We start from the raw sequence: 133,234 nt of genomic DNA on the forward strand, positions 1-133,234 counted from the left end.
GTAAGATCTTTGCGAGTGAGTCAGCGTTCCCCATACACAGATGATGATCCGCTGTTCGAATGGAGTCAGGAGACAAGTTCTTGGGAAAGAGCCGGAGGGAGCCAAGTGTCCTTACAAGGAGAAACCAAGTTTCCCGGGACCCTTCGGGGAGGGGTGCGTCTCAGTGATAGATAAAAATTGCCTTAGCACCTTCTCAAGAACTTGGTTTCAGTGCAAATGTCTTTCTGATTGCCTTAAGTGATTTTTATAATGCTAGTTCATCCCAAATTTTTGCAAAATTTACTTTGAAAAATATGATAAAAAATAGTTACCTATAAAAACGTTAGTTTGGGGCTATTTTTTTCCCCCCACATATGTCTTCTTTTCTCACTAGGGAGTGGAAACCATTGTGAAGAGAGTGATTTAGATGTGTTATGCTGTAACTTGCCTAGATGTTTCTTTTGACAATGTGCTCTTACCATTCCTTACCCTACAGAATAAAGAGATTATGTGTGCATAACTCTTAAATCTTTTCCTCTTCCTCCTTCCTTCCTTCTTTGTGTTTCTTCTTCAATGAATAATAACTGAGGTTCTATTCTGTGTCAGACTATGGCCTAAATTCAATTGGTTGATAACTTAAAATGAAGAACCCACTTTACTACTGAGTAGCTGGAAGAGAAAGAAAAATCAACCAATATAGAACGAAGCCTTCGTTGCTTTAAGAAGGGGAGGTGAAATAGTGAAGTGATCGGGCCATGGCCCTGTTACTGGGCATCCCCCCCAGGTACAGCCCTACTGCTACTTTTCCTTCTCAGACATCTCAAATGAGGCATCTGTAATCACCATTTCGTTTTCCTTATTAGCCACTTTAATCTGACTTGGACCATCATTACCCACCAGAAGGGCACTACTTAAAAGTCACCAGTGGGCTTCTGAGCTGCCAAATCCAACTATAATCCCACTTGACATCAGAATTCCATATATTTGACACAATCTCTTCCACTTTGTGTTTTCAATATTTTTTGCAAATTTATTCTCCTTTTCTTGTCCCTTACAAACTGGAGCTCACTAAACTTCACCATAGATCATCTTCCTATGATTTCTTGAGTCTCTCCTTACATGACTTCACTATCTTCACGGCTTCCTGTCATCGTCTAGGTGGTGACTTAGGCACTTTTACCAGTTCAGTCCTCCCAACTCTGCTCGCTGATTCAAAGGCATTTTACCCTCGCCGTATCCGAAGCCAAACTCATGATTTCCCTCTTCCCGTCCACTGTCTTGTTCTCAATGAATGGCAGCAGAGTCTTTCCAGATCAGTCAGAAATCCAGGGCCGTCCTCAGGGGTCCTATACTCACTCAGTGCGTCCTGTGATTTGGTCCTCCAAACAGCTCTCAAAACTGTACACTTTCATTGCCTCTGTCACCACTCCTGTTCTGTTCCCAATTAGCCCCAAATCATTGTTCAGGTTGCAGCAGAGGCAGCTCAGCCTGACAGAAGAGCCTTTTCCAAACCCCCAACCTAGGGGAGGGGCAAATGCTGTATGTTTCTCAGCACAGAATCTCACTTCTTCACTTATGACGGTTTGCAGCTATACCTTGGATTTTGTGATTATTTGATTGTTATTTGTCTTCCTTGATAGAAGAGATTGCCTGACTTTGTGTCATCGTGTCCTCAGTATTCTAGAACTGTACTTAGGACAGAAGAGTCACTTACATATTGTTGTTTAATGTAATGGATACAACTCCTGGCTATGCCACTTACTACCTATGTGGACTTGAGTGTGTTTTTTTGCCTTCCTCAAACTTCTGCTTATTTGTTGGTGGAATGAAGATATAATCCCTACAGTTTAGGGTTGACATGGCGTTTACATGAGGTAGCGTATTTGAAATATTTCTTAGTGCAGGGTCTTGTTAAGCACTCAACCTGCCCTCACCCCCATCCCCCTTCCAATGTATGAAATATGAATATATTATCTAGCAGAATTATTTTGAAGTTCAGATGAGGGAGAATCCTTATCTGACTCCAAGTTTATGACTTAGAGACTGGGAAAGAGAGCCGTGTTGGAAATACATTTAAGATTATCTTTAAAATATGTTTTATTTTAAAGAGGGACTGGATATGGGGTCATGGCCTCCAAGCAAGGACCACCCAGATAAGAGCATAGTGAAGTGTGTGGGTGAGAAAGCAGGGCTCAGGGATGCCTGGGTGCTACTATTGTTCAAGAACCTAGGAATAGGTCAGACATGATCCCTAGGGAACTGTTCTGCAGAAAGCGCTCAGGGATACACTGGAGTTACTCTGCACATGTGCATTTCTCAGTAGGTAGGCATACTTCCTGGAGTCCAGGAACAGTCAGGAGGGATGGGAAGGTGCTGACTCTTGCCCCTCCACCAGCACCCAACAGGGATGGCAGAACCTTGTATCATGTGCAGCATTAGCCCTCTTGTGGGAACTTTGGGGGACTGGAATGATTCCCTCCAACCAGAAATACGCTACAGTGCCTCCTGTTTTGAGAATTTATCCCCATGCAGACAGCTTTCATGACCTTTGCCACTAAACTAACATGACCTCTGACTGTTGTGTTGTGCTTTTCTGCTAATTATGTTGTTTTGTGATGCCTGCCTAGATGGGAAGGATTAGAACCTCCACATAGCAAAAGTAAGCATTCCAGGTGGAGGGGACTGTATGCATAGAAGCACAAACGCAGGAAGGGCCAGTGTATTGAAGGAAAGGTAATAATCCTTGGCTTTGGAAGTGTGACATCCACGAAGGGAGTAAAGGAAGCTAAATCAGGAAAGAAAATTTGACAGAAGATTAGGAAGGTCCTAAAATTCTGTCTGAGAGCTTTTATTATTATTTATTTCTGCAGGCCATAGGAGTCATTGAAGAGTTTTAAGAACATGGCTGTCAAAATAGCTTATACGTAACAAGATTGAGGCAGTAGAATAAAGTGGTTAATGGCTCATTCTTTGGAGTCAGACTACCTGGGTTAGAATCTGAGCTCTGCTCCTTACCTGCTGTAAGACTTTGGGCAATGTGCTTATACTTTCCATGCCTCACTTTTTTCATCTGTAAAATGGGAATAATAGGTATACTTATTTCATAGGGTTCTTGTCAGGATCAAATGAAATAACAAAGGAAGGACTTAGAAGAGTATTTGCTTCTGAGTAAGCATTCAAGAAGGGTTAACTGTTATAAAGGAGAAATTTCTTTCTCTTGGCAGGAAGTAACAAATCCTTCTAAGCAGGGAAGTTACCTTGTTGAGGAAAATGCTTTGATAATCTCCCTTAAAGCAGAGTATCCAGGACCCAGCTCTATGATTGTGGATACCGTGTCTTCGTAGAAAGAAGAGATCCATCCTGAAAAGTAAAAGGAGAAGAGTTTTAAGGAGAGAGTGAGTGAGTTCAGCTTTGGATTTGTTGAGCTTGCAATGCCTTCGCAATAAGCGGACGGGAACACACATCTAGCACTTAGGAGTGAGTTTGAGACTAGAATGACAGATGGATGAAAAGTATCTGCAAAATAGTCATGTTAGAAGTTGTAGGCATTTTACCTAGTTTGGGTCATTTAATTTATAATAGCTCTACAGTACAGATATACAGTCGATCCTCATAATTTGTGGATTCCATATTTGCAAATGTGTCTGCTTGCCAAAGTTCACTCGTAACTGTAAAATCATGGCTCTTGCCTGGTCATTTGCAGATATGGGCATAGAGGGGTGGAAAATCTGAGTTGCCTAACACATTTCTAGCTGAGGTTGAACAAGCTGTTGCTCTGCCTTCTTGTCTCAGCTCTCCTCCTACAAACAAGTGTTCTTGCCATGGCCTGTTTAGCACCATGTTTTTTGCATTTTTGTGATTTCATGGCAACTTTGCTGTTAAAATAGCCCTCAAGCATAGTGCTGAAATGCTGAGTAGTGTTCCTAAGGGCAAGAACACAGGATGTGATGTGCCTTCTGGAGAAAATATGTGTGTCGGATAAGCTTTGTTCAAGTATGAGTTCCAGTGCTGCTGACCATGAACTCAGTGTTAATGAATCAACAAATGTATTAGGTAGGGCATCTTTAAACAGAAACATACATAAAACAAGGTTATGTATTGATCAGCTGACAAAAATATTCTGACCAGAGACTTGCAGCTACCTAACCCTATATTTCCCTTAAGAACAATGGTTTAATCTTCACCAAATTAGTGCTTGTGGTAACTTTACACAACAAATTCTTGTGAATAATGAGAATCAACTGTAGATCCTAGAACACAGTTGCAATAGAAACACAGAGAAGAAAGAGATCAATTCACTTTGAGCAGGGTGTCATTAAGGAGGTGTACTTTCTAAAAGGTATCAAGATGTTCATTAGGAAAACTATGTCCAATTCTGCTAAAGTCATTAGAAAGAAAAGGGAATGGTGTCTCAACATCCCACTGTTAAACTGAGCTCTTTGCCACAGCAAAATTTTCAAATCACAGCACAAAGTTGCATGACATTGAAAACACATGTGTTAAATAATCACATGGAGAGCGCTAGCATTGTAGGGAGGTGTTGAGAAGTTGTGGGGCTTGGAAGGTCTATTCCTGTTCTGCTGACAGCTCAACCCCAGGGAGACACTGTCAGCCTCATTCCAGGGACTCGGCTTCAATCCCATTTGTCTTTAACCCTGTTTGGTCCGAGTTGTTGATTTTCCACAAAGTTTCTATGATACCACTTCTAAGATGATATTCCCTGGAAATTTCCATAGAAAGTTATGGTCTTATTAATGATGAAAGAATATCACCTTATTGACTAATAGCTAATGTTTGTACAATGTCTGAAATTTTCCCAAACAATTGCATCATAGCTAAAATAAAACAGGAAGGCTCCTAACTTACAGATGACAACTCAAGGCTCAGAAATGTTAAATGACTTGTCCAGGACACACAGCTCAAAGATGTAGCAGCTGAGACTCAAACGCAGGCCTTCTGGCTCCAAAGTTCCTGTTGTTCCTGATAGTTGAGTGCATTTCTGGTTGGTTTGAGGGCAGATTTTTGTGGAGATGTCTCAAGGTTTGATGGGAGGGTGGTGATGGCCAGAAGCATTTTTCTCCATGTTCTCAACTGCCACTTTAAACAGACCAGCTCTGGATTTATTTTTGTTTTTTTAAAATTATTCAGCTATAGATGTATAAGTCTACACTTATACATCTATATTTCACTCCATTGTAGTGAAATTCATAAAACTTGGTTTCTTTTCTTTCAGAGGTTTAAAGCCTGTAGGGTTGCAGCACTTAAGGTACAGAGGGAGGATTGATGTGAATAACAGAAAAATCTTTGATCCAGAAGGGAATTTCTTGGTATTGAGTCCAAGCTCTTGATTTTGCTGATAAGAAAACTGAGACTAAGAGGGAGAAATTAATTCCCCAGATTGTGCTGTGGAAAGAAAATTCGTAGTTCAAGTTGAATCAAGGATGGAATGTTTACTTTCTGGCGGTAGAAGCATAGCATGGAGTGTGGGCCACAGGCTTTGAAGACAGTGTGACAGGTTCAATTTCAATTTCACTTTTGCGGACATCTATGACAGACCTGGGCAAGTTACTTAAGTTCACTGAGCTTCAGATTCTTCATGTATCATAATGGGAATGGAAATACCTACTGTTAGGATTTAAGGGGACCATTAAACAACACCCCTCTCACCTCCAATGTTTCTGGAACCCCTTTAAAGACAGCTGCAGCAATCGCACCGGTGGTGTTCAGAACATTAGTTTTATTACCACTAAGGCTGAATTGAAAAAATGAGGTGTGACTCTATAACCACATAGGTTCCCTAGAACGTCCTCACTGAATTATATTTCCTTCCTGTCCCAGGTAGAGTCTAAGGACCACATACCTCTCAGGAAGAGGTGTGGGGCTCCCGTGGAAGCTCTCCAAATGTAGGGTCAGAGGTTTCTATATCCACTAACAGGGTGGGCCATGCAGCTGTTGCTAAACTCTTTTGTTCAATAGCACACGTTAGTGAAGTCTTTCTCTCCCGTGGAGAAGGGCTAAGAGGGGTAAAGAGAAGCCCTGCGTGTTCAGATTCATTCCCCTTCTGGGGCCCTTAAACGAGGTGCTACTTGGTTGATGCCCACTGTGCTGAGTATTCGTGATAGAAAGATAATCCATGGGGCTGGCAGAAGCAAGCCCACAAACCCAGACCCTTAGTCCATTGTTCTTTCCTCTGTGATTCAGCAAGTGAGTTTATTACACAGGGCTGGGCAGTCTTCACTACAGTCCGGAACTACATTTCCATCCACTCCATTTTCTGTAGCACAAAGCCCGGTGGCAGCTCAGGACTAGCACGGTTCACACACAGCACTTCTCAGCTTGTCCACGTGACGGGCCCTGGGCGTTCACGGGTGCGTGTGGGTGGGGCTGGTAAGTAACAGGAAAGAGCACAGCCCGGTAACACAGGCATAAGGATACATAAGTCATTTATTAGGCACCTGTTCCGTACAGGGCACCGTGTTGACAATACTATGTACATTGTCTTCAGTCATAATAACATGCAGGACGGATGGGCACTATCCTTGAGAATGAATACACTCTCCGAAATGAGGATTTAAAACCAGGTCTGTCTTGCATCAGTGTCTTGCCCCTGTTACTATTGCATTCTGCTGTAATAGCTCATCTGTCCCTGCTTGGAGGGTGGTGTGCGTGCAGAGGGAATGACCGTTCTTTAGATTTAATAGGAAAACAGCAGCGAACTCGGTTGGAATAGAAAGCGCAGTGGAGCAGACAGACCTGGGTGCCAAAAACACCTTCGAGTGGATTTTGGATGGAAGGGCTGGGAACCCAAAGTTCTCCCTGCAGGATGACTTCCTCTCAGAGAATAGTGCGAAGCCACAGGACATCTCCCTGTTTAATGGCTGGGTAAGAAATATAGGGCCAGTTGGGAAATTACCGAGTCCTCATTTTTCAAAGGAGGCTGCCGAAGCAGCTGCTGCAGCGCTCGCCGTGGCTCTGGCTGGCTGACGCCCGGCAGCGGCCCGGGAGGATCCCAGCTGCTCCTCAGTCCGGCTTTGATGTGGGTTTCTTTTCTTTCGTTGGTGCATTTTGGTTGATGCCCACTGCGCTGAGTATTTGTGATAGAAAGATAATCCATGGGGCTTGACGTGACCTGCCTTCAAATGGACCTGCCCCAAGTCGGACACAGGCCTCCTTTCCTCCCTCCCAAACCCTTCCCTGTGCGGACAGAATCAGGTCGCCAGTGCCGTGGCATTGAGTCGGGGAGAACACTTAGGGGCAGAGGCAGAGAAGGGGTTCAAGCAAGGCCTGGGTCCAAATCAAGGCCTCCAAACATCAACCCAACACCATTTTCCTCTTGCCACCAGGCATTTCAACCTCTTTTCTTTTAAAATCAGACTTTAAGAAGCATTGTTAAGAAAGTAACATTTACATGACATGTTGATAACGTGTAACACTTACCTAGTTCTCTCCTTGGCCCTCATGTGTACAAGGGGCCGATAGGCTGTATGTACTTTGTCTTCTCTTTTTTATTGAAGTGTGATTGATATACAATCTCACATTAGTTTCAAGTATACAACATGGTGGCCATGCCACCCTGCACGCATCCGATCCCGTCTGACCTTGGAAGCTAAGCAGGGTCGGGCCTGGTTAGTGCTTGTACGGGTGTGTATGCTCTCAAAACGTATTTCCGATGAGCCATTGAAAGCAGAGCAGCCTCTTCATGTGGGCCAGACCCCATTCCTCCACCTCCCAGCAGCCCAGAGGAGGAAGGGGCCAGCTCCTGCTGGGTCATGTCCTGCTCCTCCCGCTTCCCATCGCAGCTGCTAGATTCCTTCTTATCTTCTCTGAAGACTGCCGCACTGATGACATCAAGGGAACGATTTCACCCAGAAGCGGGAAGAAGGAGTCCGCTGCTATTGGCAACTAAGGGCCTGGTCCTACTGAGAGTGAATCCAAGTCTGGGGAAAAGAGAGGTAAGAAGAACCCACTTCTCTAGCCGTGTCGGAGACAGGCCATGGCGTCATCGAAGGCCTTCTGCTCTTCTGTTTTGCTCCCCACAGCAGCCCTCTCATCCACTTATCGTCTCTTTCTTCAGACTGCGTATTACAGTGATAAGCTGTGACCTGGGAGAGACTGTGAAAAACAGAACACTTCTCGCTTTATTTTCTTTCTAGATATATTTCTGTTATTATTTTTTATGGTTCCTTTATTCTTTATTTCATTGCTCTCCCTGTGCCCTTCTTACTGAATGTGCCTGACATAGCTTGGCTCACCCAAGCTCCAAACTCAGCCCCCCATTTTCTGTGGTTGTTCCCATTGTAGAGGCTGTAAAAGTGAAATAGCTGATTTCCCAAACTTTCTTGTATCTAGAATAATAATTTGACTCGGTTCTGGCCAGTGAGAAATGAGTTGAAATTTGTGGGATCTACCTGCTCCTTATCTTTTTTACTGTCTGGAATGGAGGCCTGATGTCTGGGCCTGGCGCCACTTTCTTGTCACCATGAGGTAACGGCTAATGGAAAGACCAAGAGAATCTCAGAGAGACACATATATACATATACACACATATACATATATACACAACATACACACACACACAGTGGGCGTTACTACGGCCAGGCACTACTCTAGTAATTTGGGATTCATTAGTAAACAAAGTTGACAAAGATTTTTGTCCTCAAGCTTATAATTCAGCAGACAGACATCAAGCAATAGACATAATAAATAGCACAATTACACAGGAAAAAATAAATGCCATGAAAAAAGAAAAAGTTGAACAAGGAAAGGGGTATGGGGCATGCAGAGGAAGGGGCTAGTTTCAGATACAAATAGGGTGGCCAAGATCCAACGAAAGCTCCACGGGGAAGGCCCACAGGAGACATATGGTGGGTGCCCAGTAAATATTAAGTGAATGAATGAATTAAGTCAACCAATAGCTGTTTACCTCTAGACTGCTTGTTAGGAAAGCCAGATATGTATAATTTACAGTTAGATTTCTAAAATTGCAGTAAAAAGTATGCTTAACTGGTAGACTGAATCAGATCATTTTATAAATTTTTCAGTCAGTATCTTGGTTCAAGAATATATTATTATTCTTACTCTTGCATAAAAGCTAGATTGGGTAGGGAGAGTTTCTTTCCCTTCAGCACTTTGGAAAAGTTATTTGAGTATTTTCTGTTATCTACTGTTTCTGAGGAGATGTCAATTCTGAAGGTCATTGGACTACTCGGTCTCATAAATCTAAGATTTTCCATTTTTCCTTGATGTTGTATATTTTCAGTATTGTGTGATCGGTGAGTCTATTTACATAGATCGGGAGAATGCTTTTCTGTTTTAATTTGAGAACTCTATTCTTTTAATGTTGGTAAATGTGCCAGTATTTGTTTCAGTATTGCTCTCCTTGTTCTCCCCCTTCTCAGCTTCTGGAGCTTCCGTGAGATCATCTGTTCAGCCTGTCCTCTCCTTCATATATTGTTATTTCACTTTCATATTCTCCATCTCCTCACCAATTTGTGCTACTTCCTGGTTGATTTCCTCAGATCTACTCTACAGTTTTCTCACTCCTTCTTCAACTGCATCTAGTCCACTATTTAATGAGTTTTTATTTCATCTATGACAATTTTTCAGTTCTAGATATTTTTGGGTTAATTTTAACATCTACCTGCTATTGTATTCAAAAAGACCTGCTTTATCTTATCTCCTTATTTGTTTGGTTGACTATTTAAACATGCTTTACTTTCTTAAAGTCCCTTTCCTATTACTTCATCATCACTAGTTGTTAAGATAAGAATTACCTATTTAATGAGGACACTGGCCCTTTCTTTTAACAGTTTCAGTCTTTGGGTGCAATGGAAATTTTAAAAACATGAGTTCATCTTCAAGTTCAGTTCAACTTTGAGTTCAACTTCAAAAAGGTAAGTTCATCTTTCTCTGCATAGGCCTAAAAGAAGGTGAAATATACACAAATAAATTTTAAAAAAGAAGTCCTAATGGAGGGCCACACTAAAGTAAATATATAGTAACACACCAAGCAGAATATAGTGAGTTCTTTTAAGAGTAACTCAAGGAAGCATTAGTCATACCTGGCTTGAGGGTTTCTGAAGAGAGCATTAATGAGGAATTGAACTTCCCAGATGAGATATTCTGCTATCTGTATCTTAAGAGTGGAGTTTTTGTTACTATAATCCATTAGCAGACATTTTTCAAGAACACTTGCAAAGATGTCAAGGAACTGTGTAGACTTAGAAGGACTGAAATGAATGTGAAATTGAAATTCATAAAAGTGTAATCATTTATCATGTCAGCAAGTGGGATGGTTCTAATACGGAAATGGCTCTCAGAAACTGGGGAGTCAGAGACTCTAATGAGGTTTCCAAGATTAGCTTTTAAAAACTATCCTGTAATCCAATGATGTCACATACTGACTAATACCCATATTGCTCTTAAAAATCAGAGTCTAATTAATCTAAGAAAAAATTTAAAATACACTAACAGCAGCTTCTCTGTGCCTTAAGTGTGTAAAATACAACCGGATTAATTCAGAATCCTGCTCTTAATACTTGAATTTATTTTTAACCATGTTCCACTAAAATTTACATGTCAACCTCATTATTTCCTTTGCCAAGTTACCATGTGAGGCTCGTTTCCTTATCTATAAAATCAAGATAATAATGGTAGCCACTGCTAATATTAGACTGTCAGAGAACTAAATGAGATAATTTGCATGGAGTGATAGCATAGCATCTGACCCCCAGAAGGAGTAACTATAGTTGTTATTTTCAATATCCCAAGCTGGCCCAATTGTCCAGCGTTTCTCTTCTGTGTAAATTTCACACCAAAGATACAAGTACCTTTGTATCTTTGGTGTACAAGTTTCACACCAAACTTTCAAGTACCAGGGTGATCTATTTCCTGCTAGAGTCGCAGCAAACAAACACTCTATTCCTAAGCAGTCTCTTGCATCATCATTAGCAGCAGCCTACAATTTAATAATTCTGTTCTGGGCAGGGTATGCGTTCTGCAGTACAGAGGAAACTTCATGACAAGGGAGCCAATGGGGCTGCAAGTTCCCTTACCCCGGGCCTGTGATCCATTTGCACCATGACAGCATGTAGGCCTCCTGAGGAATGCAGAAACAGGCAGACTAAGACTATTTGTTTAAGCTCACTGACAACTGGGAACTGAGAATAGCTGTTGCCAGTGGCCCATAGAAAGAAACAGTGAAAACCTGGAAATGTTAGCACCTTAGACTGTCTACAGTTAAACACTGCAGAGACAGAGTGGGGGTCTCTAAGGAAGGCCCTAGGACACACAGTTTCTGCAGAGGAGTGCAGCATAAAGGTCTCTAGGTTTGGATTCAAATGACCAGGATATGAATCTTGGTACTCCCCCCACTGAGCATTCGCTTAGCCATGACCAGTTAACATAAGGTCTGTGAACATCAAGTTGTTATCAGTAAGATGAGGACAATGATACCTACCCAGAAGAGACATTCTGTGGATGAATTTATAGGGCCTAACTCCCTTCATTCCCTCATTTGTTCAAACACTAAATGATTACAGAAACATTTGCTAAGTGCCTCTGTGTCTGTGCCATTGTGCTTGGATCTGGGAAGCAGAGATGAATGAGAATCTGATCCATCTGATTCCATTGAAAATTAGACCTTAAAATTTGTAAGTGCTATGCTCTTTTAAACAAATGGCTCCTACTCGCAATTCCAGAGTATGATATAGTAAATGATCAACTGCCCTGGTTGACGTGATATTGGTAGGTCTAGAGTCCCACAAAACCGGCTTCACCTTGACTCCTATGGGTGCGTCCGAGTCGCTTCCCAGGGAACTCATGAACGACCTGGAAATGCTGGACAACTGTCACACAACAGTGCAAACTTTCTGTATTACTCAGTGAAATTTCCCATGTTCTGGACTCGCCAAGCAGGGCTGGCTTTCACAGAGTTTAAACACTCAGAGGCCAGTGCTAGTGGCTTTGGAGTAACTCACATTTTTTCAGGAGGCTGATGAGAATTTAGTGACCATCCAGCTCAGAAAAATATGTCATGGAGCCTAGAAGAGAAATCGGCCTTGATTTTTACACTTAGCACATGATACCCGGCACATAGGCAGTGTGTCCATGTTTGCCCTGGACATCCATATTTGCATACATAAACACAGACACTCTGTATATATAAATGAATAGACTCCTTCATGACAACCTTCCCATCCGGCCCAGAGTGGCCTGACTGCTGTTGGGGCCATGAGAATGTGCCTCCAGACCCTCAATCACTGAGAGTGGAGTTTGGGGAGGGCCCAACTGCTGGGCTTTGAAATCCACTGCCATGTTTGTGCCCAGGCTGTGCCTCCCCTGGGCAGCCCTTGCCAAGGACTGAGCATGGTGGAGACACTAAGAAGACTAAGGGACTTTCTGATAGCGGCTTTATTTCAAGGGCTTGCTGATGCCTTTGCCAAATCTTTTGATGGCAGGCAATCTATGATGCCTCCACCCACCCTTGTCTCCCTCTCTCCTCCACTTGGTCAGATGCTCACCATGTTTTGATGGCCTCCCAGCTGTCCCTGGCTCCCCCCTGTTCTCTCTTATGCAGGCTTTTCTCCAACAGAATCCTGGCACATTTAATCCTGTCTTGTCTGCTTCTTGGAGGACTTAGACTAACACACCTGCCAATCGCCTCATCCCATTTCCCTCCAGGAATTCAGATCATATCGTCTGGCTGCTGCTTGTGGATTCTGTGAGAACCAGCCTAGGGCAGTGATCATTCATGAGGCTAGGCTGGAGTGGGTGCCATGGGAACCAATCAGTGAGGGAGGAGGGATCCCCCAGGACAGCTTGAGAAGAGACACAGTTGGTGCTGGGCAAGCAGAACAAACTCCACATCCGAAAGGAGGGGGATACCCAGGAACTGTTGAATGACCTTGTCCATTCAGTAGTGAGAAAGGAAGCAAAGTAGAATCAGAAGGGAGAGGTGGGCTGAGGAGGGCCGTTCAAACCAAAGGACATCAACCAGTGCTTAGGGAAGCTGACTCCTCAGGTGTCAGTGATCAGGACAGTTCTGGAAACTTAAATGGGGTTTCTAAGAAATATTTGGCACATAGATTTTGGTACCGCGTGGTGGTCAAAATCAGGAAGGCCCAAGAAGCTGGCGGGAGTTCTGAACAAAGAGCCAGAGTGGGGAGTCAGCAGCTCACGGTGCTCACCAACCCTGAGCTTTCTCCCTGACCAGATGCACTAATTGGAAGGAGACAAGGGTCCAACAGGTCTTGGAGACAAGGTTACCTGTGGATCCTTGCAGACAAGCAGCACTGTGCCATGATGCCGATTCACATGGAGGAGGCCCAGTCACTGCTGCATCCACGTGCCCCATCGCCAGTCACTAGCTGGGCGCCCTCTGGGCAAGTTTCTTCACCCTGATCCACTTCAGTTACCCCATTTATAAAGCAAGGATAATAACATTGGCCTTGAAGGTCTTGGTGAAGTTAGAGATAATGCAAATATAATGTCTAATACAGTGTTTGGTGCATAATGGGTGCTCAAAATATGATGATTCTTATTTATATCAGAAAACAGGAAGTTTGTGTTAGCAGAGATATGTCAAACCATGTGGCAAATGTGTAGCCCTAGAATTCTTATACTTAGAAGAAAGAATTATTTTGAGTCCCAAGAAGATTTTCTATCTTTTATATTTGACTGGAATTCACTCCTGAAATAAGACTTAGTCTATTACTCAGAAGTTTCTCATTTGTAAGCCTTTCCTTCCACCTTTCAAAGTCAACTAAAATGACTCATCAAAAAGGAAATTTGTCGTGTCCAGCAACTGGGAAGTTCAAGAGGGTGCACCTGGCCTCTGGGGACTGGACCAAGTGCTTAAATGATGCTCTGAGGCCCACCTCTGGTTTCCTTAGTGTTGCTTTCATGTTCCTGAGGAGGCTAAGTGGCTCAGGGTAGCTCTGGGATTGCAGTATCTTCCCAGACCATGATCCCGGGGGAAAGATGGCATGTCTTCCCAGATAATTTCAGCAGAAGACCTGGGGAGTAATTGATTGGCCTGGTCTAGTTCAGAGGGCCGTCCATCCCTAAGCTAGTCACTGTGGTCAGAAAGTGGAAGTATCTTGAATTGGCCAGGCCCAGTCAGTTGCTCATCTCTAACTAGGGAGAAGAATGGGTGACGGACATTTCACGGAACGGTTGTGTCGACAGAACCATATGCTCAACGCGTGTGCTCATAAGAGGGTTTATTTTCCTTCCATCTTTCTTCTTTGTCATCAGAAAGTCCCTAGAAAGCCACATCCCTCTCCAGAACTAGAGATGCCTTCACAACTGGCAGTTGGTCTTATCTGGTCTCACAGACTGGGAACAGCCCGGAGGTATGTGTTTGAAATTTGGACAGAAGGTTCAAGCAGACACTGGCTTAGAGATGGACACTGGAGTGGAAGCTTTGGTCATAGATTTGTCTCAGATAAAGGGCTTGGAAAGGGAATCTCTCTTTTAGTTGAAGGAATAAAAATGTCTTCTCAGGTATTCTGGGAATCAAGTGTATAAAGTGACCGTCACCTCATACCAGTTCACAGCTTCTTAGGCTCCAAAACAGCCCAAAGAGATTGGGGTGGTTATTTTTCCCTCCCATCCTCTCTCCTTTGCTTGCCTCCCTTCAGTGACGTGTGTAATGAATAACACGTATCCTCAGGGGCCACGTACTCCTGGTGGTGATGAGATTCCTTCCCACAGGGAGGACACCGGGGCACATCGGCATTGCCATGAAGGGAATATTCCAGATGCTGTTGGCTTCAAAGGTCTACTTCCTCTGGCATTAGTTCTTCCTTAAAAACAGGCTATGCAACACTTTATTTATTTCCAGTCAATAAATACTATTTTTAAAAATTAAGAAAAAATATAAAGAAGAAAATATGAGCCAGTCATAATTTTATCCTCCCCAACCACCCCTGAATTTAATATTTTAACCTATATCATCCCAGATTTTATCTAATTCCATTTGATGGAGGAATGGGGCCCTAAAGAGCTCATCTAACTTGGAAAAAACAAACTGTGAAGCTGGTTCTTTCATAGGGATTAAATATAAAGTAGCAGCGAAGGTGCTTGGAGCATAGGGATCTGCAACCCTTCAGTGGAAGGACACCTTTGCACAGGGATGTCTTGTAAGCTAGTAATGAGATTTCCTCTCCCCTAAGTTTTCCATTGTCCTTTTCTGGTCATATGAAGACTTTGGCAAACCATTGTCTCATTTCACGTGTTTCTCACTCCAGAATTCACAATTCAGCATGTCATCTCGGGCGATAGTATAGCTCTTCTTCATAACACTTCATTGCATTTAACATTTGATTCCAAAGTTGTTGATTTTTAGAAAGATTTCCCCATTCTAATGTCTCATGGAAGTTTGGTCAACATTGTTTGAGGGTCTAAAAATAAAATCACTAAAAAAAAAAAAGAACAGTGGATCTGATGCCAACATGGGGATGGCCCCTGAACTCCCTCCCAGAAGGGCAGAGCAGCCTGAGGAGCCTGGGATGGTGATTGGCAGCCAAGGGGACCCAGCCATAGATTAAACATAAATTTGCATTTGTTCTGACCTCTAGATTTCAAGTTCTTTGAAAGTGGACAGTTTTTTAAAAGTTCCAATGGATTTATAATGTTTAGATTTTATGGTGAGATTCTATCCATTTCTAAGTGCCACCACTACAGACCCACAGTACTCATGACCTTCCTTTCTGTGTGTATGTGTGTGGACAAGTCTTTTCTTGCAGGAATGAAGTTCACATCGACACTGTTTGGAAACTTGCTTTTTCCTGTTAACAATATATCACTGTTTACAATGTATGACACATAGCAAATAATTCAGGGCCATCCAGAGCAGACTACACTTCCCATCACATCATTTAAAGTGTTTTCTCTCACCAACTGGAGTCAGACACCTAGGGACAGCCTGTGCCAATGATGGGTCCTTTCTCTAAATCTCTGTCATGAGGTGCCTCTCGCCTTTACTCCGTTCTGTGGACTTCAAAATTCTTAGCAAAGCCCAGGTCTTCTCAAAATTCCTCATTCAAGAGGCCATTATCCTAGGTCCAGGGGTGCAGATAGAGCGGCAAACTGCCTCTGGGGGGTGAGTCTTGTGGGGAGACAGGTCACAAAGCAAAGGTGTGTGAGGGACAGTTACGTGCATGGCATGAGTGACAAGGAGTCTGACCTAATTTAGAGAGTGCCGGAAGGCTGCCCCGTGGAAAGGCGTCTCAGCTGGAACTGAAAGATGTCTGCAGAGAGGGCAGTGGGGGGCGTTTTTGAGAGGAAGAGAACAGTGTTTCGGGGTGACAGAACGCAGTGTTTGAAAATCTGAAAGGCATCTAGTTCCATAGGAAGAATGACTAGTTCCAAAGAAGAATGACTGAGAATATGAAGGAACATCTAGGGTACAGATTACAGATTGAGTGTGGGGACATCCGGTGAAGGCAGAGGTGACCAGTGACACTGTGGCCTTTCTCAGGATTTATTGCAAGGGTGTGTAAGCAGGGTGGGCTTGCCATAGGGGAATGGAGTTCTGGAAGTGGGGCTTAGAGGGATGAACCAGATACTTTCTGATCCACACTCTTCCTAAAAGCCAAAGCCTATAACCAGAGCCTCTTTCCTTAGTTTCAGGACATTGTGTTTTTCCTTTGGCCAAATACCAAGGAATATTATTTAATCCCTGCAGAACTGTGCATGTCATTCAGCTTGTGTTCCGCACAGATTTCATTCAACTTGCATTCATACAAAGATCTGAAGAAAATTTAACTTGCTCTTGGGCATTCACTTAGCAGAAAATGGAATTTTGAAAAGTGTCGAAAAGCATCTTCAGAAAGATGAATAAAATTCGCAACGAACTCTGCATTTTAGAACCAAAAGGGACTCTGGAGGCCAACAAGCTGACATCTTTATTTTACAGATAAAAAATGGAAGCGAAAAGAGCCCCAGTGATGTGGGCAGCATCTCCTGGGGCCAGCGGCAGGGCTGGTGAAACCGGCTCCTGAGTCCCGGGCGCCGTTCTGTCCACCGGATCCACGCCCTTCTGGGGGCAGCTACCAAGAAATGCCACCACGTAGTTCACAGAAATCCAAACAGAGTTCAAGGAATCAAATGTGTGCAGAGCCACCGTGTGCCAAAAGCCTTTGTCTACCCCCCTCTGTCTGGATGTTCTCTGATTGCTCACCTGGCTGGCTCCTCCTCCTTATTCAGGTCTCAGCTGACGTGTCGCATCCACAGAAAGTCCTTTGGACTTCCAGTCTTTAGTTGACTCCTTATTACCTCTCATGGTGCCCACTTTCCTTCATATACTTAGTAGTTCATCAACACTGCACTTGTTCATTTTCTTTCCCTCACTGTCCTGCAAATCCTGCGAAGTGAAGGACGGCTGCTCCTCCGATGCCTCTGCATTCGGGGAGCACAGTGCCTGGGTGGTGGGAGGGCTGGGTAGCCTACACTTGCCACTGCACCCCCCACCCTTCGCTCTTCTCCATCCTGTTCCGGAGCTGGGAAGAAGACTTCTTATCAACAATATCCGTAATGCCCTTGACCTCTGACTTGGGGCAGGTTCTGCCATCCTGAGGTGCAGCATGGGGAGAGGGAGCTCTGTTTTCCTTCGTCTGCTCCTTCCCAGGCAGTGCTAAGTGTGTTGATTAAATCCTTCTACCCAGAGCCACAGCCCCTGTCTCTGGCCCTCTCCTGGAGCTAAGTGCTCCCTCCCTCGGCCCCTTCGGGCGGTAGAGGGGGTAATGGCTCCCCTCTGTGGCCAGCTCTGGTTAATGCACTGCACCACCGTTCCCTCGCCACCCTGTTCAAGTCTGGAAATACTCAAGTCCTTTATTCGTATGTTCTCAATGGTTCCATCTGGGTGTGCCCTCCCTGCCTTGCTGAGACTCAAGTGGATGCAGTAGCTGTTGGATAGAATTTAATTACATATATTAAAATGGAGGACAGATTATACACATTCCAGAGAGCTCCAGGGAAGAGAACCAGACCATCCGGGGGAAACATCAGGGCACGTTTAAAGGAAAGATGGGACAGATGAAGGCCAGTCACCAAGGAAACTGAGTGGGTCTTAAAAATAGGAATTCAACAGATGCTTGTGGAGTGAAAGAGTTTTAACCATTTCCATGGTTCGTAGATCGCACATCAAAGGAATGGGGCGTCTGCACTATCTCATTGTGAAAGTGAATCTTTGAGGCTGGTCTACACACAGCCCAAGGGGACTGCCACGCCACAGATTTCCTTTCTTCTGCTGAAAACAAGACCAGATCAAATGATTTATAAGACCTCTTTCAACTCTCAAGTTCTCTGATTCAGCGTTTCCACGATGTGGGCTGGCTACGTGGTAACTTTAGAATTCTTAGGAGGGATGGAAACGGCATCCAGAGGGTTTTTGTTCTGGGTGTGTGAAGGCATCTTAGCAGCTGTTAAAGCTCCATGTCGTCCCATCTCTTCTCCAAGGGCCCTGCCTCTCCCCTTGACCCTGGGCTTAGGTCAGATAAGCCCACCCATGCACCACGTGGCCAGCACCCATCCGATTTTGGATTCTCTGCAGGCAGAGGTGGACTATTCTCTGACATGGAAACTGGCACAATGATAGTGCTCAACGAATGTTCAGAGAGAGGAGGAAATAGTGTTTGTAGCAGAATTTCCTGGCTTCTCCTGGCCACTGCCTTCAATCTGATTTTGATTCTGTATTTTCCTGGCTCTTAACCCCTTTTGACTAAATTTTCTGTTGCTGGCCCCATATACTCTCCTAGGAACCAACAGTGGTTTTGGCTTTTCCAGGACTGACCCTCAATAATTGCCATCTGTGCAGTTACAGGTGCTTCAGGAAACCACATCCCCAGACATGCCCTTTAAGATGTCACCTAAAAGGAAACCTCACAAAATCTCCAAGTCAGGTGCCAAACGGATATTCCCCATCTTTAAGTCTCTTCATTCCTGCTATTACTTCTTCCCTGATTCACATTTCTATAACCCTTACATGAAAGGGCAATGGTTTTCTGGGTTAAGTGACGCGCTTAGAATACTCAAATGTCCTCAGCAACAAAAAGCCATAATTAACCCATTCTGAGATATCATCACACAGCTTGTCACAGTAGTTGTTCAGCACCTTTAGTAATAAAGAGATGGCTATTTGTGCATCAAATCCTATTTCCTTTTCTCTTTTGGGCACATAGCTGGACTGCATTTCCAGGCCTCCTGCACAGTTAGGTGGGGGCCACGTGTTTGGGTGCCAAAGATGCACGCCTCTGCTGGCCTGGTCCTTAACCTCTATGCTCTTTCTTTTCTTTTGTTTGCTGTTTGGATGCAGTGACAGATTATAAGGCCCTCAGGGATGTTGGAGCCAGTGGATGAAGGAATCTGAGTCCCTAAATGATAGCAGGGACCCTGGATGAAGGAGAACAAGTCAGTGAATGGAACAGAGTGCCTCCTACCGCTGACTTTCACTGGAATGTGACATGAACAAGAAACGAACATTTATTGTGTCAAGCCACTGCTGTTTGTTACAGCAGTTGGTCTTCGCTGACTAATACAATATATCCACTCACCCCAAGCTTTGAGGCTCCATCCCAGTCTCCTTCTTAAGCAGAGGCTGGTGCTTCTCATGGGAGAAATTTGTTCAGTTCTAAAACAGAATTCTACCATGAAGTACATGCTTAAAAGTTTCCTTGAATATCTTTCCAATGATGTATGTGTGTGCAGTTTGTGTTCAAGGTAGAGGGAGATTCTCTCAGTGCAGGAAACAGAATGGCTTTGGTCTTTTATAATCTGGTACATGCGGTTACATATAAAATGACCCAAATAGAGAAATAGTATCTTAGGGAGGGGATAAAATAATCTATCCCCATCAGGTCTGGTGGCCAATGATTACTATGGCAAAATTCCTGTCTACTCTCCCAGCCTGTGCTATTTTTGGCAGAGGTTCCAATTTATGACCTTTCTAAATTAAAGTTTTCCCTTGGAGAAGGATTTTAAGGGAGGAATTTAACAATTAGGAAAGAGTGGGTAGGTTTCTGCCCTGCAGAATAGGCCAGCTATCTCTCACATCCAAACCTTGAGATAATAAATACTTCCCCTGATTAGCTGACAACTACGTGCATTCCAGTAACTTGGCTTTCTTCATACCACAGCTGCTGCCCAGGGCACGTGAAACAAAGGGAACAGCTAGTTGTTTCTTGGTTGTTTGCAGTCATTTCTTTGAGAGATATCAAAAATAGAACAGGGGAAAACCAAGGCAAGAACAACTTCACTTTGCCCTGTGGGTAAAATTGTAATATTTCCAGAATGTCTCACCGGGATTTGGTGCACCTTCATCCTCAGGGGTGGAGAGAAGTATGGTTTTAGTGTATTTGCATCTCAATAGGCATTCCTCAGGGGTGGAGAACGGTTCACCTCCGTATCAATGGTTTATTACCTGGGCAATGGAGGAGGGCTTATCCGAATCTGAGAAGTGAGGGGACTGCTGGTTTACTTTGGCTGGAGCAGGAAAGAGAGACAGCCCCAGACTGCAGTTTGTAAGCAATAAATGGGTTTTAAACTTTATTTCTCCCTTTGACTGATTTCAGTTTTAGAGGTATTTTGCCCCAGGATTTCCTCTCCCTGGACTTACATCCCTCTATGTTTTTTTTGCTCTGATCGATATCTGCCTTTTCTTCTGCTACGTGTGATGAACTGGCCAGTGTTATTATGTCTGGGGAACCCAAAACCCACTGCATCTGGGCAGAATTCCAAAGGTTATTTGGATTTGTTTTCCATGTGTTTTCTTCCTAAATGATTCATTCCTCTGTAAGACCAATATGATAAATTGAATTGCAAATCTGTCCATTGCAAAAGGCTGGGAAATACCCTTTTTATTTGTTTCTTATTTCAGGATTCACAGTGGAGTTAGAAAAGTGACTGTTGTCAGTAGCAATACTTGCTGACTTTTATAGAAGGAGAATTTTCTATTTTTCCAGCATCTTGAGATCTTCTGAAGGCAAAGGTGGTTGGGACACAAGCTAAATATGAGTGGAAGTATAGATGTTGCCACTCTCAGTGTCACTTTGGGAAGGTCACATACATTATCATGTTGAGTGATAACCAGTATCCACATCAAACGTTGCTGAGAGGTTTAAGTGGGAGAATAAAGGGATAGGAATAGTATCTGGACTGGTGTCTGGCACTAAGTGTTCAATTGATACTGTCTTCTTCCCAGAGACTGGCAGTGGCAACCCCAGTGACCTCTGTACTATTCCCCCTGAGAACTGTAGAAAAACAGTGTAGAAGTGTAGGGGAGGGGTGGTCATCTGGTGAAATGGCCACTGCAGAGTGGTCGGGGGCCCTAGAGAGGCTGACATTTCAATCTCCTCACTTTCCAGAGGAGGAATCAAGCCTGCAAGAGGGGACGTGATGTGTCCAATTTCCTCCTTTCTCTGAACCAGGACTCAGACTCTCCTGTGCTGCCTTTCACACCAAGCCATCGTTTATTGAGCATGTACTATGTGCCAGATATTTATAACAACCCCATGAGAAAGGTTTTATTTTGACTTCAATCTTATGGATGAGGATACTGAGGCTCCAAGAGGTGAAGTTATTGCCCGGATGCATACACCTAGTGCATGGTGGAACACCCCCTACCCAGCGGACTCCCAAGCCTTTGTTCATCACATTGTTTTATGCCACTGGAAAGAGGCTCTGAGATTCACCAGTATGTTCCAGTTACAGAGTTCAAAACTCCAGCCAGACATACAGAGATGAACTAAGGATATAGGATTAGTAAACCCCATCTTTTCTGCTGATTTATTTCATACCAGATGTAAAAGTTCAATCAGCGAAAGATCTACTTCCTATCCATCTTTTTAGACTACGTTCTCCTGATGACTTTTAAAGGGGCTCGGAGCCCAGATTAGTTTGACAGGATAACAGAGCAAACCAGCTTCGTTCCCACAAACACCACTTCCAAGTCTCTATGAGGTAACTTCAGTTCACTGTCCAGTTTAGACTGGAATAGCCAAGCTCCAAGGAGTCCCCCACGGCCATGGCAGAGACAGCATCTGGATGCCCAGACTGAAGGGTGGACACAGAAAGTCCAGCCCATCCCTTGGCCAGTTAATGCAAACTCCTAAAGAGCTCTGTGGAAGCAGCCACGGCACCGCAGAAAGATCTTGGCAGATGACACAGAGTGAGAAAAGAATAGACCCGGGGAGGAAATATTGTTTGCAGCCTGGGCAGCTTTTGCAAGATCACTATCTCCTCTTTTCTGCTGAGTTTCAGACCTGTGACTTTCTAACAAAAGGATTTTCTGGCCCAAACCTACGGCCTGATATTGTGGGAAAATCAGGCACAGAAGTGGATTTGGGTGGTGCCGGTGCAATTCCCAGTCCCGAGCCCCTATTTTCTGCAAGGAAGCAGAGCACAGTAATGAAACCCGCGGTAGCTTTGCAAGGTCTGGGTAGAGTGGCCTTGGGCAAGCCTCTCACCTTTTTCTGACCTTGGTGTCCACATCCATAATAATAACTACAGAACTTATCTCAAAGTTCATTAGAGGAATGAAATGAGCTAATAAACATGTAACCCTTTGAACAATCTCAGGTCTGTGTTAAGTGCCATGGAGACACGATGTATGCCATTACATTTTCTCATCAGTAAGATGGGGATAATACTAGCATGCACACAAGGGTATTGTGAGGAACAAGCGAGCAGGTGCTTCTGCAGGACCTCACAAAAAGTAGGTGCCAGGAGGTAAGTTCTGGGTCTCAGGAAAATGGAAAAGGTGGGCAGCATGGGGGCGGGGTTCCGGGGAGCTGGCTGGGAAAATGACTCAGCCACTAAGAATGACTTAGCCTTGTGCAGTCTCTGCTTCCCTTTGAGTTGAATGTGTCTTCTGTAAATGGAGAGTCCAGGTGATGTCCCACATTCCTTCGAATGCGAATATCAAATAGTATTACTCTTTGGCATCACTCGTGTCCATTTCTAGGGGAAATGGAAAATGGAAAATGACTCGAGTGAGCAATTCAGCAATATCTAGTTCAGATGAAGACACACATGCCCGCCTCCCCTGCAGCATGCGCCAGTAATTGTATTCATTCCGCAGGCAATTTTGAGCACTCATTATGTGCCAGGCACTGTTCTAGGAGCTGGGGAGACACCAATGAACAGAACAGATAAGACTGAAGCTCTTAAGGAGCAGCATAGACAAAAAATATGGTAAAATAAGAAAGTAAGTAAAAAAGAAGGGAAGGTTGTGATTTCAGACGGGGCAGCTGGGAAATTCCCCCTCAGAAGGTGGTGTGGATGTCAAACGTCCGTTTCTGCAGGGGAAGGTGCTCAAGCTCGTCCCAGTGCAGTGCCCGTCCAGTGTATAGCAGGTTCAGGGTAAGGGGAGATGAGCAAATGCCTGACTGAGCAGGACCTGAATCCTGAAAACACTGATTTGGAGGCACATGTGAATAATCAGTATATTTTCATCTGAAAAGAATTAGCTCTAATTCCAGAGTGGGCTTGAAATGATTACACTGCCATTATTTTAAATCTGAGAAGCACGCAGGGAATGAGATCCACATTCTCCCGTCAAAGCAGGCCTGGTAGTGGAGGCACAGAACTGTAAGAGACAAATTTTGCACATTGCTGCCCCCTGGTGTTGGAATAAAAATATAGCCACAATTCCACATTTGTTTACCTCTAAAGTGAGAGATGCCTGTGGGTGTACATCACCATCTCTGGAGCACGGGGCTTCAACTATCAGAGTGGCGACCACATGTTTCAAATCCAAAAGTAAAAACAGAATGGCTTTGTGGAGTGAATAATTGGAATATTTTAAATGAGGACTATTTCAGGTAAGTCATTACAATGATAAGGCATCTTATTTTCACTATGGTAGAGCATTATCAGCTCTGCTCAAATCATTCTTCACGAGTTTATAGTGATTGTGATGGTTAGTGTAGTAAACTATTTCCTGGTCCCACATTCCAGGGATGTTTCCTAGGGAGACCATGTATGGACTTCAGAGACCCTCTGAACTTTTATTTGGGAACCCTAGTTCCAAAATGTATAGGGTAGTATCAGATCTGATTAACTGGAAAACTCTGGGCCAGTTGTCCAAGGTGAGTTCTCCACGATATGAGAGACTTGTGCTCGCCTATCACTGTGGTTCTTCTGGCTAGAACATTCTATTTCATTTATACATGTTTCCCATTTTACTTTCTATCAAAGTGCTGGTTCAGGTCACTTTCGCCATTGACAGGTCTTGTGACAAGCATCCTAACCACTCTAAACCTCTGTTTTCTCATCTAATAAAAGAATACCTATTAAATAAAGTCAATCAACACATCATTAAGAATAGGCGTGTAAGAGAAAGTAGAATATCAGGTACCTGTTAGATGCTTAAAGCTTTTAAAAGCAAGCTTATTAAATGTTGATATTTATATAAGCTTATAAAGCATTCAAGATTCATAGGTGATATGATTTGCCTGATGAATTAATCCTGGAGTTAGGTTCCTTAGAAGCCATAAACAAGCTATCAAGTAGTGAAAATTTCTGACAGATTTTGTCCATTTTTTTCCAGGTGTGTTTCTACCAGAATACCTTAAAATCCATTGTGAGGAAAATTTTGCCATTTTATCTGTCTGATGATAACTCTGTTGACCCCAGTTCTGTTCACACTTAGTTATGATTGAGATATAATATTCAATTATAAAGGCTAATGTTTCCCTCCCTATGTACCTAAGAAAACTGTCATGGTTCTGCATTTTGGAGTCCCTATTTGCAAAATCAACTGCTTTTATTCTCTTCTTTTAAATCTTTATAGTTCTTATTTTATTACTACAACAGTAATATGCGATCACTAAAAATAAAATTGAAATGTTGCTGAAGCACATGGCTTTTCCATCATACCACTTTTCCATCTCTTCTCATGGTTCTGCTTATTATTGTATTCATTTTATTTAATGAACATACTGATACATATGCATGTATTTTAACAAAAATGGGATCATACTAACATGTTATTCTGTAACTGAGTTATTTTTAAACTTTACACATCTTGATATCTTCTACATCAGTCTGCCTCCTCTCCGTCTCTCTCTGTGTCTCTTCATGTAACTGTCACATAGTGTTCTGCAGTGTGGTAACTCTAAACTTTATCTTCCTGGAGAAAGAGCAGCAGTGCATGAGTGCCTTCATTTGAGACTGCAGAGCCGAAGATGCAGTGGTTAGTTGGACCCAGTGAGGCGGAAGGACCTGGAGGCCTTGTGGCCAATGTTCCTTAGCAGCTGAAAGACACCTGGCACTCTTTTAATCCTATTTTAGCCATAAGAATCATAGATTTTAATTGGTGAGTTCTTGTGGTTTATATTTGAAGCTTCAATGCCATTGATTCAATCAACAAACATTTTAAAGTGTCTATTCTGAGACAGTCAGGGATGCTGAAATAAATTTGCTTTAACAGACGAAAACTGGTCAGTATTCCCAAGGGTAAAAACCAGTTGCGTTCTCCTGGACACAGTCCATTTATGTTTCTCTGGACGAGACTAATCTGCATTATTGTTTTTCTGTAATTTACAGGGTAAACTAGTAAAAGACAACAAAAGGCAGAGATAATCCATATGAGTACATTAAACTGGCCAGCAAGGATATTTTCCGCCTGTTTCAAAGTCTTTCACAGTTTTTCCTGAAGGAAGATCCTATTAATATATAACTGGAAAAATGTGGCAAAAAAGCGCTTAGACAATGGAGACAGAGGTAGTTAAGAAACAGCGGAGTGAATGTGTAAGCCGGGTTTTGGAGGAGGAAGGTCGGGCAGGCTGAGGAACCCTAGGAGGCCGTCTGATGAGCGGTGAGGCGGCACATACTGTGGGTCAGCGGAAGAGGAGCGCCTGCCAGGGGCTGCAGACCTCGTCAGTATGTCCTGGAGAGTTCACCACGGGTCACAGGTGTCTCCCTCGGCCTGCACTCCAGTCAGCCCGGGCCTCCCAGCCGCACCAGATGTGAGCCCGGGCACCTTCCTCTGTGTCCTCCGCGGGTGACCGGCTTCCCCGCGCTCGCCCCTGGCGCAGCGTGGCCGCGCTTCTCGCTTTCGGGCTGGATTCCTTTCTGAACTCAGCTTCCTTGACTGTGACCCTTGGGTAAGAAAACTGCCCTTTATCCCTGGCGATGCTGTCCTGACTGCAGGCTCCTACCCAGTCACTGGGCCATTTGAATGAGCCTGGACACAGACCATGTATTTCTCACCACATGGGCTCAGAAAATAGAGAAAAACTGCAGACGTCTGGAGATTCTCCAGATATCATGTTTGAAGAAGAGTCAATTTATTTGTTTCTGGTCCGACTCATGTTTTGAATCCAAATGTCAGCTGAGAAAGGCTGTCTTTGGGGATTTAAATGAAAAGCCTCGAATCCCTTTCTGTATACAGAGACGTCTTCATCCCTCTGGGTCTCTGAAGGGACTTCAAGGGTGGGGGTGGGATGGGCTACTTTAAGGCTTTTCCATTCATCTCTAAGTCTTCTAGTGCTTCTATGGTGGTTTGGTTTCAAAATTATCACAATGTTTGTCACAGTTTATCTTTTTCTGTTCCGTATTGAGCCACCTCTTTCCTTGATTTCCACCAAAAATTCTCCATCCGCACGAGACTCATATGACCAAACCTGACTTTACGGGTGGTCTGGCTGGATGGAGAGAGGGACCATAGGACACCAAGGCAGATCACTCGGACCCGAGTGCCATTGCCAAAATCCTTTCCTTAAGTGTTCCCTTAGTCACTCTTTCCTGTCGCTGGGCTGTTTTCTCTCTTTTCTTCCCACTTCTTCCCATTCCTTGTCTCCTCCTTAGGAGGGAAAAAAAAACACCAAAATTTTCTCCATCTGCTTCTACAAAGTTACCCAACTCATTCCCAGCTCCTTTTCCCTCCCCCAAGCTCAAATCCTGACCATCTCTCACATGACGAACACTCACGTATCCAGCACTGTTCTGAGTTGCAGATAATAAAAACAATTCCAGGTGAATTAAGCAGAAGAGCTTATTGAGAGAAAATTTAAAAGCTCAAGAATGGGGCTGGGGCTGCTTAGAGAGTCAGGCCCGGGAGAGGGGCAGGCAGACATAGGCCCAGACATTGGAGGGAGTGAAACCAAGCCGAACCACCGCGGGGTGGCGGGTGGTCCGGCTGGCGCCACGGCCACCATCACGGGTCTGCTGTGGCACCACTGCCGTGGTACGTGGGTCTCACCTCCCACGGGGACTCACATGTGTAAGAAGGCGTTTGAGATCCTGGAGAACCAAATAACATGACAGCTGGCCACCCCAACTCAGTAGCACACATTGGTAAGGGAAGAGCTGTCTGTTAGGCATCTCTCTGTCCATCTCTCCTACCACCGAGGCTCCGTAAGAGACCTTTCCCACTACTGATCGAAACTGTGTTCCTCTGCCTCCCTACTCCTCACTATCTGTCCCTTAGAAGGAAGAATTGGCTGTGATCAATTTTTTTTAAAGACTACTATCAGTTTTGGTTTCAAGCATTTTGTTGCCCATGACTATATTTTTACCTACTTCCATCTCCATGACAACCTGATGAAATAAGTGCTATTCTTATTTTACAGATGAAAAATCTAAGCCTTGGGAATGTTCTGTAGTTCCATCAAGGTTATACAGCTAGAAAACGGAGGAGACAGATTTCAAATTCATGACTGTCTGATTTCAAAAGCTGTGTTCTTGTATTAAGGCTTTTTTTATTGTTGTCAAAACTGCATGCACAGAGTTTAAGAATCAAATCACTCTTCTGTAGCTACCATGTTGTATCTAAATAAACTCCTTACATTATAATTTACTGGTCTGTTTTAATCACCCTCTCACTTCCACAGCTACTGGATTTAGGTATTTAACTCTCTTCCCAGCCCCCTCCCCAGTTGTTGTCATTTTCCCCCTAGTTACCATTACGATTCTATCATAATTTTGCTTAGAAACTAATATCGATATTCAATGGGTATTTTTGCAATGACTGTAAACTATTGACGGTCAGGCTATGGCGTATATTCTAGTGCTCTTGTAAATAGTATCTTCTCTCAGATTTAATTTCTGTTTATTGTTGGTAATTGAAACACAATTGATTTTGTTATATTGACCATCCAGCAATCTTGCTGTTTATTAATTCCACAACTTATGTGTAGTTCTCTTGGCTTTTCTACAGCCACAATCATATCTTTGAATTATGGCAGTTTTTCCCTTCTTTTCTAACAGTTATCCTCTTTTTTTTTCCCTTAAAGCAAATGTTATCGAGTTGTGATTTATAAACAAAAAAATTGAATGACTTTTAAGTCTATAATTCAATAAGCTTTGATATTATGACAAAAAAGATAAAGAACCTTTCCCTGTGCAACTTGCCTGTCAGTAGCATCCCATATCTTCAAATCTGAGTAACCAATGATCTTATTACATTTTTTCTTTTCTAGAATTTTCTACTCTGTCCCCCTTATCATTTATAATGTTGGTTATTTAACCTCTCTTTTTATCTTACTACTCTTGCCAAGGGTTTATCAGTTGTGTTAATCTCTTCAAATGATAAACTTTTAACATTGTTGATTCTGTTTTATGTTTGTTTTCTATTTCATTGATTTCTCATCTTTGCTATTTCCTTATTTGAACTTAATTTACTGTTTTTTAAAAGAAGTTCTTGATATTGATGCTTAGATCATTGATTTTTAGCCTGCTATTTTTTTCTAATAAACTATAAATTACCCTCTCAACACAACTTATCTACATTCTAGAAATGTTGATATATTGTATTTATTATCATTAACTTAAAAATATTTTAAAAACTGTGATTTCTTCTTTGACTTATGAGTTATTCAAAGGAATATTTATTTCCAAAGATAAGGTTCTTTTCTAATTATCATTTTGCTGTTAATTTCCAGCTTGTCTCTACTATGGTCAGAATATATTCTGTATGATTTCAATTTTTGAAAAATTTTTAGACTTGCTTTGTTTTAAAATATTGGTAAATACTCCACATGTACACATAACAGCATGTTTATTGTGCAGCTGTTGGATGCAGCATTCTAGGTAGGAAAATTAGGCCAATTTTGTCAAATCTTGTATATTTGTATTGCTTTTGTCTGTGTATTCTATTGATTACTGAGAGAGCTATATTAATATCCATCATTTTTACTGTGGTTTTACATATTTTTCTGTTTAACTCTGTTTACTGTTACTGCTTTAGATGCCTTGAGGCCATATTATTAGTTACAGGTTTATTTGTAAATATTACAACTTCCTGGTGAATTAAATCTTTTATTTCATAACATGGCTCTCTATCACTTCAGTAATGCTTCTTGCCTTAAAGTCTACTGGGTCCTACCATCTAGTTTCTCTTTAAATCCAATTATTGAGGTATAATTTCAGACAACAAAACTCACCCTTTGTAAGTATACAGTTTAATGAGCTTTGGCAAATGCATGCAGCTCTAGAAGCACTATAGTGATCAAGATAGAGAATATTTCCTTTATTCTATAATATTCCTTCTTGCCTCTTTGGGATCAATCTCCTCTAAATATTCCTTTTCTACTAAATATGCTGTTTTCTTTTAAAAATATTCCTCTAAATATACTGTTTTCTTTTTAAAAATTATTCTAATCTTCACTTCTTTTAGCATGTTATAATTTACATACTGTGCTATACATAACTATAACTCTTACACAAAACACACATAATTAATTTTACTAAAAAGTGTAATAGACTACTGACGTGTTCTTTTATTGGTTATGCTAAGCTTTACAATATATTTTTATGATTTATTAAAGTCCAGTATAAATTATTGTTTTGATCATGTCCCAGTCCATACAAGGACAATGGAACTCCTTAACTGGTTTTACCTGTTCCTGACATCTGCTACAGTAATTGGTTCTTCACATTTTCTCTGTAGCTCAAACCCCATAAGAAGTTTTATTTAATATAGTCAATATTCATTTGAATTTACACATGCTAATTATTTTTCCTTCTATATGTCTTTGAGCTTCTATCTGGGACAGTTTCCTTCTCTTTGGAATTTCTTTTCAGCTATTGGTGACAAATTCTCTCCATTTTTGTCTGTAAGAATCTGTATTTTATCTTTGCTTTTGAAAGATATTTTCCCTGGGCATAGGAGTTTGGGTTGGCAGCGATTTTCTGTATTGTTTTGAAGACATACTACTGTTTTTTTTGTTTTTTTGTTTTTTTGCTTCTGTTGTTTCTGGTGAGAGTCAGCTGAAGATAATGTATATTTTAAATCCTTTCTTTTTTTGATATTTTCTCTTGGTTGGTTTTCATCAATTTTATTATGATACTATGATTGGTATTTATAGTGTTTCTTGAATCTGTGATGAACCCCTTTCCATAGTTTTTCATAGTTGTATAGTTTTTCATGTATTTTTAGTCATCAGGTCTTCAAATATTGCTTCTGACCCATTTTTTTCCCCACCAGTGTTTTTAAATGGGTCTGACCCACATCTAATAGGGCAGCAGATGTTTACTTTGACTCAACTTGTTATCAAGTCTTTCTAAAGCATTACCTAGTTCTTTGGGAAAAAATCTTAGGGCTCCTATTTTCTATTTATTCGACATTATCTATTGTTGCTATAACTGCCACAAAGTTAGTGGCTTGAAACAACACACATTTATTCAGGTTAGAAGTCCAACACTGGTCTTACCGGGATAAAATTAAGGGGGGCTGTGTTACTTTCTGGAAGGTCTAGGAGAGGACCTCTCCTTGCAATCAACTTTCCTTGGCTCATGGTCTCCCATCCTCCATCTTTAAACCCAAGGAAGTCAGGTCAGTTCCTACTCACACCGCCACCTCTCTGGGTCTTTAACTTCCAACATCCTCTTGAATTTTTAAGGATCCCTGTGATTACATTGGGCCCACTGAGTAATCCAGGCTAATCTCCCTTTAGGTAGCTGATTAGCAACTTAATTCCATCTGCAACCTTTGTCTTTAACCTTTGTATCGTAATCTAGGTTTTCATAGGTTGTGGGGATTAGGATGTGGGCATTTTGCAGGAGCTGGTAATACACCTACTGCAGAACTCATACTTGTCTTTACCTCAATTTGTATTCCATTAAGCAAATTATATAATTGCGGGTGTAAATCAGGCTTGGGAACTGTTACAGGCTGAATGTACTCACCTAAAATTCCTATGTTGAAGCCTTAACCCCTGGTGTGGCTATATTTGGAGATGGGCTTCTAGGGAAGTCATTAAGGTTAAATGAGGTCAGAAGAGTGGGCTTGGATCCGATATGTAAGAAGAGAAATCAGAGAGCTCAGGTGCTCGCCAGCCCTGGTGCTCTCTCCATCTCGCTCTTTCCCCCTCTCTCTTAGTGGTCACAAAAAGCAAACTGTGTTTCAAAGATTCTTAAACTGCAAATCGTATAAGAAATAAATTGTACACAGCAACCAAGAATGTGCATGTGCATGTGTGCATGCATGTGCACATGCATTCCTGGAAAAGGTTTTCAGGTCGCAAAAAGTCACATGCACACCCAGCAAGAGGATGGCTGCCCACAAGCCAGGAGAAGATACCTCACCAGGAACCAAATTGTCAAGAACCTTGATCTTGGACTTCTAACTTTCAGAGCCATGAGAAAATTAATTTCTTTTGTTTAAGTCACTCAGCTCATGGTACTTGGTATGACACCCTGAGCTGAGACAGGAGCAAGCACCTTTAGCCCCTGATCAATGTAGTGCCGAATGACAGGCATGGGGAACCCTAGAGAGGAGCTTTATAGAGAGCAGAACATTCAGCATATCTGAGGATCGCCGGTTTCTTTTAGATAAGTGAAGACCACTAGGTAAGCCAGCTAGTTGGTGAAGAGCAGGTGGGATAAGAAAGCTTTGTGTGAATTTATTCTTTAATCTTCCATTGGACTTTCATTAAACTTATCTTAAATTAAGTATTCAAAGTCCAAAATACCCACATAGAATTTAAACTGTAAGCAAATGCATTAAAGCATGCATGTGGGTGTGCATGTCCATATTTCTGTGAGGGAGTCTATGGCTTTCATTGCATCTAATATGGTTTTTGACTCAGAAAAGATAAATCTTTACCCTAGCTTGCCCTTTGTTTTTGTTACTGGTTACAGCCCATTTCCATTATTAAATTGTATATACTCAAGACTGACATAGCAGAAACTGTGTCTGATAGATTTTTCTGCCAACCCATAATGATACCGGTACAGAGTTTGTGCTCAATAAATATTAACTTTTTTAAAATGGAACCATTGCATTTCTGAGTTGAACAGTTGCAGGTTTAATGATTTGACCAGATTGTTTCAGTTTCAGTCACTTTACTCCAAGAAAGCTAAGTAAGTTTATAATAGCATACTGTTCACATAGCCTCTTGCCAAATGGCAACACTTCAGCCTTTAAGAGCAAAAAGCTCTAATTCATTTTTTTAAAACTTGTTTTGGAATTTTTAAGAGGTGTTCCAGTGTTCTGTGGTCAGACTGTACTCATGTGTCCAATTGTAGTGCTGCATTATAACTCTGGAGCTGGCACCAAAGCATGGTTGAAAATGTCATCAGTGGTGAGGGACTTACTACTGAGAACTTTATGAACACAGTGAGGGTACCTAGGAGGAACTGAGGGTAAGAGTTGACTGATGATAAGCCTCCTCTGTCTAGAAATGTAAATAGTCTGGCCATTTGGATTCATTACATTTATGACTTCAGCCACAGAAATACTTTCCCGTTGCAACAATGGAATTTGCTTCTCCAGACTTCTCACTGGAGCTGATAAACACTGCCATGCAATGTGCTTGTAATTTCCACATGGTTGGGGGGCTTATTTCTTATGTGTGTGTTTCAGCAGTGCCGTCTTCACCAAGTCGTCAACTTGGTCTTGGAAGAGCCTAACATTTTTTCTTCTTCAGTACTGAGAATTCCAAGATTATCAACCAAGAATGACATGGAAATTTATCACATCCAGCTTCCTACCCATGGCAGGAATTCCTTGTACTGAAGTGTTTCAAAGATTCTTAAACTGCAAATCATATAAGAAATAAATTGTACACAGCAACCAAGAATGTGCGTGTGTATGTGTGCATGCGTGTGCACATGCATTCCTGGAAAAGGTTTTCAGGAAACAACAATATTTACCTTTACTGAATTTTATACCAAAAGATTCGATTTTATTCTGATTTCTTCTGATCATATATATAAAAAATATGAAATATATATGATACATGTCAGTGCTAGTTGGGAACCCATTAAACTATTTCGTGTCTCACTAATGTGTTACAATCTGCAGTTTAAACACCCAGGACTGAAGAATTCCTGGCAAATGTTTGTTCATCCAGTCTTCTGTTGAACAATTCCAGCACTGAGGGGTTTGATACTTTATGAGCTATATTCATACGTGTAATACCCTTTGAACATTTGGCCTCTAATAGTGCTGAATTTTGTCATGCACTGGTCTAGGCAGCCTGGGCCTTCCAAAAAAGTTTCCTCTAAGTCAGGCTTGAATCATATGATGTGGAGAACCCTGTGGCCAATAAGACTGGCACGATTCTCCAAAACAATAAGGGTGTTTCCTTGTTCTGTGTAACTTTATGGTCCCAAAGGGCTGCTACTCTCAGCTGAAACTCCATTTTCCTAATATGAAAAGCCCCTCAACTTAGGTGGTCAATCTGATTAAATAAATGTTAGGAATGTTGGTGACATGGACAAATATCTACTTACAATATTATTAATTTAGTTACATTATATGTATGTATGTATATATATACATTTATATATATAGCATTTTATAATATGAACAATATATAAAATGATATATTAGTTAAACATGGTTTTTCTACTGTCATATTTCATGAAACACCTTTGTTTGACTTTCCACATGCCTCCCTGATGACACTTTTTAGTTGTCTCTAGATCTACTTTGTGACACCCAAAGAAAGCCGTCCAAAGGACACCACCTCCATTCCCATCGAAGCTGTTTGGGATTCAAAGCTGTTTGGATCCATGGTGCTATCACCGGAAGTTTTATTCCAAGCAATCAATCCCGATTTGCGCAGTTTTTAAGATTCTTCATGTGTAATATTTACATGATAAGCACTTACAAAATTGCCCTTTATAACCTTGTTGAGATATATTATTCACATACCACATAACTCATCCATTCAAAATACACAATTAAGTGGTTTCTGTATATTCACAGAATTGTGAAACCATGGCCATGACCAATTTTAGCATATTTTCCTGACCCCAAAAGGAAAACTTGCTGCCATCAACAGTCACTCCACAATTCTTCCCAACATCTCAGCTCTAGGCAAGCACTGATCTACTTTCTATGGACTTACCTGTTCTTGCCATTTCATCTAAGTGTGACTATGCGACAGTTTTCTCTGTGATTTAGCTTCTTTCACTTATGTTTGCAAGTTTCATCCATGGTATAGCATGTATCAGAATTTCATATCTTTTTATTTAATTTTGCTTATTAAGTCATCTTTAGTAAGTTTAAAATGATAACCTGTGTTTCCATCTGGAAAATCATGCCACCTCCCCAGAATGAATGGCTCAATCTGTGTCACATTCCTTTCCTCCCTTTAAAACTTCAATGCTTTCAGGTGGCTTCCATCACTTTGAAAAGCAGCATTAATTGAGTATATTCAGGCTAATGTACCTTGGTGAATAGTTCTGCTTCTTCCAAATAAAGTAATGAGAAGGATCCTGTAATTATGAGATGCCTTGTAAGCCCCTGAAAAAATAGGGCTTCCTTTGTTCTGTGGAATAGATTTTGGGGAAAATCCCTGTATCTTTAGGTATATGTAATAGAGTGGAAATAAAAGGGTTGTATGATCTTGAAGTCAGTAAGGAGACAGAAAGTATTATTTCTTGAGATTTCACCAAAAGCCAGGTACTGTGCTTGGAACTCTCTATTTTATCTGTTTTAATCTTCACAACATCCTATGAAGCAGGAAGTATTTTCTTCATTTTATAAATAAGGAAACACAGTGTTCCATTTGAGAAACCAGCAGGAGAGTCTCCAGTTTGTCTTGACCTTGTCCTGCACCATTATCTTTAATCTCTTTTGATCAGCCTCACTTCACAGGATTATGCATCCATTCACCATGAAGGCCCATCAAGAGTTCCATGCCTCCAAACATTGTGCCCTCTGACATTCAAGTGCCCTGTGGCACAGACAGTGAAGCTCGCTATGTGTCCAGTGTGCTCTGCTGTATTTCCCAGTCTTCCTTGTAGTTAGAACAGAGCTTTAGTATTTGTTTTGTCCAAATGGTCATGAATGAAAGCATCACTTCCAGTTAGAAGCTGCAGAGGACGGTATAAGCTTCCAAATTCTCCTTTCTTGCCGAGAGGACCCTGTTACGCTGACAGTCATAACGTGCTGCTGAGTCCATAAGATTGGAACCTGAGAGCCTCTGGGGAACAGAATCTCTCCCACCAAGCTGGACAGGCAGCATGAGCAAGAAATAAATGTGTGTATACGTGTGAAGTCATGAATTTTGTGGTTAATTTGATACCAAAGCATCACCTACCCTATTTTGACACATAGTAGATTTCATTTCTTTTTAATTCAACCAACTTTTATTGAGAACCTACTGTGTGGCCTAATAATACTGAAGACTTCGTAAGTGTTAGGATCTTGGAATGAAGAATACCCAATAGGTAGCCTCCATTACCATTACCCCAGCTGAGCTCTGAACTAATTGAGAAAAAAATGACAGGAGAGCCATTAGACAGGGGCCAATATATAATATATCACTTTTTAAAAAAAAACTGATGAAACTGGTATTACAAAGTCAGGAAAGGAGGATTCATATAACACCCCCCCCAGGAATAGAAAGACTGACAGCTCCAGTTACAGGGGCATTTTTGGAACAGAGAATCAAATGCTCATGCAGATAGCTTGCTCTAACGTGAAACCAAAGAAGATGGAGCTGAACTGCGTGTGCTCAATTTGCATTCTTGTAAACTTCCATTAGAAGAATTATTCCATTTTCCCTGGTGAAGCGATGGTAGAAGTGCTATACTACCAGTTCCCTCCATAGGAAAGGAAACATCAAGAATGATGAAGAGTGTTTCTTCTCAACAATAGTGTTCCTTTGAACACTCAGTCCAACGCCTGGTACATAGTAAGCTCTCAGTCAATGTTAAATGTTCTTGCTGACACAGATGCCACATGCTGGAACTACGTGGCTAAGAGATGCACACCCTACTGTTGAGATGCCCCCATCCTGGTGAGGGAAACAGACAGTGCTATGAACTGAATGTCTGTGCCCCCCAGCCCCACCCACCCATACAGAAGCCCTAATTCCCAATGTGATGGTATTTGGAGATGGGGCCTTTGGCATATAGTTGGGCCATGAGGGTGGAAGTCCCATGATGGGATTAGTGTCCTTATAAGAAGAGATTCTCAAGAGTTTGCTTTTTTTCTCTCTTTTAGCCTTGTGAGGATGAAGCAAGATCATGGCTGATGGAAAACCCTCAGGAGAGCTGTCACCAGACTCCGGATCTGCCGGCACCTTGATTCTGGACTTCCCGGACTCCAGAATGGTGAGAAATAAAAGTTTGCCGTTAAAGCCCGAGGTCTACAGTATCTGTTAGGGCAGCCTGAAATGACCAAGACAGACACATAAAGGGACACCGCAATACAAGTGAACGATAGGCACTCTCCAGCTGACCACGGTGCTGTGCAAGCAACAAGGAAGGCCTTCGGGTCTGACCGGGTGACTAAATAATGCCTGAGCTGTGTCTTTAAGACTTAGTAGGAGATTGACAAAGAAGGAGAGAAACCGTATCCTATGAAAAGGGAAACACATGAGAAAAATGTGAGTGGTCATATGGGATAGGTTGGTTATTAGGGGCCAGAAGGTCTGAATATATTGAGAGATGAGGCTTTGAGAGTAAAGCAGGCGCCAAATTTTGAAGACCTTTGATGGATTTTAAATAAGGGCGCGACATGGCTAAATTTCTCTTTTGGCATACTAAAGAATATATATCCAAATAGAGATGATATTTAGTAGGAGTTTATGTATATAGATCAAGAAGAGAAGTTAAAGGTCAGAAGTTAAATCTTGAGATGAAATTTGGAATTCAAAGTTGTGTAGATGGATTTAAGGCTATTGGGTTACATGAGATCATTTAGGGTGAGTAAAGGTTGAGAAGGGAAGGGGGCTCTGGAAATGCCCTGGAACATGTCAAGCCATAGGGAAATAAAACTGTAAAGGGACAGCTAGTTACGTGGTTGGAAGGCCTGGAGGCTGGGAACACCAGAAGAAGCTGATATTACACGACAAGGGAGGGTCTACTCCACTGAATGCAGCTGTGAAGTCAAGTGCCACAAGGAGAGAAGAACAATGGCCAGTGAAGTCAGCAATGCAGAGGTCACTGCAGGCTTTGACAACAACAGTCTCAGTGATGGTGGGGAAGGAAGCCTGGTTAGAATGCACTGAAAGGAAAACGCACTGAGCAGGGACAAGAGGAGACAGCAGCTGAAGACAGCTCTTTGGGGAAGTTTGGCTGTTAGGAGGAGCAGATAAATGGGCAATGGGTAGAAGAAGATATACAGTCTAAGAAGGTGATTTTAGCTTTACATTTGGTAGATATTTGGGATATTTTTTGTGCTGTTGGAATGTTCCATAATAGCTCTCCATAGATATTTGCTGAGTGAGTGAATTAGAATAAAGTTTTAAAAAGAAAATGAAGAGCAACTCCCCCCACCCCCAAACTGCTTAGGATGAAATAGCAGAGGGGAAAAACCCACTAAAGCCCATTTGATTTCTCTGTCTCACATTTACCCTCTTCACATAATGGCCCCCAAACATGATTACAGGTTCCTAAGGCTTTGACACCGAAGTAGGGAAAAATGCTGGGGAAAAAAATAATGTACCTAAGAACAGGGGAGAATAACAACACAGAAGGGGATGATGATGATAGTAATGACACTGGTAACTCACATTTATTGAGCGCTTACTGAATGCCGAGTTGTAGTGTCAGCGCTTGACATGCCTAATTTCCCCTGCTTCTCAAAACAAGGTTTATGGGGTGACTATCACCATGATTCCTCTTTATAGGTGAGATTACTGAGGCTCAGGTGTAGGAAACAACTTGCTCAAGAGGGGTCAAGCCCCAATTTACCTGATTCCAGATCCTCTCACTCCAACTTTGTGGGAGATATGTTATTAGAAGGAACTGACCACAGAGGACCTCCCTAAAATTATTCATTTTTCACAAACCTGATTCCACAAGGTGAGTAAGTAGAGCCTTGAAATGTGGCTTGGACAAATTAACTTCCATCTTCTCAGGCCAGCAACCTCCTTTTTTTTAAAAATAATAGAAGAACATATAGCATTTGGCATTACTCTTCTTGACAGTGGGAGATTACATGCTGGACTTGACTGAGTTTCTGTCAAGGAGAATTTATTACAATTTTGAAGATGGTTCTTAAAAGAGATGGCTGTTTTGCGTTTTTTATATGGGTCCTAAAAATATGTCAGGTTTGATCTTCTACAAAATCGTCTTGTATAAACATCTTGCTTCTCTTCCTCTTCTCCTCTCAGCTTCCCCGACCTGTGCACGAAATGGCTGTTGCCAAACCTCCTCCCAGACAGCCTGGCTGCCAATGGCCTTGACCCACATTTTGTAGAGTTTCTGTTTTTTTCTCTGCAAAACTGAATCCCTACTGTCCTTAAAGCACAATGTCAAATCCTCCCCTCCATGGATCCTTGTCAAACACACCCGGCTGGAGGTTCCCACACAGCTATGAAGCTGCAGTGACCCGTCCACCAGTCACCCTGGGGAAATGAAACTCAGGATGCACAGATCATGACAATAGAATAAAAAAAAACAAGAAGTCCTATTTGTTGAGTAGTTACTGTTTATTATGAGCTGGCAAATGGGCTAAGTGTTTTGCATATGTTGCCGGTGACTTTGAAATAACACCTCATTTAGTATTATGCCAAAATTAGGACAGTTGGAGTCCCACGGACGTGATTTATGGGAGGGAGTCTTTCTCAGGACTTCCCCGGCCATCTCTGGGAGGTCCAGGGTGACTTTTATGCTCAGGGCTATGAGCTGGAGTTCTCCCAGCCCAGGTTCCTATTGTGCTGCCATACAAGCTCCCTTTGCTTCTAATGGCTGATGGGATGGCCATTCTCCTGGGAACATTCTCCTGCTAATGTTATTACTCTGTATCATTTTGGCCTCAAAGGAGGTTAGCATCTCTCTTCTTTTTGCTGCTCCGTTTGAAGCATGGACAGACCATATGTAATACCCAAGAAACAGCTGGGATCGGGCTGTGGGACAGGATTGCACTGATGGTTCAGAGATAATGGACAGACTGTGCACGGCAGGTTACAACTGGTAACTCTTCCCAGCTGGCTCACTCTCATCCTAGGGTCTCTTCTCAGACCTCCCAGACTACCCTTCTTCCCTCTGGTGATGTGTCCACCACATACCTTTCCCTTCAGCTAACTTCCCAGGGCCACTGACACTCCAGGCATCTTCACACATCAGCTCTAGGCCAAACTGGTTCGCACTTCATCTGAGACTTATGACTGGCCCTTGTTTCTCTTCTCAGCACCAGAGTCTTCCCAGGATTACTGACAGTGAGGACCTCAGTTCCCTAGAAGGGACTATCCCCAGGTGCATAGTCTGGCCCAATGGCCCAAAAGACTCCACGAGTCTGACATCAGCACATCACTGAAAGGCACACTTCTTCAGTGGGAAATAATGCCATAGTGTTGGGATGAAAGGACAGTCCCTTTGCTCTCAATTCTTGTTTCTACATGGAGAGACCTCCACTGGAGTAAAGCTCCTGGCCTCTTACCCCACTCCCTCTCCGTGGATGGAACAGTGACTTATCTGGTTGGTGTGCTCAGAGGAAGAGTTCAGTCTGCCTCTCTCTGTCTCTCTGTCACTGCTTATTTGAAGAAGTGAACATTTAGAAACAAGTCTTGATAAGAAGAACCCTGACAGAGTCAGCCCAGCCATTGCCTGTGAGGTAGCAATTTTGTCGAATTTGTGGGTGAAGTGATAACACTAAAGTTTACATTTTTCATCTAACACTAAAGATTATATTTTCATTTCTACTTATTTGATTCTTAATATTTGCTCCCAATTGGTATCCAGCCTCAGAGGGGATTAATGGTATGTGGCTTTCAGCTTCTTAAACCTAAACATGGGTGGGAGAACACCCAGGAACCCAATGTTGGTGCCACCTCAGTTCAATTCCTGTTCAGTCTTCCGGGGCCCAGTTGCAGCCATGGTCATGTACATTATGTCAGTCCACTTTTACAGGTGTGGAGAAGGGCTCAGTATAGTCCTGGGCTCAGAAAATACTGTTCTCAATTTGAGAAGGCCATTGATGATACTTCTATAGCATTTAAACAAAGTAAGTTGTCTCCATCTTACAGCATGGGCCAAGGCTATGTCATGGTGACTTCCCTTTCCCACACCCGGGGTCATCTCTGCCCTCTGCCTAGAACTTTTTCAAGGCTCATCATCTTCTACATCAGGGGTCATCAAGACCTGAGTTATAGTCTCTGCAGCAATCACTCAATTCTGCCATTGTTATGCAACAACATTCATGATTAATATATAAATGAATGGATGTAGCTCTGTTCCAATAAAACTTTATTCACAAAACAAGCAGCAAGTCAGATTTGGCCCCCAGCTGTAGTATGCTAATCCCTGCTCTACATTACTAGACCGGAGCGTGTGGGCTCCACGGTCAAGGCCCCCTTAAGCCCCTCCCTACCTCTGTAGCTCCATATACTGTCACTGCTCACGTTTTGCTTTCCCTGCCCCTCTATTTAGAATCCAGAGATACCCAACTTATTGTAATAACTCCATCTCCCATTCCTACCCCCATGTACACATACACGTATGCACACACCCATTCACATGCACACCCATACACATTTTATTCTCCCTGTTTCCTCTGCCAATAAAGACTTCCTACCCTCTTCATCTGACCAAATTCTATTGACTCTTCCGGACTCAGTTCTAAGACGGCTCCTTCCTCTGGAAACCTCTGAGCCACCCATGGCTGGGTTGAAGACCTCTCTTCTTTGTTTCCATATATTTAAGGAACTGATGAGATATTTTCCATTTCTGAGTCTGTCTTGTCTGGCTACCTAGGGAGCTCTTGGGGCTGGGGAATCACTCTTATGACCCTGGGGCATGGCACAGAATCTCTCATGGATCAGCTGCTGAATTTGTGCAGAATTGAACTGGTGAAGCCAGAGTGATTAAAAAAAAATGGGGCAGATTATTCTGCCCAAGTTATAAATAATAAAGTCAGGAGTGGACTGAACTATAAGGTTTATAAACACATGGATGGGTAAGTATAGAAAAGGCCATGGTTGAAGACCATAATATGGCATGGGAATATTTGCCTCCTAAATACTAGGATCTGAGGATTACATCATCAGGTTTGGCATTTTTTATTTTGAGTCTGAGTTCAAAGGTAAAAGCCACAGCTTTCATATTCTAGAATTCAAAGACAGTTGGCAGGGCAAGATTAAAGCAAATGAAATAATCAGAGAACCGTGAAAAACTCATATAAAATTCTGGGTTATATGGAATAGAGTAAGTTCAGAAAAGAGGATGATCAACAGAAGCTAGAATAGTTTAAATTTGAAAGCCTCCAGGGGGTGGTACTGGGGGAAAATACCAAAAATATCATGAAATTTTTGTACTTAGGAATTTTTAAAATGTGTCTTATCATACATTCCCCAAAATTACACATATCATAATTGCACAGTTCAATGAACTTGCATAAACTGAACACAACTCTCTGATTAATCCTCAGATTAAGAAACAGAACATTGCCAACATCTCAAAAACCCCCTTAGATTCCCTTCTAGTTGCTACCTACCTCCAAGGAGAACCACCACCATGACCTCTAATTGCAGAGGGTAGTTTTGCCAATTTGTGAACTTTAAGTAAATGTAATAATACAATATGTATTATTTTGTGTCTTATTTCTTTTGCTTAACATTGTACTTTGAAATTCATCCAAGTTGTTAGGTTTAGCAGTAGTTTGTTCATTCTTATTTCTGTTTAGAATTCCATTGTATAAATGCACCACATTTATTTATTCATTCTTCAGTGGATAGAAATTTGGGTGGTTTCCAGTTTTCAGCTACTTAGGAATAGTGTTACTTTCTTGCACAAGTTTTTTGAGAGACAAATATATGCATTCCTGTTGAGTATATATGTAAGGAAATGAATTACTAGGTCATAAATTATATTTGTGTTCAGCTTTCATAGATAATGCTGAACCATTTTACAAAATATCTGTACTACTTTTTATACTCCCATCTGCAGTGTATGGAACACTAATTGTTCCATATCATCTTCAGCTCTTGGCCTCACCAGTCTCTTTAGTGTTAGTTATTCTGGAGTGTGTGTAGGAGTATCTTTTTCTGGCTTTAATTTGTATTTATTTGATGACTAAAATAATTGAGTACCTTTCCACATATTTATTGACTTTTTGAATATCCATTTTAATTAAAATATTTTGTCCTTTTCTGATGGGTTGTCTACCCTTTTGCTCATTGACATATTTAGAGTTTTTTATATATGTTGGGTATATGTCCTTTGTCAGATATATGCATTGTAATCTTTCTTGCCTCTCCATTCTTTCAGTAGTGTTCTTAATGAACAAAATAAACTCCCATAATACCTAATTCTTCTTTAGACCTTTGGATCCTTGCTACTTCCTACTTCACAAATTCATTGAATAAGAAGAGAAAGATTTCCATTAGATGTATAGAGAGGTTGAGAACTGTAATAGAAGGAAACTTGGAGATTACTTGACTCATTTCCCTTGGTTTTCCTTTTGGGAAGCTACAGGTCAGAGAGGAGGGGGCACTTACTCTGAGTCACAGGCTTAGTCGGCAACAGACTCAGAATCAGGACCCGGGACTCTTGCCTCCTAGTCCGGTGTTCTTGAGCAAGCGCATTCCTCTTGTTAACTTGGAATGGTGGGAACGAACTGGATGTCTGTAGTAAGTGATAGAACAGTTGTTAAACCCATATGCCACATCAGTGAGAGTTTCATTAGCCCTAGAGCCAGAAGACTAAAGGAGCAGACTGTTCCTATTATATATCCACCCCTAGTTATTCAATCACAAATGTCCACCCAAAGACTTGTGCATGAATGCCCTTGGCATCTTTATTTGTAATAACCAAAAACTTGAAACAATCCAAATGTCTACCGACAGGTGAATGTATACACAGCTTTTATATCTGTACAGTAGAAAAGAACTCAGCAATAAAAAGGAGCAAACTATCAATTTATACAAACACAGAAATGGATCTCAAAATAATTGTACTGAAGGAAAGAAGCCAGACCAAAATGAGTACATGCTGTCTAATACCATTTATATGAAATTCTAGAAAATACAATCCAGTCAATAGTGTCAGAAAACAAGTCTGGTTGCTTAGGAAAGGGACAAGGAAACTTGTGGAGGTGACTGATGGGTTCACTATTTGTTGTGGTGTTTTTTGGGTGTATACATATATCAAGAGTCATCAAATTGCATGCCAAACATACCTCAATAAACCTATAGAAAAATGATAAGACCATGTCAAAGGGGCACAAAAGCTAGCTTGAAGAGACGCCCACTGTCCAAATCCGGGACAATGTGCTCATCACAATAACTAAACACGATTATAACTCATTGGCATAAAATAAAGAAGCAATGATTCTATACTCATGATATGGTGCATAAATTTGATAGATGGATGGATGAATGGACAAGAAAAACTTTTTTTTGTAGAATGTTGTCTAATAAATAGAGAAGGAAGATGGAGTTAGAAAATCACTGTATTGCCATCAATAGTTCTGTAGCATCTTCCTATGTTGACAGATAGTAACTGCATGAGTGGGGTGAGGATTTAATAATGTGCATAACTGTTGAACCACCGTGTTTTATACTTAAAACAAATACAATGTTGTATAACAACTATACTTGAATTAAAAAATAAAAAAAGAATAAAATTTTAAAAAAAGAGCAGACTCTTCTGGACCCAGCTCTCTCTACCCCAGGAGCAGGAGCAGAAATACATTTAAGAAACTCTTGATGTGCATTGCTGAACCCCTCTAGGCTGTGCACAGCCTGATAGCTACATCTCCATTCTAAAAATAGGGAGGAGTTGTTTATGTTGGCTAAAGCTTGGGACAATAAAGAGAGATGGTGGGTTTAACTCTACCACAGTTTACTCTAAAAAGTAATTATGCTCTAGCAGAAACCCTGATTACCCAAAGTGGTTGGGAAATTTTAAGTAAAAATAACAATTCATCTCAAGGAGCTGATGAAATCACTTGTCAAGGCCACATCCCTCACTGGCCAGGGCTGAGAGCACCTGCTGAGTCAGCACTCTGTCCTTGGGAAGGGACAGACGAACAATCTGGCCATTGCTGTAGGGAAAATGGTGCAGAAACCGAAGGCCCAGGGGTCTCCCTCAAGTGAGGATGTTAGCAGTGTTCCCCACTGTCTGCATGCTCTTCCCCTTATCCGCTGGTGACACATTGAACCCTCTTTCACCAATCAGATCAAGTATTTAAAAAACCTGATCTGATCAGGATTGCACTCCTACTTCTAACCAGCATTATGTATTTGCATATATACAGGAAGCCAGGGGATGCACCCAAAGGTGTATCTCTGGATGGGGTGGTGCTATGGAAAATTGTTATTTTCAACCTGAATTTTCCAATACCTCTATTAGGTTGAACCATATGAACATTTTCTGGCTTTGTAAGTCCAAACTGACCCAATACTGGCAATTGCAAGTGGTTTGACCTTGTATAAAAAGCAAGTTTTACTGTGGAATTTTGAAAATGACAAAAGGCTTTTTAAATACTATTCCTATGTTAGAATAAAAATAGTGCTAATACCTACCACTTACTAAGTTTTTTTCTTGCTAAGACCCTTGACTGCACACCCAAGAAACTATGTAATCCTTATATGACAATGTTGTCAGGTAGGGACTATGATTAGCCCTATTTTATAGATGAAAAACAGGCTCAGAGACTTCAAACTCCAGTGAATCAATCACTCCATTAGTAAGGGCAGAGTTGTGAGTCAGAGCTCAAAGCCCTTGCTCTTAACCATTACTCCATCCAGTGTAAACCTGTATCCTTGATTTCAACTGAGACTCTACGTAACTCCCAATGGCAGGTACCCAAAAAGGATTTGTTCAGCAAATACAATTGTTAGGGATCAATAAACAAAGGGAGAGAAATAAAGGGACACACTTCCCTGTCCTTAGCTTCCCAAGTATGTTCCCTGGCTCAGAACTAACCCATGGATGAGAGTCTCTTAGACACCCCCCTTCCCACCTTTGTCCACATTGCCTTCTCCCAAGGACCACAGCAGCTCTCAATGGAATCAAAACAGGGTGTGTGTTAACCACTGGGCCAGCAGACGGAGAACCAGCAGTAGCCTCTTCCAAGGTTGAAAACAAACCTCTTCTAGAAGACTGAAATCTCTGCTGCTGCCTAGTCTTTTATTTTTTTTGGTAACATTCCCCAGGATTGTGTACTGTTTCTGGAGAAGGTGTCTTACTTCAATTAAGGTCAGCTCTTGGAATTTCTAAGCACTCACTGTGGGCCAGCATCAGTACCAGATACTCTACATATAACCAGTATTGAAAATTCTATGTAGCTGACTTCAGAGACTAAATGTTTTACCCATGGAGCTGCAGTTCATGAGTTTCAGAGGGGCTGCGAATCTCTGCAAAACTGTCCCTAATTTGCATGTGTGTCTGTGTGTGTGCCTATGTGTCTGTGTATATACAGGCTTATATATTTTTATTTTTTCCTGAGGACAGGGGCATTAGCTTTCATTAGAGTCTCAAAGAGGTGAAAATGCAGTAAGATTTAGGGACCTCCTCAGGGAGAGAGGGTTAAGAAAAAGCTGGCTGACATGGGAGAGATGTGAAACCATTCATTGTTCGCAAGCCTCTGGTGTTACAATTGAATGGGGTGGGATTCAGGCAAGTGTGTAACAGTCAAGAACATGGGTCAATGCAGGATGAATTACAAACTCTTAAATCTGCGTTATCTAAGCTATTCTGAAATAGAACGAAACATACTGTACTGATGAGATTGTGCAACCAGTTCTGTAATCAGAGGAGGGCTCCTATAACACAGGGAGGGTTTTGGGGGGAAGGACAGACAAGACAATGTATGCATTTGTTTCAGAAACAGAGCACAGCAGGGAAGCAGGGAGAAAGTTCAAGGTTATTCAACGAGCATAATCCTTCCACTTGATAGTACTTCACAGTTTACAAATCTCCTTCATATAAGTCCACACTGAAGGCCTTCAAAACAATTATGTGAGGTTGTAGCAAGATAGCCTTCTATCTGCTTTTGATCTATGAAGAAACTGAAGCACAGAGAGATTAAGTTATCTACCCAAGGTCACAAAGCAGGCAAGTAGCCACAGTCTTCTGACAGTTTAACTGAATAGATTTTTCACTCTACCAATATGGAATATTTCAGTAAGAAAAGTGTTTACTGCCAAGTTGTCCCTAATTTGTGACCAAAGAAAAGTAACCAACAGACATTATGCTGGTGTCATACTCAAGCTTTCAAATGTCATCAGTTTGAGGGGCATAGCTTGGTGATTAAGAGCTTGGGCTCTGGACTCAGATGCCTGGCCAATCCCAGAGTTAGCCTGGGAGACGATGCCAGTACCCGGAGGTACCCACTGCAAAGCCGTTAGTGTCCCCAGAGTGACTCTCACACAGGGAGGGGAAGAGATTGTGAATAAACACTCCAGGCTGCCTGCCCCTTGGTGAGACGATTCTGAGGTGAACTGCACACGTGTTCTCCGGAGGTCCCGGCAGGGCTGAGCCTTCCATGGCCCGCAGTGGTGGTCCTGTCCACACTCTCAGTGCCTGTCTTCCCTTCCCTGCCTCTCCTCCCCAGGTGCTCTCCCTCTCTGTGCTTCCTGTGATGGCTTCTGAGATCCTCCAAGGAGAACCAAATGCCAAGACAAGTTCAAATGTGCAAGAAACTTACTGGCAGAAATGCCTGTGTACGCAAAAAAGGGGGCAGCAGGAGTGGGCAGGGAGGGCCCTCATACAGAGACACAGATGTGCCCCTGGGAAGGAGAGGAGCCGGGCCGCAGGAGGGCCGGCTAGGAAGGGTCAGGCTGCAGTGCAGTTTAAGACAGTTCCGACCAGGCAGTCTTCGAGCCAAGGGCACTTGGGGGAGGAATCCCGTGTCACGTAGTCACGTAAGAAAGGCCTGTATAGGATCCCACTGTGTTCTGGTGCCATCCCACACATGTCCTCCCCATTGACGTAGAGGTGGGTTCAGAAGGGCAGAGCTCAAGGCACCAGTCACCTGCGTGTCCCTAACAGGAGATCTGAGGGACTGTTTTCATACGTATCTTTATCTGTAGGTCTGATCCTGGAGACTCCAAACTAAGATTTAACTCAATAATTCATTGATATGTAAGTGAATGAAAATAGCATTTAGGGGTCAATACCCATAGAAAGTGAGTGACTCCTGGGCAAGGCCCATTCCAGTAGCTGTGAGCTTGGTTTCCTTAGGAGATTCTGAACCATATTTTTCCAAAGAGCTCAGGTCCTCACTGTATCACGTGCCAGTCTTGAGGAAAAAAAACCAAGACCGAGACTAGAACAGAGCAGGAAATGGAGATGCAGAGGTCATTCACAGGAACAGGAAAGTGGGCCCTGCTCCCAGCTCTGCCACTGACCAGCCACGTGACCTTGGCAAGTCAGCTCCCAGCTCCTGTGAGTGGGTGCAGTACCGGGGGCGGGCACAGACTGAGCCTTGCTCTGCCTCCGGTTGTCAGGAAGACTAAGTGGGAGTCTGCAGAAAGCATTTCATAAGCGCTGCTGTAAGAAATTGGATTTCATTTCAAGACCACAGATCAAGCACATAAAAATGCTTCCCTCTTCTTCCAAAAAAACCCTAGAAATGATACAACTAAACATTTTGAAAGATACCTCATACTTTGAATATGCCTAATAAGTTATTCTCCAACTTAAGAAATCAGAGTTCTGTGGTTATTATGTGCCCTATTGTCTGAACACACTTTTTGTGGTGCCCTCAAAGCACTTTGGGCCTAAGACTTAAGTCTCAGAGAAGCAGCTGCTCAGTAAAGTGGAAGTTGGGATCTTTTTTTTTGAATGTCATGAGCAGAAGAGGCAAGGGGAAGAGGAGCCACTGGGAAGAACGTAGGGCCTGAGCAGCCCAGTCTCGCCCTCAGCTGCCGGCTGCAAGCCGGCTGCAAGGCCGAGCCCAGGGAATAAGGCGAGCTGACCAGCTGGGCAGGCAGTCAGCTGTAACTCAGACAATGCATTGAGCGACTGTGTGGGCCCAGGTCACACAGGCTGCCGTCTGCTAAAGGAAGAGTTTGTCTAGATCATGCTTCACAAAGGGAAGAAAACATGAAACACCTTCACTCTTGCATTTTCAAGGTACTGTCTTATCTCAATACGCTGCTGCATTAGGAGTAAACTGCCCTAGAAAATCTAAAGTCACAGCTACTCACTGAGTGTCTCTTGAGCGCTCGCTGAGTTTCTCTAATGGGACAGAAGACCATTTCACAGGTAGGAAATTGAGGGTCAGGGAAGTTAAGTGATCTAAGTGCAGGGTTGCCAAATTTAGCAAACAAATTACAGAGAGCCCAGTTAAATATGCATGTCAGATAAACGGCAAGTAACTTTCAGGACAGTGCAATGTCCCATGAAATATTTGGGATATACTTACACTAAGAAAGAAGTTGTTTTCTTTTTTCTGAAAAATACAGCTTACCTGGGTGTCCTGCAGTTCTTCCCCTGGCAGTCCTACTTAAATGTCACAGTTAGCATCACATCTAAATCCAAGACATTCTACTGCCAAATTTTCTGTTTAAACTACACTGACTCCCAAATGCAAGATTTAAATCTGGATGAGATTGTTTAATAGTTGCAGATTTTATTTTCTCATATTATATCATGTATTATTAAGTTCTTCTTTAGTAAATCACTGGCACACTAATTCTTATATCAGAGCCTGCTTCTGGAGAACCCACAGCAAATGATTCAGGCTACCTCATTCAGAACTGTCCCTTGATTTTGAATGGGGCTCCCCAAAAGCAGAGACCTTATTTGCTCTTTTCTGGCCATGAGTAGACATAGTGACACTAAGAACAGCAACTGGCTTACAGAGACGGCAAAGAAGTTTCTAGTAACAGCATCCAGTGTCCAGTCAGAGGCAATGGCAGCCTGGAGACCAGTTCTGTGGTTGGCATTTCTCTTGTGCAGCCTCCAAGTCTGGTTTTCTGACTTCTCTAGAAAGCCCATGTTATCCAATAGGGTTTTTTTTCCAAAAAAAAAAAAAAAACTTTTATCTTTTTTAGAACAGTTTTAGGTTCCCAGCAAAACTGAGAGGAAGGCACAGAGATTTCCCAAGTACGCCCCTGCCCGCACATGCACACAGCCTTCTCCACTACCAACCAATATGCTTTGGATAAATCTGTTTTCTATTCAGGTATCCAGCATTGTCTTGTTGTGGGAAGAACCCTGGTGTGTACTCATCAGTATGAGAAGTCCTGTGGTTCCTGCAACAGGCTGCCAGGAAGTAGGTGAAATTAGAGTTGATTATTAGAACCGCAGAGTGTGAAAATCTAGCTTCAGCTGAGGGATGGGATTCTGGCACCGACAGGAATTCAAAACAACTGATGCAATTATTATGCATGGGCAACTGTAATAAAGTGCCTGGTGAAAGTGAGGTGTGGGGGCCACTTGGGTGGAGTCGTAGAACCTGGAATAAGAAATCCTAAGGTTGTGGGAGTGAGTGGTTGCTTCTAATGTGCATGGACAGCTTTACCTTTCTTCATGGTTGACAAAAGCTGAACATTTAAATAGCTTTAAATGTTTTTATAAACAAATATAAGATTATACATGAATAATAGGATATTCTTGGAATGTCCTCAACTGCAAGTTTAGAAACATGGAGGCCAGCTTTGATCTGCAGGAAATCATCCTTTGCTCTCCCAGGCAGGTGGGTGGATCATACACTGTTCAATATCTCACGTCTCCCATTTAAAATGTCATTTGACCATGAGTGGGAGAACTCTCAGCCCTCCAAGGTTGGCTTTCCCCTGCTCAGAGGAGATCATGCATGAATGAGCTCTGGAAATTGTGTAAGTCACCAAAAAAAGTTGTTTTTTTAATCATTATCATCAGAAAAGCAAAATATTACGATCTGAACTGACCTTGACAATGTGCCCAGCCTTAATTCTTATCTTCTGACAGGACCGTGCAAGGTGGCAATGACCTGATTTTCTCATTTCTCTCAAGAAGGATATTTTTTTCAATGTCCCTTAGCAATCTGCTATAGTATTTCACAGAGAGCATCTTAGCGAAACTGCAAAGTCACAAAGTACATTCTAAATGCTGGCATTCCTTCAGCATATGAGGAAATGTCTTTATTATGAAAGATTGAGGAGACAGGAGGTATGACCAACCTTTAGAGTCATGTCTGCTCTGCGGGACGGACCAGAGCTCCTCACCTGCAAAACCACCTGAAAGAGGACTGAGCAAGAAAAGGTCTGGTTCTCTGGTAAGAACTGTGTCAGAAGACACCCAAATGGCAGTGACGTGCATGGACAGAAAGTGCTTTGAAAGAGAAAGCAAAGCTTAAGTATTAACCACATGGACACCTTCTTCTAGACTGTAGCAAAAAGAAGGGAGTTCTCACATGTTTAGTGGCCCCCATGGCATTCAAGGCTCACCTTCTGCCTGTCTCCTGCTGACTTGTCCAGTTTTGCTTTCTGCCACTCTTCAATGAACCAGGGAAGACCCCCCACTCCTCTGAGCTATTAACACACTTTTGCCCTGACCTGTGACACCCACCTACCCCATCCACCTAGCGATCTCCCACTTACCCTTCAGAAGTTTGCTTGGTGTCCTCATTGCTATGAAGTCTTTCCCTAGAATGCCCCCATCCGAATCCTATACCTCAGCCAGCATCTCTATCATAGCACGTGCCACATTATTTATGACTATACTTATTTTCCTTCTAAGAGACTGCAATTTTTTTGAAAACAAAGCATTGGCATCTGGATCCTAAAACCTTATTCAATAAGATTCATCTATGAGAGACTCCATGAGGAATCCACTTTTTGTGCATGAATCTGTCAATAATCATATTTAATTAAGATTATTCAGACGTAAAGGCAATGGGCTCTAAAGAGTAGCCTCTGAAATAAATGCATGAAGAAAAGAGCATGACAGTAGCCTTCATAGAAAATATCATACTAATCTGTATTATAATATTCATATTGTAATGATGGATGCAAATTAATAGTATCTGTAAATGAGCAGGCCTTACTCTCCTCAAATCTTACCTCTTTCTGGATATATTCTCAAAATAATCTCACTTGATTATTATTTTACCTTATTTTTATTCAATATTTGTGGATGGGACCGAAGGTGGGTCATTTAGCAGTTATGTATATATGGTCTGTTTGATTTTTCTCAGGCCATTTCAGAGCTCTACAATTAGATTGCATATTTGGTTATAAGTAACGTCATGCATGGCATGAATTCTCAAGCCAGGACAAATATGCTTTCATCTCTATCTTTTACAACTATATAACTTTGGATAAATCCTGTAAACGAACTAAACTTTGCTTTCCTATTCCACAGAAGCAGGAGCAGGGATCCCTAACTTACAGGGTTGTTTTGATCATTAAATAGTAAATATGAAGCTCTATTCTTTTCCCTTTTCTTCCCCTCCACATAAACATGATGTGGCATCAGGGACTGTTCCCTGAAACCAGTGGATGTGTTGTACTGAAATCCCTGTAGGGAAATTTAACCTGTCTTGAGGGACATGAGGAAATATTTTCCCCAAACAAGAAGAATCTGATACCAAACTGATCTTTTTTTTAAAAAAGTTAAAATTCAGAGTTGTTGCCTTCTCCTTCCTGCCTGACCCTTCCGTACATTTGGGGTACATTGCTGGGTGAGAATGGTGGCATTCAGAAGACACCCAATTTGGCTCAGACTGAGCAGCTGGATGTCTCTTTTGCTTCCAGCTATAGTGAAAAAAGAACACTTAAAGCTGGAGATCAATGTGTGAGCTATAAAAATAATGAAACAGATACTCCAACAAACTTTAAAGAGATATATGTACCCAGAAAGTGCCTTGCCTAGTTTTTAGTTAGAAGAACCAGTAAGTCAGGATATGAAAAGGACCTAAATTGCTGCTTCGTTTAAGCTTTTACATTTCAGGGATTTTTTTTTTCCTAAGTGACCTGATTTCAAAGCACACCATTTCCCCAGCATGGCCTTCCTCGCCATGACATCCAACTCCAACCTCGTTATTTCCATATATATGTACTACTAGGAAGAAAAAAAGCCCTTGACATACCTCTTCAGAGCAAGGCCTAAATGGGACAGGATCGAAAAGCTCTTCAGATGATTTTCTCTTCAACCTTGTTCAGGGTCCCACTCCTCAACCCACAATCTCTGATCTTCTCTGTCTGCTGTAGTACTAGGGCACCACCTCTCGGAAATGAAAGGTCTGAGCTTCAGGGGGTGTGATAAACCATCCCTGTAAATGGTCACCAAACTCTGAGGACACTGTCTGCCATTTATTTTCAACATTTTTCAGCCAACAGGTGTTAGTGACAACCATTAGCCAAACTCATAAACAGTGCTCAAAGTCATCACCCTGGCATTTGGTGCCTTTCACGATGATGCCCCATCCTACTTTGTCCTCTGTTCATGTACCCCATCTCCATCCTGCTGAATAAACTCACTGCCCAATCCTCTTTTTGGTTTTCATTCCTTCATTTCCTGATGATTCTATCTCTGCATGCTACCCATCCTCGGAGTTCAAAGCATCCATCCTCCTCCTGAAAATCATCCCTCATCACACAAGCACAGAATGTACTTGTTCTTTTAATTTCTATGTCCATTTTTATTTACTTTTCTGTAGACATCTTTTTCATTTTTATTTTGTATCATGCCATTTCTGTTCATATCTCAAGATTTTATTAGTCTTAAAGCTCTCAAGGTCCCAAACTATTTCAATTCATGTATATCTTTTAACAGAAACATAGTGCCTCACCCACAGTAGGTGTTTCTGATTCTGCCATTATCAAGCTTTGTATTGATTAGGCAAATATTAGCAAACAAATCGCAAAATGTATCATAGATTAAACATAATGAAGGTCATTTTTCATTACTGACAGTCCAAAACAAATATTATTTATCAGTGGGTGGCTGTCCTTCATGCAGTGATTCAAGGACCCAAGCTCCTTTCAATTTGTGGTTTCATAATATTCAGTTCATGGCTTCCAGTTCACGCTGGGAGTCATCTCCAGTTCTGCCAACTGAAAAGGAAAAGGAGACATGTGGGAGGTTTTCATGGGCCAGTGACAAAAATACTTTCTACTTGCTTTCTATTGCCTAGAACTCATATGGCCAAACACATCTACAAGGGCAGCTGGGAAATGTAGTCCATGGGTCCAGAAAGAGAAATATCTGGGCTTAGTGCTTATGTCATTGTCTGTACTCTAAGTTCTGTGATCTAGAGGAAGTCATTCAAGAGTTGTGAGCATTAGTTTTCTCATCTATATCACAGAGGAAATGATGACAGTCTTAAAGGTAGTTATAAAGATTACGTGTAAATCACAAAACCTTTTTTTATCAGAAAAATGAGTATGATGAACTAAATAATCACTAGGTTCTAGTGCTAATGGAAAAGACCTTGATCCTGCTCAGTAGACTATCCTAGATAAGTCAGGAGCTAGTGTACTTTATGGAAAAAGTACATAGACATATATATATATATATATTTATTTATTTATAATGAGCATATTCTCTATTAATTCTTTTAATAGGAAAATTAAATTGACATAACATCTTATTTATTCCTCATGCAATTTGATTAATGGAACTTTGATTAATGGTAAGACTTTGACCATTTAATGAAGTGGTCAATGGATGAGAGAAGAAAAAATGTGCATATTAACATCAGTGACACACTGATGTTTCTGCCTCAGTTTCCTTCTCTGTAAATGCAAAATGATAAGTTGGATCTGACACCGTCCATAGTCTCTGTCAGCCCTAATATCTTATAAATATAAATGACAGAATAAAATACCAGTTTGCACAGTAACATACATGCTAGAATAAACAACTTCATTCTTGACAGGCCCACTCTCGGGAGTATTGTTTTTTTTGAATGAAATAAACTGTTGATTCAAGGTAAGATGATAGAACTAGGTGAGACAAGGCCCAAAGTATGTGAAATCTTTTATATGGTGAACTTCAAATTCAGATTTTGATTATTCTTAGAGAAAATGTAAACATAAATGGAGGTAGATTCACCTATGCCACTATCCACCAGCAGAGAAAAAAACACGTTCAAGGTAACTACTTAATTTAGTTGTGTCTAAGCCAGTGGGAAGCTAAAGTTTTCTTTAGGTTTATAACATTGGTAATAGTGATGATACTGATCATTTCCCAAGGACCTATTGTGTATATTTTATACATATTATTTCATTTAATCTTCATAATAACCAATAACCTTGAAGAAAGTTATTTGTCCTATTTTATGGATGGGAAAACTGAGGCTCAGTCTACCAGGTCATTCAGTTAGTAAAGAGTAAATCTTAAGTTGAACCTAGTATCCCTGGCTCCAGAGACAGGGTCTTGGCAACCACAGAAATGTTTGTGTTGTGTGTGGTTCAGGGAGCCCTTCAAGTTCTACACAACCATTAAAACTCTCCTGTTCTGGGAATCCTGTGGATAGGCATCTCTTCAATCTCTAACCACCTGTATAATGTCTGTGCCATTCACTTGGCATTTATTACATAATGCTCTGAACTGCACTGATGGCACCTTTTCATAGAAGGCTTCCATTATATTAGTTGATTGCCTCAAATCTTGACCCAGCTATGTACTAGTCAGTGTTGGCTAACTGTTGTAACAAACAATCCCTAAATCGCAGTGGCATAAAACAATAACTTTTGACTGCTAGCAAGTGTCATAGTCCAATGTAGGTCAATGGTGGGTCAAGGAGGGAGAGTGAGGCTTCAGGTTCTGTGCTCCACACAGTCATCTGAGGATCGGTGTTCTTCCCTCATAGACGTCCAAAATTCCAAAATGCCATGGAGTCCTCCACTGAATCTTGCTGAGTGATGAAGGAAAAGCAAGAGTGCAGAGAAACCCTATGTATTTTTAACTCCCTGAGGGTTAAAACATAAGCCTGAGCAGGTTAAAATATAAACATTGCTTCCATTATATTCCACTGGGGAGAACTGGTCACGTGATCCCACCTAGATGCAAGAGGGCTGGGAAAGGTAAAATAACTGAGCAAGGAAGAGGAGAACATGGATATTGATGAGCAAGGCACTTGACATTTCTAAAAATCAGTTGCCTCATCTATAAAATGGAAATGACAGAGAAGTTGTAAAAATTAACACTTCAGGAAGTGATAACTGAAAGTTTGTTGATTCTGACTCAGCTTATCATAAGCAATAGGAAGGAAACCTTTATCAGTTTCAAAGTCACCTTGAGAGGACTAATCACTTTGTAGGAGGTCTGAAGTATGGTTGGAAGGAAAGGTGAAAAAATAAGGAAAGAAGAAAGAGAAAGTGAGACAAACAGGAGACGAGATGTAGGTAACAAAGGGCGTTGGATCAGCTGTTTCCATTGTGTCTCTACTGATGTCTAATGTTAGGTAAGGTTTCGGAGTGACAAGGACCTGTTACTCAGAATTCCCACCATGAGTCACAAACAAGGTGGAGGCAGAAATCATGTTGGTGCTTGTGTCTTCTGCAGGTAATTTAATGAGAGACCAATTTGGGAACACACATTAAACCTAAGAAAGACAGTCACACTATTAATTTTTTTATAAGAACAGTAACACATAGATTGTCATTAATCTCCACCTTCACCAGAAACAGCTCTGACCTAGTTTCCCACATGAATCATTCCCTTTGAAGGCAGACCCAGCCCTCTGCAGAAATTCGGGACCTGTTCCCCTTCACTCTCCACCTTTGGTTTCATCTTTTGCCACACTTTGTCTTCTCAGCATAACAACCTGTTTCAATTCCCTGAAAAGGCCAGGTCTTCATGACTCCATAGGTTTGCATATACTGTTCCCAATGCCTCTAAAGCTCTTCAATCTGTTCTTTCACTTTTTACTCCAAGGCATAAAGGTTATTCAAGCAAAAAGGTTGAAACTGTTCCAGGGAGCCTTCCTAGAGGGTGAATGTTGACCTTTTGTGTTTTCCTGGTGGCATGTTCTTAGCTTTCTCTTAGCACTTGTCACAATAGTTTAGCTGTTTCCCTTGTAAACGATGGTTTTCCTCAGGACAGGAAATTTGCCTTTATTTCCATATCACTGTTGTATGGCACATGGTACACATTCAACACATTTCCCAAATAACAGCTATTATTTATGTAGCTTTTAAATGCATTAACTCATTTATTATCCACAATAACCCATGATGTAGGAACTGTAATTATACAATATGTATATCATATATATACAATATATATATACAATATATACAATATGTATATCATATTATACAACTTATAAAAATATTTTATATAATATACATGAAATATATTATATTTACATAATAAGTGTATATTTTATACATGATTATAATTATAATTAAAATGAGAGAGCTGAGGGAATTTGACAGCTGTTCACTTAGAAGTATAAAAGTTGAGATTTAAAGCTATGTCTCTTCAATTGAGAGGTCCAGCTTTTAACCTGGACATATGCTAGACAAATAATTATCAAGAATAATTTAAATTACAGTTCCCTCAAAGAAAGAGACATTGTACAATGATTAGTCAATACAATCAGTAAGAAGGGCACTGTGATGGCTCAGAGTTCTGAGAAAAGCTGTTTCCCTGTCTGGGCTCTGGGTCCGGGGAGTTCCAACCCCTACCACTGGGGTCACCATTGTCAGACTGGTTACTGCTGGGCTGCAGCAGGCGGGGTAGGACTCTCCTGAGGCAGACAAAGACACATCAAGATGCTCAGGAACTAAACTCAAGGGAATAACCATTTCTGGTAAAACAGGAGACTCATAACATCTTCACAGAATCCTCTCTGTTATCAGCTGAATTGTGTCCCCCACAAAATTCATGATGCCCAATACCTCAATACATGACTTTATTTGGAGACAGGTCCTTTAAAGAGGTAATAGGTTCAAATAAAGTCATTAAGGTCCAATCTGACTGGTGTATTTATAAGAAGAGGAAATTAGGACCCAAACAGCCACAGAGGGGAGACCATGGGAGACAGGGCATGAAGCTGGCTGTCTACACCGCACGGAGAGAGGCCTCAGAAGGAACCAACCCAGGCAATACTTTGATCTCAGACTTCCAGGCTCTAGAACTGTGAGACAACACATTTCTGTTATTTCAGGACCCAGTCTGTGGTCCTTTGGGTGGCAGCCCGAGGAAACAATGGACTCTCCCTCATCCTTCAGTGCCCCTCAAGTAAGAGAGTTCGGGGCACATCTCAGAAGAAACATGGCCTACCTCCCTTTTTTAGGGAGAAAAAGACGGCTCTTAGATTCATGATCGCTGTTTGGTTCACTCTTTTATGCATTCATTTGTTTCTCATTAATTTTTTTGTCAGGTACTTATTAGATGTCTATTACAGTGCAGGCAGTGTGCTTGTTCATTAGTGGGGCCCCACCTTGTTCCTTGCATTATGTGGGTCACCGTCTGGTACAGGACCAGATATGGCACAGACTTTCAGATTGTCTCACTGATGTCCAGTTTCTCCTCTTCCTTGTTAACAGAACCATGGTTTGTTATTGTTGAACATAGTGATGAATGAACATCTGCCCATTTGTGGACAGAGGGGGCTACTTGATTGGACCTGGCCAATGAAATGTCAACAGAAGTTGTGGGGTGTCGTGTGGTGGACACTGGGAGTTGCCATCCAGATCTTTTTTCTGGGTACAGCTTGTTGCTCCAGCATCCAAGAGGGCTGGGAGTAAATAGCCTTCGGCTGTGTTCCCCGTCAGGTATGGCCTCAACTGTGGAAGGCCCCCTTGCCCAAGGTCATGGCCTTCCCTGGGTGGTCCACAACCAGTGATCTGTGAGGGAGTATAGTCTGGGCATCTCAGTCCAATGGGGACAACTCTGAAGAGCCATTGTGGCTGTGATGCTCCTCAAGGAATCAGCCAAGGCTGTTGTTGGACCTGCACTGAGATCTCACTTGTCCCATGTTACAGTCCTTCTAGTTCAAGTTCCTTCCACTTCCTTCCACAGAGTCAATTCCAGTGTTATCCCTTAAGCATCTTGCATGCTGACTCTTTCTCACGTGACTCCTTCAGCTCCAAAAATATAGATAAATTTTCCCCCTTGCCCTCTCCCTTCCATCTGTCTTAGTGCTTACTGGCTGGGGTTCTAGAAGCTGTCTTGTAACTATAAGGCAACTTTAAGAACAGAAGCCACATGTTAAGGGTTGTGGGGCAGAAAGAAAGAGTCAGGACGTCTATCAACAACTATAAGCCACACCACCAGTTATCTCTACCCTGCCCTCTATTGGGCTTCTTGTTACATAATATAAACAAAACTTTCGATATGTTTAAACTACTGTTTTTGGCTTTGGGCTTCTGTTGCATGAAGCCAAATATAATTCCCATTGATACAAAACATTAAGCAAATATATAAACAGTACACTTATTTTAATTGAGAGTTAAAGTATTCAATGAGAATGCTTGATAGGATGTAGATGGTGACTAAGAAAGTTCTCCTGGGTTGGGGATGTCTCTTGAAGTTGGAAGGAATTGACTGCTTCCTAGAACTAAAACAAGTAGCTGCAACTGAAGAGAACAAAGAGGTAAGTAGCATGTGGACAAGGGGTAGAAATAGCAAGATGAGCAGAAGCTTGGAGGCTGCTTTCAGCTGGCCCCTAACTTAACTCTCCAGACTTCACCTCTTCTGTGCTCTGGGAGGCCCATTTATAAGGTTATATCAATCAGAGAGTCTGCATGAGATCAGATGGGAGGAGCAGAAGGACATTAGGGTATTTATTACCCAATTCCCTCCCAGTTTTCCTAGGTGGAAAAGAACATAACTTTCTACATGACTTTCTCTTTCTGGGTTCCTATAGCCAAAGGGCTGTTAATCTGAGGTCTATAGTTAGAGTTCTGGAGGTCTGTGAACTTCAATGGAGAAAATAAGAATACATCTTTATATTCACTAACCTCACACCAAAACGTACGATTTCTTTCAATTGTCAAGTTAGGCAACATATCATAATGGCATTAGCAGTGTCTGTAGTGGCTGTCATGGACATTTGCATATCACTTCACAGAAGGTGTAGGTATGTCCAAGTATCCTTTATGTACATCATTACTTTGAAATTTTAGTCTTTATTGACCACCAGACCTTGTTAGATAATGCACTAATAAAGAAGCACTTATATTAAGACACCACAAACTTACTTATTTAAATAATTTATTCATTATGATTTAATAGAATCTCCTTTATTTTTGTAATTCTAAGTATTTTACCAGATTTGCTCAAAAACACTGTCTCGAGATGGGGTCTTTGGGCTCCACTAGACAGATAAAAGTTTAGGAGCTCATGTAGGAACCGTTTCATCTCCTTGTTCCATTGAGTCTGATGGTGGTAAGTGGTTCCCTCTCACTAGCCCGGGGGGCCTGCACTTGTCGTTCTCTACATCCTGCCTCACCTTTGCCAGTCATCCCTTTATGATACCCTCCTTACATTTTCCTATTAAATATGCCATCTATGTCTTGCTGGGATTCTTACTGATGCATCTTGTAAAGGACTTTGGCTTCATAGTCAAGAGTAGCTGCAGGACCTCAGGCAGATGGCTTGACTTCTTGGAGTCTGTTTTTCTCATTTATAAAATGGAAGTAACACCCAACCACTAACATCAAAACATCTCGGTTATTGTCAAGACAAGTCAATGCAATGTATCTGAATATTAGTTGATACACTAAAAATATTGTAAGCCCTGTAATTCACATCTCCACTTTCTTTCTCTTCCTTCCACCTGTTCTGCTTGGCCAACAGACCAAAATGCACTGCTACAGCCTGAAGGGGGCGGTGGTTCCTGAGGATAATAGCACTTGCTTGGCTTCTATTGTTAAGGCTTCACAGTTGAGGGAAGGGAAGTGTTGCTTTTAATCTCTTCTTTTGTAATTTTTAAGTCAAGTCTAATGAAGTAAGTTCTTGTTTTAAAACTCAGAACAACATTACTCAAACAGGGATAATATATAAACACTATTTCCAAGAATATTTTATGTAACAGTGATTTCCCTGTATTGTTCGATTATTTTAATTATATTACTTAAACATGCATGAATAAATTGTATATACCCTTATACTTATATTTCTTATACAGCGATGAATCAAAAACAAATTTGCAAATTAAATACGGGCATGCTATAAAGATGATAAACTGAGCATATGCTACTATGTCCTTTTCCCACCCCAAATACATAGAATAAAATGAACCATAACTGTGCTGTAAAACAGGAAGGACTACTCTCCAAGGCCAGAAATTATAAAGAATTCTTGAAAGGCTTGAGGCAGATGGGACACAAATAGTTGATGAAGCTTAAACAGCCCCGAGAGGGTCTTGTTCTCACTTGGGGGAGGCTTCAGATACCTCTGCCTAAATGCTGATGATTGGAAACTGGAGCAAGAGGGAGGTCTAGGGGACTCTGATCAGGCAAGATAACTCCTACAGTACCACAGTAGAAGAGACCAGATGGCTTGTCCCCTCCCTCACCACAACCATATACACCTGTGATATAATGAGTTATAAGAAATACATACTAAATATGTATTTCCCAGGTATATTTGATCTTCATCCACAGATCCTGAAAATACTGCAGTCTTTAAGGTGAAACAGGTGTTTTGTCATGTTAATGAGAAACTTTTAGACCCCAAGCCAAGGGCAGGGCTGGAGGCTGTGTCAGCCAATGGCCAATAATTCAGTCACTTGTGACTATGCAATGGAGCCTCACAAATCCCCTGAGAAGAGCCCTCTCTCCCGCTGCTCCTCTCTGCCCGCTCTGCTCGGTTGGATCCTGCTTCCCAGGTGGAGAGAGCTTCTATGCTTGGGAACCAGACCGCCTCCACGTGCCACCGAGCCAGGCCCTGAGCTCTGTGAGGACTGAAGCTCCTTTATTTGGGACCTTGCCCTATGCCCTCTTCATCTGGCTGTTAACTTGTATTCTTTATTAAACTGGTAAATGTTAAGTGTTTTCCTGAGGTCTGTGAGCCGCTCTACCAAATTAATCAAACCTAAGGGGGAGGTTGTGGGAACCTCCAATCTGTAGCCTGTAGGTCAGAAGCACAGGGAACTGCCTGGGGCTTGCGACCTGCGTCTGGAGTGTGGAGGTGGAGGGCAGTCTTGTAGGATGGAGCTCTTACCCAGGGAATCTGGTGCTGTCTGGGCAGATAGCGTCAGAACCAAGTTGAGTTCTCCAAAATATGTGGGGAAGACCCACATATTTACACACTTTGAAATTGGGTCCAGAGACCTGAATGGAGTTATGCTATTACTGCTGTGTATGATAGTATTACGATTCTACATCTATGCGGGGAAAAAAATACACCACTGAATTTGGTGTTGGAAGAGTGGGAATTATAACACCACACTTGTGAGGGCAGTTGCAGAGGGGCCTGTACCTAGGCAGGAGCAGTAAGTGGGGACATTGGACCTGAGAGGCAAAAGGGCCCCACTGGGTGGCTGCTGATACTCAGGGAAATAAGAAGTCCCCGTGTAAAGAAGATTAGCTACTGACCATCCCAGCTAGAAATACATCCAACCTTTGGTTTATTATCACTGGCAACAGGCAATATGATCCAACTCTCAAATAAGCAAACAGAGAATCAAAGATGCAAAGATCAGCACAAAATCTAGACTCATCCAACATTTAAGAAAGTTGGTTTAATAAAAAGCATCATCAAACTCAACTAACACAAGTTCTGAGAATTAAGGAAACCAAATTAATAAAGCAAATATAGAGAGATGGGGGAAGACCTTGCATTCAAATAAAGAGATTCAACTAGAGATCTTGGACATAGAAAGTTGTTGAAGTAAAGAGAAAATTTGTAGATGTACTGAAAACATATTGTATAGAACTAAAAAGTGAACTTATAGCTGGGAGATCTAATTGAGAAATTTTCTCAGAACACGAAGTAAAATGGCAAAGATGAAAGCATGAAATAAAAATTTAGAAACCAGAAGAACTCAAAATTCTAAGAGGGGTTCTAGAAGAAAAGAACACACAGAATAGACAGAAAGAAATAGTAAAAAAAAAAAAAAAGAAGAAATATACTCAGTTTGAGGAAAACATGACTTTTCAGATTAAAAGGGACTACTAGGTATTGGGCAGGAGGAATATAAAATGGTCCACATCTAGAAATACTGTAGAAAAATTTTAAACCACCAAAGAAATCCAAAGACCTTTCAAACAAGGGAAACAGGAAAGCTTCTCTACAAAAGAATACCAATCATTGGCATAAGCTTTCTCATTCACAATGTTGGATGTAAGAAGAAAATATAACAGTATTACCAGCATTCTACACCAGCCAAACAGTTGTTCAATTCAAATGGGGGAGCAAAACAGACACAATTTAGTCATGGGGATATTTTACCATCCTTAAACTCTAACTGAACCAATTGCTAGAAATTGTACTTGGCAAAACACAGTAAGTTCAAGAGGAAAATGTGGGGTAAAAAGAAGAGAGGAAAAATGCCAGTAAAGTAAGATACAAAGAATAGAAATATCTGATGAATGAATCCCAGATGATCTCAACATGGTATCTGAAAGCAGACCAAAGAAATGTGGGAACTGAAAATTTGGTTAAGCTTTGCCCTATTTGGGAAGAAGCTATAGACTCCAATTAAGTCTAGATGTTAATTTTAAAAAATAAGCACAAATGCGTGAGTTGGAAACTATGAACTACTACTTGGTTCAAAGGACTTGCCTGAACAGTATGCTAAGAGATTTGACCAAATTTTAGCCTAGTTTCTCCCTGTACTAGGCTGTGTCCCTGGAGATGACCTCAGCCCCTGGGCCAAATGTTTGGTTAAGAAAATACAATGCTGCCAAACTGCAAAAGTCACACTGTCCCAACCCGCATTGCCAAACCATTTTCAGGAATTCTCCACTTACTCCCCTTCTGTAATTTTCGATTTCCCCAATGCTCTCTTCCCTTTTATTCCTCCTTTGTTCTCCCTTCCACACCTCAGTCCACTTTGTCTTAGATGGAGTGGAGCTCATTCTATATTGGAGTCTCTCTCCCTACTGCACTAAGTCTCAATAAAATCTGTCTTGTTGCCTTTAACAAGAGGTTGGCCTTAGAGGCTGGCCCTGTTTTTCTTTGGCAGTGTTAAAAGCTTTTAGATAATAATTCAAATGGTTAAAGTAAAATGTGTAGTTTCTGAGTGTGAGCATACCCCAAAGAAGGTCTCTTTGAGGGAGAGCTGAAGAGCTAGAGGAAAACAATAAAACTTGTCAAAAGCCAAGAAAAGTATTTCAGGTAGAGGCCACAGCAAATGCAAAAGTCCTGAGTTGGAAACATACGCAGCAATTTGAAGCAACAAATAAGAGATGAATGTGAAAAAAGTGAAACGTGAACAAGAGGGAGAATGGTTTGAGGACAGGTTGGAGAGGGAGGTAGGCAGCCCGTAGATTGGTGGGCTGTTTGATTTTGCCACATTTCTGCCTAGATTTCTGTGATAATTCTGAGTGATTCATAATTCAGCCATGTCCTTGTCTTTCTCTTTTCCTAGGCAGGAATTAGAAGGCAAGGATTGTGTCTCACCATTTGTATTTCCCTAGCACTTCACACAGTAGCTAGCTCATAGGAAGTGCTCAATAAATGGATGGTTGCTAATTCTTGTGGTTTTTCATCTTTCCCCTGCAAAATCTATAATTCTGCCAGATTTAAAATGTAATAGGAGAAGCAGCAGATGTCTTCCTATGTTTCGTCAAAGAATCATGAGACAGTTTAGAAATAAAGGCAACAGCTTGCAGGGAAGTCCTCAAAAAAAAGTCCAGGCTTTGAGAGGGTGGGCACTCCCAACTCTTAACTTGTCCCTGACACTTTTTACTCCACCCAGGTCCCCATCCACCTTAACATACAGGGAGCTTTGACCTGAGAAGCTGAATAAAAGTCTCCTGAGTTTAAAATACTAAGTATCTTCCTGGGACATGTGCCCACACACTGCTTTTCATTCCACTGGGGATGTCCTGCCAAACTGGAAGATTGACTCATAAAGTTCTACAGCATCTAACCAGGATGTAATTCTGTGCCCCTGAGCAGGGGTGGATAATGGGTGGCAGTCAGGTGGCCCTTCCACCTAAGAGAGGTTTCTCAAAGGACTCCCTGTTCCCTTTGATCAAACAAAATGGAATGAACTGATCACCAACTCAACAGGTTTCTATTTTCTTGGAAGAAAGAAGTAGTAGGAAAGGGAACTTTCTGTTTTCCTGACTGCCTTCAGATTTATTATTGATTGGATTGTATCACTGAGTGGGGAAATAGCCCTAGCCTGCCATGCAGGGCATGAACTAATGCTTTGAAAACTGAATTCTTCACATATCTTACCCTGGAAACACTCAGAGATAGTGTGAACTTATAGGGTTTGCATTCTATAGGAGAGTTTTTTAATCCTGTGGAGAGGTCTTCTGTTCCTTGAGGAAATCTGGAGTGGCAGACAAGGGGCCTTTTAGTCTCACTTTAGAAACCAAAATTATATAAACGTTGAAGTCAGTGAAGACCCTGATCTCAATTCACACTGAAGGTGATGCATGATTATGAACAGACACTTCTTTCTTTGAAAACAAAAATGTTCCTCAGATAATTCACTGCTGATCCTCCAGAACTTTATGAAGGCAATAACTCGCATTCACAAGCTATTTTCAATATTAAATAATTTTAGTGACTATTGATCATGTACTTTTAAGAGTTTAGCCCTGGCTACATGACCTGCATCTTTGCGTGGTGGTTATTTTATCATCTCTGTGCTAATACTTCTGTCAGATGGAATATCATTGGCTATCAGTGAATCAATAAAGAAAGTATTACTTAGTCAATAAGATTTTCTTTCTTGGCAGGCACAATCATTGAAAACATTATGTCTTTGTAGAAAGAGAAAAACAATAAGAAGAAATGGACAACTGGAGCTTTGGGATGCACTGTCTCACCAATGTGCAACTGAGTAAATGTTAGAGCCAGGCTGGGACAGTTGCTTTGCCACTGCGGAAAATAAAGACAGGCAGACTTCTAGGTTTAGAGAACAATGGAGGATTCCTGGTTTCAAAAGTTCCCCACATCCTCCTCAACCGAAAACACACAGAAACGAGGAGAGCAACTGAAACTGACATGATCATGCCTTTTGTGTTATTAGGACATGGTAGACTTAAACTTTGATGTCAATAATTAAAGGTAATGTTCTCAAAATGACAAACTATAGGTAGAGGGCAGATTACTGATTGCCAGTGTTGAGGGATTTGGGAAGAGTGGAGTGGGTGTGACTAGTAAGGGCATCACGGGGGATATCTTTGTGTTATGGAAGAGTCTGTATCTTGACTGCAGTGGTGGTTACACAAATCCACACGTGTGAAAATGACATGGGTCTATACACACATCACACCAATGACAACTTCTAGTTTGATATCATGCCGTAGTTTTGTCAGGCAAAAATATTGGGGGACACTGGGTGAAGAGCACATGGACTTCTCTGTAATATCTTTGCAACCTTCTGTGAATCTGTAATTGTTTCAAAATAAAAAGTTAAAAATAATTAAAAATTGGGAAGAGAAGAGAGGTATTGGAAAGTAGAATAAATCTTTTAGATGTAAAAGATTTTAAAACTGACATAGAAGATAGTAAAGATTAAGTAAGAAAACAGAAAATTAGTGGGACTATATAAAGTATTGATATCAAGAGAACCACTAAACTAAAAATGAAAATTTCTGTAAATACTAACAGAGAAAAACCACCCCAAATAGAGAAGGAACTGCAGTAGATATAATATAATATATACATACATCACAATGTAATGTAATACAATATTGAGACTAAACATTTTAGTCATATAAATAAATGTGAATGGATTAAACTCATCTGTTAAAATTATTTCAAAGCAGTTTATAAAGCAAAACCCATCATTATACTGTACATAAGAGACACTCTAGATGAGTGATTCAAAAGAATCATGGAGAAGAGATGAAATGCAGGAATGGACAAAGATTTAACAAACAGAAGTAGCTGAATGAAGCCACGCACTTACACAGCGTGAACTGCTTATAAGCAAGGCTCTGGTGCAGGCCTTCTGGGCGTGAGTCCCTGCTCACCCTCTCAGCCCCATCTCCTCCTATACCCCTCACTTACTCCACGGCAGTCAATTTTATTATAAACTTGCTGCTTGCTGCTTCTCAGAAATTCCAAATGTTTCCCATGTCAGCACTTTCTGCCTCGATCATTCCTTCTCCAGATTCCCACTTAGTTTTCTTCTCCACTTTTTTGAATTTCTTCCCTAAATTCTCCTTATCAGAAAGGAAATATCTAACCCATAAAATAGAAATCCCTACCACTGCAACAGAAAATAGCAACCTCCGTAATCGCCACTTGACATAGCACACGTATCATCTGCTTGGCCGGCTGTAAAACGCCACAGACTGGGTGACTTAAGCAGCAGAAACTTAATTTCCAAATTTCTGAACATGGCAACTTCCATATCAAAGTCTGGCAGGGTTTGATTTCTAGTGAAAGTTCTCTTCCTGGCTTGGAGATGGCCGGCCGCCTGATCACTTCATTCCTCACCTGGCCTCTCCTCTGAGCCTAGGAGAGAGGAGAGAGAGGGAGTGGGGGATGGGGGATGGGGGGGCAGGGGAGGGAAGGAGGGACAGTGGGACAGCAAGCGAGCAAAAGAGCTCTTTTCTGCTTCATGTAACACTACCAATCCTATCAGATTAGGACCCTGCCCTGTGGCCTCATTTAACCCTAATTACCTCCATCCATAAAGGACTATCTCCAAATATAGTCACTTTAGGAGTTAGGGCTTCAGTATCTGAATTTGAGGGGCACACAATTCAGTCCACAACAGACATGACATATTTATCTTTTTATCATCTCTCTGACATGCGTTCCATAAAGGCAAGAACCTGCCTATATTGTGTTCATTGCTTTATCTCTAATGCCTCCACTATGGCCTGACATAATGGGGACTCAACAAAAAAACGGAATTAATGAGTACATGAAAATAAAACAGCTGGATGAGCTTTGGTGTGTCCTTGCTGCTGCTAATCTGCTCTTTTCTCATCTATAAAAAGTGGATAGTAAGTGTACCTGCCTCAGCTTTGTTTTAAAAGTTAAATGAGACAATTCATGCACAGTGCTTGAAGTGCTGGCACATACGAAGAGCACCGTGTAGATTAGTTACCGCTGTCATTATTGTTATTGCTGTCGCCAATATTATGATTACTTTGAGGCTAATCCTCAAGTGTGCTCCCCCATCCCACTCGGAGCAAGTCTAAACGGTGGAGACAGGGAAACTGGTGCCAGCACACTCTGGAGAGGTGGTGGACACTGTTGCCACAAGATGTCACATATAGGTGCTCTGGGTTTTAGTCTATTGAAATTTGAGATGTTTTCCTGGTTTCAGAACAAACAGACTTATGTCCTTGGTTTTATAGTCTAGCTAGGTAGTTAATATCCTGCACCACCATCCTGTTTCAGGTTTTACAATGTTGCTATTATCTGACCTCTTTTGTCTCGGGGAAAGATTAGTCATTGCTGAGAAACAGGTGAGAATTACGTTTGTGCACATCACGCATCACGCTTGCAGAACTCAGGAATCATCCAGCTGTGCTGGAGCTGTGGGGTGGAGGTTGTCACCAGCACCACGTGACAAAATCTTCCTAGAACATTCAGGTCCATGGTGTTTCTCTCCTGCAATCAGTTAAGCCAAAGGGCATTGTCTGCTTTTCTGCACAAAGGGCAACTATGTACACACAGACTCCTGGCCTGATGCCTGGCTTGTCCCCACAGACATGTGATGTGCTCTGGCATCAGATCTGGAAGCTTACTTGACAGCTGCTCAGCGTTCCCTTGATTTTGCCTTTAGCAACAGGAATATTGATAAGGCAATGGTTATCTTCTGATGACAATTACCTTGAGGAAAGACAAACCTTTAGGAGCCCCTTAAAATATAAACAAAAGACATGAGACCGATCAGATTGCTTCTGCTATTACTTCACACTGCCAGAAGATGGGGCCACAGCTATTTTTCTATATTCTTTTATAAACCACAGATACTGCAGGGGAAAACCATGTTGGTAGGTTCCTTCCACAGTGAATGCTTTTAGTCCTGGCTTTATTTGAGCACTCCCCTCGGCCCTTCCTTCCTTCCTCTTTCTCTCTTTCTTTCTTCATGACTGCTTTATCTCAGGAAGCTATTAGAGAACTCCCTCTCCCTGCCTTTTTGAAAAACACATAGTGACCTCTCCTCAAGTTTGTCTTCGAAAAAGGGTAAAGTGGAAGCCATGGCCTTGCCACTAGGGTGCGGCTTCCTCCGATTTTCTACTCAGAAAGACAGAAGTTTTCAGTAATGTCCACCACACTTACTTGGTACAGCCTTATTTTAGGCCATTAAAAGCTTCAGAAGAAAGGTGGAACGCCAGCCAGCAAAGAGTTATTATCTGTCCTCCAGACCCCAGCTTGGGAGACCTGGTTACCAGGCCCCTCCTGCGGGAGGTGCACGAAGCTAAGGCCCTGTGAGTGTGCTGTGAGGAGGGGGGGACATCTTGAAGGCTGAGCAGGATGAGGTGGGAAATGAGCAAGAGCTGGAGAGAAATGCCATGTTTTGTTTTTTCTTTAAGTTTCATAATTTACTGTATTCATCCTCTGAAATGCTCTATTGTGTTTTTTTTCTCTCTTGAAGGCCTAATTTCCCCCTTTATTCAATTCCTCTGCCCTAGTCTTAAAAAGAAAAGGAAAAATTGATTGGAATCAAGCGCACTACTGATTTCCATGACAATATCAACAGTTTCAGAAATCAGGCTCACAATTTCTGAGCGAAATGATATCATGGCCCATGGAAAATCGGCTTCACAGAGCAGGTTTTGCTAAATTCTAATCTGGTTTCCAATCAGGCCACAGCCCCAGAGGACCCCCGTCAGCAGAGGGTAAAGAGTTCGGTGGGTTTAACTGGGCGTCCAGGCCAGCCCCACTCAGACATCTTGGCAGCACTGGGTACAAGGAACTTAGAGGTCTTATTTTGAGATTTATTCCTGATGAAGGTTCGGGGCAGATGGGCTGGCTGTGGTTAAATCTTGCTTGGCTCAGAACTACTCTCAGGTGTAACCAGTTCTCTCTGAATGGAATTTCCAGTTTCCTTTGTTTTTATTTTCTATTTAAGATACTCTGGTGTCTCTTAGTGTCAATAAAATCTTGGGTTTGCATAGTTATGTATAAGGTAGTCACCGGCTAGAAACACCTGCCTTGTGTATCTTGGCTTGCGGGCCAGCTGAGGGAAGGTTCTTTTGGACTTACCTGAGCGCCCTGCATCCTGAGCCATGGTGTGGTTTGCTGGAGGGCTCAGTGGCACAGCCAGAAATGTGAAGCCCTCTGAAGGTTAAATCTACTGAAATCCCTGGAAGCCCAGTTTTCCTCCTGACTCTAAATACTACAGAGAGAGAACATCCACCAACCATGGTTCTTACAGACGTCCCTACCCAAGCTTTCCATCCCTTGATGAGATTAAGGTTGACAGGTTAGCTGGTCCACCTTCACCAAACTGCTCTGCAAAGGCCGTAAGCCCAGCTTTGTCATTTGCACTCTTATTACAAAGCCAGCAAAGTGTATGTTCTAGCTCCTAACCTTTCTCCCTAGACAACACAAAAAAGGCACTGTAATGGTTAAGTCACACCCACTTCAGCTCACACTTTGACTTTATTGACCACTATGTGGCCTTAAGCAAGCCCTTATCTTCTCTTATAAAGTGGAAATAATCAGAGTACCTGCCATTTAACACAGTGCTTGGCACATAGTAAGGACTCAATACATTTTAGCCATTATTCTCTTTGATCCTCATCAACAGATAAAAATGGAAAAGTTGGAAGAGACTTTGGAAATAATCTCTTCTAGTAATTTTCAAATATTTTAGATTATGGAGAATGTTTTGTAGACATGAAATTGTGGGCAGAAACATCAGTCTTCAAAACAGATCCAAGATGAGTATCCCTGAAAGAGGTCTGAGGACTCGAAAGATGGAAAATAGATCCAAGATGAGTATCCCTGTAAGAGGTCTGAGGACTCGGAAGATGGAGGGGTCCTGCCTGCTCGGCCCTCCTTCCTGTCCCTTCCCCCTAACACTCCTGTAAGGGTCTCTAGAACTCTTAAGAATTCTGAGGTTTCTACTCTGACATCCAGTCTTCTAACCCAATTCTGCCATGTTAAATGCCTAGAGAAGGAAGGGGCTCATGTAGACTCAGAGAGCTAACAAGAGACCCAGTCAGACCTGAACAGTCTTTATTACATATCCTTGAGCTAGATACAGATGAATATATTCATCTTCTCCATTTCTGGAAGTGAAAATCAGGGCTTAAGATATTATAACAAGCAAAACATTTTAATTCAAAATTGTCCTGGAAAATTAGAGATGTTTGGTCACAGTCCAGCTAACATCCTCTCTGAGTATAGAAGCTAGTAGCTGGGACCAGAAATCCTCATAAAAGGGGACTGAGGCATCTTTGGCTTAGAAGCCAATGTGTGGTCCAGACAGTATTACAGGATTCCGAAAGTGGTAAGGCTGGAGCCCATGGGGAACGCCCCGTGAAGGACACTGTATCTAAGGTGGCCCCTGAAGGACGGCCAGAACACCGACAAGTAGAGAGAGAGATAAAAGCCATTCACTGCAGAAGAACTCTGCGGGAAATGCTGTGGAAAACACAATGCATGTGGAAAGCTGAAAATTGAAGAAACAACCAGCCTGGCAGGAGATGAGAGTTCTGAGGTAGAGATCATTGGGGATGCTGAGGAGGGGGGTGACTTCATTAAATGGGGCATTCTGGGAGATTTTAAGCATGGAGAAGCCTCTGTGGGCAGGAGGACGTCCCAGGAAGAATGATCAAGTCGTAAGTAGAAGATAAAGGAAGGAATCAGGAAAACAAAGTGGGAGGGTCTACAGGAGTTCAGACATAACATCGTGAAGGACTGGACCTGGGGGTGGCCGTGAGACCAGAGAGGAAGAGGAGAGAGTGAAGAGTCACACAAAGGGTGAAACAACAGACGTCGGTGACTCAGCGGGTGCTGTGGGCGAGGAGGGAGGAGCTAGACGGAAGCCTGGTGGGAGTCCAGGTGGTGAACACCCGAGGCCCACGGAGGAGCGCTGGGGAGGCTTGTGGGCAGTTTTGGCTGGGTGAGCCTGTGGGGATGGCAGGATTTCAGGCCCACCAAAAGGGAAGATGCAGGGTGGTGATTCAGACCACAGGCCCTGGAGGCCAACTCCAGGGTTCTGTCAGCCCCACCACTCCGAGCGTGTCACTTTGGCCAAGTGATTTAAACTCTTTGAAGCCTCAGCGACCTCATTTGATGTTTGTGAGGCTGAACTAAGATAAGGCAAATGCTGGGCCCTGCGCAAGGACGGACACTTCCAAGTGCATGCTCTCTGTCTCTGGTCCGTCGGTAGCTCTAGCTCCAGCTCTTAAAATTTCTTGGAAGCAAGAAATGAAGGACTCAAACTTAGCCAGAAATAAAGAAAAAGACATTTAAGTCATTTTAGCAGTAATCCTCGAAGATGTTAGTTACCTTGAAAAGAAGAGAGGGAAGACTAGGGTGAGAAATCTCTGAGTGGCACCCAGCTGTTTACTGTTGCCAAAGGTCGCACAGGAGGCTTAGCGGAGAGGACACTGGGCCAGTGCACTCTGTTTATTATTAAAGGGCTTGAACTCAGAATCCCCTGGGGGAATCTCAGCTCTGATGGACCAGGCCAGACAATAAGCATGAGAACTTGGGAGTCTGGCCCATTGGACACTAAGTGTAAGGCAAGGTCAGTGATCACATCAGCCCCTTCCCCTTGATCCCATTTTCTCATCCTGACTCTCTCCTTGAGGTCTTACCATTTGAATAGTAATAAAAGGCAAAATAGGAGGAACCCAAGAGCAGAGCTTGCCCCATACACCCAAGCTTACAAAGGAACCCAGTGTCCATATTATTATACCTGCCATTTAGAATTAGAGAAGGGGAAGGAGAGGGAGAGAGAGAAAGTGAGGCAGGAAAAACAGTAATTTTATAAAGTTAACACTGGACCACAGTCCTCTTATTTTCTTACAAAAGTTCTCTTGTGCCCCAGTGATGTGCCAAACTACTTCCTTGGTGTGACCAATTTTGAATCGCCGTCCCGGCAGGGGGAAGTGGTAAAGGTGTTAGAAGTAAGCTTCTCCCGGTGGATCATGTCACCAATAGAAGCCAAAAGCCGCAGAGGAGAGGAAGCCCGCAGCTGGAGGCCATAGAGGAGAAGTCTAGTGAATGATGTTATCAGGTGAGCCTGGCGAGGATGTGGAAACAAAGGGTGGGCCTGGAGAGGACAGGGTGAATGAGGAGCATGACGTACCCCAAAGCCAAGGGGAATGGGGACAAGGATTCAACTGCTGGAGAAGGATGTGGTTCCGAATGCCTTCCCATGTCTGAGTTTCACCCGAAGTACGTCTCATTTGAAGCCAATGCTGGACCTCCTTCCAAGGCCCTTTGGGCCCAGAAGGAGCCCTCAGGACCATTGCCTTGAATCTGAACCTGGGTGATGCCAGATAAAAGCTGATTTGAGCATGAGCCGTCGGGATCAAGGCTACCTGGACACCAGATTTGAATTCCCAAACACTTTCTCAAGTTACCAATGTCTGTGGTCTGATTCAGGCCTCAATAGGGTGGACCACGGCCATCCCCCCACCCATCACCATAGTTGAATGGCAGTTAGCCTGTGATATTCACCATTTTGTTTTCAGCTATATGAAATAAAAAAATGACAGTATATATAAGCAAAATAACAAAAAAAACTATTACTGTTTAGTAATGACTTAGAAACAGAAGGCTATTAAAGCCCTTTACAAATGACTTAACATCTGGTTTTTTTCTCCAATTTGGCTTTTCGTGTCATAAGATTTTACAACTCCAAGGGTTTGGAAGTTTGATTTGGAAGGAAGAGTCCTAGCCTAGGAGATAAAAATGTCAGAGTCTGATCTCAGCCACACCTTTTTGCTCTGTGTCTTTGGGCAGGCACCAAACCCTCTGAGTCACAGTTTTCTCCTGACTTAGTGGAGTGGATGATGTATGCTTTGTGTCTTTCCCAGGTTTGCGGCGAGGAGCAAAAGAAACAAAGGGGTAGAGGGCTGATGAGAAGTGCACAGGAGGTTCTTGACCTTCTGTTTCCAAACCACTCATGAAAGGTTGCTAGTTCTTGCCACGTTTACTGTTGTTGGTGCCCACCTTCCACCCGACAGACCACTCTTGGCAAATGCACAAAATAACATTTATGAAGTTAAAAACAAGTTCACCTTAATGTCCTTCAGACTAAGATAGGTTATGCTGAAAATAGTTCAGGGGCTTTTGAACTACAATGATGTATTTCTTGCTCATATTACCTATTCATTGCTGGCCTCTGTTTTTCACACTCACAAGGGGACTCAGGCCACTGGAGCAGCTGCTGTCTCCGGTGTGCTGGTCACCACACTCTGAGGGTCTTGCTCATATAATTGAATGCTCAGTCTGGAAGGGATGTATCTCACTTCTGTTCACAACTTGCTGGCCAGAACTGACACACAGGGCCAGGAAGTGAGTGCCATCCTACCAGGGAACTGGAGTCCTTAGACACCTGCATGGATGGTCTATTGATCCGTGTCGCTCTAATGATGGGGCTACTCGCCATTCATTGAATACCTGCTGGTGTCAGGAATGGTGCCTGACTCAGGAGATACAAAATCACAGACAGGCCCTCTGCCCTGGAACGCAGAATTAGAAGTAAGCATGGATAGTTTATGAGCGTCAGGCAGCCACTGCATCCAGCCCAAATTGAGAGAAATGGAATCCTGGAGGTGGTGTCCAGGTGAGTCCTAACTGGAGCAGTCAGTCAACCATGGAGAGACTGGGGCATGGGCCAAGACAGGTGAGAAGCAACCCTGCCTGTGCGCAGGCCCTTGGAGAGGACCTTGTGGCAGGAGCGTCAGCTTTGAGGCAGCATGGCCGAGAGGGGTGAGCCTCGGTGGGTGGAGGACCAGTTAGGAGGTAGTGACAGCAGCTAGGGAAGGGAGTGTGAGGCCCGCTCCAGGGCAGAAGATGTGGGCACAGAGGGTAACATTCAAGAAACTGTGGTAAGCGAGCTTTCAGCTCTGAGCAACCTCAGAGCCAGCAGAGCAGGCGAGGGAATTACTTGTAGCCAGTGGGAGCCATCTGACCAGTGTCCTCCTGCTTAGACGCCAGATGTTTCTGGTTTAAGTCCAGCTCCCCCACTTAATGGCCGTTGCCCTGGGTGAGTCACTGGCCCCTCTCTGAGCTTAAGTTTCCCCATCTTCAGAATGGGGATAATGATAGACAGCCCACAGCAGTGAGAGGAAGCGTGCCGGTGTAGAAAGAGCTAGCGGGACCTGCGCCGTCTGGCCAGGGCTGTGGAGCGTGGACCGCCACTCCTAGCGCGTGAGGGAGGCCACAGCCTCTCCCAGCCAGCCCCGGCCTGTTCTGCCAGCCGGAATGCCCACACGGTGGCTCCTGTCTGAAGTCCAGAGGGAACAAAGGACACTTGGCACCCAGGGGCCTGAGCAGCGTCCTTTCCTGTTTGCCTCGCAGAGGCCTTCCTCTCCTGGCCCCGGGGTGGGCCGGCTCTGGCAGCGGGCAGCGTTCTGCTGAGTCACCCTGCCCGGCCCCTCCCGGCTGGGGTTGGCCCCAGAGTCCTGGCAGGCGGAACCAGCTTCCCCAGGGATGTTTCTGTTGAGGGGGGAGGGGTGGGAGCAAATAGCGTCTTATTTGGGGGGATCAAAAGCCTTCTGAAGGAACAATAGAGGTTTTTTTATGGGCACGGTGGGCTGTTGGCCAAACCTTGGCCTCCCAAATCATGCCGGGGAGGAGGGACTATTGTCACTGGGCTTTTTGCCATGACTTTGCATCCATCAAATGAAGCAGGAAGCAACAGCCCAGGAGAGCCCGGGTTCCGACTCAGTGTTTACCTCCTAGCGGAGAGGTGCCCTTAGCGAAGGTTCTGAGGCGTGCTTTTTCATTTCCACAGCTGCACCGCTGGGTATTAATAGCGGCTGACCTTTTATGTGCCCTTGGTATGTGTCAGGCTCTCTACCAAGCTTTTCTCTACTTGTTAGGGTTCTTACCAACACGGGAATGGGCTGGGTTCTCTTTTTATTCCTGTCTAACCCCTGAGAACACTGACTCTCAGAGAGGTCATATCACCTGTGTGAGGTCACACAGCGGTAAATGGCAGAGCAGGCTGTTTGATGCCAGGGCCCATTCTCTGCACAGGTACACCTGGCAGGAGGCTTCGGGCACTGATGGGGACCTGTGCATCAGTGAGACTCACACGTAGCAGGTGTACAAGAAATGGCCTTGCTTAGTTTTATTACTATTACTTATTCTTTACAACAGGTGTGATTATTTCTTTAAAACAAGTGAATGACAGCAAAAACACAACATAGCAATTGTTTCCCAGGCTGGTTTTGGTACTGAGTGAGGGGAGGACATGCCTTGCCTCTCAGCCCACACATTATGATGACATGGCAGGTCTGTGGGCAGGGACCACAGGGCGGGGGGCATACCCACGCCACGTACTGTAGGGATCGTATTAGCTTCTGAACTGTGTTGGGATGATTTTGTTCTGAAGCAGAGTGACCTTCAATCTGCATGTCCTCATTTTGTGGTTCAGGATTGAAGTCTGTAGGTTGTAGAAATTACACAGATTCCAGACAGGCTTCCTGCATTTAAGATGCCACTGACAGGTGTGTGATGCCTATTGTTTTAACTCCACGTGGGTCAGATCCACATTGCTCCTTAGACAGCAAGAACTTTCCTAAACCTACTCAGAACAGGGCTGTTTTGCTTGTTAGCTCAGGCTTTTCTGTTTTAGAGAGTTTCCAAGGCGAGAGATTTGTTCTTCTTCTAGTTTTTGCTTTCAGCACCCCAAAACTAGTCCTGGCTGCTGGAGCCAAATCACATATTTCACTTGACTACCATCAATATCAAATTACCAAGCAAGCAGGTACTGACAAGGGAAAAAAAAAAAAAAAGTAAGTGACCCAGTTCCCCGTGGTGTGTCATTGGGGGGGGGGGGGCTCGCCCTCTCCCCCGCCACTCCCAGAGTGTGCCCTGGAGATGCCGAGGATGATGTCAGCTCGTTCTCTGCAAGTGGCAGGGAGATGGGTTGGCAAGGTCTGCAGTTTGGAGCCTGGGACCTGACTACCATTTGGGCTCCTGTCGGAATAACTGTAGAGATCATTAATCTTCCATTTACGGCTGCGCCTTCTCGGGGCTTGAGTTTTCTTGTTCTGTTTTGTTCTGCATGGCATTCAAGATTCCTTCACAGGAATCGGTGTCGGGTCAGGAAAATGCTACATGAATTATGTCCTTGTGAAGTCACCATCTGGCCAATATTCACCTTGCTTCGCAGAATACCAAGGATATCGTTCGGCACAGATGCTGGGCCGGATCATCACACACGGGCGCTGCGGTCTGAAACCCACATGCAATCCGGGGTAATGAACGCACCTGGTGCTGGTGCACGGCTCCCGCCCCGCCCGCGCACAGTGGCTGGCTCTCCTTGTTCATACACGGGACTTGGCTCTGTCTTCTTCCCTTTGGGGGTGGGGGGAGAGATTTGTGGTTTGAATCATGCCCCGCATCTCCAGCAGTAATTAAGTCACCATCACGGGGTTGGTGAAAATGGGAGTGTTTGTGTGTGTTCAGGAGGCTGCATCACATGCAAACAGCACAACACTGAGCAGCTTTCTGTGGCTTGAACAGCCCATTGTCCTGTGCGTCCGGAATCTATTCTGCTGTTGGTGCTCACGGACGGGCTTTGCAAGGCCAGGCCCAGCCACTGGTCTCCTCGGGGCTTTGCACCACTTGGAAGGAGCAGATGGGTCCCAAGCTGGGCAAAATAGAAAATGAAACACAAAACAGCCCACCGTGATTTCTCTGTGAGCAGAACCGCATGGCCTCCTTCCTCTCCTCCCATACTGGTGCTGCCTGGTGGCGTTTTAAAGCAGCGACAGGGAAGGGAGGGAAACGTGCCGCCTCTGGGAAGGTGTCATTGTGGGACGCCTTGGGCGCTGTCTTTGACAGAGGCCAGGGAGGGTTTGCAAGTGGACCTGGTGGGAGTAGAAGTCACAGAACGTCCAATAGTGATGGGGACTGCTGGTTGACATGGGGTGGGGGTGCCCAAGGCTCCCTGCATATCCTTCTGTCCCAGTATCCTCTCAGGATGGGTGGTGTGAGAGGCAGGAAGGGCCTTGGTTCCCGAGGGTGCAGGAGCATGCAGGGACGGTGCCCTGGGCTCCTTTACCGAGTGCCCACTGCACGTGGGTAGGAAAGGTGCTCCCGGGGCGACCTGGCTCTGGGCAGCCTGGGGCGTGTGGTGGCCCCAAGCTTATCTTCCAAGGACACATCACTTCTAGGAGGAAACAGCGAAGTTCCCAGGAGCAGTTAATGGTTTCAAAACCCCTTGGGTGTCCTTAGGGGCTTGTCACTGCCTTTCTCTGAGCTCCACTGGGAGTGGCTCCCAGTTGTCTCCTATCAGATTAAAGCTCCTTATCACAGGCTTGCTCATCCTCTGCTGATTGGCCCCTGCCAACCTAAGTCACCTTTTGTTCTGAAGCACCATGTACCATCATCTGAGTGTAGGCTCCAAAGCCTGCTACTTGCCAGCTCTCTTCAGATCAACTCCATTCAACAGATGGGCCCTGAGTTCTGCGCCAGAGCCAGGCCCTGAGAGGAGGGGAGGCAGTTAGGTAAATGAGGCAGATGGCATAGGTGTCATCAGGTGGAGAGCATTTCCTAGTGTGTGAGCGGGAGGCAAGAGTTTGAGTCTCATGGCAGACAGGAGCTGACCCATCTTGGCCAAGTTCCTTAAACTCTCCAGCCCTCTGTTCAGGGGGCTCGGTAGGAAAATGGGGGTAATCATGTGGATTTGCTCTAAGAATTGAATGAGATTTTTCCCTATCTTTCTAGTGTTTGCTAAGTATTTCACATACATATTTCATGCACACACACAAACAAACCCTCAAGAACCCACTGTTCTTTTTACAGCAGTTCAGATAGAACATGAAGGCGGAGGAGTCGACTTTGCCTACCCAAGTCTGCAAACGCTTCATTGGTGAGGACAGACTTGAGGCAAGGCTTTCTTCTTCCAGAAGGCAGGAGCTGAAAGGAGCGTTCCAGGGCAGGGCACCATGGGTACAAAGTCAAGGAGAAGGAAATGGCCTGGCGTGTTCTGGGAACGACCAGTACCCTCGGAGCCCTGGTTTTGCAGCAGACGGGGAGCAGCTGGTAGGAGATGACCCTAGAGAGGCAGCAGGCAGCCAAGCTGACACCAGGCTTCACCTCCCTCATTTGGAGGCTGCCCCAAGCACATGCCTCCTCACGTTCTCTGCCATGTGTGATTTCTGCCATCCTTCTAACACTACTCGGACTCACCTTGTCCATTCAGCCTTATCTACTTCTAAGTTCAGTACAGTTCCTGGCGCCACTTAGGGCTAGCCAAACGTCATGTGTCACCTTGTGCTCAGTCTGTAAAATCCTCCAGGATGGGGACCTCACGGAGAACTTCCCTGTAACCACCGTTCAATAGCACTTTGCATAGAAGGAGTTTCATAAATGCAGTTGCCGTCATCAGGTAGACTCTGAATTAGCAGATGAGCAGGGGGACTGGGAAGACAGCCTCTGCGAGAGCAGAAGCGGGAGAGAGCTGACGCCCTTTTCCCAGTGAGCTCCACTGTGTCATCAGCCTCTTGGCTCTGAACTTTTCGTATCACTGGCACAGGAGCCACCCGTTCCCGGGGGGGGTTCTGAGAAGTCGGGAGGAGGCTACGGGACTTTGGGGGAAGGGCGTAGAGTCAAGGGAAATTTCGTTTCCCTAACTGTGGCTGGGAAAGAGCCTGCCATGTTCACATCAGGTTCTGTGCCCAAAGGGCCTGGGGTCCCTGAAGCTGAGCACCTTCCTCCTCCTTCGCTAGGAAACGAAGTCCCAGATGGGGCCCTTTTCACCAGCCATGCTGTTTTGATGTCCCACTTTGGTCCATTTGTCTAGAGATGTGTGTGTGGGGGGGGGCATTGGTCACCAGCACAGCTCTGGAAGTGAGCCTCACAAAACCCCGGGAAGGGTGAGCCTCGGGTCAGAGAGACCGACACACCTCCCTGCTAGTAAGTGAGGGAGCTGGGAGTGAAGGGGAAGTTTTTCCGACACCCAGCCCGTGAGCTTTTTGTCATCCTGCCCAGTAAAGATGTCAAAGCTTGGAGCACCATGGCACCAAAAGGGAAAAACTCATATAATCAAGAGCTCCGTGGGAATGGATCATACAGACGAGCTCTTAAAAATTTCAGCCTTGAGAGTTGTAGGGAGGAGACAACAGAGAACAGAGGCAGGAGTGGTGACGCATTAGTGTGGGTGGGAAGGAGCGGTTTGGTGTAGAGTTGGAGGTCTAGCAATACAGGCAGACCCCTACAGAGAAGAGACAAGGCACTGGAGAGGGCATGCAGGGGGCTCATGGCTGGAAAGGGTTGGTCACCTCTCATACGTACGTAGGGAGCAGCTGCTGAGCTCAGGTACCTAAGCTCTGAGCAGCCCCGAGTGTGTGTAGGGCAAACAGAGCCCCTGACTTCAGGAGGAAGCTGCTCTCTCCCTAACAATGCTCACTGTGTCAGGAAAAGAAATCCCTACTGGCCACACCCACCACGGGGAGTCTGGATGGGGTCCCTCTCCCAGTGCTTGCCTGTCCCCCCCATGCAGCACGGACCTGGAAGGGCTGCTAGCTCACTCCCTCTCCCAGTGGGGCTGTCCCCAAACTCTGAGGGTTCTGCCTGCCAACTTTCTCTGGCCTGAAGCAGTGATGCTGAATCCTCTAAGCTTTAGATTCTTCAGATCCTTCACAGAAGGGCATCTACAACACAAATAGGCATCTCCCCTGCTCGTTTCCTCTCACTGTATAAACCGCTCTGCTGTTGTGCCTGCAGAGTCCCTTCCAATTACTCCACTATATTAAACACTTCTGTTACCGACCAAATGGCTCTGTTCCCCCCAGATTCTTGTGCTGAAGCCCTAACTCTGACGTGATGGTATTTGGAGGTGGGCCTTTGGGAGTAGTTAGGGGTGGATGAGGTCATGAGCATGGGTGTATGATGCACTTCATACTCTTAGAAGAGGGAGAGATAGACCAGAGCTCTCTCTGCTGTGTGAGGACACAGAGAAGGTGCCCGCCTGCAGGCCAGGAAGGGTGCCCTCACCAGGGCCTGAATCTGCCAGCTCCTGGATCTTGGACTTTGAGCCTCCAGAAGTGTGAGAAATATTTGCTGTTAAAGACCCCCAGGCTATGGCATTTTGTTATAGGCAGCCTAAGATTATCAGACCGCCTCCTCCGTACAAGGGATGAGGCGAGAAGGTAAAAAAGGTAAGGAACAAGCCAGAAATGCCAGTTCTCAAGATGGACATTCAGATAGCAGGTGTGTGAGTCCCTCCTCTGTGAAGCCCTCCTGGCCTCCCAGGTTGAGTGACCACACCTGAATGTGACTGAGGGCTGCATGCATTGGTTTCGTGCGTCTGTGTACCTCTTGGTTGACTCTGAGTTCCTGGGGCCTGGTCCTTGCCTTGAGGCGAGGTGTGAGGACTTGGAATGGGCTGGTGCCTGGCCTGTGCTAGCTTATTTAATTCTAAGCACAAGTCTGCCAGAAAGAGATGATTAGCTTCTTGGTAAAGATGAACAGACTGAGACTCAGAGAAATTGTGCAGACCAGCCCAAGGTCACACAGCTAGTAAGTCACAGAGCTTGGGTTGCAACTCAAGTGTGCCTGACTGCAGAGTGAGACACTGTAGGCACAGGGCAAAGGTTCTGGGGTAGGAAGGCCAAGGTCATCCAGACTGCCTGTAACAGAAGGTGCTGGTAAAGGCAGGAGGACAGATAATGAGGGAAAGAACAGGCAGGTGGGGCCCTGGGAGTCCTCCAGGCCAGGAACTTGGACTTCTTCCCATGCATATACAAATGCCATTTCAAGGGTGTGGCCAGGGAAGAAAGCTGACAAAGGGGTGGGAAGAGGCCTTGATTGTATAATAGTCCTTGTCGTTTATAGCTGAAAGTCTCAGCAGCGTCAAATCCACAGGAGCGTGGGTAATAGGAGAGGGCACGGTGCAGGCCACTCCTTCCCACGTTTACTGCAGAAATGCCTGTCCTTTGTTCCGGGGGCACTGCTGCTGTTCGTAGCATTTCCAACTCGGATTTCGCATGTGGCCAGACTTGGTTGGGAAAGAAATGACGTTGGCAAGAATACTGCGCAAGAAGCTACAGCCTCCTCTGAGAATGCCCTTGGCTGCAGAACGATGCTGGCAAGGCGACACTGTCTCAAGAGACTATGTCCTGGGGTTCCAAGCAACAATCCCAGCACGGCAGCCACTCAGGAATATGGCCTTGCACAACCCCCTCACCCCTCCGAACCGCAGCTTCCTTTCTTAAATCAGGAGAATACACAGCCGTTTGCTCTACCTGATCGACTGCATCCGGCACGCATGTGTGTGTGAGAAGCATGAAATCATTCTCCAAGCCCTGGGTTTGCCACCCTGATATTTCCCTCCTCCTCCCCCCCACCCCAAAGTAGACTTGATTAAATTCAATAATTCATCGAATTTGAATTGTCTACTCTCAAGAGACATGTATAAGACACCAAAGTAGGCACCAAGCATGCAGAAGTGAATGAGGAAAGTCTGTCCCAAAATGTCTTCCTTGAGAATAGACGATTTCCAGTCGTGAGCTCCTGTGGTGACGGGCAGCCTGGGCAGCCTCTGAGGATCCCCCCTCACTGTTCCCATTACCAGTGACGCTGCCAATGTGAGCACTTTCATATGCCAGGCACCGGCTAGTCTCCTTACTTTTGTTATGTTACTTAATTTTCAAAGCAATCTTGTGTCAGAGATTTGAAAACCAAAGCTCAGCGAGAGAAATGTGTCTGAGGCACAGTCAGAGTGCTTACCGAAGCCCCAAACCTAGAAGCCTGTCTTCTGCTAACTAGCCTTACGATGAGCTCCTACCCTCCTCGACCACCTACTTCCCACTCCCCAGCGCATGACTGCTTTGTTTTGGGTCCCCGTTGTTTCTCACACAGGTGAATTACATAACCAGTACCCTGGGTCCCTTTGCTGCTTTCCAGTCCACCTCCCCACAGCCACCAGAGTGAAGCTTCCCAAGCGCAGATATAATTGTGTCACTGCTGTTTAAAACTGTAAATTGCTTCCTTTGTTCACAAGGTGAAATCCCTTGATGTGCCGTGGAAGCCCTCTTTGATCTGATCTTGGCAAACCCCTTGTAATGACCCTCTGCACAAGGACCCAGAGAGTGGCCCCACCCATCCGGTCTTCCTTGGGTCCCTATGCGGGCATTCCATTCTCCCCTTCGTCTGTCTAGGAAAACCTTACTCTTGCCTCAAAACTGAGGGTTTCCTCTTCCAGGAAGCCTCTCTGAGCCATCCCAGGCTAACCAACCCATCCCTGGATGTCTACTGGGCTTGTCATTTCTATTATGAGGAAGTTGATCTGTTGAACAATGATGGCTGGATGCCCCTGACGTGAGGTGGGACAAGGGGAGGAGTGTTTCTCTCTCCAGGGTGGGCTGTACCTCGGGGAGCACATCACAGAAGTAGTAGTATCCGACTGGATTTCGAGGCAAGGACTGTGTGCATTTAGGCCACTGTGCCCTGAACTCTCAGCTGTCACCAAGGCCTATATTGAAGTCTGTCAAATAGGAAGAAGATAAAGTCCCTTAACTAAGCCACGCATGGTGATGTCTTTTGTTCCTCCAGGTTGGGCTGTCGCTGGTGGCTCGTCTGGCGATGAGTCAGGTGTTCCTCAGCACATTGACATTTTAAGAGATCTGGCACAAGTGACATGGGCGGGTGAATCTGATATTTACGAAGACTTTTTCCCTCCAGAAATATCAAGTTCCAGCCATCAATGAAGGGACTCTGGACTGTGGGTGTTATCAGTTTACAGGCTAGGGACATCTTCTGTGGCCATTAGGAAACAAACACCAACCTTCTGACTTTGTCTTGTGCAGCCCCAGGATTGTTACAAGGCAGCGTTATCTAGGGGTGTTTTTCTCTGGGCAACTCAAACAGGGTCCTGGAGCTCTGGCTGGGCCCGTCAGAGGCAAAGAGAACAAAAAATAATTGTCATCGTCGCCATCGTCATCTTCTTCATCACACTGCGTGTCTTCTAAGAGCCTAGATTACTGAGGACCGTTCGGTCTGATCTAACTAAACACGCCAGGTAAGGACTTGTTCATTTGCAGGAAGACAATTCCTTATTTCTAAAATTCATATTTTAATCTTATTGCAACCCATCTTTTAATTTTCTTCACTTTTAAAACTTCCACGGTGTGTCTCCTACTACACCCCATAATCATGGTCCAAATGAGCATTTAACTTATGTATTTTGATTATATTTTGGTGTAATTGTATCTTTTGCCCCCAAACACATCTGTTTAAGACTTACCTTTTTTGGTTAAGGTCAACTCCTCTAGTCTCTCCTTTTATTTGCAGTACTTTTGCCCCCTTTAGGACATGGGTCTTTCTAGAAGGATTATTAATCCCCTGCTGTTGAGGGTGGGTTAGGCTACCTGTCACAGGTCTTCACCTGGTAATGGTGATATAAACAGTAACACCAGGTTTGATGGGCTGTACTTGCCAGGCACTGGATAAGGCTCCTGACCTGAATTTATTATCTCATTCATTTTACAACCACCCTGAATTTTTGGTGTTACTACTGTTCCCAAGGTGTGGGAACAAGCCTCAGAGGGGCTCAGAGACTTGTTGAAGTTCAGACCATTAGTGAGCATCAGAATCTGTCATCCTAACAAGCCCAAGTTCAGTGTCCCAAATGACGCTGTATCTTGAGCTTTCATTGATGAATGTTTTTATTTCTTCTTAAAAAAAATTGCAATAAATAAAGACAGAAAATAAGGGCTGAGAGACAAAAATACTGGACACCCTCCTTTAGGGCCTCCTAGCAGGGGTGAAATTCAATTTCTTTTAGTTAAATTGATTTGAATTCATTTTCAGGAGTTAAAATTTGACACGTGGCTCTAACCACACACTCCAGTGGAGTCTGGGACTGTAGCTGACTAGCATGCCTGCCATGGTCTTATTTTGTTTCATTTGCCTGGAGTGATTTGTCCTTTATAAACCAGCCTCATCTGGGAATAGTGTGCATTTGTTAATTACCTTTACAGAGCCAAGCAGATGGTGCAGAAAGTATGGTATTGTCCATGGACCTATGCCAAAAAAGAGAGAGGGAGAGAAGGCGAGAGGGAGGCATCTGTTTATTTGTTTAATTTCTTCGCGAGGAAATGGTAGGTATAAAAATAAAACCAGTTGTCATTAGGCATTTCAAAATGAGGAACACTTGCACTGTGGCATGACGATGGTTTAGGATAAGATTGTCTTTCAGCATCCAAAGCCTTGGCAATCCAAAGAAGTATTTAAATCCAGAAACTGGCCAGGTTGGACTCAGTGAGGGTCCATTAGCCAGGCTTGGATGCTGGCCAATTATACCTTCCAGAGGGAAACAAAACTGCCCCATCACAGTCCTGATTCCAGGTATGGAAAATCACCAGGCGAAGCGGATCTTGCAGAGAGGCTGTCACTCTGTGTCCGTTGCCCTTCTCCACGAGCCAGTGGCTGGGTGAATTTCAAATTAACAGCAGATAATGGCCTTTCTTTCCACAAGCATGGCATTAGGAGTCCAGAATCTAATTTTATACCACTGTCCCTAGAATCGAGAATGTTCCAGGTGGAAGGGTTCTTAAAGTAACCACAGTTCGACCCCCTCATTTCAGTGATTGGGACACTGGGATCCAGAGCAGGGAAGGGTTTTACCCCAAGTCAGCAAGCTTTATGGTGGCACAGCCAGAATCGGAGACCTCTCAGCTGCACCCCTCACCCCGCCTCCCACTCTGCCAGGTGAGAATAGGCAGAGGGCCAGGGACGGTCTGAGAAGCTTCTGGGTGGGTTATATGAGCAAAGGCTTAGAAGTTGCCTGCTGTGGAATGGCCCTTCATGGCCATGCACATGGAGGTAGGTGGGCGCATGACTTGAGAAACTTGAAACAGTCTAGAGTGACAGGAGTACTGGGTGTGGGGGACAGGGTGAGACCGGTGGTTTGGGATCTGACTGCAAAGGGGCTTTGTCACAAAGACGCAGCCCCAACAGAGGCAGGTAGGGAATAGTCGCAGTTGGGTGGCCAGTGAGGGAAAAGCCTGGGACGGGGACGTCACCCTGGAGATCTGCAGGAAGGGTCTGACCTGGGGCTGCGGTGTGGGGGGTGAAGAGGTCCAGCCTCACCGCGCTCCATAGTCACCAACGATCCTGAGCTTGCCGAATCCAACAGGCCCTCCTTTGACCAGACCTCTTGACCAGACCTCTCTTGACAGTCAGTCACCAGCTAGCTACCTTCTTCTTCAGGTGCCTTGTTTCCTCAGGCTCCATGCCACCGCCTTCTCCTGGTTTTCCCCCTTTCTCAGCATCTGGTTCTCCTTGGTTGGTTCAGCGTCCTCCTCTGTGCCTCTAAATGGTGGCGACCACAGGGCTCTCTCCTTGGCTCTCTCCTCTTTTATCTTAATGCTTCCCAGGGCTTTGAATATCATCTATCAAAAATTGAAGAGCAACTTCAAATTTTATCTCTTTAGTACTGACCTTTGACTTCAAATGTATACACATATAGCCAACAGCTTACCGTTTACAAACTAAATGGATTTCTGGAGCACAGAATTAGATAGATGAGAATCCTTGGTTAATTACACAAGGCCATGGTCAGTCTATATAATGTATAGCCATGAGCCCACAGGGCAGCTCCAGAATGAGAACCTTTTACATTTGTTTATATATTTTCACCTATTCATCTCCCTGTCCTTTCATCCAGAGGAAACCACAGTCCTAAAATTTATGCTTGTCTCATTTTGTTTTTTTAACCGTACTTTTATCATATATATATATATATATATATATACACACACACACACACACACATCTGTGAATATGTGTGCCTAAAAGAGATATATTTTAATTATAGTTATTGAATTATATGGAAAATGTACCATGTATGCAGTCTTCACTGAACATTGTGTTACTAAGATCCATCCATACTGTTCTATGTAGCCTCATCCAATCATTTCTACTGGTATATAATATTCTGTTGTCTAAATATACCACCAGTTATTTACCTATTTTTCTGTCAATGGGCATTTGTTTCCAGTTTAGCTAGTTATTAAAATCAGCACCATTATGATTATCTTGTCATGACTGCTGATACACATGTGTAAGAGATTCATTTAAGGATGTGTCTAGAAGGGAAATGGCTTCGTCATGAGCCAGATGAATGCCCAACTTGTACCATAATGCCAAGCTGTTTTCCAGATGTTTACACCAAGTCATATTCCCACTAGCAATATATATGAATTCTTTTTCTCAACATCTTAATCAATACCTGTTACTGTTACACTTAAGTTTTTGTCAGTTATATGAGTACAAAATCATATCTCTTTAGGATCTTGACTTGCATTTCCCTGATTACCAATGAGGTTGAGCAACTCTTTGTAAGTTTATTAATTACATATGTTTTTCATGTGTAGTATGTCTTCTCATGTATTTTGCCCATTTTTCCTATTGGTTTCTTTGTCATACTGTTATTGAATGGTAAAAGTTCCTTTTATGCCTTGGTATTTTATATTTTGATACTAATCCTTTGGTTGTGTGTAGTACATATATTCCAGTTTATATTTTAACTTGTTGTTTTTTTGAATGTGTCTTTCTTTAATCAATAGGATTTCTTAATTATAATGTACTCACTTTTTCTATCTCTTATCACTTAGTGCTTTTGTGTCTTAAAAAAAATTCCTCCCTACCAGGAAGTGAGAAAGATATTCTTCAATATATTAATGAGAGTTTGGAAATTTTGTTCTGACACTTGGGTCCCTAGTTCATTGAAATTCACTTTGAGTATGGTATGCAATAATCATCCAATTTCATTTTTTTCCTCCCAATATGAGCAAACACTTTCCCAGCACCCTTTCATAAGGTATCTCTGTATTTCCCTGCTGACCTGCCATGCCACCTCCATCTACACATTCGATTTTATCAATGTGTGACTTAGTTTCTGGGATTTTTGTTCTGTTCCTACTGGATGAATACATCTTACTGTTTTGTTCATCACTACTCCTTTTCTTTTATTATGGTAGCAGATTCTTCCCTTCCTTTTCAGAGACTGACCTTTCCTTATCTATTGACTTCCTCATAGATGTGGACATATGACCCAGCCTGGCCAGTTAGCATTTGTCTTAATAAGATGATTAGTTTAAAGCTGGTCATCTGGGTCTCAATGATTAAGAAGCGAACACAAAAGAAAGGATGACTTGGTGAGAACAGGTAACCGCTTGATAACAGCCTTTGAACACCTGGGATCCAGCTACACCCAAATCAAGTAACTCACTGAACTTTACGATTATGTAAGACAGTGAATGTTCCTTACTATTGAATATGCTTGAGGAGGGTTTTTTATCTCTTGCAATTAACAAGTACAGATGACCATGCCCACATCTACCTGCAGTTTAATCACAGAACGTCTGTGGGCAGAGTCAGTATTTTCTTCAACTAATCTTTCTCCCTTTGCTCCCACCCAAAGACAAATAGGAGATAGATCATGGTCCTAAAGTACCAAGGAACAGATATTTTCAAGTCCTGTTTGAAATGCAGAACCCATTGTTTAAGTAAAATATGATGCAAAAATTCCATATAGAGATTCCAGGAAAGTGGAATGAGTTGTGATAAGGGATGAGGACCCGCACACTTCCCCACACTGTCTCAAGAGCCATTTCCACTTCCATAGTGTATGGATTGACCTTAGGCTGAAGAATTTTCTCTGCAGGTCTTACTAGACCATTAAATAGTCAAGAAAAGATTTCGGTTTTAGAGTACATGACCTTAGGCTGTTTGGCCTGACAATAACAGATAACAGGGCCATTTTCTTTGGAAGCCATTCTTAACCCATGACAGTAAAAAGATGTCATCAGCATGGGGAGAGTGCCGACCTTTCCATTCTCTGGAGCACAGAGGGAGAGGGAGCAGAGAAGCTTCTTGCTACATCAAGAGCAGCAAGTAGAGCAGCAAGATCAAGTAGGGTTGGGGAACCTGGGATTAGCTGCATCTGACCTCATCATCCCTTCATTCCACCTCTACATTTATGACTCTCTTTCCTCTTGCTCCCATGGCCTCAGCATGTTCATAGTTTCTTAGCAGTAGGGTACAAATCAGTCCACGTTTGCAGTTCTGTTTGACGTCAAATTTCCCAGGCTAGCCCACTTATTATGTGGGATCTCTCTGCCTCTTAGTAAATCTTAGTTACTTGATTCAAATTCCGTAACTGCACAGCCAGTAGGACTCAAAAGTCCTCCTCTACATTTATTTATTTATTTCTGAAGTACTTACATTGTGGCAGGCTCCTCTGCTTAGGAAAAAGTATGGAAGGTTTTTGAGAAAATCTGAAGGTGAAACAAACTTAATAGGGAGAGCTTATAGGGTAAATGATAGAATCAAATTTCAAAGTGACCTTGAGAGACAAAGCCAAGGTGAAACCGGCATCATGAGCTTGGACAGGGACAAATAAGACTCTCCATTTCTTCGTTTCAAGATTTTTGTTTTTGTTTTTTGAAAGATAGAGTGAATGAGTGAATATATGTGTGTGTGTGTGTATTATATTCATATATATATATAGTTATACTTAAAAGTAAGAAATGGAAATCTTGGAGAGGGAAGAAAGCATTGGCAATGATCCAGCCCACCCTAGAGAAGACTCCTTCCTGAGCTTCCATGGGGTCAAATCCCATGTTGATATCCCCAGTCTGGGACACAGTCAGGACAAAAGGAAAGTCTTATATTTTGGCTTAAAAATTAATTGGAAATAAAGCATCTAGGCGACATGAAACCAAGTCTGTAGATCATTGTGGGTAAAATTTCAGTATTTCCAGAATCTCCCACCTGGCCTTAGTGCATCTCTGTATCAGTAGGTGTTTCCATGGGGTGGAGAGAGGTAGTCCATCTCCATAGCAATAGGTAATTACAAGGAGGACTGTGTGTATCTGGATGGGAGAGGTTGGGTGGGGCCCCTTTTCTGTGGCCCATCATGAGAGACATGGACAGGCAGAAGTGGATGACTGTTAGCAATAAATGGGTTTCTTCCACTTTATTTCTCCCTTTGACTGATTTTGGTTTCAAAGACAATTTAACCTGGGTTGGGAAAATATTTTCCCCCTGGAATTACAATCATGCTTTCCATCATGTATAGGCAAAAGTCAAAGAACCCCAGCACAGCATATGAGCCTCTATGACTTCTTTCTATCTACTTTCCATTCTTACTCCATATTTGCTTTTCTCGTGAATAAACCAAAATGCAACAAAGCAACTATTTAGAAAGCTAACAAAACAGGCAATATCTGTAGGAGTGTAAATGCTAGATAAAAGGAAGTGATAAGCCTGCTTTATTCACCACTGATTAAACCTTATCTTTAGTTCCTTCTGTGTCCAGTTCTGGGCCTTACATTTTCAAAAAAACAATGACAAGGTGGGGAGATCATCCAGCAAGAAGAACTCACCAACAAATGCAAAAGTGTGCCTGTGAGACCTGGATATATTTTACTCAGAGAAATGTTTAAGCTTCCTTGATTGCTATTTTCAAATATTTGAAAGACTAAATGTAGGTGATGGAGCAGTCCTATTTTATAAGAAAAAATAGGGCCAGTGGGTGAACCTTGCAGGTAGTAGATTCAGCTCTGTGTAAGCACTAGCCCTCAAAGGAACTGATTGTGGGAATGATGGTTGTTTTTCTGTAGCTGGGAGTGTCCACATATAGAAATGTGAGAGATGTGACCCTCTGCATGGGAGAGTCTAGCTTTTCTCAAGTATGGCCTTCTCTTAGAGACTGTCAACACATTTCAGGATTTCTTAGAGATGTCCAGAAGTGCTGAAAAGAACTGGAATTGCAAGAAATGGGGAAATAAGAGAGAGGAAGGTATGAGGAAGAGGTGTTGACATTACATGAAACTCTGAAATCTACTAAATAAGCTTTCCAGAACCTCTGTTTCCTTTCTTGCCCAGTTATATGATTTCCCCATCCTCCATGCCCCCTCTCTTGCCCTTTTACCAACTTCCAAAATACTCCTTCAATAAAGGATTAATATTAATTTATACTAGTATGTAAATGACTTCTAGGAACCCATACTGTTCTCTGCCTAGAGCCATTGCTTGCAAGTAAGTAATAAAATCTAAAGCTAACTAATAGACTATGGAATCAAGTCATTAGTCAGTTGTAGAAATGAAATTAAGGGTTAAGTTTTGGAGTACATATGCCAAGGGTTGATGGCAAATTACAGAAATGGCCTCTAACTTTATCAAAAAAGAATCCATCTGAAGAACACTGGGCTCAACACCCAAAAAACAAATAACTTGATTTAAAAAATGGGTGAAGGACCTGAACAGACACTTCTCCAAAGAAGAAATACAAATGGCCAACAGGCACATGAAAAGATGCTCCACATCATTAATCATCAGGGAAATGGAAGTGAAAACCACAATGAGATATCACCTCACACCAGTTAGAACGGCCACTATCCAAAAGACAAGAACAAGTGCTGGTGAGGATGTGGAGACATCGGAACCCTCCTCCATTGTCAGTGAGAATGTAAATTGGTGCAACTGCTGTGGAAAACAGTATGGAGCTTCCTCAAAAAACTAAAAATAGAAATACCCTTTACCCAAAGAAAACAAAATCCCTTAATCTAAAAGATATATTCACCCCTGTGTTTTTTGCTTCACTATTTGCAATAGCCAAGATATGGAAACAACCTAAGTGTTCGTCAACTGATGAATGAGTAAAGAAGATTTGGTACATATACACAATGGAATATTACTCAGCCACAAAAAGAAAAGAAATCCTGCCACTTGCAACAACATGGATGGAGCTAGAGGGTATTAAGCTCAGTGAAATAAGCCAGGCAGAGAAAGACAAATACCATATGATTTCACTTATTTGTGGAATATAAAAACAAAGTAAAACAGAAGAAACAAAACAGCAGTAGACTCATAGACACTGAGAAGTGACTAGTGGTTACCAAGGGGGAGGGGTTGGGGTAGGTGTGGGGTGGGGTAGGGTAGGGGGATAAAGGGGCACAGTAATCCACAATCACTATGTAAACTGATCACAGGGACTGCTGAACCACTGTGATGTACATCTGAAACCAGCATAAGATTGTATATTAATGATACTTTAAAAATAAGAACACTGGGGAAGCTCACAGAAGTAAGGATCAACAAGCCACAGGAAAGCATGAACGAGGGTGGCCCTGTGGGCCCAGGAAGTAAGAGGAGCTGAACCTTCTGTCCCATGGCTGCTACCAGAGAACTTGGTTCCAACTGCCACCCATCTCTGTGCATGTCAGCTTAATACTCAAATGCCCAAAATAGAGAAAATGGCTGATCTTGGGTCATGTGACCACGCTGGGTGCTAGGAGAGAAGGGTGCAGAGACAGGCTTAAAGGTAAGACAAACAGGTATAGGAAGAAGCATAAATGGAAGAAGGAGGGCTTTCTGAGCACCCTATAGTCACATCACACAGGTGAAGTCTTGAGTCACCTCTTGCCACCAAGGAAGCGAGTCCCGTCACCACTGTGCTCAGAACCCTCGAGTGGCTCCCAGATTCCAACAGGTGAAGCCAGGTTCCACCTCAGGTACCCACAGCCCGTGCAGCCTTGGCCCTGAGAACCTTGATGGCCCAGTGACCACTGCGTGTCCCTGCTGACTGGCACTCCAGCTGCCACCCACCAGCCGGCCTTCCCAATTCTAAAGCTCCCACTCTGAGCCATATCTTCCCTTATTTGACAGCTTTGAGACTTCCTATTTGCCCTCATGGAGTTTGAGACAAAGGTTAAGTAGTTGCATTCAAAAAGCCCCTGCTCAATTTGGTATTTTAACTTACTCTGGTTCTATTTTTGAGGTTCACAGTTTAAGAAGTGTCTCCTGTGAGTCACCACAAGTCTTTGGCAGCATGAGGCAGAATGTAAACAAGTAGGGTCCTTTGAAGCATCAGAAAGTTGGGGCAGAAGTCAGGGTGATGTGGAGAATTAACACCTTTCCCTCTTCCCTCCACTTGCAGGGCTGACTTCAAGCAGCTTAATGGTGTCTGCACACAGTAATGCACCATTTAGACCCAAATGGCTGCTTGCTGATCTGTTGAGGGTGGCAGGCTTTTAGTTCCCATGAAGGGCCAGATCCAGGCCTTATGGGGCCCAAGGCTTGCATGGTTTGGTAGGCTTTCTGGGAAAAAGAATACAAAGATTGTCTTCTTTTACAATTTTTGCAGAAATGGACAAGGAATACCTTATAAAGAGATCATGCAGTAGAGGAGCCTGAGGCAGAAGTTTCTTACCTTCACAGTAAAAAACCCTGATCTGCTTGTAACCGGCCATGCTTCCAGGTGGGTGGTAGTCACATCATGAGGTGAAGAGAAGGGTTAATGCTCAAGAAGCCTCCATTTCATCCTCACAGCACTGTAAAGGGGAGTGTGTTAGTTTCCTGAGGCTGCCATGGCAAATGATCACAAAACTTGGTTGCTTAAAGCAACAAAAATTTCATCTTTCACCGTTCTAGAGGCCAGAAATCTAAAACCGAGGGACAGGCTTGCCTGCAGAGGTTCTAGGTGAAAAACCTCCCCGCGCTTCCTCCCGCTGCTGGAGGCTGCCGGCCTTCCTTGCCTTGTGGCTGCATCGCTCCAGTCTCTGCTTCTGTCTCCACATCCACCTCCTCCTCTGTGTGTCTCTTTTAAGAACACTTGTCATTGGTCTCATCTCAAGATCCTTAATTTAATTACATTTGCAAAGACTCTTTTTCTAATTAAGGTCATATTGACAGGTTCCAGGGATTAGGACATAGACTTATCTTTTGGAGGGTCACCACTCAACCTTCTGTAGAGAGACTGTTGTTATCTTTGTTTTGCTGAGGCTCAGAGAGGTTAAGAACATTTCCCAGTGCCACACATTCATGAAGTAATGGAGGCAGGATTCAAACCCAGGCAGACTGTCTCCACCTAAAGTCTTAGCTCTTACTTTATGCTGCAACGAAAGATTGTAAACCAAGGAGTCTATTCGTTCGTTTTTTCCTTTTGTTTCCCTTTATTGAGGAGATGCGTTCAGGAAGAAGTTGCTCCTGCTTATATTCAGGAGATTTTTCCCTATGTTGCCTTCTAAGAGTTTTATGGTTTCATGACTTAAATTCAGGTCTTTGATCCATTTCAAGTTTACTTTTGTGTATGGGGTTGACTTTTGTGTGTTCTTACAAAATTTTATAATAAACAGATATGTGTGTGTCTGTAAAATTGAACATCATATTCTCCAAATGTGCCCAGTCTAAAGTAGCTACTTAGCTATGCATTGAAACAACACACTCTTGTCATTCTCCCCTGCACCTCTATCTACCTGATACTTCATTGTTTTTCTACCAGTTTGTGTGTGTGTATCTAAGTGTGTTTTATTTTAACTCTTTCTCATACCTGCCCTCCCAGAACTTAAGCTCTGGCTCCTCCAGCTAGAGTTTGCACACAATTTGCACATTAAAAAGGGACAATTTTTTCTTGTATTCACTGGTGCATCTCTAAAGGTCACCTAACGCAATAGCCAGCATGTGGGAGGTGCTCAGTAATAATTTCTGACTCAGGGAATCCAGACGTTAAGCTCCAAGAGACCATGTTCCCTCGCCTGTTCATCAGTGTGGCTCCCATCAGGACATAGGGCTCTTGACCTGGTTGTTCAGGGACTGGTTGTTAAATAAATGCCCATGTGTTCTGAGTTGCACTTACAGAACACTTGGCCAAGTCTCACTTCTTATTGGGTTTGCGTGTAAAAGCAGCTTGGAGACTATGTGGGAAACCTCCAGGGGTCTAGGGTCATTTATTTTTAATGCCGTAGGAATTACTAAAATATTTCTAAATTATTTTTCTTACACATATTCAACTACTGTTGAACACCCTACTTGAAACAACACACATTTAAATACCTTACAGATTAAAGTTTAACTCAGGCGAGGCCATCAATTTGGGTAGACCAGATTATCTCACTTTGGGGAAGGTCTTATTTTGAAGCTTTCCTGACATTTTGATGTGTGTATTTGAACTTTTTTGGAATGTAATATAAATTTGGAGAGTCTGTTATTTCTCTGTTTCTTTTTTTTTTCCCAATTCAGATTCAATCAAGCCCTCTCATGTAAAACTGTATATATAGGAAACCTTATACTTTTGCATGATTATATACCAAGCAAGAAAAGGTGAAATGTAAGATATGGTGTCATGACAATAACTCAACATAGGTAATTTCTCAGATGACTACATTTTAAGGGCTCCTGATCTAACTTGGGCATTTAAGTTTATGATAAAGAATGTGGACTCATAGCTAATTATTAATAGCAATACAGCTGAATAATATTTGGGCTAGTTTTACTGAAGGATAAATATGCTGACATACCAGGATGAGCTATTTAGGAACTGCCAATCCTTTGCAGCTACTTATCTATGTAGAAAAGAAGCTTGATTCTATGCAAGAAAAACAAAATTCAAAAAATAAATCCCGTAGCTTACAGAAAACTGACTGTTGTTTGTGCCCTCAACTTTAAGTTTTTGTGCTAAATAGAAATGACTCATTGGTTTATTGTCTTTAAATATGTTATGTGCTTAAACAAATAGATTGTATTTATACCACCATACCCTTAGTTTGAGACATAGTTTGAATATTTGTACTCCAATGTAAAATTTTATTTGAAAACAGTATTTCACTGCTAAACAAAAATAAGCAAGACAAAAAAACACTGGGTTGGTGGAGAGAATGTGGAGTTTAGAGGTAGGTGGTCTTGGGTTGAATTTTAATCTGTGCCTAATTCAGTGTGGTCCCAGGGGAGGTAGTTCACACATGCCTGCAAGCTGATGGTGGCTTCTCTAGTTCCTGTCTTTATAATCAGCTGCCCACATGCATTGCCTGAGATCCTTGAGGTTCTCCAGCTTTATCTTTTGTTTTACAAAACACCGCATGTGGGGACACTGCCACCGTGCATGTCAATGTGGTAGCTGGCTTCACGGCCCAAGAGGAACCTAGAAGATGAGGGACATTCATGAGAAAGCACCGGATAATCAGGCCTGCCAGGCTCATGCCCAAGTGGGCAGCTCAGCTCCTTGAAAAATTTTGTTTCTCCAGGAGACTGCCAGGACAATGCAGGCCTTATGCTAAGTCAACTGACCAGACCTTACCTCCTGCCACTGCCCCTGCCCCCAGCTTCGGGGACCGCCCATAATCTACCGTTGACAAAGTAACAAAGGCCAGTCTATTTCTCTCCACACTGGAGATGCCATCAGGGGAAACAGAGCATGTTTTCTTCAAAGTCCAAAATATTCCGTTTTTGGCCTGGGCCAAACCTGTTGAACTGGGAGGGAGTGGGATCAGAGGGGAGGTTGGGAGGCATTAGCAGGCTTTCTAACTTCTACTGGAGCATGAGCTCCAGCTGAGCCACAGTGGGGGTGGGCCCCCAGGAGGAATAAGGGAACATGGCCAGAATGGGCCGGCTCAGACCAGGCACATTCTTGGCAAGGAGAGAGAGAGATCTTTGGATGAGGAAATCTCAAGAAGCTGCAGGGAGGGTGACCTTTCTCTGCGGATTTGCTTGCAAAACCTTAAAGGGAATCACATGCTCTCTTAGACTTTAAGCCAGAGAGCTGATCCGCTGCAAAAATAGCCAACAAACAAAACCCAAAAGCATTAAATGGGTCATTAGAAAGACAAGTCCTTGGTGTTGACAATCAAATTTCCTCTTCACGTTTTGCTAGCAGACATGAAGTCTGTCCTGTTGCAGTGCTGGGGAACTTGCTGACCCCAGGATCATTCTCTTCTGTCTGCTCTGCCCACGGCAGGCAGAGTGGCCACCTTGGGTAGCAGTTTGATGACATCATTTCATGGCTTTAACTTTCTATTTCTCTCATTGCCTATAAAACAATTTTAGACTTTTGACGGCCATTCAAAACCTTCCACAATTTGTCCCTAAATAATTTTTTCAATCTTAATTTTACTGTAATTTCAAACAACTTATTCCGCAACCACTTTTGCATTGTTTCCCATTCATACCTCCTGCTGTTTGTGTCATTCCTCCCTCTGTTCATACCTTTCCATGTCCAAGTTCTACCTACTCTGAAATACCCACTTCAGATGTTGCACCTTCTACAAAGGCTTCCCAAAAAACATAAAGAAAACCAGATTTACTCTAGACTCGCCCTTTCATCTACTAATGCTATGATTTAGTTCTAGATCCATAACTGCTCTCAGTTTCCTCAGCTATAAAATGAGGGATACTTACCGAGTAGTGAGAAATGTAACTGAGGAAATCTTACAGAGTGCTTATTACAGAGCCTACCACACAGGGAGTGCTTAAAAAGTCTATTTTTAATTTATCATTATGCTTAACATGTACTACCTTATCTTACGGAGGCCAGAAAGTCTTCCTACTGTTTTCCTCTGTGTTTGAAAGAATTCCTGCAAGACTCTAGAAAGCCTAGGAAAAAAACTCATGTAATCAGTAGACACTTTCAGGCTTCCATGTTCATCACCAGGTGTCACTCTGTGCTGGTTCATGTATGGAATCCTTGTGGTAAGTCTAATTTACCACAGACATTTTAACTAGCTATTATATTCTACCTGTTTCCCAAAGGAGCTGTAAAATCAGCATTTACAATACTGTAGAAGTCTTGTTTCCTGCTCAGATTTCCAGAACATAGAGCTATCATCCCATATTTATAGAGCACTTCAGAGTTTTCCAACTGAAAGTCCTGCTTGGTCACCACAACTCTCCTGGGAGTTAAAGATCCTCGGCACTGTTTTACAGAGGAGGAAAGAGGGACTCACAGGGACCAGGCGGGACCACCGGGCTACTGTCATAGCCAGTACAGCACCACTGACTTCATGTGGGCACAGGGTAGATACTCCATGAGAATTTATGAAATGAGTAAACGAGAGAAATGAGTCTGTGCTGGTTGGGAGGGATAATTCATCAGGAGTTGGGGGAGGGTAATACATATCTACAAAGTCCTTTAAAACTTGGGGGGACCATGTCTGTTGGGACATTTCAGTTTTGACAGAGATTCTATCTAATTTGTTTAAGAAAGAGTGAGATGTATTGGCTCCTGTAAGTGGCAAGCCAAGGACCCAGCTGCCTCTAAGAATTGATTCAGGGCTCAAGTAATGTTATCAGTCCTTTCTTTCTCCACCCACCACCCCTCCCACACACCAGGCACCAACCTTCTCTCTGTTGCCAGTCCACTTCCCCAACTCAGGAGAGCACCAGGGCCTCAGGCTTCACATCCTTCCTGTTCTGTGGTCAGGATGATAAGAAAGGCGGAGGCGTGTGCTGGGCTTCCAAATTCAACAACTAAGACAGGGCCCTGGAGGCACTATATTAAAGTGATTTTGGCATTATTTATGGGGTATCAGAGTAACAGTGTGCATTTTATAGTGATGTAGGCTCTGATTGCCCAGTCCAGCCCTGCCTACACTGCGTAACTATAATAGTTAATTCCTACAGAACATTTACCAATTGGTAGCCCCACTCTTTGCATGTATATATCATCTCATCAAGTCATTTGGGCAACTCTACAGTATAGTTCTTTTATTTTCATCATTCATAGATGAGGAAAGTGAGGCACAGATAGTTTAAGTAACTTCTCCAAGGTTCTGTAGTTATTAGGTAGTAGAACTAGATATGAAGTCTCAATGGTCTAGCTCCATAGGCCACACTCAGTCACCACCTGGGTGGCTTGTACATTCCGTATGACTTAGTAAAACCTCAGTTTCTCATAGGTAACATGGCATAGTTAGTATGAAGAACAGAGATAATGGATGTGTTCATGATGTGTGATATGTAGCAGGGGCTCAATCAGTCCTAGTTAAGCCTCTGTTCCAAGAAGATGCTTATGTATGCATCCTAGCAATTTCCAGGAGGCTCACAGGGATAGGTTGGGGCAATGACGACCAGAATTGGCAGTGATATTGAGATTTTTGTGTTATAAGCCCAGGTCTCTGATACAGCAGTTATACAAGAATCTGTCTTAATGTTGAGGTTGTGAACAATATTTGGAGGTGCAAAGATCAGCAGTCTCAGATTGGTTGAAGCTTAAGAGATGAACGTTCTCATAAATGAAATATGCAGCTGGAGCCAATGTTCAAATAATCTTAGTAGAAATCTGTCTTTCTTCACCAACCAGTTCTACTTTCCTCTATGCTGGCTTTTTACCCCAGGTTGGAAAAGATGCTCACTATAGACCATTTCTCTGCACTAATATAAATTTAGCACCCTGATCCCCACCCCCAGCAGAGAGGGCATCTCTTCCCTTAAACTCCCCCCTAAAGGCCTGGGATCCTCCCACTGGTCTGGCTGAAGTCACATGCAGTCCTGGAAACCATGGCAGGGCCACACGGGTGCAGTGTTCTGATTGGCCAGAGCAATCCGCTCCACTTATGCTGGGTCCACCCCCAGTTCCACCCTTTTGTGGTTATCAAAAGAAAGAACAAGAGAAGACAGCAGGGCAAAATAAATCTGCCCCTGCAGAGCACTTTAACCAAAGGTGGAAAATTCCTATCAGTTTAGTGAAGGCGCTCTTGAGTTTCATTTGGAGAGAGCAAGTCTCATTTGAATTGGGGAAAGTCAAAATTTGGCCTCAATAACTTTTCACTAAACATCCCCCATTCATCCAGTATGTATTTATTAAGTGCCTACTCTGCATTTGGCACCGTGAAAAGAACAGAAAATATAAATGGGAACAAATACACCTGCTACCACCCTCCTGTGCCCCTAGTCTACTGACCATTGTTGTGGGAGGTGCGGAGAAGCAAGAATTCCAATAACTGCCTTGCAGTTTCACACTGCATACACAAACAACACCATTTCTGAATAGCATAAGTATTCTTATGTTAAGTGTAAAACTATTAATCACTAAAAGAAAACATAGCAACGTATTTATGTAATGAGTTGGAGAAAAATACACTCGTCAAAATCTTTTGGAAGACAGGAGTATATTTACCTGATAAGCTGCGTGGGTCATAAACCAAGATCCTCAAGGAACGCTTACATTTCCAAGGATGATTCATTAATTGCTCTGCATAAGAAATGAACTTCAGGTGCTCACTAGAGAGAGAAATGGGGAGGGGATTTGGCAAGAAGAGAAAAGCAAGCGGGACATTGTCCTGAATGGCGATGTGTCCTTCATCATGAAGCCCTTCCTCTGAGCCCTCCCGCAGTCTCCACAAAACAATCTGTGCGGGTGGGTTTATTGTGGAAACTGGTGAATGGACTGAGTGTTCTATGTACAGAGCCTGTGGCTGCAGATGCCACAGCTGGAGTGACTGTGCTGACATCTGGGTTGCATTTACCTGATCACAGAGTGGGGATGGGCTCTCAAAACAGGACCCCAAAGGCAGAAACCGTAAAAGAAACCAGGGCTAAATATGGCTGCATCACACTAACAGGTTCTGAATGGTTAAAATACCATCAACCAAGTTAAAATACCAAAGAAACAGGATAGAATTGTTTCTGCAATGTAAATGACCAAAGCTCACTTCTATAAAAATATTTTCATATCATTAAAAGACGAAGGCAAATACCCCAGTAGAAAGACAAGCAGAGAAAATGAGCTGGCTGTTTATCAAAAGAAAAATATCAACAATCAATAAACATAAGAACTTTAATGTCATCAACAATGAAGGAAACACAACCTACAATAAAATAATGACAAAATACCATTGTTTGCCTATTAGATTGGAAAAAAAGGAGAATTAGAATTCTCAGTGTTTGCTGGGTTGTGGGGAAATGGGCACCTTTGGATACCACTCAATGACAGAAACTTCTTCAAAAAACAACATATTTGGCGGTGTATTTTAAATCCTTAAAGGTGTATGTATCTTTAATGAAAAAAGATATTTACCTGGTGATTTATCCTAAAGAAATATTTGGACAAAGGTGAAAATGTATGAATACAGGGGTACTCACTGTAGCTTGTTTAGAAAAGTGAAATATTAGCAACAGCCTTATATTCAAAGGCCACAGTTTGGTTACCTAAACCAGGCTGTGAAACATCAGACAGCCACCAATACTATGACACGGATATGGATGGCGTTGTGAAATAATTCCAATAAAGATGTTATGACATGCAAAGAGCAGGCTGGGAAAGGATTTAAGTATTGTGAACCCAGTTTTGGTTATGCACACAAACACACAGATGCCCAAAGGGCAGCCACCAGATGGGTTATTATCAGGTTATTTTTGGGTGATTGGATCAAAGGTGCTTTACAGTTTAAAAAAAATATATATGTTTAGTTGGTTTCTATGTTCTGAGTATCCGAAAAAGAAAGGTAGATTCTGACATCATGGGACAATGAACGCCAGCCCAGGGCAGCGGTGGCAGGTTGTGTGGTGCTGAGGAAGGCCAAAGCACAGGTGTGCGGAGCACAGGGGAGAGGCCCGTACCCCGCGGGGAGGCACAGGTGCACTCCGCGCCCTCTGCCTATGTGACACTCCCTCCCCTTAAACACCCATTTGCTCTCCTGTCACAGCATCCTCACCCCAGACGTCTGTCTCTCCACTCCAAATGTGACTCCTCCGGAGCGTCACCAATGATTTGGACTAAACTTGATTCCCAGGTGCCTTTCAGAACTGTTCATGCTCTAGTGGCTTCTACACAGGAGGCCCTCTCCACCTGAAAAACCATCCATCTGTTTTTTGTCTGGAGAGCTCTTTAAAGGTTGTTTAAAAGTCAAGTTCTCCCTGAATACTTCTCAGGAAGACTGAATTGGTCTCACCACGCCTCATTCTAGCATTTTCTGTTCCCTGCTCTCTGTTGTTTGGATGCCAGGGTCCTGCCTTCATGCTTGCTCCCCAGCCTGCCCTTCAGGCTGGGCTGTGGGCATTGTGGCTTTGCTGTCCATTAGACCAAACCTCACAGGTGAACTGCGCACCTGAGCTGGGGAGGCTTACACAGTGCCCCCACCTGCCTCACTGGGTGGCCTAAACCCAATCCCTTTAGCATGACCTGTGGGTCCTCTTAGATCTGACTCTGCTTTGTGGGCCTGCTCCCCACCTCAGCTCCTGACCACCCACTCTGGAACGTGGGCACGTGGCAGAACCTGGAGTGGTTGCCAGGGAGGCAGGAAAGTCATTGGCTCTGAGTGTGCTGGTCAGGGCTTAATGGCTGAGCAGGCACCTGACGATCAGGCAGAGCCCTGGTGTCCAGGGACATGCAAACTGGCCCATTCATCCCATATCATTCAGAGCTGCAATGTATTTTCAGTACTTGGAAGTTCTCAAATTGGCAGCCGCAAGGCTTTCAAAGGAGCATTCAATGACATTTCTCAGCCTGTTTTCTAAGACTGAGTGGAAATGATCTACTAATGACATGATATACTGGGTGTCATTCAGGAAACACCTGATTGGATTTTGGTTTTAAGGTGATGCCTTGGACTGCGTGGAAGCTGAGGAGACCAGCCAAGTGACCCTTATCTCCCCTTGGGTCGGGACAAGAGTGGAGACAGGGAAACGCAGACCAGTCAGGGGTATGTTTAGAACGTATGAATGACAGAACTTGCTGATGGGGGTTTAGGGAGGGAGAAATGGAAGGAAACATCGTGGGAGATTCTTTGTCTTGTGGATTGAGCAATTGCATGGAGGGATGGTGGTGTATCTGCTGAGAGGCATAGGTTGGCGGGAAGGGTGGATGATGACTCTGCAGCAGGTTATGGTATGTGTGTCAAGGAGGGAGGGAATTCTGCTTCCAGTGTGTTAGGTGTGAGATGTCTGAGACAGCCAAGGGAAGATGGCAATTACACAGTTGTCTCTGTGAGCCCAGGGCACAAAGTTTGGGCTGGAGATAGAAATCCTGGAATCATCAATATAGGGGTGGAATTGAAAATCCTAGGAGGGCATGAGCGTATGTAGAGAACAACAGCAAAGAGAGCGCAAGATGAGAAAGCTGGGTCACCTTGTGTGATCTCTCTGTGCCTCGTCTTCCACATCTGTAGGAGGGAGGGTTAAAAAGCGCCTGCATGGAAACACTGCTTTTCCTTGAGCATCATTACGGGTCAGGGGAGGGCAGCTAACTGCAAAGATACAAAGAGGCAGGTCTCAGGGAAATGTAGGGCCTGTGGTTCCTTTCAGCAAGTACGTATGTGCACTTGTTTCTTATGCATGTGCACATGTGTGTATACATGCACATGCACGTGTACATTTATATATTCCTGTGTGTGTGGCTGGGGTGGGAGACAACAGAAACTCAAACAAGACAAAAGCCTATCCCTGTCCTTATAAAAATCCTCTGGAGAGCAGACTCACTTCTTAGCCATTTGTAACCTGATTACATGCAAAGGTTTTAAGCTATTGTTGGATGAGAACAGCAACATCTCTAATACCAAATTTAGATGTGATATAATTTTAGGAAGCCTGGATGCCCATGTCTGGTGCAGTCCGTACATTCTAGTGTCATGACTGATTTACACCTGAGAGTGGGCTGGGCTTAAAGTATTACTCACAAGCTTCCTCACACAGTCCTGGGTCTGGACACCCAGTACGTTATTTTACATAGAGCAGAGAGCAAGAGGATTTCCAGAAATAACATTTTAAGGAGTTGATTTACTAGTGGGGAAGGGTTTTGGTCCCATTATCTCATTTTATTTACTAATGGAATTTTACTGAGTTCCTAGGTATTTTGGGGAACAGAGTCTCTTAAAATAATAATGATAAAAACTCACAACCTTTGAAGAACACGTTGAGATTTGCAAAGCATGTTTCCCGCATCTGTGCCCCTTCTCTGCTCAGCCTGTGTGAGGGAGGAGAGAGCGGCCAGCAAGAGCCTGGACTCTGGGACCAACTACGGGCCTGACACCTACCTCAGTCTATTGGTTTGCTAAGGATGTTGTAATACATTACCATAAACCGGGTGGCTTCAAACAAGATATTTGTTCTCACAGTTCGGGAGGCCAGAAGTCCCAAATCAAGGTATCCGCAGGGCTGGTTCCTTCTCAGGGCTGGGAGGCCCTGCTCCATCCTTGCTTCTGCGTTTGCTGAAATGTGTGGCATTCTTAGCTGGTGGCATATTCCTCCAGCCTCGGCTCCCAGCATCACAGGGCCTTCTTCCAGTGTGTCCCTCTGGGTCTCCACGTGGCCTTCTTATAAGGACACCAGTCCCTGGATTTAACAAACTCCAAAACAGTATGACCTCATCTTAATTACATCTGCGAAGAGACCGATCCTAATGAGGTCATATTCTGAGGTCCCTGGTGGATATGATATTGTAGGGGGCTTGAATCAACCAGGTACAATCTCTTACCAGTGAAAGTTTCCAGAGAATAAGTTCCTTGATTTATAATATGTAAATCTTATACTATTAGGTTGTAAGTATAAATGAAGTAAAACAGGAAACACACTTAGCATGGTGCGTAGCATGCAGCAAAGACCGTAAGAGCTGTGTTATGACCAAGGGCAGATCCTGGCTATGCTGGGAGAGCGCAAACCTCTCTAAGCCTGTTTCCTCTTTTCTTATCTCCCTGAAGAAAGGGGCAGCATCTTCCTCTGTTTTGTTTGCATTTCAGTACCTCCAGGGCTTTCTACAATACATGGTCAGTAGCAAATGCTCACTGAGTTATCTGAGCATGAACAAACTCTAACATGAGGATAGCATGACCCTCACAGAAGGGTTGGTGGGATCAAGTGAGACAAAATTGTGTGGGCTTTTTAGCGCTCAATGAAATGCCCTTCTCTTTTCTCTCCCTTTTCTATAGCACAGATTGCAAAGAGTATAGAGATGCCAATGAGGATTCTATTCATTAGTGAGAAGCTGAGGGAAGAGTCTGGGGTGGGGATGCTGAGTTCAGATGAATGCCTGTGTAGGATTTGGAGAATGAGAAAGAAAAAGTCAGTCAGCTCTGTATCAGGCACTCTGCTCGTGTTGGGGATACCAAAGTGAGCCGCCCTGTTCTCTGTAGCTCCCCAGTTCGGTAGAGAGAGGAGGCCCAAACAGGGTAATACAATGTTACAGGGCTGTGTGGGGACATTTGTCCAGCTACCAAACCACACCACTGCTCAAGCTGTGAGAACAAGCACAGGGGACACAGACGATGAGGAAGTTGTAAGAACTGTTAACTTTGTTTGGGATGAAACACCTCCCCTGTTTGGAAGCCAAGGGAGAAGAGCTCTCAGAGAGTCACTTTTGGAGGCTGACAGTACCTCCCTCACCAACTGGATAGCAGAGCATTGAGGAAACTTTAGGCTTTCCCCGATGCTGCTATTAGAGAAAAGTGAAGCATGGTGTGGTGGGTGGAATTCTGGGATTGTCCCCAAGACTCTTAAGCCCTGGTGTACACACACCTTCTCCCAGTCTCCAGTCAAATATTAATCTAAATAGTTATATGAAGAGAGTTTAAAAATATAAAGTCTCAGATCAGTTTGCCTTAAAATGGGGAGGCTGTCTAGGGCCTGACCTAGTCATATGAGACCTTTACATTTGGGGCTGGAGATCAGAGACAGAGGAAGACAAAGGTTCAAAGTGGGAGGGATGCTGGGAGCATAAGCTTTCTGCTGATAACCTGAAGATGGAGGGGCCACACAGCAAGGCATGCAGGCAGCCTCTACAGGATGTGAGTGAATCTAGTCAACAACTGATAAGAAAATGGGGATCTCAGTCGTACAACCACAAGGAACTGAATTCTGCCAAGAACCCCAATTCACGTGGAAATAGATTTTCCCCAGATCCCCCACATGAGAACCTGACACCTTGAAGTTCCTGCCTGAGCCCCTTGGGGACATTTCCTCTGGAAACCCACTCACCATACTGTGATAAGCTTATACCACGTGGGGAGGTCACTCAGGCCCACAGCCCCAGCCAAGTTGCCAGATGAGAGATGGCATAAAATACTAGTCATAGGAGGATCCCTCTTGGATGTCTAGCCCCCAGATGGCTGTAGCTACAGCCCCCCAAGTGAGAGCTGCCTGATCCACCTGAAAACTGTGAGGGATAATAATAAATTGTTGTAAGCCAGCTTTTGGGGTGGTTTGTTGTATACAGTAAAAAGGTGATTGAAGCACTCTCTTTTCTTTCCTCCCTGTTCCTTGTAACTCTTCAAGGAAACTGAGGCTGAGAGAAGTGAAGTGACTTTTCCAAGGTCACATGACTAAATAGCAGAGCTGGGATGGGGATCTGGGAATATGTGACTCTGTTAAACACATATTCCTAAGGAGACGTCTTAGTCAGCTTTGGTTGCTATAATAAAATACCATCGACTATATGGCTTAACCATCAGAAATGTATTTTCTTATACTTCTAGAGGTGGGGAAGTCCAAGGTCAAGGCGCTAGCCTATTCCGTTTCCGGTGAGAGCTTCCCTGCAGAAGGCTGCCTTCTTGCTCTAACTTCACGTGGCTGAGAAAGGGAGAGGAAGTCCCTGATCTCTTCTTGTGAGAGCACCAGTCCCATCATGGGGTTTCCATCCTCAGGACCTCAGGACCTCAGCTAAAGCTAATACCTCTCAATGGCCCACCACCTTCTAATACCATCACACTGGGAGTTAGAGCATCAACATATGAATCTTGGGAGGACACAAACATTCCATCTGTAGCAGGAAGATCTTCCAGGTTCAGAGATATGTCACCAATACCATGATCAAAAGCCCTGCAGCCCTGACCTGGATGCCCTGAAAATTTAAGCAAGTTGAAATCCTGAGTGGGGAGAAAGAGTGAGCAAACCTCCATGGGGCTGCCAGTTTTCATGCCATCTTGATGCCAAAGCTGCCCTTGAACATCAGGTCTCCCTGGCCATTAAGCCCTGACCAACCATTCAAGCCCTAATCAGCACACACTGAGCCAAGGGCATCTTCATTGCCCTGGTAACAAATAGGCTCTCCTGTCGGGGACACATTCCAGAGGCCAGGGAACAGGAGGAGGCAGAGAGCTGGCACACAAAGTGACACTTCTCAGAAAACAGTCCAGAAGAAATTCACAGAGGCCACGTTTGCCTCAGTCTAATATTTGCCATTCCAGAATTCCCCATCCGCAAACAGCAGGGTTGACCCCGTGGTCATGGACACAGACATGAGCGCCGCTTCTTGCTCTCTGTGGCGTTTCCAAGAAAACTGCTGAGTTCTGCAGGCATCGCAGGCTTGTCTTTTGAGCTTCTCCCTCTTCTCCTCCCTTCTTCCTTCTCCCCCTCTCTTCCCACACAGCACAAAAAGGCTTGCAAGAAGACATGCCAAATTAAAATTTATAGAGCAGTGACTTGGTTGGGTATGAAAAGCTATTTTATTTTATCTCAGTCCCATGAAAAGGGGCACAATACACCCATTGGTGGGCAAGAAGAGTTAAATTCAGAGACATTGAGTAAAATGCCTGAAGTCACACTGCCCAGGACAAGAGGCACTGGGATTGGAACTCCCGGCCAGATGCTCCCTCCGGGTTCTGCTCTGTCTGCCGTGCCTTTCCACCAGAAGGTGGAAGCAAGGACAAAGCAGATACTGTGGGTAAGATGCTGGGGCCCCTCTCCAGACCAGAGCTTGAGACGAAAACCGTCTCCTATCGTCCACTTAGGACCCAACCCCGTGGTCGTCATGCCCGTCTGAAGGACAACTGAGGGCAGGGACAGCACTCGCCTTTCATCATGCCTGTGAGCAAACCTTTTCCAAGGTCCTGAGGACCAGCTGCGGAATGAGTGAGCCTAAAACAATGAGTGAGTGATTCACCTCAATCATCTTTACAAATGTCAGTGAAGCTCCTGCCATTGTTTTATTGCTGAACATACAAAGATAAACAAGACCATTTCCCCACTTAAGCTAATGATGGCATATGCTGTTACCAAGAATTTAAAATACTGCACTCCCTTCTTTTTTAATTCTCACAGCAACCCTATGAAGAAGCCATCAGTATACCCATTTTATAGAAGAGATTGACACAGCTGCAGCCAAAGGACATAGAAGTCAGGCACGGCCAGTGGGGGCCGAACCCACCCATGCTGGGAAAGGGTCATGCTGGGTCAGGCAATAAAAGGCTCCCTTATCTGAAGGCAACCTAAAAACAGTACAAAAACAATGAAAAGTCTGTTTTTTGTTGTCACCGTGCCCTGATAATGCTATACAATGTCAGTGACCAAACACTCTGCTCTGAAAACAATCTTTTGCCACTCAAGGCTACCAACAATTCTGCAGTTACTATTTGTTTTAATATACACATTCATCTCTTCTTTATTCTTTATGCTTTAATTAGTGATGTGTTCTACACGGAGACTAACTCAGGGACCTCCCACCTGCCCAGTCGGTGCCTGACTCCCACGGGCTGAGCCCCATGCCCCTGTTTGTAATGGTTTGAGATAGTCTGAGCTCACTGAAGGTACAGTTCATGTCTCCTGCACAATAGAGTCCCCCTGGGAGCCAGGATCTGTGCCGGGGGTGGGATAAAACAGACAAGGTCCCTTCCCGCATGGGGTGTCTGTCTTTTGGAAGGAGGAGACAGTGAGCAAGGGAACAAACTGAAACACAAAATAATTTCTAATAGTGAAAACTGCTCTGAATGAGAAAATAACAGGGATCTTTGGATGTATAATGGGATAAGGGGACCATCTTTGGCAGGATGACCAAGGAGCCCTTTCTAGGGAAGAGGCACCTTAGCGGAAACCTGAAGGATGAAGGGGTGTTCACTAAGAATCAGCCTCTTAGGGGCAGGAGGTGGGGGGCCTGGCCGTGCAATTGCATGTGTCACAGCCTGTGAGGGAGAGAGCCAGCATATCCAAGGGCCTGGGAGAGGCCTGCTGAAGCCTCCTGAGCGGTGGGAAACTGCAGGAGGAGAATTTGGAGAAGGAAGCAGGAGTCAATGGCGCAGGAAAAGCTTGGAAATGGGGCATGGCTTTTATTTGGATTTAATTGTATTTGCTACACAAGGATTTTAAGAAGGGAAGAAACTTATTCCGAAACACATTTCAAAAGACCTCTGGTGCTGCCATATGGTGAGGACAGTGGGAGTCCATCAAGAAAGGGGGTGGTGGGGATCCCCAGACATATTTGGGGGCATAAACTTGTGGATGAGGCTTAGGAGGTCAAGGGAAAGACGGAGTGACAGCAGCGCTTTGCTGTTTTGTTTTGTTTAGCAGGCAGTGGAGCCATTTGCTGAAACTGAGGATAATCGGGGAGAAACATTTAAAGACAGAGAGAGAGGAAGGCGTGTGTGTGTGTGTTGGGGAATATAATACATTAACATTTATGAAAATTTGGAGAAGAAGGAAGTAAAAAGCATCTCACCACTTAGAGTCAAACACTGTTAACAGTTTAGTGCATATCCTTCTGGGGTTTTTCACTTTTATATTTTTATTTGAATATATATATATAGTTATATGTGACATAATGTATCATAGTAATTAGGAGGTAAGTCAACCAGAAGTTCTTACTTCACTTGCCTTGCTGTTGACCTTGACAATCTACTTATTTTTCCAAATTTTGTTTCTTGTTCCATAAAGTGGGGTGGGAGGCACTAATATGTACAATCCCTGGCAAATACTAGACACAATTGTTAATATTATTATTATTTATGATTGTTTCCCTATGGTAAATTCTTAGAAGTGGAATTGCTATCCTAAAGTACTATACACATAACAATAACAGGAAAAAGAAAAAAAGTAAATTTCCAGAGGGAAAAAAGTAACAAAAATTTTGTATAATAAGATATATGACCTGAAGCTGTATTAACATATTTTTTCAGAATATTAATAGCAAGGATTAAACATCAGAATTTTTATTCTCAGTTATTTTTTAAATGATCTAGTGTTGCAGTCTGAGTGGATGGAATTCTTTTCTTGCCACAAGTTAGTGTCATGTTACTATCCTGGGAGGTGTCATTCTATCTGTGCCAGGTCTATCAGTGGACATTTCAAATTGGCTTTGATGTTCACCGGTGATAACAAACAGGTGTAATGACAAGAGATCCCAGAGTCACTTCAGAGACAAATCTCCCTGGAGCTACTATGACTGGTTTGCTGTTACTATTGCAAATCTTCTCTTTCCTGGTGATTTTGCATGGCCAGAATACCAGGCCTCAAAGCTGCTTCGGTTCATACCAAAGCCACTTATAGGACCCTAAAGCCCAGTACATAGGAAGGGCTGGTGGCTACACTGGAGGCTGGTCATTAAGCCGGTGAAACCTTCAGTCCAGTGTGGGAATAACACAACTGTGCACTCAAGAAGGGTCTCAAGGCTAGTGATCAAGTCTGTCCCATGGATCCTCAGTGGCTTGACAGACCCCCAACACCAGCATGTGGAATAGTGCATGCAGGCCAAGGAAGCATAAAGGTACAAGGAATAGCTAAGAAATCTAGTGAATGTTAATTTCTTTGTCAAATTAAATTCATTAGCTAAGAAGCTAATTAGGTTAGAACATCTGTTAATAAAAATAGGGCCAACAAGGACCTGCTTTGTGGACACTGGAAATAATTTGGCTACAGAAATGACATCACAGCTATGTTGTGATCATAAAGCCTTATCTCATAGAAACTTAGATATATGTTATGATTACAAAGTGAAATAAAGTGAGTGAAAATATGTTGTGGCTCACAAGATGCTCTAAAAATGTGTTGTAATACTGTCTAGCTCAAACCCACAATTTAAAGATGGTGAAAAGGAGGCTCAGAGAAGTTAGATAAGCAGACTAATGACACACAGTAAGTTAGTGGCTGACTCTAGGACTAGAAGCTGTACCCTTCAACCCCCAGTTCACTTTTCTCTTTACTATAGCATGATCACCATGACCATAGGTTAATACATAGTGTAGCAATTCCCATTTATTTGATATAAAGCATTTTTCATATTAATCTCACCAAAATCCTGTACAGTCTCATGAGTTTCTCATTTTCCAGGTGGGACGAGAGGCTGAGTAAATCACTTGTGTCATAGAGGTGGGAAAAGGGAGACCTGGGAATTGAACCCACGTGTCTCTCATGTTTACATCTTTATTCTCAACCAGGGCGGTACACTGCCTCCCTGAATTGCCTCCATTTAAAACTCTCAATGGTGTCAGCAGTTGTGTTGTAGAGAACCGAGCCCTAGTAATCGTTTGCTCTGCTGTGAGAACGAGGCTAGCTACATCACAAGCATTAACTCGCGTTCTCCTCTTAATCCAGTAAAGTAGGTATTGTTAATTCCTGGCTCAGACAGAGGACAAGTCAGCTAATAGAAGTCAAGAGACTTGCCACAAGTCCAAGCGCAAGTGGGGGCCCTGCTTCTTCCCTGACTCCCAATCTGTGGCCTCCCGCATGGTACCGCCTCATGAATACTGCGGGGAGGTTATACTGTCAAGAATGAAACTTACTGTCGCAACAGCTGCGGTCACTACAAAAGATGGTGGAGGCAGATTGATCAGAAAGGAACCAGAGGTAAATTTCTTGTAATTTAACAAACAGATCAGAAGATCAAGCCAGGGAAGAGATGAGATGACGATATATACAAGTCTATAGCAGTAATAAGAAAAGAAATATCTTCCATCCGGCCATTCACAGATAGTAGTGTGCTGAGAGATATGCATAGATTTTCAATGAGAAATGGATTTGTAGCTCAATCAAAGGTTTATAAAATAATGGCATAAATCAAATTGATGTATACGTGTGAGCCTGTATGTATATATGGATGTTTGAACTTTTGTAGGGCTCGCTCCAAGTTATTTTTTACTTGTTAGCATAAAATACACATTTTCATGAAGAAATATATGAATTCTTGAATTTATTTGATGGTGCAACCCCTTCCTTCCATTTTTTTCTCAGAATATTGATTTGTATCTAGAACAGAGGTAGGCAATCTTTCCTGTAAAACTCAGATAGTACATATATGAGAGGATGTGGGCTGTACAGTCTATGTTTCAATTACTTAACTATTCCATGTAACATGAAAAACAGCCACTGATGATACAAAAATGGAAGAGTGTAAATAACTGCATTCCAATTAAACCGTATTTACAAAAGCAGGTGGTGAGTGGGTGGGATTTGGTCCATGGACCATGGTTTCTTAACCCTTGGTGTAGGAGAACCTTAAATGCAATTTAGATGATGTCTTACGTTATATACACTGATTGTTTACAAAGTGCTAGAGTAGACCATGCAGTTTATCTAGTTTCACCCACAGCAAGCATCAAAATCTTGAGTCCAATAGTTAGAGCCCAGGCAATAAAGAAATCTGTAAAAATATCTGGAAGTGCTCTTTTACTGAGACTTTATAAAAGTGATAGATTTAGCTATTACAGATGGCTCCACATTTTAGAATTAACTCCAAGGCATACTTTTGAACAAAAAAATAACAAAGCAGATTCTGTTATTAGTCTCCTAAAAATAAGTAATCTGTAAAAAATTAATGATGTTAAATAGCCATAAATAAAATTTTACTTCTATTAATAAGAAAATGCTAAATATGTAAGGACTTGAAGTCCACATCATTAACATGATAAAATGTATTCCAAATAGCCAATGCTGGGCTTAATGATAAAATACCCAAAGTTTCTGCATTAAAATCAAGAGTAAAACGAAGCCTCTAGCATCCCAATTATTACTTAATTATATTTTACATGTCCTGGACAGCCTAAGACCTTAACCAGAAATAAATGTTGTACGTATAAAAAGGGATATTATTATGTGAGAATGATATGATTTTACTACTTACAAAAATCCAAATGAATCAACTAAAATGCTATTAGAATTAATGAGAATTTATGAGTAAAGAGGCTAAGGGAAGATAAATACATGAAAATCAGTGGCATGCCTCTAAGCTGGCAATTACTAGTTTGAAAACTTAAGGAAAATACAAACCCAAAGCAGAAGGGCAGTTAATTATAAAACATCAAGCAGTAATTTTGACCAAAGAAATGTGTACATTTATACATCTTTACTAGAATGCTCATATGATTTGAATAAAAATTCCCCTGGCCCCCACCTCAGTGGAGACATCCTAGAAATCTTTCTTCCTATTAGTTGTCATGTCAACAAAAGAATGGAAGCCAGAAACTGGGCCATCAAGTCGTGACTCCACTAGTGGTAAAGAAAGAACATTCTAGGGATGTTAACAGACACGAGGTGGTGTTGTGTAATAAAGAATTTGTCTGGTCTTCATCCAGGGTTCCTGTCACAGAGCTTCTAAAACCTTTGTGATCACCCAAGACATACAAGTGTCTGTTATTCATAAGTCCCTCGGACTACACCTGAATTTATGCTAATGAGATGATTCATGGTTGGACCCTAGATCATTTCAGGACCGGAACTGGTTACTGAAAAGACCAACCACAGGATTGGGGCTGAGACTCTGAGCCAGTCTGACCTCTGGAGAAGGGTAGGGGGCTGGAGATTGAGTTCAGTCATTTACCCAACATTTTAATCAAGTATGTCCACCTAGTGAGACTTCATTAGAAAGGGTGAGCCCCAGAGCTTGTGGGAGCTCCCTGGTTGGGGAACATGAACGTGTCAGAGAGTGATGAGTCCTGATTCCATAGCGATGAGGCACGGAAGCTGTGCATTCAGGGCTCTCCCAGTCCTTGCCCAGTTTCTCTCTTCATGTGGCTGTTCCTGAATTGTTTCCCTTACAATAAAACTATAATTATAAGTATTGCACCTTCCTGAGTTCTGTGAGTCATTCTAGCAAACTCGAATGGGCTCATGGGAACCCGTCCATTGCAGCCAGTTGGTCAGAAGTGTGGGTGACTCAGGGGCTTCACTTCGGTTGGTATGTGAAGTGAAGACAGTCTTGTAGCCATGCCCTTGAACTGGTAGGATCTGCACTAATTCTGGTGCTTAGATCCAGAATGGCACTGTAGTACACCAGTTGGTGTCAGAATAGATGGAAAACATCTTCCCTGCACAAATAATCATGTTTATTTGCCTGTTAAACAATTTTACAGAACAGTATCTCCTAGCTTTTAATAACAGTCTGCACTTTCTTGTCTGAAATCCTTAGGACCAGAGTGTTTTGTTTTTTGTTTTTTTCAAAGTTTAGAAATTTTAGAGGGGTGTGCTCTAAGACTCTTAGCAGAGTCTGGGTACAACCAGTTAGTAATATATATATATATATACCTCAAAAATGGTACAGAGACCAACAGGGATCTTAAGTAGTTTAAACTAGGCATTGCCGTCATCTGAGTTGAACAACCCATTCTTTTAAGAGCTTTCTGGATTTCCGAACTGTGTATGAGGAATTGGGGACTTCTCTGTGGAGACCTGACATGCAGCACAAGCTCATCTAACCAAAGAACATATCTTTTTTTCCACAGGACAAAGGTAGTGAGGAAGAAACAAAGTTTGAAGTGCATAGAGCCTGAAGCTGATCTTTGGAAAATTCTCTCAATCTTGTCATGTAAAATCACCAACAGACAATTCAGTTCTCATCAATACCTAGTCAAAATAGAATCAGAAATACAAAATGCCCCCCCACTCCACTAAATTCCTGACCCTAATCTACACACACTTTCCTCCATTTGTTCAATCAAACACTAATCTAGGTACTGCTGTGAGGGGATTTTGCAGATGCAATGAACCTACCAAATCAGTTGACATTGAATATGGAGATCATCCAGGAGGAGGTGGAGGGACTGACCTAATCATACGAGCCCTTTTAAAGAAAAGAGTTTTTCTCTGGCTTATTGTAGGAAAGAAAGTCATAGGGGTGCACCCCAGCTACCTTGGATGAAAGCAAACATCCTATGAGCTTCTTATTAGAACCACATGGCAGAGAACTGTGGGCAGCCCCCTGGTACTGACAGTGGTCTCAGGCTGACAGCTTAGCTCTATAGCAGAAAGGGAATGAATTCTGTCAACAGCTAGTTATGCCAGTGAGCTTGGGAGAGGACCTTGTAACCCAAACGAGAGTGATAATCCTGGCTAACACTTTGGTTTCTGCCTGGTGAGACCCTGAGCAAGAAATCCAGTTATTCCTTGCCTGGACTTTGGACCTAGAGAAATTGTCAGATAATGAATGTGTATTGTTTTAAGTCATAAATTTGCGATAATTTGTTCCACAGCAATAGAAAACTACAATAAGGATCAAATAGTGAATACATCCGTCTACATGAGAAGTCACATGTCTTCAGCATTCCAGCATACACAGAGCTGAATGTGTTGCCCTGATGAAGTTGGACATTCCAGATGAAACATCACTCAGAACTGCCATTGACGAAGTGAAGCTGCTAAAGACACAAATGTTCCAGTGACCAAAGTTCTATACACGTACATAATAAGTTAGTACATGTAATACAACAGTTATTTGATTACATGTAATTATATAGTTCATTAAAATGCTTTGAATTACTTGTGTTTGCCATAATTTTGCATATTTTTCATAATTATGGGTTATACTAATTTAAAATGTATTATTGGAGGGTAGGGCAGATAACTAAAATATGTTGTTTTTCTAGAGTTTGTGATATTTGTGGCACTTTGTTAGATTTCTATATAATTTATAATACATATATACATATGCACAATTTGCAACTTCTTTTCCCATTTTAAATAAATAGTCTTCTATACGTAGTTTTGTATAGTTAATTCCCCTCCCCCTACAAGAGAATCATAAGCTTCAGGACCCACAAAACCTTGAGGATCCACTCCTGAGCAAAAATAAACTCTATAATTGTGTTTCCCAAATACAGTTTGAGAAAATTGGTATGGTAGCCACGTTACTTATCAGCCAATCTACCTCCCAATTTCCCCAACTTTATGATTATATTCACTCTCTTATGTGCTCGGTGAATGTGTTCCCACCCCAGCCCCATCATATGACTACTGATTGGCCAAAACCAGTCATGGACATGCACCACTGGTTGAAGAACTCATGTTGTGTGATGTCACCTTGCCCTATTGAGATGTATAGGAAAGTCAACTGAAAAGCTTTGGGGAAGGGCTCCCTCCTTAATAAAAATAATAAAATAAAATAAATGGAGGAACCATCCTGCAGGGCTCTGGATTGTGAGGATGCCATGAATCCATGACCTGGGGCTGCAACAGCTACACAGCTGACCCAGGAGAATGGGCCAAAAGGAAAAATGCAAAGCTTTGGTGACACTGTGGAGCTGGTGAGTTAGACTTACAAAAGCTGTGCCTCAGGATTTCCTCCCAGTGCCCAGAGTTCAGGCCTTTCCTCGCTGAGTGTTCTATTCTCAGGGCAGAAAGCCTCCGGACGCAGTGGGGAAGCCAGACGGGAGGCCGTAAAGCTTCCGAAAGTGAGGCACTACTAATATAGGTGGCCACGTGGCTTCCTCCTGGGGAGGTTTACTGGGTGTCAATGGGGATTCTTCCTCATCACAATCCTTAAGGGAATTTTTAAAAAGGAATTTAACAAAACGATCCCCCAAATCATCTAGAAATGTAAGCAGAGAAGACAATAAAAAGACTAATGAGAAAAATATTGATATGATTGGCCCTGGAAAATATTAAGACATATAGAGCCAAAATAGGTAATTGATTGTGTCCTTATGTAAGTATATATGACAGGTAACTAACAATGGGGGGCTAGGAAGAGACCCCATTATCCACTAGCAACAGAAGAAATGCAAATTGAAATAATGCATACTGTTTTATTTAACTATAACACTGAAAAATAACTCTAGGCACATAGTGCTGGTCAGTGTGTGTAAGATGGATACTCTCATATTCTACTAGGGAGAATATAAATTGGAAAGACCTTTCTAGAAAAGTGTTTGGAAGTTAGTATCAAGAGCCTTAAGTAAATCTGTACAATTTGATACAATTATTCCACATTTGAAAATATATCCTAAGGAAATAATTCTAAATGTGGAAGACGCTTTATGCAGGCAGATGTTTATTGTTGTAATAACAAAAAATGGAAACAAATTGGATTTGCAACAAGCAGGAGGAATTTAAGTCAATTACGCCACATATACACTCCTCTTGTCCAGGTATTAAAAATGATGGTTATGAAGACCAAATTAGCAATGAGAAATGTCTATAATTTAGTATGAAAAATGATGTTAGAAAATTAAATACAGTGTAATCACATCTTGAAAAATAACATTTCTTTGTGTAGGGAAATGCTGGATGGAAATGCAACAATATGAATAATAGTTGGATGTGAATAATGCAATTATCAAGGTTTTTCTTCTTAAATTTCTAAATCTATATGAAATGCTTTTATAATGAGTAAGTTTAATATTCAGAGTAATTGCCTTCAAAAACATGAGATTTTGTATTAGGGGTCTTCAGAAAAACAGAGACAGTAGGAGCTGTATATGTTTATATATGAAGAGAGAGAGAGAGAGGGAGAGATACTTATTTTAAGGGATTGCCTCATGTGATTGTGGAGGATGAGAAGCCCCCACGAGGGCTGCTGGGATAGTTCCAGCTCACGTCTAAAGGCCTGAGAACAAGGAGAGCTGACGGTTTAAGTTCCAGTCCACGTGCAGTAGAAGACAATGTCCCAACTTGAAAACCATCAGGCAGAGAAAGTGAATTCTCCTTTAACCCACCTTTTTTCCATTCGGGCCTCCAATGGATTGGAGGCCCTGCCCACATTGGGGAGGGAAATCTGCTTCACTCAGTCTACTGATTTAAATGTTAATCTCATCCAGAAATACCCTCACAGTCACACCCAGAATAATATTTAATCAAATATCTGGGCATGTCATACTCAGTCAGACTGACACATAAAATTAACCATCCTTGGTATTAAATCTTTGATCACAGTAGCATTATATTAATTATTCCACTCTGTCATTCAAAACACACACACATATATCTATATATCTATCTGTGTGTATATATATTTGTGTTTGTATATGTTATATATATGTGTGTGTGTGTGTGTGTGTGAGAGAGAGAGAGAGAGAGAGAGAGAGAGAGAGGAAATAAGGCCACAGCGTGGGCAGGAATGAGAGCTGTATGGCCCTGTGGGCATGGGAGCAGGTTGGAATTCACTCCAGGCAGGCTGGGAGTCAGTGAATGACAGCAGGGAAGTGCTGCTGATTTGTATTTGATCTGATTTGTATTTTCAGTGCTGGCTGGAAAGCTGACTATGGGCAGTAAGAGTAAAGGCAGGGAGAGAAGTTCAGGGGCTGTTGCAGTCCCCCAACGAGAGGTGATCCCTGTCACTGCAAGGGGAAGGATGGCATGGACCCCGCACAGCTTACAAGGCCGGGACTTGGATGAAAGCTGAGCGAACGCTGGAGACGGGGGCAGAGCAGCAGAAGAGCCAGCCCCCCAGGCCTCGGCCCAGTGACCATGAAGAGCCATTAGCTGTCCGAGGGTAGAACCAGTCTGCTCAGTTGGTTATGTGGCCACCGGCTGGTCTGTTGTGCAGTGCAGAGAGAACCTGTCCCAGTTGATTTCACAGCGGGAAGTGGGTCCTCATACCTAGTGTCTGCTCAGTTGGGGTGTTTCTTAAAATGGAGAGGGGGAAAATGCTATGAGGGGGAAAGCAGGGCGGGGTGCTGTGACAGGCAAAGAATGACACATTCCCATTCATGTTCTACTACATAAACACATCTACACAGCAGATATTGTTCAAGGCAATTCCTCTCTGATGTGCAATGCTCTGAATGAATATAACTGGTTCCCCGGAATGCTTGTTGAATGAATTCATTTGCTCCTCTCCTAAGTCCTATCAGCATTATCAAGTATATTTTCATATTTGGAACCTGACCCTCACAAAGGAGTTAGTGGATTCACTGAGGCCCTTCAGCTAGTAAAGCATAATGATGAAAGGTCTGGCAGACTTGAGTCAGGATCTACAATTTGACACTTGCCAGCTTAGGAATATTACTACACCTCTCTGTGCCTCATTTTATGTAACTGTGGGTTGGGGTTAATATTAGCGCCTACCTCATGGAGTTGCTCTGAGGATTAAATGAGTCTGTGAGCAGAGCTGACATTATTATCAGAGCTGAGGTTTGTTCCCAGGCCTTCTGGCTCTAAGTAAAGGTACTTTCTTGGTACTTTTCTGACTTATAAAGTTATGCCACTACACAAAATCAAATCGACACAATTATCTGACATTTAATAAGAGCCAATTTCTCACAACCACCTTGCACACAGAAGAGGCTGCTCATAACCAAGACCAGCCAGGAGCTGCTTTTTCTTTTCCAAAGGACCTTTGTTTGGTAGAAGCATCCTGGTGTGCAGGGAGTAGCTCTGCCCGGGGAAAGAACACACCACCACTGTTTCTCCTGCATGGGCCGGTCCTGCTCCTCAGTCCAGTCTCCTTGAGGGTGTCATGTGTCTCTTCAAAATGGACCATTGCTGCCTTGGGAACAATGTGCCAAATACTGAACAAAGGCTCTGTTTAGGTCCTGCCACTGGAGAGCTGAAACCAAGGGTCAAATTCCATGTTGGGTTTCTCCATGCTGCATCTCTGTTCACGTTAGCACATATTTTTTTTGGTATCATTAATATACACCTACATGAACAACATTTTGGTTACTAGATTCCCCCGACTATCAAGTCCCCACCCCATACCCCATTACAGTCACTGTCTATCAGCATAGTAAGATGCTGGCATGGTGACACACAATAAGGAGGGATTTCAGCAGTACTGCATTTCTCTAGGAGGAGCAAAGGGTTAACGCCCTACATCAATATATAGAATCACTACTCGTGTTCTCTGTGCTATACTGCCTTCCCCGTGCCCCCCTACATTATGTGCGCTAATCATAATGCCCCTTATTCCCCTTATCCCTCCCTTCCCACCCACCCTCCCCAGTCCCTTTCCCTTTGGTAACTGTTAGTCCATTCTTGGGTTCCGTGAGTCTGCTGCTGTTCTGTTCCTTCAGTTTTTTCTTTGTTCTTATACTCCACAGATGAGTGAAATCATTTGGTACTTGTCTTTCTCCTTTAACACATATTTTTTGAGAATGCAGACTATAAACCTCTCTCACTCCACTCCCTGCCACACACACCAAGCTCTGTTTTAAAGTTTCTCTTCCTCTGCCATTGCATAGTGGGCCTTCCGATTAGTTGAGGGAAACTCTTTGTTAGTGCTGCCTGTTTGGAAACACACTCCTTCCAAAAAAACTTGAGTGAGTCTCAATAAGCACAGCTCCCATTCCCCGTGGGAGCATGGAGGGAGAGTGTTGCCATTTCATTGATAGAAACTGATTCCATAACTTAGAACTGGAAGGGTCATTGAAGACCATCTGTGAACCTCCTTTCTGATGCTTTAGAGTGCCTGACAATAGTACTGCCAGGGGGCGACCCTACTCTGCCTTAATTCCATTCCATAAACTACTATTACAATTCCAAACAACTTCAGTTCTATGTGAACTAAGTGGACATATCACTTCCTTATAATAGTCTTTATATGCCACTGAATTCAAGTATTTGTATGAGAAGAGCATGCCACTTTGCCCTTTATATGTTCTTAAGATAGGAGATAATACACTTTGGAAGAGTTTTCTATTTTCCATTTGCCTCTTCAGGTCCATTTTTAAGTCTCCTCTGCCTCCTCTGTGCCTGAAGAGGTTGACTCCTTTATGGACTGTATCAGTGCGCACCCTTGCCCTCTGACTTCTAACTGGTTTAAGTAAGGTTAGGGCATGTTTCAGCCAAGGTTTCCCCAAAGGCAGAGTTGAAGGATAGGGTTTATGTGCAGGTAGCTCATTTTGGAAGTGATAATCAAGAGCAGGAGAGAAGGACTAGGGTGAATAAAATAAGAAAGGAAGTAAAGTAAGGACCTCAGAGTTGGTTATTGCTGTGAACAACCAGAGTTTAATCCCACTAGCTCATGGTTCTGAGAAGAAAACAGAATATACCTCAGTATTTTACATCAGAGGGGTGCAAGGGAGAAGCAATGAACCTTTGCCCCCAGTTCCATTACCTGAGGGTTGCCCCATTGGCCGTTAATTGTCCCCATATTTCTGTGTTTCTCGTGCATGAATGCTGAGCAGGCTGTCACAGGCATCAGAGAAGACCTGGGGCAAAAACTGAAGGCAGAGCAGGCTGTACATGCATGGAGGTGCTGTCAGCGTCAAGCAGGTCAAAACCTGTGCAAACCTGTTCACCAAAACTACGGCTGGGCGTAGAGGTGAGGATAAGAGTGTGTGAACTGGTGTATAAGAGGTCTCATTACCTTGGGCATTGAGGCCCCTGGCTCCCATCTTGCTTACTTCTCTCACCCTTTCTACGGTTACAGTGCCTACTGGGTGGCCCACAAAAGTGCAATGAGCCAATTATTCCATTTCTGAAAGCTCCATCACGTAAGAGACCTGAGGTGCCAGTATAAATCCTGGGGTTCTGGACTGGGGACCAATGCTCTAGAAAATAGTGATCACGGAATTATCAGAAGGGTTCTCTTCAAAAGTGGGAAAAAAACAAAACAAAAAAAACCCTAAGAAACATCTATTCAAGAGGAATCTGAAAACAGACATTACAAGATATGTGATAAAAAAAACTACCAAGAAATATTCCCTACAAAATCAATTGAATGGGAGAATTTACTGTTGGGGAATGGTAAGTATCAGAGCCATCTTCTAAAAAGGAATTTAAATGATATAGAATAAATCTTCAAACAATAAATGAAGACAATATTCCATAAAGAAAAAACAAATTATGAAATAAAACCAGGCAGGTATGAACCAAGCTATATTAAAAAAACTTTTTAAATTTGGAGCTCTAGATTTATAGAATGATTGCAAAGATGGTTCCCCTTATACCCATCACCCAGCTTCCTTTATTACTAACATCTTACATTAGTATGTTACACTTGTCACAATTAATGAACCAATATTAATATTAAGTAAAGCTTATACTTCAAACAACCTCATCGTGATTGAAAGCTCTTTCTACATGAACTTGGAAGAAATATCACTTCCTTATAATAATGTTTATGCAACAGATTTTCTCAGATTTATCCTCGGTCTTCTTCTGTTCTAGAATTCCTTTCAGGATACCACATTATATGTGTTAGTCATGTCTCCTTCATCTCCTCTGGTAGGCAACGCTGTGAGGCTGGAGGCTGACTCAGAGGATATTAAAAATGCAGAAAAACAAGAATGGAAATGTTGGCTCTTGGAGCACTGAAACAGTGCACATGGCAGGGGAGCCTGAACAAGGTGGGTCTAGAAAGAGGCAAGACCTGCCACAAGCCCAGAGCCAAACACATGCAAGGTTGTCTCAGATATTGACGCTGATTTTTAATATCCTTAAAATAGAGCTGACCAGTGTTGATGGAACACAGACCAGGATGGACCATCTCCTAGTACATAAAACAAAGCTTAACAAACTGAAAAGAAGTAAAATCTCTATAGAATGTGTTCTTCAACTACCACTGATTCAAACTAGAAATCAATAGCAGAAAAATAACAAGACGATCTTCAAATACTTGGAAACTGAGCAATTAAACAATACATGAGAAAAGAGGAAGTCTCAGAGGAAATTAAAAAAAATACATTAAACCCAATGAAAAAAACAACATATAAAATTTCTGGGTCATAACTAAAGCAATACTGAGAGGGGAATTTATAGCACTAAGTGCCTACATTAGAAAAGAGGAAAAGTTGAAAAGAGGGCCCCAAGATGGCAGCACAGGTGCACTCTGAGCCAGCCTCTTCCCATGCGCACAGCACAACTACAGCTGCGTGTGGATCATTTCCCTCTGAAAAGATCTGAAAGCTAGACCACTGCTTCTCCGCAAAAAAAGGATAAAAGGACCACATCCAGATGGGCAAGAGAGATCGACTATGGTCTTGGCAAAAAACCCCACCCCTGGCATGGCGACACCCAAGGAGGGATTTCACCAGTACTGCATTTCTCTAGGAGGAGCAAAGGGTTAATGCCCTACATCAAACACCCCAGCCCTTGGGATCTGCGCTGGAGAGATGAGCTCCCAAATGCCTGGCTTAGAAAAACAATGGGAACTGATGTCCAAGTGATCCAGAGTGTGACAGGAAACAGATTCTCCTTTGAAAGGCTTGCATGAGGTGTCACTCACTCTGGGATCAATGCAAAAGCACCAATTTGAAAAGCACCTGGACTGTGTGTAAAGGAGATTCATTTGTCGGTCTAGGGGTATCTGCTGGAGAGTCAGGGGAGAGCTGGGGGGCACCCTGGAGGTGGAGGCACTGGCAGATGCCATTTATGTGCTCTTTACCAATCCTGCTGGCATAAGCAGATGCACTGGGATGCAACACCCTCCTCTTGCTTGTCAGGGCAGGTGAGGACAAGCGGTTGTGTCACTGTCCCACTACCTTGGTGAGGGTAGAGAGCACGGGTGATTGCAGCAGTCCCTGCTCTCTGGCTTGGGCAGACAGGTGTGAATGCTGATGACATTCTGCTGCCCCCACCCTGGGGTCAGCGTACATGTGCAGACAGGGCACTCTCCCGTACCATCCTTGAAGTATGGGCATGCACAGTAAAGGCATTTGCAGATGCCTTTCTGCAGGTGAGCCTGCCCTGCCCCCTACACTCCCCAGCTGCCCTGCTACCACCAGCAGGTGTCACAAACCACATAGGGGATGACTTGTTTACCAGGCCCTGGGGGCCTAGGGGGCTCATTGTTCCTGAGCTCCAAGAAACTATAATAATTGGAAAGAGTCCTTGGCAGGGCACTGCACAGTCAACAGACTGAAACACACCCCCAGTCTTCCTGGGAAAAAAGCCTATTTACTTATTCTGGAGTTTCAGCCTGAGGGACAGGCTTCAGGTTTCCCACACCTCTAGAGGCTACAGAGGTGCTCTCAGGGGAATATAAGAAGGGGGACCCCATCCTGGCATAGCCCCCTTGGTTTTACCACAGCTAGATGAGACCTTCCAGAAAGGAGCTTACACTCTCATCTGGAGCCCTAATTTTTTGCAACTGTTAATGATCTGAAGGCCAGTAGGGTGTATAAATGCAGCTTCAAAGGACTGTATATGTATATTTGCATAATGCTGCCTGAATGTCTGGCTTCCAATCAGCCAGAAACTAGGAGCTAAATGAGATTCATCCCCGTGGAACGCTGACAGGTCTTGGCCCACGCTCAAGAACAGAGACATATCAAGAATAAATCAGTCTGTTTGGATAATCAAAAAGGTTAAAAAGACAGCCAAGAACTAGGGCAAGGGTGAACAAAAAGTTTCATCACCTACACAAGGCCACTCCTTCAAGAATGAAAGAAGCACTATTTCATCTAATATATAGAAAGAAACACAGAGTGTCAAGCAAATATGTTCCAAAAAGGAGTACAAAATGTATACATAGTAAAGGTAATGGATTGATCACTTACAAAGCTAGTATGAAGGTTAAAAGGTAAAAGTACAATTAATTAAAGTTACAATAATTATCTAAGGGTTACATAAATAAGTCAAATATGACATCAAAAACATAGAACATTGGGGGCAGGAGTAAAATGTAAAGTTTTGGACTGTGTTCAAATTTGTTGCTATCAACCTAAAATAGACTGTTATATACATAAGATATTATATGTGAACTTCATGATAACTGCAAAGCAAAAAGTTAACATTAAATACACCCAAAAAAAATGAGAAAGGAATCTAAACATAACACTAAAAAAAGACGTCATACCATAAGGGAAGAAAGAGAAGGAACAGAGAGGATGTATAAAAACAGCCAGAACACATTAAAAAAAGGAAATAAATATAAGCCTATTACTTACTTAGATGTAAATAGACTAAATTCTCCAATGAAAATACACAGAGTGGCTGAATGATTTAAAAACCAAGGCCCATCTATATACTGCCTGTAAAAGACACTTCAGAAGTAAGGGCACACACAGACTGAAAGTGAAGAAATGGAAAAAGATATTCTATGCAAATGGAAATGAAAAGAAAGCTCTTATATACTATACTCATATCAGACAAAATAGACTTTAACACAAAGACTGCAATAAAAAACAAAGAGGGAATTACCTAATGATAAAAACAGCAAGAATATATAACATTTATAAATATATATGCAACTGATATAGAACTAAAATATATAAAGTGAACATTAACAGATCTGAAGGGGTAAATTGACAGAAATGCAATAATGGAAGGAGACTTTTACACCCCACTTACATCAATGGTTAGTTCATCAAGAAAGAAAAATAAATTTAAAAAAATGGACTTACCACCTAACACTAGACCAGATGGACTTAATAGATATATACAGAATGTTCCCTTCTAAATGCAGCAGAATACACATTCTTTTCAAGTGCACATGCAACATTCTCCAGGATAGATCATGTTAGGTCACAAAACAAGTCTCAATAAATTAATGAAGACTGAAATCATATCAAGCATTTTTTCTGACAACAGTAGCATGAAACTAGAATCAGTTACATGAAGAGAACTGGAGAACTACAAATACATGAAGATTGAACAACAAGCTACTGAACAACCACTGTCTCATTGAAGAAATTAAAGGAAATACTTTTTTAAAACTTACAAATGAAAACAGAAAAATGATGCAGCAAAATGTGTAGGATGTGAAAGCACATCTAAGAGAGAATGTTACAGCAACAGAGGCCCACCTCAAGAAACAAAAAAAAATCTCAGTAAACAATCTAGCTTTATACCAAAAGGAATTAGAAAAAGAGAACAAATGTAGCCCAAAGTATTTCCTTCCTTCCTTAGAAGTAAGGAGATAATGAAGATCAGAGTAGAAACAATGAAATAGAGACTAAAAAGACAATAGAAAACATCAATGAAACTAAGATCTGTTTCTCTGAAAAAATAAACAAAATTAACAAACCTATACCAGTTAGGGTGGCCAACATCCAAAAGACAAACAACAACAAATGTTGGCGAGGATATGGAGAAAGGGGAACCCTCCTACACTGCTGGTGGGAATGTAAACTAGTTCAATCATTGTGGAAAGCAGTATGGAGGTTCCTCAAAAAACTCAAAATAGAAATACCATTTGACCCAGGAATTCCACTCTTAGGAATTTACCCTAAGAATGCAGCAGCCCAGTTTGAAAAAGACATATGCACCCCTATGTTCATTGCATCATTATTTACAATATCCAAGAAATGGAAGCAACCTAAGTGTCCATCAGTAGATGAATGGATAAAGAAGATGTGGTACATATGCACAATGGAATGTTATTCAGTCATAAGAAGTAAACAAATCCTACCATTTGCAACAACATGGATGGAGCTAGAGAGTATTATGCTCAGTGAAATAAGCCAGGCAGAGAAAGACAAGTATCAGATGATTTCACTCATCTGTGGAGTATAACAACAAAGCAAAAACTGAAGGAACAAAACAGCAGCAGACTCACAGAATCCAAGAATGGACTAACAGTTACCAAAGGGAAAGGGGACTGGAGAGGATGGGTGGGAAGGAAGGGAAAAGGGGGAAAACGGGGCATTACTATTAGCACACATAATGTAGAGGGGTGGGGACCTGGGGAAGGCAGTATGTACAGAGAAGACAAGTAATGATTCTATAGCATCTTACTATGCTGATGGACAGTGACTGTAATGGGGTATGTGGGGGGGACTTGATAATAGGGGGAGTCTAGTAACCATAATGTTCAAGTAATTGTACATTAATGATATAAAAATAATTAACAAACCTTTAGGTAGACTCATTAAGGAAAAAAAAGAGGGTTCATATACAGGCATGCCTCAGAAATATTGAGGGTTTGGTTCTAGACCACACAATAAAGCAAATATTGTACTAGAGCTAGTCAGATGAATTTTTTGGTTTCCCAGCCCATATAAAAATTATGTGTACACTATACTACAGTCTATTAAGTGTATAATATCATTATGCCTAAAACAAGTACATAACTTAAACATATTTTATTGCTAAAAATGCTAACCATCATCTCAGCGTTCAATGAGTCATAATCTTTTTGCTGGTGAGGGTCTTGCCTCAGTGTTAATCGGGTGGTGGTTGCTGAAGGTTGAAGTGGATGTGATGGTTTCTTAAAATAAAACAATAAAGTTTGTTGCATCAACTGACTCTTCCTTTCATGAACAATCTCTTTGTAGTGTGCAATGCTGCTTGATAGCATTTTACCCACAGTAGAACTTCTTTCAAAATTGGAGTCAATCCTCTTAAGCCCTGTTGCTGCTTTATCAACTAAATTCATGTAATATTCTAAATCTCTGCTGTAATTTCAACAATCTTTGTAAGCATCTTTACCAGACCTAGATCCCATCTCAATAAATTGCTTTCTTTGCTCATCTGTAAGAAACAGCACCTCATCCACTAGTTTTATCATGAGATTGCTACAATTCAGTTACATTTTCCAGGTTCCACTTCTAATTTTAGTTCTCTTGCCATTTCTACCACTTCTGCAGCTACTTCCTCCACTGAAGTATTGAACCCCCTCAAAACATCCATGAGGGCTGGAATCAACTTCTTCTAAATTTCTGATCATGTCAGTATTTTGACATCTTCCCATGAATCACAAACATTTTCAGTGATACCTAGAATGGTGAATCCTTTCCAGGTTTTCAATTGACTTTGCCCAGATCCATCAGAGGAACCACTCTATGGCTGCTATAGGCTTACAAAATGTACTTCTTAAGACGGGTAAGATTCCTCAAGTGAGGAACAACCTATGACAGGCACAGTCGCAGGGGGGCCATCAGGTGAGAAAATGGGGATCAACAGAGGTGAGGCTTAGAACATCCCCCCCACCCATTCTGAGAGAAATCTTCTGCATACGTCAATGTTTTATTGCCCTTGTCTAGCTTGGATTAACACATAGTCTACAGGCACACACCTGATCATCTGCATTTGCTCTCTTACAACACTAAACTGTGTTTTCTACCTTTATCTTGTATCTACCTACCACTTCAGCATTTTATTAAAAATAATAATAATAAAGAGAGAAATGTGGGATCCACATATAAATCAAGTATAAAAATCAAATGAATATTCATATTTGAACTGACTGTTTATAGTTCATAATGCATGATCAAAACCAAAAGCTTCTGTGATGACTGCCCTTGTACTGTTCACCATGTAACTTATTCACTATGTAAGAATTCGTTCTCCATGTAAGAACTTGTTCGTTATGCTTCAGAAGATTGGAGACTGACGAGAATTAGGCTTGGGGTGGATTAATGATTGTGCATTGAGCATTGACCGCCCTATACAGAATTTTATTGTGGTTAACAACCATTTGATCAATAAATATGAGAGATGCCCTCACAAAAAAAAGTACACACTTCCAATTGTAAAATAAATAAGTAACCAGGATGTAATGTATGGGATAAGGAATATAGTCAAAATATTGTAACAACTTGGTATGGTGATAGCTGGTACCTAGAATTATCATGTATATAAATGTTGAATCACTGTGTTGTACACCTGAAACTAATGTAATACTGTGTGTCAACTACCCTTCAATAAAAAATACTTATCTAAAAAAAATGTACTTCTTAAATAATAAAATTTAAAGGCAAAATTATTCCTTGACCTATAGGCTACCAAATGGATGCTGTGTTAGCAGGCATGAAAACAACATTAACCTCATTGTACATCTGCATCAGAGCTGTTGGGTGACCACGTGCATTGACAAAGAGCAGTAATATTTTGAAAGGGATCTTTTCTGAGCAGTAGGTCTTAACAGTGGGCTTAAAATATTTAGCAAACCATATTGTAAACAGATGGGTCGTCATTCAGGTTTGTTCCATTTATAGAGCACAGGCAGAAGAGATACCGTGTAATTCCTAAGGGCCTTAGGATTTTCAGAATGGCAAATGAACACTGACTTCAACTTAACATCACTAGGCACATTAGCCCTTAAAAGAGAGTCAGCCTGTCCTTTGAAGCTTTGAAAGCAAGCATTGATTACTCCTCTCTAGCTATGAAAGTCCTAGATGGCATCTTCCAATGTAAGGTTGTTTCATCTACATAAAATATGTTTAGTGCAGTCACCTGCATTAATTATCTTAGCTAGATCTGGATAATTTGCTGCAGCTTCTGTATCAGCAATTGCTGCTTCACCTTGCCCTTTAGTGTTACGTATAGGACAACAAGGCCACAGGATGTGCAATAAATATACAAAGATCAACTTCATTTCTATGAACTAGAAATTGGCACATCTACACCAAAATAAAAACTAGATTACCATTTATAATTACTTATAAATGAGTGGTAAATCTAACATGTGTAGGTCTTATATTCTGAAAACCACAAAATGCTGAAGAAAGGAACAAAAAAGATCTAAATAAATGGAGAGGCACACTGTGTATGGAGTAAAAGACTCAACCTAGTAAAATGTCAGCTCTTCCCAGATTTATATACATGTATAACACAATTCCTCTAAAAAATCCCAGTAAGATGTTTTATATATATATAGGCAAGGTTGTTTTAAAATATATGGAAAGAAAAAGGAACTAGAATAGCTAAAAAATTTTTGAAAAAGAAGAATAAAGTGTGAATCATCTCTCTGATTTCAAAACTTATTATATAGCTATAGTAAACAAGACAGTGTGGTATTGGCAGAGTGACAGACATATAGATTAATGGAACAGAATAGAGAATCCAGAAATAGACCCACACAAAAATGCCCAACTGATTTTGCTAAGAGTGTAAAAGCAATTTAGTGGAGAAAGGTTAGCCTTTTAAAATAGTGCTAGAGGATTAGATATTTAGAGGCAAAAAATAAATTGACTAAAAATATACTGGAGACTTAAATAAAAAATATAAAACTATAAATCTTTCCGAATAAAATGGAAAAAATCCAAGATTTTTTGCAAAGAGTTCTTAGAATTGATGCTAAAAGCACAATTCATAAAAGGGAAAATGGGTAAATTTGACCTAATAAAAATCAGTATCTTTTGCTCTGTGAAAGACCCTGTTAAATGGATGAAAAGACAAGCTACAAAATGGGAGCAAATATTTGTAAACCATTTATCCTATAAAGAACTAGTATGTAGAATACATAAACAACTCTAAAACTTAATAGTAGAAAAACAAAAGATTCAATTAGAAAATGGGCAAAGACACAAAGAGACATTTCATTAATGAGGATAAACAATAGCAAATAACATGAAAATATGTTCAACATTACTGGTTATTAGTAAATTCCAATTAAAACCACAATGATATAATTTTACACATCTATCAAAATGGCTAAAATAAAAAATATTTGCATACTAAATGCTGGCAAGGATGTGGAGAAATGGATCATTCATAAACTGCTGGTGGAAATGTAAAATGAGATAGCTGCTCTGGAAAAGTTTGGCAGCTAAAAAGAAAGGAAAAACCTAAACATGCAGCTATCATACAACCCAGCAATTTCACTCCTGGGCTTTTATCCCAGAGAAAGGGAGAGATAGGCTCATACAAAAACCTGTTCACAAGTGTTTATAGAATCATTATTCATAATAGCCAAAACCTAGGAACAACCCAGATATGTTCTTCAAAAAGATAATGTTTAAACAAACTGTAGAATATCTCTATTTTGTATTAACACTTAGCAATAAACAGGAACAGTCTATACAGTCTACGAGACATGCAATGACTTGGAAGTACCTTCAGAGAAATATGCTGAATGAAAAAAAAGCCAGTCCCCAAAGGTTACATATTGTTTGGCTCTGTTTATGTAAAATTCTTGAAACGACACAATTATAGAGAGAACAGATTAGTGGTTACCAGGGCTTGAGGAGGAGGCAGGAGCCGGAGGGAAGTGATTTTAGCTATCAGAGGGCATGGTGAATTATCCTTGTGGTGATGGAACTGCTCTGTATCTTGACTGTATTGATGTCAATATCCTGGTTGTGTTATTTTACTCTAGTTCTCCAAGAAGTTGCCATTGGTGGAAAACTAGGAACATGGGCTTTCTCTGTATTGTTTCCTACAACTGCATTATATCTACAATTGTCTCAAAATAAAAAGTTTTAACTTGAAAATAGTGCTGAAAGTGTTTCTGCCTGTGCAGCAGTCTAGCTAATAGCTTTTCCCATTCCTGTTGAAATGTGTAATTCTACTCCTGCTCTTATTCCAGTTTCTGTCAGCTCTGTTGTTGCCTAAGAGAAATTGCACATGAACTACACAATTTGTTACATTGACATCATTTCCCTATTTAAATTAGTGTGTAATTAAATTAGAATCTGACTCAAGTGTGAGCATTGGTGATAGAATGTGTGTGAAAGTACCAATCAGTGTCTGGCACACAGGAGTTTCCTTATCCTTACCATCTGTTGAATTAATTAACGAAGGGCTGAAGGAAGCCTATCAACAAGTAAGATCCTATAGAGAATTCATTTATTAAGTCAGCCCCCTTTGCAAAATGAGCTCTAGCACTTTCTAGCTCTGTGATCTTTCACAAGTTACTTAAACTCAATTTTTTGGTTTCCTCATCTATGAATGGACATTTTTTTCATAAGAATATAAGTGTTTAGCTTAATATGTCATAGTAAGCACTTTAGTAAATGCAAACTGCTTATTAATAATAAACAGAGCATCATGTTTACATGAAAACCCATTCTGAAGGAAGATGGAAGAAGGGTGGACATCTAGAGGCTGCCAGTGAGGTGTGTAGCATGAGAGCCTTGGACAGAATGAGGTGGGGAGAGAACAGGAGTGGGAGAAAACCAAAGCAAGAACTGGGAAGGGAAGACAGAGGGCCAGAAGATCATTGGTGAGCAACTCCATTGCCTTCCTATTTCTATTCAGCAGGGACTAATTGTGTATTTCAAATTCAGATATTTGAAAGGCATTCCCCTACCTTCTGTAGTCTATTTGAAGAGAAAATTGCCTGTTTTGAGTTGGCTTTGTTCAATGCAATTCACTCATCAAATATTGAGTACCTAACCTACTACATGCCTGGCACTGTTCTGATTACTTTTGTCCCACTGTCATATAATTAGGAACTTTTGGAGATTTCCTTTCCAATTTCCACCTTTGACAAATAGTCCCATTTATAATGAAGGATTTGAAGGCTAATGCAATGAAGTGAAGACAGTATAACAGTGTGGCTTTTAACAGATACTTAAAATCCCTAAACACTAGCTTCCTCATCTATAAAATGGATGAATAAAGTATAAAGTGCTGCAAAAGGCTGACATGAGGGTTAACTGGGCTCATCCTGTAAGGTGAGCATGGTCTCTAACACATTTTACACCTCCAGTAAGTGTTGCTCTCACTGTAACTGACAAATCCTGGACTGGGCTACGCCTCAAATCCAGCATGGCACGTGCCCATGGTTGACAAATATGTGACCACATGTCTCTTTTCTCTTGTCAATTTAAAAACAAACTTTTTTGTGAGGTATGAAAGTGAAAGAAAATTGCTCAGGTAATAATAAGCAGTGTGATGAAATTTTTCACAAAATGAAAACCCTGGTTTGAGAGTGTGTGTTAAGTACATGCATGGGGTGTGTCTGGAAACAAAGTATGCACAGTCATTTTAGGAGGTCAACAAAGTCTTAAACTGAAAAATAAGGAATAATGAATGTGTGCCATTTAGACATAAGGAAGTAAATAACATGATACTGTGAAAGTGTTAAAGTATTTAAGTTACAAGTAGTGCCTCCCAAGAGTGAGAATTGGGTATATGGGAGGTGGTGGTGGTGGCACAGTATCTTACCTTTTTCATGATTTATGTATTTGACTTTTAAAAATATAGATGTTCTGCATATTGCAATCTGAAAAATAAATTATGATAATCAACATCTGTAATCTATCCTCCCTCACTCCAAAGCCTTTGCCATAATTTCAAATTTCAACCAGTTTTCCCTTGTTTCAAGTACCTTGAGTTTTAGTACTGTCTTAATGATGTTCTCTTAAGTTATGTCTCTGCTAGTCAGGTCTTATATATATGTTATGCTAAACTTTTTAGCCTCATTTTATTTCCTCACTATACATTAGACTGGTGTCTTAACCCACATTATCTAGTATCCCATGTTGCACTTCTGACACTAATTATGATGTATGTTTTTTCCAACATATCACTAAGCAACTCTTTTGACACTAGACGGATGGTCCTAAATTAAACTCAATTCAGACACTACTTGGAGAGAGCGTCAGGTCCCACAGGTTAAGGGCTCAGTTCTGTACCACCACCCATCACCTCCCATTTCAGACATCGGCTGAAAGTTCAGGTGTCACAGGTGTTTCTAACCGATGGAATATAGATTATAGGGGTTCCAACAATCCATTCCTTGGGATTAACTAATTGTTTTATGTTAGAAAAACCTAGGAATAGCCAGATCAAAGAGATGTATAGGGCAAGGTATGGTGGGAAAGGGCACAAAGCTTCCATGCCTTCTCTGGTCTGAGCTGTTCTCCCCAAATTTCCACGTGTTCACCAACCTGGAAGCTCTCTGAACCCTGTCCTTTGGGGTTTTTACAGAGACTCCATTACTTTGGCACTGTTGATTAAACCATTGGCCATTGGTGACTGATTCAACTCTCAGCCTCATTCTCCACCGTGGGGACAGTGAAAGTTCCCTCCAATCACATGGTTGGCTCCATATCCTTCGGTGCTTTCCAAAAGTCACCTCACAAAAAGCTTAGGTGTGGTTGAAAGAAGTTTGTTTTGAATATCAACACAAGTTTTTCTCTCTTATCACTTAGGAAATTCTGTGTGCCAGACTGGGAAGAAGACCAGATACATATTTATAAATCACAATATCACACATCTTCCTGTTTCCTGGATATTTGACTGACTCCTTTTTAGAATAGATTTTTGAGTAATTCTCTTAGAAACAATTTGCTGAGTGCTAAACTGAATTTTTAATTATTTGCTCATGCAAAAATTCAAGTCAAATACTAACTGCTGTGTGAAATTCTTAAGTGAAATTATTTCAAAGAAATGAAGTAACCAGCAGGTCTTTTGTGCTTGATACACATATACTGTATTTTATATTTTATAGTATATTACATTAAGTTGACCTGATTTTCCAACTACAAGGCTATGAAATGACCTGGCAGCCAAGGATCCAGCGTAGTTTGTGTCCAACACTTAGCTGGTCCTCAATGCTTACTATTTTCTTAAATAATAAAGGGATAGGGGAGCA

The 133,234-nt window shown here is 42.5% G+C and overlaps 2 long non-coding RNA genes across 2 annotated transcripts; one reads left to right on the plus strand and one right to left on the minus strand.

Moving 5' to 3' along the window:
• Positions 1-25,777: 25,777 nt before the first annotated feature.
• On the plus strand, positions 25,778-114,627 carry LOC140849659 (uncharacterized). The gene is made up of 3 exons (XR_012131798.1): positions 25,778-26,087; positions 36,386-36,495; positions 114,342-114,627. It is a non-coding gene; the product is annotated as an uncharacterized lncRNA (long non-coding RNA).
• Positions 114,628-118,306: 3,679 nt separating this feature from the next.
• Positions 118,307-120,442, minus strand: LOC140849662 (uncharacterized). Its single transcript, XR_012131802.1, has 2 exons — positions 120,143-120,442; positions 118,307-118,726 (listed from the first exon to the last, which is right to left on the minus strand). It is a non-coding gene; the product is annotated as an uncharacterized lncRNA (long non-coding RNA).
• Positions 120,443-133,234: the final 12,792 nt, after the last annotated feature.

The sequence above is a fragment of the Manis javanica genome, chromosome 5 (assembly GCF_040802235.1).
Source record: "Manis javanica isolate MJ-LG chromosome 5, MJ_LKY, whole genome shotgun sequence".
Classification (NCBI taxonomy): domain Eukaryota; kingdom Metazoa; phylum Chordata; class Mammalia; order Pholidota; family Manidae; genus Manis; species Manis javanica.